The following is a 110,834-nucleotide window of genomic DNA, read 5'->3' on the forward strand; positions in this document are numbered from 1 at the left end:
ACCTATTGCTCAGGATGGTGGCAATGAATGATCATATTGGCTATGCAAATAGGTAGGCTGTACCTATTTTTGTCCATGACAGAAATATGGCACATTGTACTCTTTTCACAGTGCAGTATATGCATTGTCTGGTTATCAAGTCAATACCTTCTATATACACACCATCACGTGTGTCTACCTGTCCGACTGTCCGTCAAGTAGTTGCTTTCTTATCTCTCTGTCGGTGAGCTTTCTGCTTATATCAGTGGGTGTGCATGATCATGTCCATATGCACTCCTTTGCCTAGTAACAGTGAAACATTAAAGGATGTCTGGAATGGAGAGGGTGTGGGGGTGTGGAGGGAGGGGGGGCTGGTGTGGGTGGGGGGGGTGAAGGAGTATTATGGTCTGCATTTTGGCTTACATGGTAATCTGACCCCGCCTGTAACCCCCACCCCCTCGCGAGTGTTTATCTCCATAGCGACAACCAGGACAAGAAGGAATATTATGGTCTGTACTTTCTTTTCACTCAGAAATTACATTATGGGATGTTTAGTGGTGCGTCCGCTGGTGTGGGGGAGGGGCGGGCTGCGTGCAGGTATCCATGACAACCACCACATATCCTTCTGATTGGTGATTATGGGATGTTACACAAACCCCCTTCCCGCTCCAAATGCACACATGAACACTGTGTCCACAGTGAATAAGAGTTGGGGGGGAGGGGAGGAAATAGAGGGAGCGAGAAGAGAGAGAGAATTTAGGAGTGTGCATGTGCTTAATTTCCGCTGTTCTTTGTGCCAGCACTCTACCTCACCTTGAGAGAGAGAGAAAAACCAGGAAGAGGCTAGTGTGTGAGTGGGACAAAGGGAGGGACAAAGGGAGGAGGGGAGAGAGAGAGGGGAGAGAGGAGAGAGAGAGAAACCAGGAAGAGGCTAGTGTGAGTGTGACAACGGGAGGAGACGAGAGAGAGAGAGAGATCAAAATCCAGAGCAATTAAATTCTACAACCACCTAAAAATAAGTGATTCTCAAACCTTCCATAACAAAGCCCTCACCTACAGGGCGATGAACCTGGAGAAGAGTCCCCTCTGCCAGCTGGTACGGGGACTCTACTCACAAAAACAAACAGACCCCACAAAGCACCAGGACAGCAACCAAATTATGACAAAACAAAAAGATAATTACTTGACACATTGGAAATAATCAACAAAAAAACAGAGCAAACTGTAATGTTATTTGGCCCTAAACAGAGAGTACACCGCAGCAGAACACCTGACCACTGTGACTGACCCCAAATTAAGAAAATCCTTGACTATATACAGACTCAGTGAGCTAAGCCTTGCTATTGAGAGAGGTAGCCATTGGCAGACCTGGCAGTCAAGAGAAGACAGGCTATGTGCCCACTGCCCACAAAATTAGGTGGAAACAGAGCTGCACCTTCTAACCTTCTGCCAACTGTATGACCATATCAGAGACACACATTTCCCTCAGATTACACAGACCCACAAAGAATTTGAAAACAAATCCAATCTTGATAAACTCCCATATCTATTAGGTGAAATACCACAGTGTACCACCACATCAGCAAGATTAGAATGGCTTGAACCCTGACTATATCAGTCATTAATAAAACCATAACCCCTTTAATTCATAATACATTTCTGGATGGATTTCTGTAAGGGTCTATCATTTCACTGTGCTAAATGTGGGGTTTCACACAAACACTGCATTTGCCACAGTACAACACAAATGATCCCTAACTGGTAGATACATTGTGCCTTTTTTGCCAGTACTGAAAAATTCTGATTGCATCACTTATGAGATAATTGCGTAAGCCTACATTTAATATCCACATTGTACATTATCAATGCTTTGGCTTAGCTTCATATGCAGTACTTTTGCACTCTAATATCCAGTCAGGATATAGCATATCGGAATCATGTTAGGATTCAAACCATTTTCTCACCATTGAGTGCAATACAGTATTGGTCTATCACAAGGTCTCCTTTGCAGACCCTGGGTCTCAGCTGTTGGTTATATAAATCTGACTAGTCACTAGGATGATACAGAGGCCTAAATGAGACATGGCTTTGAATAAGGCCTCATTAGTCTGTGTCTATGATGCATGGTGACTTTTGAACCTATAACCATGGTCTCCCTGTGTTAATGGTACTTCCGTTTTGTCTTTGTGTCTTCTTTGACTGGAAACAACATGTTTTATTTGAGTCATGGTCGTTTGTTTGTGTGTAGACAAATCATGGAGGATTGAGCAAATCATTGGACTCAAATCAATGGTTTTCAAACGGGCCTGCCCAAGTTCATAGTAGTGTTCACCTGAGTGTGCCCTGTGGTGAACCTCCACGAGGAATGTATGGTTTATAAGTGTTCATAAGGCTTCTATATATAATATGCATGTGCAATGTTTTGTGTCAGTCCATGATGAAATATACTCTTAGGCTGTACAGTACAGTGTCTCAACATACATGTAGATTGTGAGACTGAAGTTAAATGCAGTCATGTGGTGCACAGTTGCCATGTGACGTATTTTTTCATCCCTCTCTTTTTGGAGTTATGCTTATTGTGGGATGTCAGTGACTGTGCTCATTATTATTATGGGATGTTGGGTAGGGTGTGGGGGGTGCGTGTTTCCATAGTAACGTTGGTTGCTAGGGGGGGAATGGAGGAATGGGGAAGAGACTGCATGTGAGGGAGGAGGGGGGTGGATTATTATGGTCTGTACATTGCAAGGTAACTATGCAGAGTGGGGGAGGGGTGAACGTGTGTGGGGTTATTATGGGATGTCTGCCCCCTGATCTCTTTGTGTGTGTGCGTGCGCGGGTGTTTAGTGCGAGAGAGGGAGACGTCGTGTGCAACATAAGAAAAATACTGCATTTTAATTATTGGAACTAGCTAGTTATTGTAACCTAAAAAGAAAAACATACCGTTTCGTTGTTTCTGGTTTCAAACAGTGGAATCATTCAACTTGTGAGTAACGTTACTGTAGTTTGTTGCATTGTTTCTAAATGTATTTGTGACAGACCTTTTATTATCGAAATTAAACAAATTGAAGTTAGTCATTTATTGATAGTTATATTTTGGGATGATTAGGTGAATCGTGCTTCTGAACCTAGCCGGTGTGCGCTAACTAACCAAGTGTGGGACGGAAAACTATTAGCAAGCTAGCCGCACGATGATGGCATGTCAAATGGCTAGCTAGCTATATATAGCTAGCGAGACTACGCATAGATTGAAATGCTGATAATCTTGAGTAGCCTAGTGCTGTTTGAAACAATTGGCACCATAAATTGTATTTTACCTACTGAGGCATTCCATGTATTTACATTGCTCAATAAACGAAACCAGTCAAGAATATTCACTTCTGTTTTCTTTTTGTCTCTTAATTCCACCTCCTTGCCGACCTGTCCTCCTTGACTCCATGCTCGACCTGGACGGACTGAAGACTCGGACAGGACTCGGGAGGCAAAACGGATTTAAAAACTTTTTATTTAGCTAGTTAGCTAACTACATTTAAAGTTAGCTAACAGTATGTCTGGAAGCGAAGAAGATAGGGATTATTTTGGAGCCCCAGAGGATCGGTCTCTAATGCATGGTAGTACCACTTCTATAAATTAACGTTACATATTCATTGCATCGAATTTGATTTATCAACATTTGCTGTACTTTATGTAAATAATACAGGTAAATCGTATAACTACGCCAAATATACAATTTATGTGTACTGTCAAAACTAACATTTTATGAATAGCTATTGTATCTAACTGGTAACGTTAAGCTAGTTGATGCTGGTTATGGTTAGCTAACTTGGCTGGTTATTATGGTTAGCTAACTTGGCTCTAGTTAGCTAGCAGCATTATCACAATTTCTTATGTAGCTGGCCAACTAGTTATGAAAAAGTGTTTTAGCCAATTAAAGTAAGTTTCTGAAACTATGGACATCAGTCTAAGCTAAATGTTAGCTGATTAACTGAGTGACTGGCTGGTTAACTAACTAGTTGGCCAGAAGCTAGCCTGGCAAGCTATCTGGCCGAAGCTAACTTAGCCTAGCTTGCGTGTGCTAACAATGCTAACGTTAGTTAACGTTTGGTTTCAGTTGTTGGATTGCTTGCCTTTTTGCATTTAATGTAGCAAAACGGCCATACCTAGGCAACTGACACAACTTAAACTTTGAGCTACTAAAATCATGCCGACCCACCGGCATATTCTTGCGGCCTAGCAAATATTACCGGTATTTTTTACGTGCGGATGACAAGATGGAGCCAGCCAGTTAGCTTGAAAGATGGCAGATGACGACGGTGGTTTTCTCCTCCTCTATCGAGTGGTTGGTAGCGCCGCTTTTGCGTGGTAGAAATAAATGCTGTCTATACAGTTCTGGAAAATGTTAACGGAATTTGACATATAGCTAGCTAACGATCGTACAATAGTTGGGGAAGTACCATACAACTTTGTTTACACAACAACAACGGATTCGGATATGAAGGCAATGCATATTCCATTAGAATCTTTGAGGGGGGAAGTTAAGGCGATGAAATTTTCTGATTTTTAAACAACATGCGTCGCCAAGCCACCTTTTTAGATAGTAGCTAACTAATATAATTATTAAACCACTCATTCATTTACAGAAATAATCACATTAAAATGCATGGATGATTTATTTTGGTAAATTCTATTAGCATAGCTAGTGATTTTTATTTTCTTTGCTTTCAAACCTCTCACATGTGGAAATCATTGACCATAACCCCACTCAAATAAAAAATAATTACTTGGAAGAGGCATCTTTTCCTATTTGTTTGTGGGAAATCACATTATGGATTTGGGCTAACTGGAATTGAACTTAATCGAGATAACAATGACATGGCATATAATTGGTCATCCAGCCCCCTTCATTTTGACCTACAGACAGCTTATCACATGTCAGACCTTTGCCACTTTGTCTTGATTTCAATGCCAACGGCCATTTGCTTAAATGTACCCTGAGTAATTACATAATAGGCTTTGAACTCCATTCCATATGACTTTGCAGCTACCAGGATTGCAAGGAATGGGGGATACCTAGGATATTGAATTGACAAGGGAGTAGGTAGTAGTACAGTTATGGGGGGGAAGGTAGTAGTTGCAGCCTATTTGAAATCTAGCCAGCCAAGTGACATGGTGGCGGCCCGGGCTCTGTTCTCCGAAACCATAATAGTACATTTTGTTCAATGGTATAATATCAGTCAGCAGAATTATTCTAAACTTTTATCTGTTATTTTTAACAAGGAAAAAATTTCAAACATGGAATTGCTAATTTATTTATTTAAACACTAATTTATTTATTTCTCTATATTACCTTTATGAATTATGAAGCATTTGTGTTTGTTTTTAAATGACATAAAAGCTGGTGAAGAATCTCATAAAACAAAACATATAAGATCTCCTAAGTCTGTGTTTAACACAGACCTTGTTTTTAGTGTTTATCCAAAAACCATTCAAAAACATAATTAATTCCCCCACAGGCTTTGTCTGACGAACCATGGCGAAGTTGGTGCCTACAAAAAGACACCATTGTGATTGCTCTCTTACTCAGTTGTGCAACTGAAATGTGTCTTCCACATTTAACCCAACTCCTCTGAATCAGAGGTGCAGAGGACTGGCTTAATCGACATCCATGTCTTCAGTCCCCAGGGAACAGTGGGTTAACTGTATCTCTTAGTGGCAGAATGACAGATTTTTACCCTGTAAGCTCGGGGATTCGATCCAGCAACCTTTCGGTTACTGGCCCAACGCTCCTACCTGCCGCCCCCATTAATGTACATGTTTATGGCTTAATTTGCAGTTATGTTTTCACTTTGCAAAGATGCAACCCAAAATAAACTGCTCTTTTGTCATTTGAGTTTTAGGCAGTAGAATGGGAAGAAAAAAAGCAATCAATGTTTTTGAATTTGAGAGAAAAGAAACAGACATACATACGTCTATATCCAGGGTCATGTGGTTAAGCTGTGTCTCTGACCTCCATTGCAGATGAGGAAGAGATGTCAGAGAATGAGGCCCCGAAGGTGAAGAAAAAGAAGAAGGCCAAAAAGAGCCGGGAGAACAAAAGCAGCAAGAGGCGAACCTCTCGCAGAGAGGTAGGCTACTGTGACATGACCATGTCACTGTCATATTTGTATGTTGTTAGGATGCACCATGTCTTGTTTGTTGTTGGTCAATTGGCCCAACATTTCAAACATTAGCTTATAGACCAAGAAGGCAGGTAAAATACTATACTGTATATTTTTACATCCTTTCCAGGGGAATTGTTCAGGGACCCCCATTGTTTCCGATCAGATAGTGCAGCGTTAGTCTTTCAGTGGAGGGACACGCCACCTGTCAGAAGACAGCTTACTCCTAACCCCCCTGTGTCCCCTCCAGGATGTGCCAATGAGCTCCCCCGAGCCCATGGAGACCCCCGAGGTAGGCCGAGACGAAGAGCGAGCGGTTCCCCACTCGGACAGCGAGGGCAGCGACTACAACCCGGGGAAGAAGAAGAAGAAAAACAGGGGGGGCACTTCCAAGGAGAAGAAGAGGAGCAGCACCAGCGCTGACAGAAACGGCGGAGGAAAGGACAAGAGGAAGGACCCTGAACCTGAGGAAGAAGAGGATGAGGACGATGATGACGATAGCTCGGTAAGATTTAGTTTGAGGGGGTACGGTATTAAAGTTAACCAAACAATATTTCATGGTGTTAATTTAATTGTAATTATGCAACTTAAACCCATTAATAGCTCCATAGAAAGGGATTGAATAAGCTACCTGTAGCTTTAGCTGTATATAAGAGTTGACAATACTACTATGTTGAGAGTAGACTACCATTAGGGTGCTTGGTAGAAGTAATTGCACTTATGTAATGACATACTATCACTGTGGCAGCAAAGAACTACCTGCCATGGATCCTTTGTCAAGACAAACACTTTGCACATGGTATAACTGTATGCGGCATCAAATAACCGTTAGTCGCCAATGCTGGCAGGAAAGTGCTTTGTCCAAAGCGGTGCAAGAGTAAACTTGTATATTTGATTATACCTAGTAGCTATGGAAAACAATGGCACCACTCAGAGGGCAAGACATATTCCCACCACAGTAGTCCAGGCAGTATGGAAAAGACTGGAAAATAACCACTTTTACGCAAACGTTCATATTGATTTTTTTTCCGTCTAGGAGCCTAAGACATCGTCCCAGCTCCTGGATGACTGGGGAATGGAGGACATTGACCACGTCTTCAGCGAAGAGGACTACCGCTCCCTCACCAACTACAAGGCCTTCAGCCAATATGTCCGGTAACAAGATTGTCCTTATCGACGCGTGCGGCTTGAATAGTATATTAAGCTTTCTCTTTTTTACCCCCTTTAAACTTTTGCTCACTCAAATATTTCTCCTTTCTTCCCCTGATCTTGTCTTTTTTTGTCCTCATTACTCACCATCCTCCCCAGACCCCTCATTGCGGCCAAAAACCCCAAGATCGCAGTGTCCAAGATGATGATGGTACTGGGCGCCAAGTGGCGTGAGTTCAGCACCAACAACCCCCTGAGAGGCTCCGCCGCGGCCAACGCCGCCCTGGCTGCCGCCAACGTGTCTGCTGCCGTGGACAGCATGGTGGCGGAGGTCGCACCACCTCCCGCACCCGTCCCGGTCGCCGAGCCTCAGCTACCGCCCGCCCCGCCTCTGAAAAAGGCCAAGACCAAAGAGGGCAAAGGTCCAAATGCTCGTAAGAAGTCCAAGCCGACCCCCAAGCCCGTAGAGAAGAAGAAGGTGGCTACAAAGAAGGTGGCCCCGCTCAAGATCAAGCTAGGAGGCTTCAACAGCAAGAGGAAACGCTCCTCAGTAAGTGCTTTCACTTTCTTTTTCTCTTCCTTCTTCTTTCTCAATCTCTCTACATGTCCCCCATTTGCAACCATTTCTTCCTCATTCTCTCTCCTTGGACCTGCTTAGTAGTGATGGAGGGGGAAAAATCGGAAGCTAAGTTCATTATTTTTGACGATGTATTGCAATATTATTTTTGCGCTCGTTGGCTTTACCTGCACCAAAACGGCAGTATTTTTCCTTTTATAGCTTTTTCTCTGTCCTCTCTTTAAATAGAGAGACAAGTTTTCAGTACTTTTATGTACATGACTGACCATAACTTATCTTTGCATGGCTCTCTTGTCCCTCCGCAGCAGACAATATGCAGCAATATGTTTGGAACATCGAATAACAATAAAATCACAGTATCGAGTCTCAATACATAGAATCGTGATAATCACAATACTTCGGTGCCGATATGATATGTATCGTGATAATATTGTATTGTGAGGTCCCTGAAAATTCCCAGCATTACTGTTTCGTCACCTCTTTCTCGCTCATTTTAAGTCATCTTAGGTTGGCATAGAGGCCTTCAACCTAGAGAATAATTTCTCCTGAAAAGTATGTTTCTAACCCTTCTCTCTCACTCCCTCTGTGTTCCTATTAGAGTGAGGAAGATGAGCCCGACGTGGAGAGTGACTTTGACGACGCCAGCATGAACAGCGTGTCCGTGTCGGACGGCTCCAACAGCCGCAGCAGCCGCTCCAAGAAGCCCAAGAGCAAGCCCAAGAAGAAGAAGGGTCAGTACTCTGCAGGTGTGTGTGTCTCTCTTCCATGGCTGTCATACAGTATGTCTCAAGCCCAATTTTAAAAAAAAAGTGGCGTTGAGTTTCTAGACTCCATAGCTGTAGTTTGTGCATGTCCAATTGGCCATGACTCAGTCAGTACCGCTCAGTCTTACTGAGTCACTAGAAGATTGTTTTCAGGAGGGCAGTATCCAGCATCATCTTCCTTTAAATAGTTTGACACCCGCTGACACATTCAGTAGACAAGCTCTTCCATCAGAGCATTGATACACATCGGCTATGAGATTGAGATGTTTCCTAGTTTCAATTGCGTATGAAGTACTCTCCAACTACACAGTAAAAGGAAGAGACAAAAAAAATATGCGCAATTCCATAATGTTTAATTCTACAGCGCTTAATAAAATTATTCGTTTTTGTCATACATTCTGATTCAAATATGCATTCCTGCTGTACATTCCTTACAATATGTAACAGCTAAAGCATTAGTTTTCCTGGTATTTCTGTAAGGGTGCTCGTCAAAACAAAAACAAATGGTGAAGAGGCATTCCTCTTTTGGGATGTACAAATAGCTTCTCTATCAAATTTTGTGCACAAATGTGTTTACAGCCCTGTTAGTGAGCATTTCTCCTTTACCAAGACAATCCATTCACCTGACAGGTGTAGCATATCAAGAAGCTGATTAAACGGCGTGATCATTACACAGGTGCACCTTGTGCTGGGAACAATTAAAGGCCACCTCTAAAATGTGCAGTTTTGTCACACAAAACAATGCCACAGATGTCTCAAGTTTTGAGGGAGCGTGCAATTGACATGTTGACTACAGGAATGTTCATCAGAGCTGTTGCCAGAGAATTTAATGTTCATTTCTCTACCGTAAGCCGCCTCCAACGTCGTTTTAGAGAATTTGGCAGTACATTCAACCGGTCTCACAACCGCAGAGCATGTGTAACCACGTCAGCCCAGAACCTCCACATCCGGCTTCTTCAACTGTCGGATCGTCTGAGACCAGCCATCCGGACAGCTGATGAAACTGGGTTTGCACAACCAAAGAGTTTATGCACAAACTGTCAAACGGTCTCAGGGAAGCTCGTCTGCGTGCTCGTTGTATTCACCAGTGTCTTGACCTGACTGCAGTTTGGCTTAGTAACCAACTTCAGTGGGTAAATGCTCGCCTTTGATGGCTGCTGGCACGCTGGAGAAGTATGCTCATCACGGCTGAATCCTGGTTTCAACTGTACCAGGCAGATGGTATACAGAGTGCATGGCGTTGTGTGGGCGAGCGGGTTGCTGATGTCAACTTTCTGAACAGAGAACCTCACCGGCACAATAGGGTAATGGTATGGGCAGGCCTAAGCTACGGAATGCGCAGAGCTGCTGTGACGATCCTGAGGCCCAATGTTGTATGATAATGCACGGTCCCATGTCGCAAGGAACTGTACACAATTACAGGAAGCTGAAAATGTCCCAATTCTTTCATGGCCTGCATACTCAAGACGTGTCCCATTGAGCATGTTTGGGATGCTCTGGATTTACGTGTACGACAGCGCGTTCCAGTTCCCGCCAATATCCAGCAACTTCGCACAGCCATTGACGAGTGGGATAGCATTGCACAGGCCACAATCAACAGCCTGATCAACTCTATGAGAATGAGATGTCGCACTGCATGAGGCAAATGTTGGTTACACCAGATACTAACTAGTTGTCTGTGACCAACAGATGCATATCTGTATTCCCAGTCATGTGAATTCCATAGATTAGGGCCTAATGAATGTATTTCAATTGACTGATTTCTTTATATGAACTGTAAGTCAGTAAAATCTTTGACGGGGTTGTGTTTTCATATTTTTGTTTAGTTTGAATTGCTCTCACGCACTTTTCTCCTCTTATTCCCTCTCTCCAGTCGAGGAGGATGGTGACGGCTATGAGACGGACCACCAGGACTACTGTGAGGTGTGCCAGCAGGGAGGGGAGATCATTCTGTGCGACACCTGTCCCAGGGCCTACCACATGGTGTGTCTGGACCCCGACATGGAGAACGCCCCAGAGGGCACCTGGAGCTGCCCACACTGTGTGAGTGACACCTTCCTAAGCTCTGTGGAGTAAGTGACCAGGGAAAGTGGTACTGGTTAGTCAACGAGAATGTCTGGCCAATTGGAGTGCTGAAAAAAATCGGAGGAAATTGCAGAGGGTAGCGATGAACTATTCATATTGACCAGCATTGGTCAATGATCATAAACTACTAGCTAGTAGTACTATGGTATATGCTGGTAGTATTTGAACGCAAATTTCTCCAGTGAATAATTGTCTTTGCTCCCCCACCATTCAACCAGTTAACCTTTTCCCTTTTCACTACTACCATTCACGTGAACCCCTTTCCTCCCCCATCCACAGGAGAAGGAGGGCAAGCAGTGGGAGGCGCGGGAGGATGGCTCAGAAGAAGAAGAGGAGGAGGTGGAGCCCGAGCCGGAGGAGGACGACCACCACATGGAGTTCTGCAGGGTGTGTAAGGACGGTGGCGAGCTGCTCTGCTGCGACTCCTGTCCCTCCTCCTACCACATCCACTGTCTCAATCCGCCCCTGCCTGAGATCCCCAACGGAGAGTGGATCTGCCCCCGCTGCACTGTGAGTGAACCAATAGGGTGGGACCCAGAGGGTGATTGACATGGGGCACAGACAGTTAGAGGGTGAAGTGAATTTGTGACCCACCGTCTCTTTTCAGTCTTGTGTACCAGAATTTGAAATGGAGTACAGACACTGAGCTTCAAAATGGCATTTCATACACTGTAGTTAGAGGAAACATGGGGAAGTGATGCTGCTTATAGTCCCATTTTGGAGAAAAATGCAGCAAACTTTTTCCCACTTTGCTGTGATTTTCACACTTGCTCTACATTAATCTTTTGAAAACATATTTAGAAAAGGAATACTTGCCAAAATCAACTCTCTGAACATTATCTAACCAAACTGCCCCATTTTAGGAAACCATTTACAGTATTAAATTGCCTATTGTTGTATAATAATAAAAAATAATTTAAAAAAGGGTATCTTTAAGGTAACCTTTCACATTGAACAGCTACAGTGCTGTTCTTTGTCTACACCCATGTAGCATCGTTCACATCCTCTAAAGCCTCAGATCGACCTATCCATCTCTTGACAAATTCACATTGGAACACGCGAATGTGGCCATGTGCTAAAGCAGTGACTTAGTGCTACTTTAACTTCAAGTGGTAAAGGTAGTAGCCTACAATTTAGGTAACACATAAGGCTTAGGTGAAAACTATCTAGACCTAGGCCTATATCATCAGATCCTTTGAGTAACTTTGGTTCAGATAATGTTATGATGTGAACAAAGGAATCTAGCCTGAGCATATTTCTGTCCTGCCTTTTGGAACAGGATATGTAATGTCCATGGCCTTTTCATTGCAAAAGTCCTGATGTTCTCAAAAATATGTTTGCTGGTTTGTGTCCAGTCTGGGGGATGCTTTCACATTTCTGGGAGGAAGGATGTCAACATTGCACAGCAGCTGAAACCTGGTTCCATCTGAGTGGAAGCTCCTTGGCTGCAACACCAGCTTCCAGACAATTCAAACTGTAAAGGAGGAAAGCAGAGAAAAATAGACATTAAAACCTTGTGTACTAACATTCATTGACCCCCAAGTCCAAGCAATAAGCTCAAAGTACAAGGACAAAATACCTGAAGTGTTGCTTTGTCACCCGCAATCATCTCCTTGTACTGGTGGTGGAGAGAGAGCAGGTTTATGCTGAATGTCAAATTCCAGAAAAATAAGTTAAAGTGTGAATGAATGTCCTATAGCTTGTTGTTGACTGCTACAACTGTACTACAATGCCCAGTACAAGCGTAACCTGCTTCCAGCCATCAATAGTAATTAGCTTGATTAGTTAGCACAATTACCAGTTGGCTAGATATAAATGATATTCGTTAAGCAAGCCAGTTAGTTGAACATGCAAAAAGATTCCTCAATCTATAATCCAATAGCTAGCTAGTTATTTAGCTATCGTTTCATCCAATTTACCATTTGTCCCTATAAAGTAACTTGGGGTTTGTTTAGCATTCGCACCACAGTGGCTATTTTTGGTAGCTAATTTAGCTGGTTAAACATCAAACACGAAAAAGATTATCGTCGTACATGCCTTAACACATCAGCAATCAACATTACTGTAAGCGCAGAAGGCAACTGCTGAGCTAACTGTCTTTTAATGTTGCTTCGTCCCGCAATGAGCCATCTGTAAACAATGGCTCGTTGCAGAACAAAGTAAGCCATAACTGCACATGTATGCAACTGTTTAGCTAGCTAGTACAAAAGCTAGCAATGAGCAACTTTTTGATACAGTTGAGACAGTAACGCATGTAGCTATATTTTGGCATTTTAACTGTAGACTCTTAACTGGTGTATGGAGAATGATTCACAGCAGACTGAATCACAGAATACAGAGCTGTGTGAATACCAGCAGCTCTATTCAGGACAAGACTGGTATTGAAAGTTGCAGCTACACTTTGCATGTAGTCCATGAGTAAATCCAATGGATATTTCAAATATCCGCGGTAGCAGAGAGCAGGATGTGCCATTTTGAGTGACAAAAATGTTTTTCTCGTAAATGTCCCAGCCCCTTGTTATATCAACCAATCATGGATAGGCAAAATTCTGCATTTTTTGGTTGTCTAAACAGCTTTGTGATTTCATATTTGTTTTATTTTTACAGATGACCTACTGGTTTGTTATTAAGGCACATGAAAGTGCACATGTTCAAGAAGGCATTTCTGCAGAAGATCTAGGCATTTTGATGAAAATGTTTTTTACATTCAAATGCCACTCCTGTGAACTGTGACATACAGGTCACATTTGACTTCCCAAATTGAAACCTAGCCCCTACGGTCTTAGATAGTGAATGGGAAAACAAAATGACTAAATGGTAGAATGCCATGTAACAATACCTATCTGTAGGCAAGGAGTTTTCACCATGTCATTATGATCCGTTGGTCATTTTGACCTATTCATTGGATTTCCCCTCTTCAGTGTCCACCAATGAAAGGCAAGGTGCAGAAGATTCTGACATGGCGCTGGGGCGACCCCCTCCACCCACGACCATCCCCCGCCCCCCAGACCTCCCGGCTGATCAGCCCGACCCCGCCCCTCTGGCCGGGCGCCCTGAGAGGGAGTTTTTCGCCAAGTGGAGCAACATGTCCTACTGGCACTGCTCCTGGGTGTCTGAGCTGCAGGTATGTACGCACATACACACGGGCATGAAAAAATACTTTCGCTACGCTGCTACTTTACAGGCAATCGTGCTCATACACAGCTACCCTCAGTTGGCTTGTTGCACATCTTCTTTTTTGTTTCTCAGTCGTACACTGAAACCAAAGCATTCAAACAAAGACACTCTTCTTTCTCGCTCAAATTGATTAGAGAAGAGCTTTAATGTCACAACCACGTTTGGGAACACACACACTTCTCCCTTTCACCCACTCTTCCCCATCTCCCCAGTTGGAGCTGCACTGTCAGGTGATGTTCAGGAACTACCAGAGGAAGAACGACATGGACGAGCCTCCTTCAATCGACTTTGGCGAGGGCGATGAGGAGAAGAGCACAAAGAGGAAGGCCAAGGACCCGCTCTACGCCAAGATGGAGGAGAAGTACTACCGTTTCGGCATCAAGATTGCTTGGATGATGATTCACCGCATCCTTAACCACAGGTCAGACCAGACTCAAAGACTGGCTCCTAAATGTGATTTGAAATGCGTTTTAGTCTCATTGAGAGTTAACATTTCCAAAATAGCAGCAGATTTTTAGTTGCAAGGCCAGGCCGATATAGTCGTGCACTTTGTAAATACTGTCTAGTCGGGAGTTTCCCTTCAATGGAAAGGAGAACTCCCACACACATAATTACCTATGCATGTGTTTGTCAGGTGAAAGGTTTCTCCTCATGGTGCAAATCTGACATTGGTCAAAGCGATAATTTAAACCAATCCGTTGCGAATACCTACCAGATGTCATTTTCAATGTTGCTAACCATGTTTTGCCTGTTTGTGCGCTGCAGTCAGGACAAGAAGAACAACATCCACTACCTCATCAAGTGGAAAGACCTCCCCTACGACCAGGCCACCTGGGAGGCCGAGGACATGGACATCCCCGAGTTCGACATCTTCAGGCAGCAGTACTGGAACCACAGGTCACTAATGCATTATTGTACACCTTCTCTATATTGCGTAGATGAACTGGAGGAGTTTCTAATTTCACCCTTTGTCTGTTTCCGAGGCTAACAATATTCTCTATCTGTTTGTTTCAGGGAGCTAATGATGGGCGATGAGGGTAAACCAGGGAAGAAGATGAAGGTGAAAGGCAAGACGAAACGGTTGGACCGGCCTCCTGAGAACCCTGTCGTTGACGTAAGTGGAGTTGTAACTCTTTTTTTTTTCTAATGAGAGATGGTTTCTCTTGATTTAAAAGATATTTCTGATCATAAATTGTTTCAGTATATTACTGTTAAAATGGCCTTTTAGCCTCTTCTGTAGCTCTAAATTGTGCCGATCACATAAATCCCTTATGGTGCTTATTTACTGTATAGTGTGTCTTAGCTTCAACAGTAATTCACTTCTCATTCTCTCTCCCCCCTCTTCAGCCCACCATCAAGTTTGAGCGGCAGCCTGATTACCTAGACAGTACGGGGGGCAACCTGCACCCCTACCAGCTGGAGGGTCTCAACTGGCTGCGTTTCTCCTGGGCTCAGGGCACAGACACTATCCTGGCTGACGAGATGGGTCTGGGCAAGACTGTGCAGACTGCCGTGTTCCTCTACTCACTCTACAAAGAGGTATGGGGTGGATGTGCATGTATTAGAGATAATAACTTTCAGTTTGAATGTTCAAATGTTAACTATAGCTTCTAACCTTTTATTTATTGATTAATGTCATTGTTTAAAAAATATAAAAAATAAAGGCCAGTTAGTTAAAGAGAAACTGATTAGAAATGCCAACTTTGGCATATAGTTCCCTTGGCAGCCTTATAGTCCAATACCAGCCCAGCCATTTTGTATAAATCAGGTGAAATCTGACGACATTAAGCTTGAGCTTTGTGTCAACCCTCTTGGGGGGGTGATCACATGGAGACTACTGCCACCTATTGGTCGGAGTGTATAATGCAATCCCTTTGACAACACCATGTATTTACATTAGAATTATAGATGCATGAATGTTACATGAAAAATGATATTTCTTTATTAAATTAGCTGTGTATCAGTTGGTGATGCATGGCACATTTTCAACACCAAGGGTAGTGGGTTAGATTCCCGCTGGGGCCAAACATTAAAAAGATCATTTGTATGGAACTTTTTTTCTTGCCCCCTCACAGGGTCACTCCAAGGGGCCGTTCCTGGTGAGCGCCCCCCTATCCACCATCATTAACTGGGAGCGAGAGTTTGAGATGTGGGCCCCAGACATGTACGTTGTGACCTACGTAGGAGACAAGGACAGCAGAGCCGTCATTCGAGAGAATGAGTTCTCCTTCGAGAACAACGCCATCCGCGGAGGCAAGAGAGCTTCTAAGATGAAGGTGAGAATGATAACTGATCAAATGTACTTGTTGAAGTAAGGAACTACTTGCTTTGTCAGTCTGTCACGATAAGCTCACTCCTTCAATGATATGCTGGTGTGTGTCACGTTTTTTTAACCACCCCCGTGGCCTTTTAGAAAGACTCATCGGTGAAGTTCCATGTGCTGCTGACGTCGTATGAGTTGATCACCATCGACATGGCCATCCTAGGTTCCATAGATTGGGCCTGTCTGGTGGTCGATGAGGCCCACAGGCTCAAAAACAACCAGTCCAAGGTGAGAGATTAGAGTTGACGACTCCTATAACATGTCTATAGTGAGGGTTTAAAGAGTTTGTGCTAGGGAGGTAGTTTACCTGTTATGTGCAACATATTCCCTTACTCAAGAAAAATATCAATTTGGAAGTATACGGGTATTGAGGCATCCCAAATAACATTTATCGTAATTTGGATATCCTGATTTTGTATTAAGTACAATGAAACTCCACCTAAACTGGTATGGCTGATGGTACCATTGAGAAATTCAAGTGTGCCTTTTTTTTGTTTAGTAACAGTTCTCTCTCTCCCGTCCAGTTCTTTAGGGTGCTGAACAACTATCCTCTCCAGCACAAGCTGCTACTGACCGGTACACCTCTACAGAACAACCTGGAAGAGTTGTTCCACCTCCTCAACTTCCTCACGCCAGAGAGATTCAGGTGTGTGTACACATTCTGACCACCCTCCGAACATTACTCCCCATACTTTCCCACTCAATCCCAACGACCACTTCACGTCACCTGTATCACACCCAGCACATCTTAGACCAGCTATTATAGAATTAAACCTTTACTTACTTCCCTGCATCTTCCTCTCTCTGTGTAGTAACCTGGAGGGTTTCCTGGAAGAGTTTGCTGACATCGCCAAAGAGGACCAGATCAAGAAGCTGCACGACATGCTGGGACCCCACATGCTCAGGAGGCTGAAGGCGGACGTCTTCAAACACATGCCCTCCAAGACGGAGCTCATCGTCAGGGTGGAGCTCAGCCCCATGCAGAAGTGAGTGAATGTGGGAAAGGAGGGATAGGATATAGTGAAGAGGGTAAATTGAATAGTGGTAACCCTCATTTATTGGCTAAAAGGTGATGTGATCAAATATATAGTTAGAATGATTAGTTATCTTCCCAAGACTACTTAATTAAACACAATCTTCCCTCGGGATACTCAACTCATGAGAACTTTACAATATAATTGGACTGGGGAAGTGGTATTAAGTGTTTCTTATTGTCTCATCTTTTTAGGAAGTACTACAAATTCATCCTCACCCGTAACTTTGAGGCCCTGAACACACGAAGTGGTGGGAACCAAGTATCCCTTCTCAATGTGGTGATGGACCTCAAGAAGTGCTGCAATCACCCCTACCTCTTTCCTGTGGCAGCCATGGTACGACCCACATACCAATGTTGTTGACTGAGAATGGACCATGCTATTGTGATGGATAAGTGTGGGGGGGGGGTTGTTGTATTTGCAGTTTTAGGAATAATATGCATTATAACTTAAGTCTTTTGCTGTGAATCTCTATATAACTGAGGCTCTGACTCTTGATTGGTTCCCCCAAACAGGAAGCCCCAAAGATGCCCAATGGGATGTATGACGGCAGCGCCCTCACTAAGTCTGCCGGGAAACTGACTCTATTGCAGAAGATGATGAGGAAGCTGAAAGACGGAGGGCACAGAGTACTCATCTTCTCTCAAGTTAGTTACCCAACACTCACATTTTAAATACTTTATTTGAATCCACAAATCGCATTACATCTTGAAGGATTCAACCATTTCAAAGATCTTGGAGACAGACACTTAAAGATACAAAAAGCACACAGACATACACACATGGACACTGCTTACCCTTGTAGATTATTTTATAGATTGACATTTATTTTGCCTCGTGCATCAACTTCATTTGTTTACTCACCGCCCATTCACTCCCTCTGTGTTAGATGACCAAGATGCTTGACCTGCTGGAGGACTTCCTGGAGAACGAGGGCTACAAGTACGAGCGTATCGACGGCAGCATCACCGGGGGCATGAGACAGGAGGCCATCGACAGATTCAACGGTGAGGCTCACCCCACAGACTTCCTCATTCACACTCGACTATATCACTGTGTATACTGCAGTTTCAGAGTGAATATTATATAGTTGAGTCTTTAGGAGTATATATCCTATCGTTGTTTGATATTGAAAGTGATTGATATAGATAATAGCTGATATAAAAATTTTAAAAAGCAGGGTTTTTTTCTGGATCAAAAGGGGGCTTAGGTGGTGGTCGGAGCAGCTGAATTTGTTCCGGTCTCTGGGCAAGAAACAACCCCGTCTTGGTGGTGCAGATACATTTTTGTTGTTTCCATTACTGCAATTTTACATGTTTCTCCATGAAGCTGACATACTGACTCATCTCTAGCCACTTTAATAATGAAAAAATTGATGTAATAAATGTATCACTAGCAACTTTAAACAATGCCACTTTATATGTTTGCATACCCTACATTACTCCTCTCATATGTATATACTGTACTCTATACCATCTACTGCATCTTGCTTATGCTGTTCGCCCATCGCTCATTCATATATTTTTATGTACATGTTCTTATTCATTCCTTTAAACTTGTGTGTATATGGTGGTAGTTGTGAAATTGTTAGATTACTTGTTAGATATTACTGCATGGTCGGAACTAGACGCACAAGCATTTCGCTACACTCGCATTAACATCTGCTAATCATGTGTATGTGACAAATTTTATTAGATTTTTTTTGTTGCAGTTTTAAAGCAAATTTCCTGCAATTCTATGCATCCTGAATTCATTGGGTCTATTGCAACCTTGGACGGCCACTATATTATCGCCATGGCCCGACGAACAGTTCTTGTGCTGATGTTGCTTCCAGAGGCAGTTTGGAACTCGGTAGTGAGTGTTGCAACCTAGAACAGACGACTTTTACGTGCTTTTGTTCTGTGAGCTTGTGTGGGCTACCATTTCACACCTGAGCCGTTGTTGCTCCTAGACGTTTCCACTTCACAGTAACACAGGCCTGTGCAACTCCAGTCCCCGGGAGCCTGATTGGTGTCACACTTTTCCCTCCCATCCCTTGCAAACACACCTGATTTTAAACTAATAGCATTTTTAACTGAAGATCGTGATTAGTTAGAGTCGGGTGTGTTAGCTGGGGCAAACGTGTGACACCAATCAGGCCCCCGAGGACTGGAGTTGCCAGGCCTGTGAATAAAGCACTTACAGTTGACCGGGGCAGTTCCAGCAGGGCAGAGATTGACCGGGGCAGTTCCAGCAGGGCAGAGATTTGACGAACTGACTTGTTGGAAAGGTGACATCCTATGACGGTGCCACGTTGAAAGTCACTGAGCTCTTCAGCAAGGACCATTCTACCTCAAATGTTTGTCTATGGAGATTGCATGGCGCGGTGTGCTCGTTTTTGTACACCTGTCAGCAAATAGCCGAATTCCCTAATATGAAAGGGTGTCCACATACTTTTGTATCCATGTTTGTGTATATGTTTAGTGATTTGGTCTGAGTGGTTGATCTGTTTTGTTCCTTAGCCCCGGGAGCGGTCCAGTTTGCCTTCCTGCTGTCGACGAGAGCTGGAGGTCTGGGTATCAACCTGGCCACCGCCGACACCGTCATCATCTACGACTCCGACTGGAACCCCCACAACGACATCCAGGTATCACACATGGAACCATCGCACACAGGCCAATTCAAGTCCTATGGACTTAGATTCATTTGATTTGTTTAAGCAATATGTTGAAACTTCCACCTAGCCGATCAGGGCAAGTGGAGCTATTACATATTGCTTACGCCTATCCAATCAGATCTCCACGCGTGTTTAGCGTTCGATTTTGGGATTGGGTCATTTACCGTTTCCTTGTCCTCCTCCATATCAACTTTATTAAGGTGGTTGCAAGGATGAAAGGTTCATACAGTTTCTCTGTCTCTTCCTCATCTCAGGCGTTCAGCAGAGCTCACCGTATCGGACAGAACAAGAAGGTGATGATCTACCGCTTCGTCACGAAGGCCTCTGTGGAGGAGAGGATCACTCAGGTAAACAGGCTGTCCCCTCTCCCGCAACATCACAATGACCTATTCACAACGTAACACAACATCTGTATCATAGAATGATACTTTCTTGATGGATCCAAATGAATGTTGTGTGTGTGAAACAGAGCCTTGTCTGTCAGCTCTACTCATTTCATTTCTATGGCCTAAATGGGCTGAAAGAAAGTGCAGGCATTGAAAGGTCCCATGTTCCCTCCCTCACCAGGTTGCCAAGAAGAAGATGATGTTGACCCACCTGGTGGTGCGTCCTGGTCTGGGCTCCAAGACCGGCTCCATGTCCAAACAGGAGCTGGACGACATCCTCAAGTTCGGCACGGAGGAGCTGTTCAAGGACGAGCTTGGAAAGGGGGACAAAGAAGGTAAACATGGAGGGATGATGGATAGAGTGGATAGTTGTTCATCTGTCAAATCACCAGTCAGTTGGCTTGCAAGTGAGCAAACAAAATGTTGTTGTTTTTTTTTACCTGCCCACAGCAGGTTACTGGAAGCGTGTTGCAGGTGAACAGAAAACGAGCAAAGGCCAGCAGATACGAACAGTCAAATAAGCTGATAGTTTGTTGTTTATTACTTATTAGTGCTTATTAGGTGAAATGTTCAACATTACTATCATGTGTCGTCACCCCCCCCCCCCCCCCTCTAGAAATGGATGGAGCATCTAACCAAATTACACATGGTTTTAGTTCTGGGTAAACCGGGATAAAAAACACAATGATGTATATAACAGATTTGGTTCAAGATTAAGGTTATGACAATGTTTATAACGCGTTCAGTGTAACGTTTTATTAACTGGGTGGTTTGAATGCTGATTGGCTGACAGCCATGGTATATCAGACCGCATACCACGGTCATGACAAAACATTTATTTTTACTGCTCTAATTATGTTGGTAACCAGTTTATAATAACAATAAGGCACCTTGGGGGTTTGTGATATATGGCCAATATACCACGGCTTAGGACTTTCCAGGCACTCTGCGTTGCGTCGTGCGAAAGAACAGCCCTTAGCAGTGGTATATTGGCCATATATCGCACCTCCTCAGGCTTTTGCTTAATTATACCATGGCATTGTTAAATACTTGTTTCTGATTGGCTTGAAGGGCATTCTTGAGCATGCATATTTTCCCAATAACGCACGGTAGAATTCAATGGCTATAGTTAATTCTGACATGTTTTGAGCTGCTTTTGAAAGAAAAAGTTGAATTGAAAACATTGGCGTTGTTGAATTCGATTTTCAGAATGTCAAGCTAGGACTGATGGTTTGGTTAGCTAAACTAGCAAGTCTGTTTGGTAACCACGACAACTACAGTAGCTATCTAGTAAACTTGCTAGCTACTTCAGTGGATGTTGAACACATTTCTACCTGCAAATGTGTTCAATTATAGCCATGGTATAAAAGGGATCTTCAACCCGGGGCTCTATGCGTCATTCATTATTTTCCCTGGAACGCATAGCCCCTCGTTGATTATCCCTCACATCGGGGTTTTCCCAAACTCTGTCTTGGGGCCCCCCACAGGGGGCACGTTTTTGTTTTTTGTGCCATTACTCCACAGCTGCTTCAAATGATCAAAGCTTAATGAGGTGTTTATTTGAATCAGCTGTGTATTTGCTAGGGCTGAAACCAAAACGTGCACCGAGGAGGGGGGGCAGGACCGAGTTTGGGGAAACCCTGCCTTACATGATAATGTTTAGAACGTGTGCTGATGTTTTTAGATGGAGCTTGTCCATAATGTAATCGTGATGTCCCCCAGGTGAGAACAAGGAGGAGGACAGCCAGGTGATCCACTACGATGACATGGCGGTGGACAGACTGCTGGACAGGAACCAGGAGTCCGAAACCCCGGAGGAAACGGAGATCGGGAGCATGAATGAGTACCTCGGCTCCTTCAAGGTGGCCCAGTACGTGGTCAAGGACGAGGAGGAGGCGGTAAGCGTGTTTGTTGGACATATATGCCACTTAGCAGGCTATTTAGGTCCAATTTTACATTTTTAGAAGGTTGACTCCTATGTGGCTTTGTTGTAGCCCAGGTGTGTGTGTCTAATTTGACACAGTCACCCAAGTCATAGACTGATCTCTGCTACCGCGCGGCAAGCCGGTACCGGAACACCAAGTCAAAGTTTAAAAAATATAAATAAATAAAATATTTAAAAAGGGCTCCTTAACAGCTTCTACTGCCAAGCCATAAGACTGCTGAACAATCCATCAAATGGCCACCCGGACTATTTACATTGACCCCACCCTTTGTTTTTACACTGCTGCTACTCTCTGTTTATTATCTATGCATAGTCGCTTTACCACGACCAACATGTACAAATGACCTTGACTAACCTGTACCCCCGCACACTGACCCGGTACCCCCCTGTAATAGCCTCGTTATTGTTTTTTTTATTGTTACTTTTATGAAATGTTTTGCGTTAGTTTATTTGGTAAATATTTTCTGAAGTCTTCTTGAACTCCATTGTTATGGGCTTGTAAGTAGGCATTTCACAGTCGGGTCCACACCTATCGTATTCGGTGCGTGTGACAAATATAATTTTTGATTTGATCAATGAATCACCTTTTGTCTCACTCACCCACTCCTATTCCTTCGCTATTGGCCCCCCCTCAGGAGGAGGAAGTACAGAGAGAGATCATCAAGCAGGAGGAGAGTGTCGACCCAGACTACTGGGAGAAGCTGCTCAGGCATCACTATGAGCAGCAGCAGGAGGACCTGGCCCGCAACCTGGGCAAGGGCAAGCGCATCCGCAAGCAGGTCAACTACAACGACGGCTCCCAGGAGGACCGAGGTAGTAGACGGGGTAACAACAACAAGCGCCAACGCCATTATTTACTTACTTACATGTTTTTGTGTGTGTGTGTCCCTTTGTGGATGTGTGCAAGGGGAGGCATGCTGTGTGTAGGAGCATGGAGGTATGTACCTGTGTGAGTGTCTCCGGTGAAGCTTTAGTAACAAGAGTGGTGTCCGGGGCTGGTTTGAATATTCTTTACCTCCTGCATGAGACATGCCTCTCTGTCACAGGTGTGTTGGAAATTTTGAATTTTCATCCGATTTGCATTACCTCACCACTCCAGTCAGGCTCCGTGTCAAACCTCAGAAGGCCTGGTAAATCTTCACATACGTTAGTGATCTTCTATCCCCAACAACAATCCAAACTATTCAGGATTACATATGATGAGCAGATATGTTCAAGTCCTTTTATGTTGGATTGACCGCCTTCCTTAATTAACTTTTGACACCTGAATACAATGCATTGCAATGGTGTGGACTACTCTACCCACAATGCAATGTAAGGGTACCATGATCTCAGGCTCCTCACCAAGAGAAAGAAAATGCCGGCACAAACTGTACTCTTTTATTCTAGTCCCCTAAGCAATAGAAGTTGGCGTGTGTGACTGAATGTGTGTGTGTGTTGTGCTTACTTGGTTTGTGTTTATTGTACCCCTTCCCACTTTTGAGTTGGGAACCGGTGCCCTTTTTCATGCCTGCTAACTATAGACATACTAGCTTAACCAAAATCTCACATCTGGTTTGTCAGCTACTCCTACTTGCGCACTGCGTGTATTGTGTGTAGGCAAGTTGAGACATCACCCCATATCTGTGACGGTGGTTTCCTGCTAGATCTCTGTACTTGGTCTGTTTGTCAACCTTTCACTCAGTCCATTTCCTTGTAGAATCTTCTCCCCCCTCTTTAAATGTTAATAGATTTTTTAAAGAAGTTCAAAGACGTTTCTGGACTGTGTACTGAAATTGCTCCCCGTGTCTTTCTGTATCCAAGCAGATTGGCAGGATGACCAATCGGACAACAACTCTGACTACTCTGTGGCCTCCGAGGAGGGTGACGAGGACTTTGATGAGCGTGCAGAAGGTAAGAGAGAGAGTGTGTGGACAGAGATGGTGTCCCTGTCAGTGGGGTTTACAAGAGTGCTTGTGTGTGGTTTGTGAAGCTTAAGAGAATAACTTTTCATGTTTTCCTTTTTTCTGGCGGTGCAGCCAACTCTCGCAGACCCAACAGGAAAGGCATGCGGGGCGACAGGGACAAGCCACTGCCCCCCTTGCTGGCCAGAGTGGGAGGCAACATTGAGGTCAGCTGTCAATGCCCATCAATCACTGCACTCTGAACCAATGCTCTGCATGATTCTGAATGTGTTTGCAATTTAGGTTATCTACAGATGGGCCTACCCCCCTCGTGCCTCTGACATTCAATTGGCTTGGATAGAAATAGAGGTTGGGGGTCGATCTGTAAGACTACCTGTTAACTCGACACTAACCCTGCCTCTCTGGTGTTCAGGTGTTGGGCTTCAACGTTCGCCAGAGGAAGGCCTTCCTGAATGCAGTGATGCGTTATGGGATGCCTCCCCAGGATGCATTCACCACCCAGTGGCTGGTCAGAGACCTGCGCGGGAAAGCTGAGAAAGAGTTCAAGTAAGTAACTAACATGTTATAGTGTAAATAAAAATGGTAATGCCCTGATATTTGTTGAATTTGTCCTCTTTTTTTTTTATTTTTTTTTTTACATCGGATCCACTCATCTCTCTTCCTTCTTGGTCTCTCTCAGGGCGTATGTCTCGCTCTTCATGAGGCACCTGTGCGAACCTGGCGCAGACGGAGCCGAGACCTTCGCCGACGGCGTCCCACGTGAAGGGTTGTCGCGGCAACACGTCCTCACCCGCATCGGCGTGATGTCGCTGATCCGTAAGAAGGTGAAGCCCAGTTCCTGTTTGGGATAACTGTCATACTTTTTAAGTCAAAGTCTTAATGGTATACTGGTCTCATGATCGTATACGGCCCTGTGTTTCATTATCTGTCCTAGCCGTGTTCTGACCATGTTTTCGACCAGGTCCAGGAGTTTGAGCACGTCAACGGCCAGTGGTCCATGCCCTGGATGATGGAGCTGGAGGAGAGTAAAAAGGCTGCGGCCGCTGCAGCTGGAGCCCACCCCGACTCCCCAGGGAAGACCCCCTCCACGGGCACGCCTGCAGACACACAGCCCAACACACCCGCCACAGGTACAGACCGCTACGCCCTCTTCCACAACCCTCTCCCTGATCCCTGCTCTTCCTGCATTCCTTATGGACAATCCGTCTTTCTCTGCTGTGTTGACCTATGGCCTGCAACCCCCCCCCCCCCCTCCTGCAATAATGCTTTTAACCCCTGTTCTCCTCTGTGTGCTCGCCCTCCCCAGCCCCCAAAACTCCCTCCACAGGCACACCCGCAGACACGCAACCCAACACGCCCGCCCCAGGTAAACCAACTGCCCCCACCTCCACACTCACTCACTGTTCCAGGACTCTGACCCATGCGCTGCTGCTATGCTGGTTTTTAGTGAAACCACCCTAGAATAAGAGTGCTTGGTGTGTAAAATGTGTAACTGTCAATCAATGTTTAGAGATGTGGATTAAAGAGGATAATCTGTTGGTTTAGCAGACGATCCTTCAAGGACTGAGGACGCCGTGAAGGACGGCGAGAAAGAAGAGAAGAAAGACCGTGACGGGGAGAAGGAGTCCGGAAAGACGGAAGACCCAGAGGTAAAGAATTTGATCTACATTGGTCAACAGACCGGGTGGCTTTGGTTGTTATCCATTGCCCTATTCTAATGTATCATACTTGTACATGGGGGATTGATACTACAGTATATCATTGTTGTGAAGTCGGAGATGGAACTCCTTTTCCAGAATGGTTGTGGTCATGCTTAGTTACTTAGTTATACTTAGCTTCAGGCTCTAATAAATCCAGCTCTTTCCCCTCTCTTTCAGATAATTGCAATCCCTGATGAGGATGAGAAGGCCCCTTCCCCTGAACAGAAAGCAAAGGAGAAAAAGGAAGAGGAGCCCATGGAAACAGACGAGCCTACCAACGGAGAGGCGGAAAAGAAGGATGGAGAGACTGCGGAGAAAAGTGCTGAGGGAGGAGAGGGGACCAAGTCTCCAGCAGCGGAGGAAAAGACGGACGTGTCGGAGGTCAAATCTGAAGATTCTGAGGCCAAAGGTGAACGTTTCTGTCTATGTCATAATATAATATGGCTCAGTACTAGTTTTCCCATAGTACCATTTCTATTACACTTGTTTGCTAATGTCTCCCCCTCTTTCTCTTCATGGATTTGCAGCAGAAGATAAGAAGGAAGAGAAGACCGAAGAGATGGACACCACTCCTGCCTCGGAGGAAAAGAAAGGTAGTTCGTCCATCTGCCCTTGTTTTGTCCCTTGTCGATCAACAAACTGCAGTAAGAACATACTGTAGGTTCGGTTCCTTGGTTGATGTTTGTCAACGTTTCTGCTTCACGCCATTCTCTCTTTGGCCCCATTTTTATTTGTTCTATCTCAATTCTGTCTGCAGAGCAAAAGGAGGAGAAGGATGGAGTGAAGGTGGAGGAGCCGGCCAAGCTGCAGAACGGGGACAGTGTCAAGGAGGGAGCGGCGGCCGGAGTCAGTGAGGAGAAGAAGAAAGCGAAGACGAGATTCATGTTTAATATCGCCGACGGAGGATTCACAGGTAAGAGGACTGGAGAGTGTCGAGGGACACGCGTGCCCAGATCTCAACTCCACCTCAACTGAGTTTTGGTTGGTTTCAAACATGGTTAAGCGCTACTCGTGGACTAAACTGCATTTTCAGTAGTCTCAATTGTTACAGGGAAGCACTAACAATCTCTTCTCTCTCCTACAGAGCTGCACTCCTTGTGGCAGAACGAGGAGAGGGCCGCCACCGTCACCAAGAAGACCAATGAGATCTGGCACCGTCGCCACGACTACTGGCTGCTTGCTGGCATAATACAGTATCCTTTTATACCAGTGTTGACTTACTAGGATGCTCACTATGGCTCTTTGCAAACAAACATTAGGACGGCGCATTCCAACGGACAGAACTCAATGATATACTGTCAATTCTTTCTCTTAAACATTTGACCGGTACAACCCCGTCATTGGATTATTGCCTCCAGGGTGGACTGCCTGTAGCATGATCTGAACATATCTATGAACTATGACCAACTTCAAGTATTAGTGAAAGGTCACATACATTAGGCCAGTATTGGTCATAAAACAAACAGTGGGGCTTGTTTTGTTTTTCCCCTTGACTCTGGCGCCCCCTAGACACGGCTACGCGCGCTGGCAGGACATCCAGAACGATGTGAAGTACGCCATCCTCAACGAGCCCTTCAAGGCTGAGATGAACCGAGGCAACTTCCTGGAGATCAAAAACAAGTTTCTGGCCAGGAGGTTTAAGGTATAAAGTCCTTTATTAGCCATTTTATACTTTTATGAGCATCATTTCTAAGCCAACTCTTCTAGTACAGTTTTGTCAGCAGTTCTCATTTTCACTCTTATAATATACAGGTTTGTTGTGCTCCGTGTACTTTCCTTCCCCATCTCCTCTCCTCATTCCCTCCCACTAGCTGCTGGAGCAGGCCTTGGTGATCGAGGAGCAGCTGCGCCGGGCGGCCTACCTCAACATGTCGGAGGACCCTTCCCATCCCTCCATGGCCCTCAACACGCGCTTCAGCGAGGTGGAGTGTCTGGCCGAGTCCCACCAACACCTCAGCAAGGAGTCCATGTCGGGGAACAAGCCCGCCAATGCCGTCCTGCACAAAGGTAGCTAGCCAGCTTACACTCGCCTAGTACGTCTGGGTCGAGTTCGTTAGGATGGTACCTTCCCATTTTTCATTTTGTTTCTGACAGTTTTTGTTTTTTTCCCCGGCCGTGTTGTGCCTACTGAACGTGACCCTGTGCAAAGGAATGGGAAGGATAGTCTCTCTGCTGACAACAGACCATAATACGTTATCAACCTAAAGTACCTTGAGGCTTAGTTGAAGATTTAAGTTGGCAAGCACTTCCAGGTTCTCACTCTTTTCCCTCTCAGTGCTAAAACAGCTGGAGGAGCTTCTCAGTGACATGAAGGCAGATGTCACCCGTCTCCCGGCAACCATCGCCCGGATACCCCCCGTCGCAGTGAGACTCCAGATGTCCGAGAGGAACATCCTGAGCCGCCTGGCCAGCAGAGGCCCCGAACCACAACCTCAACAACAGCAGGTAAGCGCTCAGCCCAAAGAGAGGTGTGTGTGTGTGTTCTGTTCACGAGTCTTGTCACGCTTTGTAATGTGGTTGTTCCTTTCTCCTGCTTCAGATGTCGCAGCAGTAGCCTGTCTTAGACCCCCCCCCCCCCGAACCCCATCACCTCTACATTCCTGATCGGCACAGCAGAAGATGACGCGCCCAAGCTTGAAACCACGGCTCTTTACATATATATACATACATACATACATACATACATATATATATGGACTTGCAGCGTTTCTACAGGCTGACTCCTGGACACTGTGGAAATGATAGCTATTTTATTTTTTTTGTTTTTTGACTTAATATTATTGATATGTTTTTTTGGGACCTAAATAAAAATGTAATAAAGGATTGTTTATTTTTAACATGAGATTGGGGGGGGGGTCAATTGTATTTGTCACATGTGCCCCCCCGACTACAACAGGTGTGGTAGACCTTATTGTGAAATGCTTACTTAAAAGCCTTTAACATATTTACAAAATTACAAAAACTAATGTAAGACAATAATGAGGCTATCTACAGGTGGTACCAGTACCACGTCAATGTGCAGGGGTACAGTCAAGGTCATTTGTACATGTAGGTAGGGGTAAAGTGACTGCATAGATAGTGAACAGCGTGTGTTATATTATATATATATATTGTACAAGTACCAGTCAAATGTTTGGACATAACTACTCATTGCAGGGTTTTTATTTTTTACTATTTTCTACATTGTAGAATAATAGTGAATACATCACAACTATGAAATAACACATGGAATCATGTAGTAACCAAAAAAAGTGTTAACCGCTATAGTATTGGGCTCAGGACGGTTGCACTAACGTATGCTAATGCGATTAGCAAGAGGTTGTAAGTAACAAGAAAGTTTCCCAGGACACTTCCCATGATATTGTCAGAAAGCTTACATTCTTGTTAATCTAACTGCACTGTCCAATTTGCAGTAGCTACTACAGTGAAAGAATACCATGCTATTATTTGAGGAGAGTGCACAGTTATGAACTTAAGTTATTAATAATCCAATTAGGCACATTTAGGTAGTGTTACATTTTGAACAGAAATGCAATTGTTCATTGAATCAGTCTAAACCTTTGCACATACTGCTGCCATCTAGTGGCCAAAACCTGGCCTGGAAATATGGCCTTTCTCTTGCATTTCAAAGATGATGGTACAAAAAAATAATTACATGTTTTTTTTACCAGATCTGTGTTAATTCTCCTACATTCATTTCATATTTCCACAAACTTCAAAGTGTTTCCTTTCAAATGATATCAACAATATGCATATCCTTGCTTCAGGTCGAAAGCTACAGGCAGTTAGATTTGGGTATGACATTAAAGGGTAAAATGGACAAAAAGGGTACAATCCTTAAGAGGTTTAAACAAATGGAAATATATTTTAGATTCTTCAAAGTAGCCACCCTTTGCATTGATGACAGCTCTGCACACTCTTGGCATTACTTGGAATACTTTTCCAACAGTCTTAAAGGAGTTCCCACATATGCTGAGGACTTGTTGGCTGCTTTTCCTTCACTCTGTGGTCCAACTCATCCCAAACCATCTCAAATGGGATGATGGTAGATGGCATGGTGTATCGCTGCAGAATGCTGTGGTAGCCATGCTGGTTAAGTGTATTAAATTCTAAATAAATCCGTGTCACCAGCAAAGCACTATCACACCTCTGTGCTTCACGGTTGGAACCACACATGCAGAGATCATCCTTTCACCTACTCTGTGTCTCACAAAGACAGTGGTTAGAACCAAAAATCTCAAATTTGGACTCGTCAGACCAAAGGACGAATTTCCACCGGTCTAATGTCCATTGGTTGTGTTTCTTGGCCCAAACAAGTCAGCTTTTTTTACATTTATTTTTTTAATTGAACCTTTAACTTGGCAAGTCAGTTAAGAACAAATGCTTATTGACAATCATGGCATACCCCGGCCTAACCCAGACGACGCTGGGCCAATTGTGTGCCGCCCTATGGGACTCCCAATCACGACCGAATGTGATACAGCCTGGAATCGAACCGGGGACTGTAGTGACGCCTCTTGCACTGAGATGCAGTGGCTTAGACCGCTGTGCCACTCGGGAGTCCATTGGTGTCCTTTAGTATTGGTTTCTTTCCGGAAATTGACCATGGAGGCCTGATTCACAGTCTCCTCTGAACAGTTGATGTTGAGGTGTGTCTGTTACTTGAACTTCAAAGCATTTATTTGGGCTGCAATCTGAGGTGCAGTTAACTCTAATGAATGTATCCTCTGCAGCAAAGGTAACTCTGGGTCTTCCTCTCCTGTGGCGGTCCTCACGAGACCCAGTTTCATCATAGCGATTGATGGTTTTGATGGCTGCATTTAGAGAAACTTTTAAAATTCTTGAAAATGTACAGATTGACTGTTAATCTGGTAATTGAAATGCCTTCCAGGTGACTACCTCATGAAGCTGGTTGAGAGAATGCCAAGAGTGTGCAAAGCTGTTTTCAAGGCAAAGGGAGTTTGAAGAATCTCAAATATAAAATATATTTTGATTTGTTTAACACTTTTTGGGTTACTACATGTGTTATTTCATAGTTTTGATGTTTTCACTATTATTCTACAATGTATAAAAGAGTACAAAAAAATAAAAAATGAACTTTTGACTGCTACTGTAGGTCCCGGATGGCAGGAAGCTTGGCCCCAGTGATGTACTTGGCCGTACTCACTACTCTTTAGCGCCTTACGGTCGGATGCCAAGCAGTTGCCATACCAGGCGGTGATACAACCGGTTAGGATGCTCTCAATGGTGCAGCTGTAGAACTTCTTGAGGATCTGGGGACCCATGCAAAAGGTTTTCAGTCTCTTGAGGGGGAAAAGGCGTTGTTGTGCTCTCCACAACTTTCTTGGTGTGTTTGGACCATGATAGTGTGTAGGTGATTCCACAATGTAGTACAAAACATTTTTTTTTTACCATAAGTGTTCAACATCTCAAGAATCGCATTAAAGGCCATGACACACTTTGCGCCAACCTGGTGTCAGGGCCTTTTGTATAATTATTTACGTAAATCCATCCGAGACGCTCCATTTAATATGATCTGTTATGTTTCGTATGTTATGTATTAATTTGTGGATGTCCATCACCCATTTCGTATGTTATGATACAAATTAAAATGTGTATTATATGTTACCAATTGTAGCTAGCTGGCTAACGTTAGCTAGGCTACGGTTAAGTTTAGGAGTTAGGTTAAAGCGTTAGGGGAAGGGTTAGCTAACGTGCTAAGTAGTTGCAAAGTATCTGAAAAGTAGTGAGTATTTGAAAAGTTGCTAAAAAGCTAAGATTGTCCATGATGAGATTTGAACTGGCAACCTTTCGGTTGCTAGACAGAGTTATACATCCACCGAAACCCATCTTTGCTAGACATTCGTGTTATACACCCACCCATCCATCCAACCGAACCCATCTTTGCTAGACCTTCTCATTCTCGTTGTATATCACTTTGGATTATTAAATATCAAATGGCATACATAATTACCAGGTAAATTCAAATTCGCATGAACCCGGCGGAGGCACACTGAATATATTCTAAATGTGTAGCACAGACGTACTTCGTACACACTATTTATATTCAGATGCGCGGCACAACTGCAAAGAAGACGATCTGGATCGCGAACATAATGAAGTTTCAGGCGACCAATTTAACTTTTGAAACTGTTGCAACTGGCAATAGCAAATATTTTTATAACTAACCCAACATAGACCACAAGTGCGCTTGTGCAGTAACTCAATGCGCCCTTGCACTCTTTCTAAATAATTCTTTCTTTCTTTTTAACTTTGAGAAAGGATAAAGTAAAAAAAAAACAGTCTACTCTGTTTGTAACCTATTTTCAATACAGAAAACTGATTGCGCAAATGTCACCATTCCAATTTTTCGTGCGGGTGTACCATGCAGCCCCTGGCAAGATGTCGCCTTGGCGGCTGCCCATATCGCCTGTACCTAAATCCGCCACTGGGTCTGGGACATGAACCTCTACATCTATGGGGGCGCTATTTCATTATTGGATAAAAAAACGTGCCCGTTTTAAGCGCAATATTTTGTCACAAAAATATGCTCGACTATGCATATAATTGACAGCTTTGGAAAGAGAACACTCTGACGTTTCCAAAACTGCAAAGATATTGTCTGTGAGTGCCCCAGAACTGATGCTACAGGCAAAACCAAGATGAAACTTCAAACAGGAAATGAGCAGGATTTTTGAGGCTCTGTTTTTCATTGTCTCCTTATATGGCTGTGAATGCGCAAGGAATGAGCCTGCCCGATCTATCGTTTCCCCAAGGTGTCTGCAGCATTGTGACGTATTTGTAGGCATATCATTGGAAGATTGACCATAAGAGACTACATTTGCCAGGTGTCCGCCCGGTGTCCTCTGTCGAAATTGGTGCGTCTTCAACTGCACGTCTTTTGCCAAGCGATTCAGAGGAGAAAGTAGACATCCATGAACGATATATCAATGAAGAGATATGTGAAAAACACCTTGAGGATTGATTCTAAACAGCGTTTGCCGTGTTTCAGTCGATATTATGGAGTTAATTTGGAAAACAGTTCTCCGTTTTGATGACTGTATTTTCGTTTTTTTTGGTACCCAAACATGATGTACAAAACGGAGCGATTTCTCCTACACAAAGAATCTTTCAGGAAAAACTGAACATTTGCTATGTAACTGAGAGTCTCCTCATTGAAAACATCCGAAGTTCTTCAAAGGTAAATGATTTTATTTGAATCCTTTTCTGGTTTTTGTGCAAATGTTGCCCGCTAAATGCTACGCTAAATGCTACGCTAGCTATCAATACTCTTACACAAATGCTTGTTTTGCTATGGTTCAAAAGCATATTTTGAAAATCTGAGATGACAGTGTTGTTAAGAAAAGGCTAAGCTTGATAGCTAGCACATTCATTTCATTTGCGATTTTCATAAATAGTTAACGTTACGTTATGCTAATGAGCTTGAGGCTATAACTGGATACAGGTTTTTTTCAAAGCCAAACATGACCAAAAATGAGCGATTTGTCCTACACAAATAATATTTTTTGAAAAACTGAACATTTGCTATCTAACTGAGAGTCTCCTCATTGAAAACTGCGACTCCTCTCTTTGGATGGAAAAATGGCTGTGTTTTTCTGTGACTAGGTGCAGGCCTAACATAATCTTTTGGTGTGCTTTTGCTGTAAAGCCTTTTTTAAATCGGACACTGTGGTGGGATTAACAACAAGTTTATCTTTAAAATGGTGTAAAATACTTCTATGTTTGAGGAATTTTAATTATGAGATTTCTGTTGTTTTGAATTTGGCGCCCTGCACTTTCACTGGCTGTTGTCATATCGATCCCGTTAACGGGATCTAAGCCATAAGAAGTTTAAGGATCGTACTCTTGTTTTCAATTTTCGCCTAAAATTACACCAAATCTAACTTCCCATAGCTCAGGACCTGATGTCACTCCTTGACCTGAGAGAGCCTTTTTATCTCTATTTGGTTTGGTCAGAGTGTGATTTGGGTGGGCATTCTATGTTCTTTATTTCTATGTTTTGTGTTTCTATGTTTTTGCCGGGTATGTTTCTCCATCAGTGACAGCTGACTATCGTTGTCTCCGATTGGGAATCATACTTAGGCAGCCTGTTTTGCCACCTTAGGTTTTGGGATGTTGTTTTTTGTTAGCTCTGCGTAGCCTATGGAACGTGACGTTCGGTGGTCTTTTGTTGTTTTCTTTGGTGTTCGGTTTTAATAAAGAATCATGAACACGTACCACGCTGCACCTTGGTCCACTTCTTCCGACAAGCGTTACACCTGAAGCAAGGATATGCATTTTCTTGATAACATTTGAAAGGAAACACTGACGTTTGTGGAAATATGAAATTAATGTAGCAGAATATAACACATTTGATCTGGTAAAATGTAATACAAACCAAAAAACTGTTTTTTGGTTTGTTTTTGTTCCATCATCTTTGAAATGCAAAGAAAGGCAATACTGTTGCTGCAGGCAATTCTCTAATCCATCTCTTCGCAGACGACACCATTCTGTATACTGTACATCTGGCCGTTCTTTGGACACTGTGTTAACTAACCTCCAAATGAGCTTCAATGCCATATAACACTCCTTCCGTGGCCTCCAACTGCTCTTAAATGATAGTAAAACCAAATGCATGCTTTTCAACCGTTCGCTGCCCGCATCTGCCCGCCTGACTAGCATCACTACTCTGGACGGTTCTGACTTAGAATATGTGGACAACTACAAATACCTAGGTGTCTGGCTAGACAGTAAACTCTCCTTCCAGACTCATATTAAACATCTCCAATCCAAAATTAAATCTAGAATCAGCTTCCTATTTCGCAACAAAGCCTCCTTCACTCACGCCGCCAAACATACCCTCGTAAAACTATCCTACCGATCCTCGACTTCGGCAATGTCATTTACAAAATAGCTTCCAATACTCTATTCAGCAAACTGGATGCAGTCTATCACAGTGCCATCCGTTTTGTCACCAAAGGCCCTTATACCACCCACCACTGTGACCTGTATGCTCTAGTCGGCTGGCCCTAGCTACATATTCGTCGCCAGACCCACTGGCTCCAGGTCATCAATAAATATATGCTAGGTAAAGCTCCGCCTTATCTCAGCTTACTGGTCAATGTAACAACACCCACCCGTAGTACGCGCTCCAGCAGGTATATCTCACGGGTCATCCCCAAAGCCAACACCTCTTTTGGCCTCCTTTCCTTCCAGTTCTCTGCTGCCAATGACTGGAACAAATTGCAACAATCGTTGAAGTTGGAGACTTATATTTCTCTCACTAACTTTAAACATCAGCTATCTGAGCAGCTAACCAATCACTGCAGCTGTACATAGCCCATCTGTAAACAGCCCACCCAATCTACCTACCTCATCCCCATATTGTTTTTATTTACTTTTCTGCTCTATTGCACACCAGTATTTCTCCTTGCACATCTTTGTCTGCTCATCTATCACTCCAGTGTTAATTATCTCAATTGTAATTACTCCACGACTATTACCTCCTCACACCATTTGCACAAACTGTATATAGACTTTCTTTTTTCTATTGTATTATTGACTGTACGCTTGTTTTTTCCATGTGTAACTCTGTTGTTTGTGTCGCACTGCTTTGCTTTATCTTGGCCAGGTCGCAGTTGTAAATGAGAACTTACCTGGTTAAATAAAGGTGAAAACAAAATGTATTATTTAAGTTTAGGCGCAATTGAGATTGTGCATAAAGGTCCAGATTGATCCAGTGAAGCATGGCAATACTGGACAATATTTTGTATCAAGTTTGCCCAAATGTGCCGAATTAGTCAATTGATACATGTTCAAGTACATAACTATAGAGATCATACAACAATTGTATGGTAATACAAAATGTAAGTTTACAAACTCCCAGGAATGTCATAAATGATGGATCATTAGCTTATACACTAACTTTCACCCATCTGGATGGCTGGACAGGGTGGGTGTGGAACCAAAGACAGCAGGGGCTCAAACTGTAGAATCTAGTTCCTACATTTGAATATAAGAATGGATTTTATTAAACAAAACTATGCTACATTTTTATCAGGAACCCTCAGGGTGACAAATCAGAGCAGGATTACTGAATGTAAGTACATTATTTACCTTTTTTGTTGTTGTGTACTCTCCTCAAACAAGAGCATGGTATTTCTTCACTGTAATAGCTTGGGCAGTGCAGTTAAATTCTTGTTAATCGAAGATTTCTGCCCATATAAGACATGTCTATGTCCTGGAAAGTTTGCTGTTACTTACAACTGTCATGCTCATCACCACTATGTTTTTATGATCAATATTCCCTTTTGTCAATAACAGATTCTACACATCATGGCAACATACTTGACTGAAACATCTTTAAACATGTCTAGATTTTATTAGGGTGATGCTGTTGCCCATTTGTCCAGTGAGATATTCACTGTCCCACGCCTCCCCCACCCATTGTTCTCCCTCCCTCTTAGGATCTTGTTTGCAGACTTCTTCCTGGTTAACCTGCTCCTGTGGGTGGATGATTTCTTGGCAGCCATCCCCTTCGGCACAGTGGTGGCCATCTTGGCTTTGTGGTTTGGCATCTCCGTGCCCCTTACCTTTATGGGCGGCTAGCCTACTTCGGCTTCAAGAGGCATGTGAGTTTCACCTATTAATAACACTTTTTGTATGAATAACTCTTTCAGGGCATCTTACATCATGTGCATTTCCCTCGTGTTTGCAATTTATTTCACACTGGCAAAACTATCAGAGCAAATAGCACACTAACAAGGGTCTAACAATGTCTTGATGAGTTTTATGCTATTCTCTTTGCTCCAGGCAATTGATCTTCTGCCGAAGTTCGGGCGGTCTTCTGGCCATCGTCAATCTATTTTTCATGTTCCATTTGTTTTGTTTGGTTGTCGCAATCACCTGGTTTCAATCCCCTAATTACATGTTGTATATGTTCCCTCTGTTTCCCCCATTTCCTTGTCGGGAATTGTTTATTGTAAGTACGTGTGCTTTATGTACTGGTGCAATACGGGTTTTTGTGCCCATGTGTTTTGTTATTTTGTATGCCAGTACTTATGTACATTAAACGGCTCATGCCACCAGTTACGCACCCCTTGACAATCAGTCAGTGCGAACCAACCATATCACTCAGCAGATCCATAAACATTCCTTCTTCACCAAGCCCATGCCCGGATTTGTCATGGCGGGTATCCTGCTCCTTGGCTGCATCTTCATCCAGCTCTTCTTCATCCTCAACAGCATCTGGTAAGAACAAGGGGCATGTCTGCCACTCAAACATGAGCCTAAATTTGCCTAGTGGTGCTTGTATAAGGATTCCTAAAGAAAAAAAACAAGTAATTCATTGATTATTAATGTGTAACTAACATTTACAATCAAACTAATAAGTAAATACCTAATAATTTCTTTGAACTAATATCAAATTCAAGCTTTGCTGTAGGAGGGACTGGTGCACTTAACAAAATAGATGGCATCATGAGGAACGAAAATTATGTGGATATATTGAAGCAACATCTCAAGACATCAGTCAGGAAGTTAAAGCTTGGTCGCAAATGACCCCAAATGACCCCAAGTGTAACAGTATAACTTTAGTCCGTCCCCTCTCCCCTACCCGGGTTTGCAGAGCAAGGGGAACAACTACTTCAAGGTCTCAGAGCTAGTTACGTCACCGATTGAAACTCTATTAGCGCGCACCCCGTTAACTAGCTAGCCATTTCATATCGGTTACACCAGCCTAATCTCGGGAGTTGATAGGCTTGAAGTCATAAATAGCTCAATGCTTGAAGCACAGCAAAGAGCTTCTGGCAAACGCACTAAAGTGCTGTTTGAATGAATGCTTACGAGCCTGCTGCTGCCTACCACTGCTCAGTCAGGCTGCTCTATCAAATATAACATAGACTTAATTATAATATAATAACACAGCAATACGAGCCTTATGTCATTAATATGGTCAAATCCAGAAACTATCATTTCGAAAACAAAACATTTATTCTTTCAGTGAAATACGAAACCGTTCAGTATTTTATCTAACGGGTGGCATCCATAAGTCTAAATATTCCTGTTACATTGCACAACCTTCAATGTTATGTCATAATTACAAAAAATTCTGGCAAAGTAGTTCGCAACGAGAAATGAAATTCCTCTACAAGTTCATCTAACCAACTGTGTATAGGTTATTCAAAGTGTGAATAGTGTTACTTGAAACAGCGCTACACCAACAACATTTAACCCCCATTCTATTGATTTCAGTGTGAAGTCAGCTGATGTAAAAGGGCTTAAAAATACATTTGATTGATTGAAGTTTTTAACAAAAAAAAGTGTTGCATTACACTTACCGCGTGGCGACCCACTTAAAACAAAATGCAACAATTCAAAACGTAGGCCTAACTAGCTGTCGTCTACAAATTGTCCTCGAAAAAGTGATGTACACATTATTATACCCTCTGGGGTCCTGCATGAATGCCACCAACCACGCTATGATCCAACTAGTGGTCAGTATGCACTACAACACCCTCTCTCACATGAACGCCGCCAACCACGCTATGATCCAACTAGTGGTCAGTATGCACTACAACACCCTCTCTCACATGAACGCCACCAACCACGCTATGATCCAACTAGTGGTCAGTATGCACTACTATGCACTACTACGCCACCCTCTCTCACATGAACGCCACCAACCACGCTATGATCCAACTAGTGGTCAGTATGCACTACTACACCCTCTCTCACATGAACGCCACCAACCACGCATGATCAAACTAGTGGTCAGTATGCACTACTACACCCTCTCTCACATGAACGCCACCAACCACGCTATGATCCAACTAGTGGTCAGTATGCACTACTACACCCTCTCTCACATGAACGCCGCCAACCACGCTATGATCCAACTAGTGGTCAGTATGCACTACTACACCCTCGCTCACATGAACGCCACCAACCACGCTATGATCCAACTAGTGGCCAGTATGCACTACTACACACTCGCTCACATGAACGCCACCAACCACGCTATGATCCAACTAGTGGTCAGTATGCACTACTACACCCTCTCACATGAACGCCGCCAACCACGCTATGATCCAACTAGTGGTCAGTATACACTACTACACCCTCTCTCACATGAACGCCACCAACCACATGATCAAACTAGTGGCTCACATGCCACCAACCACACTATGATCCAACTAGTGGTCAGTATGTACAACACCCTCTCTCACATGAACGCCGCCAACCACGCTATGATCCAACTAGTGGTCAGTATGCACTACAACACCCTCTCTCACATGAACGCCACCAACCACGCTATGATCCAACTAGTGGCCAGTATGCACTACTACACCCTCTCTCACATGAACGCCACCAACCACGCTATGATCCAACTAGTGGTCAGTATGCACTACAAACCACACCCTCTCTACACATCACAGGAACGCCACCAAACCACGCTATGATCCAAATAGTGGTCAGTATGCACTACAACACCCTCTCTCACATGAACGCCACCAACCACGCTATGATCCAACTAGTGGTCAGGATGCACTACTACAACCTCTCTCACATGAACGATAACATTGGTTTCAGTGGGAAAGAAGGTAATTGGCTCAGACATGAATGGAAAACATGGCAAATTGAAAGTAAAATACCTCTATTAACTGAGTCTACAATGGCAGACTCTTAATGTACAGTACAGATAGTGAGAAGTTATATTCAAGACTGAAGTGGTCGACTTTATACTATATGCCTGCTCTTTAAATGATAGATTTGACCAGGTAAAACTATGATCCCTTATTGATGTCACTTGTTAAACCAACTTCAATTAGTGTAGATGAAGGAGACAGGTTAAAGAATGATGTTTCAGCATTGAGAAAACTGAGCCATGGATTGTGTATGTGTGCCATTCAGAGGGTGATTGGGCAAGACTAAATATGCAAGTGCCTTTGAACAGGGTATGGTAGTAGGTGTATCAAGAATGGTCCACCACCCAAAGGACATTATACAAATTTGACACAACTGTGGGAAGGAGTCAACATGGGCCAGCATCCCTGTGGAACACTTTTGACAGCTTGTAGAGTCATTACAGTATCACACATCACAATACAATGCCATAAAGTGTGGGCCTGTAAATCAACTAAACGTTGTTTATTTCCATATGCAAAGAATAAAGCATAATTGTTCATGTAATATTAGCCTCATAACTCCAGGAATAGGAAGTAGTGATGAAATGATCAAGTAAATGAAAAGACAGAGACAAATGCAATTGAAATACTAGTTATTTTATTTAAAATGTAAAATAATGTAGTGCATTTGTGTCTAGATCCCTGTTAGGTGGCAAAGTGTCGCAATAATCCTGTGGGGAGAGAAAACAAGAGAATACATTAATTCAATGGGTGTTAACTAATCAGGGTTCAGCGAAGCACTTCAAGTCCTCAATTCGAGAGAGAGAGAGATGGACAGAGAGAGAGTGAGATGTACAGAGAGAGAGAGAGAGAGATGGACAGAGAGAGAGAGAGAGAGAGAGATGGACAGAGAGAGAGAGATATGGACAGAGAGAGAGAGAGATGGACAGAGAGAGAGAGAGAGAGATGGACAGAGAGAGAGAGAAGGACAGAGAGAGAGTGGCCTTTCAGATCTCTGCAGTAGGACTACATGCTGGCCATGAGGCTCTCCAGGTGGTACTCCAGGAGGCTGGAGAGCTCAGCGACCAGAGACACTGGGTTAAAGTACCAGGCCAGCTGCTGCCCAAAAATGTCATCTAGCAGAGCCATCAGCCCACCCTGAAGAGAACACCACACAACACATAGATAATGGCTCTGAGTTACTAGCTTACCAAGAGGAAAGAGACAATGAGAGTTACTCCCTGTAAAATGTCATTGAAACCCTGTTATTCAGGAAAAAGTCAACTAGGAATAAGGAAGTCAACTCTTGACTCTTACATTGAGCAGCAGCAGGTATCTCTCAGCCTTTGGCTCAATGCTGGCAGCAGCGGGCAGGAAGGAGTGCAGGAGAGCGTACAGACGCTCCATGAACCCACCAGGGTGCTAAAGGAAACAGAGGAGGAGAGAAGAGAAATTGAAGTGAATTTGCTAATAGAGAGACATCAAAACATGTACCAGTGAGATGTTACTTACCACCATCAGGGACTTCTGAGCTGTCATCAACCCAAACAGCACCAGTTCAAAGAGGACATCTATCAGGTTAACATGATGGATCTAGGACAAGAAAATAGGAATGATTTCAAACAGATCAGATACTGTGATGTATAAAAGACATGCATGTGGAAGAACCCAAAGTGAGACATGAAAGAGTTAATGAACCCACCTTTGCCTCAGCCAGCTCCCGCTCAATGTCAATCTTCTTGGAGGGGTCACTCAGGTAGTCCACAAAGTCATTATAGGCACGGATGAATTCGGCCTCGTCCTATCACAAAGCAAAGAGCATTGATGTTAGTGAACAAAACACATTTCCCACTGAGGACGCCCTCTTTCCCTTGAATGAATAATGAGTTAGTGAGCTACCATGTGGTGGGCCTGAACCAGTGCACCCATTAGGACCTTTCCTGCCACAAACAGATAGTTGCTGCCCAGGGTGGAACCAAGCAGTGTCTAGAGAAGAGGGAAGAGTTAGGGTGAGACACCCATCTTCCTCTAGGAGACAGACAGGCAGAACAAGAAGATACAGAGAGAAAAAATAAAAGTGGGTCCACTCACAGTGAAGGCCTGGCGCAGGGAGACGAGCCTGAGGGCGATGTCCTCCACTCTCTTGGTGGTAAGGTAGAGGCTGTGGGAGGGAGGGAATGGAGCATGTCAACCATTAGAGTCAATGGGGATACAGCATGGTGACAACTGTCCTTCAGCATCTGACAAGCCCAGACTACACAGACATTTAGAGGAACTCACTTTAGCAGAGGAACCTCCCTCTCCTCAGGCAGCAGGTCCTCCTCCCAGCCCTACAACAACAGAACAAACATTCAACATCAGTGACCAATGCAATGACATGACAAACAATGGGTCAATGGAAGGACCTTAATGCTACTAGTCAATAGAATGTGTGGATGTGTGTCTAACATCTGACCTCATAGCAGTTATGGCCCTCAGGCTCTGGCTCGGTGAACTGCTGATTGGTGGGCGTAGAGACGGAGGCGGTCTCCGACCCCCCCGAGGAGGAGAGCAGCCCATCCAGCCCCATGTGGAGAGTGGCGTACACCACCGAGACATCAGTCTGCTGCTCCAAAAACACACACAACACACCTGTTTACCACACACGTTATTAGAAAACAGAGCAGATCTAATGGAAAAATGCCCAGTAATTGGTATTCTATATACATAGGAAACCGTTTATTTACCTGGTAGCAGCCAAACGTCACGTCCACAGACGTCTCGTGGCGGAGGTGAGACGCATACTGGGTCACCCTGCCAGCCACATACTGACAGAGAGAGACGACATGTTAAGGCCAAATGGAATAAGTGAAGAAAAGCCTAATCTAATACTATTTCAGTAGTATTTACATCTTACCTGGATCCAAGTGACGGACTGCACCTTGGTGGCACAGTAGGGGATGCCCTCTGGACTAAGTCTGGCTGTCTCCCTGGAGACGGCCCACACCAGTTGAGTCTCCAGCCCTCGAACCCTACTCACATGGTGCATCCTCACCACCACCTGCTGTGGAGAGAAACAACAAGTAACATCAACAAAACAACATCAGCCATCGCTGTAACATATTTCCATCTTGATCACATGACTCTGACAATGTAGATTAGGACTAGATAGTTACAAAGACACAGACCTGGGATCCCCCAAGCATGTAGGTGATAATGGGGCTGATGAACTGGAAAGTTCTCCAGGCGTTAGCCACTGGACCGGCATTGTTCTGCACAAGAGGGGGGTGACATTACAGTACATTCAGGTTAGAAACAGCAAACATTGTAACGGTGATGTGACTGTGTGTGGTTCTCTTACCCTGATCACAACAGGCCCACAGTACAGGGGGTTGAACCTAATCGGTGTCAGCTGCCAATTACCAGTGGCCTCCTAAAGCAGGCAACAAAGATTTTCAGAATTAATATGTGGGATACTTTATAAACATAAAACCCAAAACGTTCAGAAAATTATACCTCAAGGATAGTCAGCACATCTGGCACATTCTCGAGGATGATAGCAGCATCCTGGACATGAAGGATAACTGGCAGCAGTGGCACATCCAACTGGACCTCATCCAGTACAGTTGATTCTAAAAGTAGGAAAAGAAAAACAAACAATTATTAGGATGTAAAATGTAGCACGTACTAACGTCACTACAAGTAAAAGTTCAAAAGTGCATCGCTTTAGCAACAATTATTAAAGTTAACGTTAGCTTGCAAGTCTTTATTACAGACATACACAACATATCACAAATTACATTGTCAATGTCGAATGTGTTAAAATAAGAAGTTTAAAACTCCACGTACCCTCTTCGAAGTCGCTGTCGCTGTCCACCTCCCGACGATCGCGAACCCTGCAAAACGGAAAAAGACAACAAAAACAACCCACAAATGAATTTGAACAACCTGTCGACGCAGAAGGCTGCCGACGTCCTCCCAATCTCTCTGTCAATCTTGAAAAGCACCCAGGCATTTTCCAGTCGATGTTTCAATCTCAGGTCTCAAAAATCAGTCAAGTTTGTTGTTGTTGAACAGCAAATTGAAGTTGTTCTTGTTTTCGAATAGAAAACGTTCAATAGAACGCCGATATGTTCTAACGGTTAGATGTCTCATGGCAACACATATATTTGAAAATTGTTGTTTACTAAACTGACAGCTGTGTTGCCATAGAAATGAGTTTGGAACTCCATGGTTACCATTTAGAATCCTATACAATTCCTGGTCATCATTCTAATTCCATTGACCCTATTTTGTCACCAGAGGCATTCCTATGTTGTGTGTGTATAATCTAAAACTTAAAGACCAAATGTTTTTTTTAAGTCACTAGCTAGGTCAATGGCCCATTGAAATGTTTTAACTTGTTTCATGGAAGTTGTTGTTGAACTTCTGAAAGTCTAGGCTTTGGCTCAGTGGGCTATAAAGACTAGTGGAGCACAGACAACCAGGGTTAAAACATATGACCACATTCAGACAAGGGGGGCGAAGCCAAAGCCCACTGAGGTTGGAGAGCACTGTAGGATCTGCATAATAATCATACCTCTTTTATAAACAGGATATTATCATTGATTATGTCAAAATGTATGTATGAATAAATCTGATTTAACTTTTTCATGGCAGGTTCACCTTTTGAAGCCGGGTGAGGTTCCCAAAGCGTGCTGCGCACCCACCAAGCTTCTACGACCACAACAACAATGTGATGCTAATATATATATATATATATATATATATATATATTTAAATAAATAACAATATGATGCTAAAGAAGCATAGCAACATGGTGGTCAAGACCTGTGTATGCCTGTAACATCTGTGGTGGCCCATCTATTCTACATCATTTTAATAAACTTCACTACCATTGTTCCAAAAGATACACACAGGGTTGATAGCAATAATCTGGCAATATGAGGCTAAATAGTATGTATCTACACTGAACAAAAATATAAACGCAACATGCAACAATTTCAATGATTTTACTGAGTTATAGTTCATATAAGGAAATTGGTTCATTAAAATACATTCTTTATGCCCTAATCTATGGATTTCACATGACTGGGAATACAGATATGCATCTGTTGATCACAGATACCTTTTTAAATAAAGATAGGGTTGTGGATCAGAAAACCAGTCAGTATCTGGTGTGACCACCATTTGCCTCATACAGAGAGACACCACCTTAGCATAGAGTTGATCAGGTTGTTGATTGAGGCCTATGGAATGTTGTCCCGCTCCTCTTTGATGGTTTTGCGAAGTTGTTGGATATTGGCGGGAACTCATACCCATTGTTGTGCACGTCGATCCCGAGCATCCCAATCATGCTCAATGGGTGAGATGTCTTGTGAGTCTTCGATGTGCACTACTTCTTCTCCAAGCTACAGATCACCACCACTACCATCCTCTACTTGACCATGATAATGGTGTTCATATTCTTCCTCAACGACAGTGGCACACTACGCAAGGCTAGACTGTAACAGGTTTTTTCAGAGGAACTCAAACAGATATGGTGTATCCTGATTTTTACTTTACCAAACAGTACTGGAGCGTTTTGCAGACTTTGGCAGATTCATCAGCTGTTTCCGACTAACCCTCCCCATAGGAATCGAATCAGCCTTTTAATAAATGGAATTTGGACACCAAGCCGAGCTCGTTGAAAATATTGGTCTGTGTGCTCCTGAAGTACTGTGGCCCTGTGTTCTCTTTCATTTGTTTTGTTTTTAATGTATTTCTGGTACCCTCCTACCTGAGCGGAATGAGGCATGTGTGGCATTTCACTGTTAAAATCATCCCAGTGGGGAGATGAAACACCTGTGTGTTGAAAAGTCACATGCTCTAAGTCAGGGGTATTCAACTCTGACCCTACGAGGTCCGGAGCATTCTGGTTTTCTGTTCTACCTGATAATGAATTGCACACACTTGGTGTCCCAGGTCTAAATCAGTCCCTGATTAGAGAGGAGCACTGGAAAAAATGCAGTTCGAACTGGCTTCGAGGTCCAGAGTTCATTTTGAAGGCTCTACGTCATCTCTGCTCTACCAATGTGTTTCAATGGGCTGATGTGGGTAATACTAATACAGAGAACCATTGTAAAACATTTTGGCCTTTTTATGCCATTGTGTTAACCACCATTAAATCTGTAGTTTGAAGCATCTATTCTTCCGCACCCAGAAACCTGTTCCTTTTACTCTCTGTTCCGAACGCACTAGACGACCAGTTCTTATAGCCTTTAGTCATACCCTTATCCTACTCCCCCTCTGTTCCTCTGGTGATGTAGAGATTAACACAGGCACCCTCATAGATGTCATCCGGACCAACTTGCCCTCTAAATACACCTCTGCTGTTTTCAACCAGGATCTCAGCGATCACTGCCTCATTGCCTGCGTCCGTAATGGGTCAAACAACCACCTCTCATCACTGTCAAACGCTCCCTAAAACACTTCAGCGAGCAGGCCTTTCTAATCAACCTGGCACGGGTATCCTGGAAGGATATTAACCTCATTCCGGCAGTAGCGGATGCCTGGTTATTCTTTAGATGGGCTTTCCTCAGGCAAATAAATTCCCCCAACTTATTAAGCGAAGCTTGTGGAAGGCTACCCGAAATGTTTGACCCAAGTTAAACATTTTAAAGGCAACGCTACCAAATACTAATTGAGTATATGTAAACTTCTGACCCACTGGGAATGTGATGAAAGAAATAAAAGCTGAAATAAATCCTTCTCTACTATTATTCTGACATTTCACATTCTTAAACTAAAGTGGTGATCCTAACGGACCTAAAACAGGGAATTTTTACTTGGATTAACTGTCAGGAATTGTGAAAAACTGAGATTAAATATATTTGGCTAAGGTGTATGTAAACTTCTGACTTCAACTGTATATGTGTCATGCTTTCATCGGAAGAAGAATCATCGGACCAAAATGCAGCAGGGAACGAGATCATCTTTAATAAATGTACTGAACACTGAATAAACAAAACGAAAAAACGAAACAGTCCTGCAAGGTGAATAACACTAAACAGAAATTAACTACCCACAACCTAAGGTGGCAAAACAGGCCACCTAAGTATGATTCCCAACCAGAGACAACGAAAGACTGTCCCTCATTGAGAACCATACCTGGCCGAAACATAGAAATACAAAAACCCAGACATACAAACATAGAATGCCCACCCAAATCACACCCTGACCAAACAAAAATAGAAACATACAAAGCAATCTACGGTCAGGGCGTGACAATATGTATATATATCATTTTGCATCACTGTATTAGATATTCAACAATATCTAATGTTTATCAACTATATCTCCTGGTTAATTACGTTTTATAAAGTTGATGTTTTCAGCGCCCAAGTTTACTTCACACATAGACTATTGCAGCATAGATACTGGAGACTGAGACGGGATGGTCGGTGGATACTGTGGCCCGTCCGACGATACCCCCGGACAAGGCCAACCAGGCAGGATATAACCCCACCCACTTTGCCAAAGCACAGGCCCCACACCACTCGAGGGATATCAACAGACCACCAACTGACTACCCTGAGACAAGGCTGAGTATAACCCACGAAGATCTCCTCCACCGGACGAGTCCGAAGGGGCGCAAAACTGGACAGGAAAATCGTGTCTGTGATTCAACCCACTCAAGTGATGTACCCCTCCTAGGGACGGCATGGAAGAGCACTAGTAAGCCAGTGACTCAGCCCCCAGAATCCCAGTGGAGAGAGGGGAGGGCCAGGCAGAGAAAGCAAGGGCAGTTTGTCACTCCAGTGCCTTGCCGTTCACCTTCGCACCTCTGGGCCAGACTACACTCAATCATAGGACCTACTGAAGAGATGACTTTTCAGTCGAGACTGAGTGTGCCTCTCTCACATGGATAGATCATTCCATAAAAAGATCATTCCATAAAAATTGAGCTCTTTAGGAGAAAGCCATGCCTCCAGCTGTTTGCTTAGAAATTATAGGGACAATAAGGAGGCCTGCATCTTGTAACTGTAGTGTACATTTACGTATGTACTGCAGGATCAAATCGGAGAGATAGGTAGCAGCAAGCCCATGTAATGCTTTGTATGTCAGCAGTAAAATTATCCCTAGCCTAACAGGAAGCCAATGTAGAGAGGCTAGCACTCGAGTAATATGATCAAATTGTTGGGTTCTAGTCAGGATTTTAGCAGCCGTGTTTAGCACAAACTAAAGTTTATTTAGTTCTTTAGCCGGGTAACCGGAGAGTAGAGCATTGTAATATGACTAAAGCATGAATGAGCTTTTTGTAACGGCTGTTGGAATGAGAGGACCAAGGGGCAGCGTGGTATGTTTATATATTTATTTAATGAACACAGAAATAGCATAAATAACAACGTGAACGAACGAAACCAAAACAGTTCTGTCTGGTGCAGACACACAACAGAAAACAATCACCCTCAACTCAAAATAGGAAAACAGGCTACCTAGGTATGGTTCTCAATCAGAGACAAAGATTGCCAGCTGCCTCTGATTGGGAACCATACCAGGCCAAATACATGGAGATATAAAACATAGAACACAAAACATAGAATGCCCACCCCAAATCACGCCCCAAACAAACTAAATAGAGACATAAAAAAGGAACTAAGGTCAGGACGTGACAGTACCCCCCCCCCCCCCCCAAAGGTGCGGGCCCCAGCCGCAAAACCCGAAACCCATAGTGGAGGGTCTGGGTGGGCATCTGTCTGCGGTGGCGGCTCTGGCGCGGGACGTGGACCCTACTCCACCATAGTCTTGGCCCACTTAAGTGGCGCCTCGCCGCCGACCTCGGACTGGGGACCCTTGCAGCGGGCCCTGAATAGACGGGAGACTCCGGCAGCGCCGGAGTGAAGGGCGGCTCCTGCAGATCCTGACTGAAAGGAGGCTCCGGCAGATCCTGACTGACGGGCGGCTCTGGCAGCTCCTGACTGACGGGTGGAAAAAGGTCAAGAAAAAGGTCAAACGGTTCGTTAAAGCCAAGCCCACTCAAAATCGGAAAAGTCAATCTGCTTCCACCTTGAACAGAAATGGCACATCACGTCATAGTGAACGACCACTCCACTTTGTGGGGAATATGTCCACTAACCACGAATCTAAACGGCCATACCTGGAAACAGTCCTGGAGGACTGCTTAACTTGTCATGCGCTAATTGATTCGGGTGCGACAATATCACTCATCTCTCAAACATTGTTCGATTGTCTCAAAAGGGCTTTGAAGCCAACTAAACGTTGGTTAAAAGTGGAACGATGCGACACTAAACTTCGAGGGGTCACTCAGACTACCTCACCTCTCACATTGAGAGTCATGCTGAAACTACACTTCCAGGACGTATCGCTCGTTCACCCTGTGTATGTTAACAGCCTCGAAACTGTACTCCTGCTACTTGGAGCAGACTTGATGGATCGGTTACTCCCATTGATGGATTGGAAAACCAACTAGGAATGGTCACAGGCCACAGTGCCTTCTCCACTGACCACACTGTCTTCCCCTAACGCTAGCTGCAACGCAGTCATTCACGAGGGGTATCTGTTGAAAGCACCCCTTGGGAAAAAGACGTTTAGAAATCTCTTGGTGCAGAATCCGATCCAATGAGATATTACGATCCCGGAGTCGCCTCTTCACTGTTGACGTTTTGACTGGTATTTTACTATTACTATTAAATGAAGCTGCCAGTTGAGGACTTGTGAGGCTTCTGTTTCTCAAACTAGACACTCTAATGTATTTGTCCTCTTGCACAGTTGTGCACCGGGGCCTCCCACTCCTCTTTCTATTCTGGTTAAAGACCAATTGCGCTGTTCTGTGAAGGGAGTAGTACACAGCGTTGTATGAGATCTTCAGAGATCTTCGCATGGAATTGCCTTCATTTCTCAGAACAAGAATAGACTGACGAGTTTCAGAAGAAAGGTCTTTGTTTCTAGCCATTTTGAGCCTGTAATTGAACCCACAAATGCTGATGCTCCAGATACTCAACTAGTCTAAAGAAGGCCAGTTTTATTGATTCTTTAATCTTTAACAACAGTTTTCAGCTGTGAAATCATAATTGCAAAATGGTTTTCTAATTGTCACGTTCTGACCTTTATTTCCTTTGTTTTGTCTTTATTTAGTTGGTCAGGGCGTGAGTTGGGGTGGGCAGTCTATGTTTTGTGTTTCTATGTTTGTTTTCTGTTTCGGCCTAGTATTGTTCTCAATCAGAGGCAGGTGTTGTTAGTTGTCTCTGATTGAGAATCATACTTAGGTAGCCTGGGTTTCACTGTTGGTTTGTGGGTGTTTGTTTCCGTGTCTGTGTTTGTTACCACACGGGACTGTCTCGGTTTGGTTTTCGTTCATGTTCACATTTATTGTTTTGTATTTCTTAGTGTTCAGTTTATGTTTTATAATAAACAATATGGACACTTACCACGCTGCGTTTTGGTCCGATCTTCAGACGAAGAGGAGGAAATCTGCCGTTACACTAATGATCAATTAGCCTTTTAAAATTATAAACCTGGATTCGCTAACACAACGTGCCATTGGAACACAGGGGTGATGGTTGCTGATAATGGGCCTCTGTACGCCTATGCAGATATTCCATTTTAAAAATCAGCCGTCTCCAGCTACAATAGTAATGTAAAACATTAACAATGTCTACACTGTTTTTCTGATCAATTTTATGTTATTTTAATGGACAATTTTTTTATTTTTTTGCTTTTCTTTCCAAAACAAGGACATTTCTGAGTGACCACAAACTTTTGAACGGCAGTGTATGTAAATAAGGTATCTGTTTTTTTTAGATTTGCTAAAATGTAAAAAAAACAACAGTTTTCACGTTGTCATTATGGGGTAATGTGTGTGGATTGCTGATTCATTTTTTGGAATACTTTCCTAAGTCACTGTATCTAGGGGTGTGGCTCAGAAAACCAGTCAGTATCTGGTGTGAACACCATTTGCCTTATGCAGCGCAACATCTCCTTCACATAGAGTTGATCAGGCTGTTGATTGTGGCTTGTGGAATGTTGTTCCACACCTCTTCAATGGCTGTGCGAAGTTGCTGGATATTGGCCGGAACTGGAACACGCTGTCGTACACGTCGATCCAGAGCATCCAAAACATGCTCAATTGGTGACATGTCTGGTGAGTATGCAGGACATCGAAGAACTGGGACATTTTCAGCTTCCAGGAATTGTGTACAGATCCTTGCGACATCAGGCTGTGCATTATCATGCTGAAACATGAGGTGATGGCGGCAGATGAATGGCACGACAATGGGCGTCAGGATCTCATCACGGTATCAAATTGCCATTGATAAAATGCAATTGTGTTCATTGTCCGTAGCTTATGCCTGCCCATACCATAACCCCCCGCAATTTTGTGGCACTCTGTTCACAACGTTGACATCAGCAAACTGCTCGCCTATACGACACCATAAACGTGGTCTGCGGTGGTGAGGCCAGTTGGGCGTACTGCCAAATTCTCCAAAACGACATTGGAGGTGGCTTATGGTAGAAAAAGTAACATTCAATTCTCTGGCAACCTCTCTGGTGGACAATCCTGCAGTCAGAAAGCCAATTACAGGCTTGCTCAAAATTGTTGACATCTGTGGCATTGTGTTGTGTGACTAAAACTGCACATTTTAGAGTGGCCTTTTATTGTCCCCAGCACAATGAGCACCTGTGTAAAGATCATGCTGTTTAATCAGCTTCTTGATATGCCACGTCTGTGAGATGGATGGATTATAATGGCAAATGGGAAATGCTCACTAACAGGGATGTAAACAAATGTGTACACAGAAATGAGGTTTTTCTGAGTATGGAACAGTTCTGGGATCTTTCATTTCAGCACATGGGACCAACATCCTACATGTTGTGTTTATATTTTTGTTCAGTGAGATGAATCACTGTACCGAGTGTTGAAAGGGTTTCTTGACTGTGACTGAAATGGACCTGTTCCTTTAAGCATCACTCTACGATGTGCATACCATCAATCAATAATACGAAGCTAAGAAAAAGCATTTGTATACAATGTGATAGCAAAAAGATAAACATCGGGAGCAATAGCCAGGACCAGATTAAGAAATCATAAACCACGGGGCTTTGTTTAAAAAAAATGTAAATAAACAAAAACAAGGACGTGTTATGTATGTGATTATTATTAAATTGTATTTTAAAGGCATGGACATAGCTGGTGTAGCATCTTTTAATGTTAGTTGGGTCATTCCTACTATGCGTAGCCTTTTGGACCTCACAATTGTTTGAAAAAGTTATATCTTCAAAAAAATAAAAGTATTCTAAAAAAATAAAAAAATAAAAAAGGACATGTTTGACTTTCAGAAAAACATATGGGTCAAGCTCAGGCACTTAAATGTTTAAATTGGGTCATTACCACCACAACAACAAATTACATGATAATAACATAGTTTCAAAAGTTTGTTCTTGGTTACCATGGATGTGAATAGTGACAGTGGAGCACATGGATGTCATAAATCAATCAAGAAGAAGACAATGACATATATTTGTATATATAGTGTATGTGGACACCCCTTCAAATTAGTGGATTTGGTTATTTCAGCCACAGCCATTGCTGAAAGGTGTATAAAATTGAGCACAAAGCCATGCAATCTCCATTGACAAACATTGGCAGTAGATTGGCCGGTATTGAAGAGCTCAGTGACTTTCAACGTGACACCGTCATAGGATGCCACCTTTCCAACAAGTCAGTTCATCAAATTTCTCTCCTGCTAGAGCTCCCCCGGGTCAACTGTAAGTGCTGTTATTGTGAAGAGGAAACATCTTAGAGCAACAACGATTCAGCCGCGAACTGATAGGCCACACAAGCTCACAGAACGGGACCGCCAAGTGCTGAAGCATGTAGTGTGTAAAAATGGTCTGTCCTCGGTTGCAACAAACTACCTAGTTCCAAACTGCCTCTGGAAGCAATGTCAGCACAAGAACTGTTCATCTGGAGCTTCAGGAAATGGGTTTCCATGCCCGAGCAGCTGTACACAAGCATAAGATCACCATGCGCAATGCCAAGCCTCGACTGGAGTGATGTAAAGCTAGCCGCCATTGGACTCTGGAGCAGTGCAAACATGTTCTCTGGAGTGTTGAATCACGCTTCACCATTTTTCAGTTCAACGGACAAATCTGGGTTTGGTCGGATGCCAGGGGAACGCTACCTGCCCCAATGCATAGTGCCAACTGATAAGTTTGGTGGAGAAGGAATAATGGTCTGGAACTGTTTTTCATGGTTTGGGCTAGGCCCCTTAATTCCAGTGAAAATAAATCTTAACACTACAGCATACAATGACATTCTAGACGATTCTGTGCTTCCAACTTTGTGGCAACAGTTTGGGAAGGCCCCTTCCTGTCTCAGCATGACAATGCCCCCATGCACAAAGCGAGGTCCATACAGAAATGGTTTGTCTATATCGGTGTGGAAGAACTTGACTGGCCTGCACAGAGCCCTGACCTCAACCACATCGAACACCTTTGGGATGAATTGGAACAATGACTGCGAGTCAGGCCTAATCGCCCAACATCAGTGCCTGACCTCACTAATGCTCTTGTGGCCGAATGGAAGCAATTCCCCACAGCAATGTACCAACATTAGAGGAAAGCCTTCCCAGAAAAGTGGAGGCTGTTATAGCCGCAGGGTGGACCAACTCCATAATAATGCCCATGATTTTGAAATGAGATGTTTGACAAGCAGGTGTCCACATGCTTTTGGTCAGGTAGTGTAAATAAAACGAAATCAGACAAGATCCTATAAGATAAGAGAAAAAAGATACCTCAAAACAAAAGAAAGTGGTGAACTGAAACCCATCTCACAACTTTCCCAGTGAGGAAAAAAAGGGGGAAAAAGGAAGCAACGGAAAATAAACCAATGTAACAGAAGATCAACTATCCAGAAAAGAGTGGTTATGGAGTCATCCCTGTCAAGGAACACACCACCAAAATCACCTGAAGTCTTACAGCTACACAATGATGACCTATCTGCCCCTCAAATGACTCCAAATCTATGTAATTGTTTTGGCCCACAGACTGTGATAATTCAACAGAGGCAGACAAAGCACAACCTTCCACTTCAACCTGCACAGCATCACAGCCATATCCTAGAGCAAATCAGCCCATTGCAGACATATATGAGGGACTGATTGGAAAGTGGTGTGTTGTGAAATAGGATGAAGATCCTTACCCTGGTATTATACAAGATGTTGATGCAGAGAGCTGTGCTCTAGTCAAAAGTCATGTGGGAGCCAACCAATTATTTTGGCCAATGAGAGAGGACATTGTACAGTATGATATCAACCAGGGAATGTGCTTGGGCTTGTCCCCGAGCCTCATCCAGAGACAAAATGGCATGTGATGCTTGATGGCGCAGTCTGTGAGGAAATTTGGTCTCGTTAAGCAATAGAGTGCATTAAGGGCAAAACCTAATCTTGCATGAGCACACACCTGTCTCATGAGTCTGAATCAATAGACTCCAGTGAACAATCATGTGTTTAATAATGTCAACCAGTGTTTCCAACCTTGTATGTGTATTTATGCCTAATGTATTGAATCCCAAATTGTTCTAAAATATGCTGTTTTTTGAGGTTTTGAATGGTCTGTTCTATATCTTCAACAAAATTAAACATGTACAACTGTGACAATGTTTAATGGAATTTTCCATCTGTTGTTTTATATGAAATGTCATTTCCACCACACTAAGTCAGGAAAGGGTGTATTAAATTACAATTGATTTTGATGATTTTTCCCATATGTGAACCTTATATGTACAGTGGGGCAAAACATTATTTAGTCAGCCACCAATTGTGCAAGTTCTCCCACTTAAAAAGATGAGAGAGGCCTGTAATTTTCATCATAGGTACACTTCAACTATGACAAACAAAATGAGAAAAACCCCCAGAAAATCACATTGTAGGATTTTTAATGAATTTATTTGCAAATTATGGTGGAAAATAAGTATTTGGTCAATAACAAAAGTTTATCTCAATACTTTGTTATATACCCTTTGTTGGCAATGACAGAGGTCAAACGTTTTCTGTAAGTCTTCACAAGGTTTTCACACACTGTTGCTGGTATTTTGGCCCAATCCTCCATGCAGATCTCCTCTAGAGCAGTGATGTTTTGGGGCTGTTGCTGGGCAACATGTACTTTCAACTCCCTCCAAAGATTTTCTATGGGGTTGAGATCTGGAGACTGGCTAGGCCACTCCAGGACCTTGAAATGCTTCTTACAAAGCCACTCCTTCGTTGCCCGGGCGGTGTGTTTGGGATCATTGTCATGCTGAAAGACCCAGCCACGTTTCATCTTCAATGCCCTTGCTGATGGAAGGAGGTTTTCACTCAAAATCTCACGATACATGGCCCCATTCATTCTTTCCTTTACACGGATCAGTCGTCCTGGTCCCTTTGCAGAAAAACAGCCCCAAAGCATGATGTATCCACCACCATGCTTTACAGTAGGTATGGTGTTCTTTGGATGCAACTCTGCATTCTTTGTCCTCCAAACACAACGACTTGAGTTTTTACAAAAAGTTATATTTTGGTTTCATCTGACCATGTGACATTCTCCCAATCTTCTTCTGGATCATCCAAATGCTCCTTAGCAAACTTCAGACGGGCCTGGACATGTACTGGCTTAAGCAGGGGGACACGTCTGGCACTGCAGGATTTGAGTCCCTGGCGGCGTAGTGTGTTACTGATGGTAGGCTTTTTCCATTTCCTAATAATTGCTCCCACAGTTGATTTCTTCAAACCAAGCTGCTTACTTATTGCAGATTCAGTCTTCCCAGCCTGGTGCAGGTCTACAATTTAGTTTCTGGTGTCCTTTGACAGCTCCTTGGTCTTGGCCATAGTGGAGTTTGGAGTGTGACTGTTTGAGGTTGTGGACAGGTGTCTTTTATACTGATAACAAGTTCAAACAGGTGCCATTAATACAGGTAACGAGTGGAGGACAGAGGAGCCTCTTAAAGAAGAAGTTACAGGTCTGTGAGAGCCAGAAATCTTGCTTGTTTGTAGGTGACCAAATACTTATTTTCCACCATTATTTGCAAATAAATTCATTAAAAAATCCTACAATGTGATTTTCTGGATTTTTTTTCTTCTCATTTTGTCTGTAATAGTTGACGTGTACCTATGATGAAAATTACAGGCCTCTCTCATCTTTTTAAGTGGGAGAAGTTGCACAATTGGTGGCTGACTAAATACATTTTTGCCCCACTGTATATCTTGACAGTAAAATAAGCAAGGAGATAGACCAGATGCTTTTCAACTTTCTCTGGAGAAACCATACCCATTACATTAGGAAAACTGTTGTAATGGACACTTATGAGAAGGGTGGACTTAATTTTCTGGACTTTACTACTGTAAATAATACTTATAAGATTAATTGGATAAAACAATTCCTAAGAAGACCCACTTCTATCTGGAATTCTATTCCTCATCATGTCTTCTCTACTTTTGGTGGCCTTAACTTCATGTTGTTTTGCAATTATAATATTGACAAAATTCCAGTGAAACTTTCTGCTTTTCATCAGCAGGTTTTGTTGTCATGGTTCTTAATTTATAAACACAATTTTTCTCCACGCAGATATTATATATGGAATAATCGGCATATTTGTAAAAAAATACTTCTTTGTTTTTAGAATATTGATTCCGAAATAATATCCTATTGGTGAGCCAACTGGTAAATGCAGAGGGTCTTTTACTCAGTTATAAGGAATTCTTATCACTTTACAAGGTCCCTGTTAACCTAAAGATTTTGCAATTGTTTAGGCGCCATTCCCTCAGGTGTTGCTCTGTTATTCAGGAACGTGTCAAGACCTGACCCTCAGAGCCTACCTTCTATTGACCCTGTTGACTCATCAGTGGAAAGATTTGTTTCTATTTTGGTCCATTCAACAACAGAGCGATACGATCCTTGTTTCAGCAGGATGTTGTATCTATACCTTATGTCATGCCTTATTGGAATGGATTTATTGATAATATCTGTTGGAAAAAAGTTTGGATGTTGCCACACACATACCTACTTGTTAACAAAATTTAAGGAAGTTTCCTTTAAAATTATTCATAAATATTATCCCGCCAATCACTATATGAAGAAGTTTGAAGAAAACATCAACTCAAGTTGCTCCTCTTGTAATGACCACCCAGAAACAGTGTTGCATCTTTTTTGGCATTTTGGCATTGTATTCATGAAAACTGTGGCAAGACATCAGTAGATTTATAATTGAACACATTTATGACGATTTTACACTATTGTGGAGAGATGTACTGCTTGGATTCTTTACATACGATAGAAATAAGCTAAAACATTTTTATGTAATTCATTTAATTATTCTTTTGGCCAAATTTCATATACACAAATGTAAATTTACAAACAAAAAAACACATTTTCTTACCCTACAAAAATAAATTGAACTGTATTTTAAGACAGTTAAATACTCTACTAACAAAAAAGCTGTTAGAATTGTAAGTGTATGTATTTCCCTTAAGGTCCTTGTGTAATTGTAATGTAATATTGTACCCCCTAGCACGATTGTCCATTGTTTATAATCTATATATACTTGTGTTCCCTCATGTACTTTCTGTATTGATTTGTTGTTAATAAAAAATATTTTGGGAAACCAATACAAATCTTTATATTTTTCAAAGTATGGTCTCAGCCACTATTCTATCTTGTCAACAGACAGAGTGAAGAAAATATTCCGATAGATAAAAAGCAGTTTCAACGTTTAATTTTCTAAAGCATTTAATATCCAAAAAGTGCTCGTATTTGAAAATCAACTATGGATCTGTCACTATGAGGACAACGTCGTAGATGTACTTATTAATAAAGTTGTTGACTGAAGTGCTTAACTCTTCAACGCCATCATGAATCCCGGAACATATTCCAATCTGTGCTTGCGAAACAGTCCTCTAATTTAGCTTTTTTGTTGCATCAGAACACTTCCGTATTGAGGTCGTAACTGGTACTTCCTGTTGAAGTTTTTGCTTGTAAGCGTTAATCAAATTTGCCAGATGGAGGATGAGCTTTGCATTCTTCTCTCTTTGTGGGAGTAAAATTGATCTAGAGTTTTTTTCCGCTTATGATAAAATTTAACTCAGTGTGCAGACATTGATGCCATCTTCTGGACTGTTTTACTGAAACATTTTAATCAAACGTACTTCGGCAAGTTAGTTCGTATTACTTTCTATTTATAACATATTTGGCAATATTCAGATTCACAGCACGACTGCAAAGTAGCCCATCTGGGAACGACCATATTTTCTTGTAGATGACGTCATGACGTCACGTCGAAGTAGCCAGTCAAAGAGGGAGTAGTCCAGTACTTTGTTTTGTCGACCAACGCTTTTGGACTTCTACTAACACTAATATTAATCTTGTATTATCTAGTTTACTAGTTGCTGTAGACTACTATCAAAAAACTAGATCGACAATGTCATTGGCAGACGATGTCGGATGGACATGGTCCGCGGATGAGACAAAGGCGCTGATCTCGGTATGGTCAGACGAGCAGATTCTTCTGAAGATGGAGCAAACGTACAGAAACAAACATGTTTACAGCGAAATTTCGGAGCGGCTAAAAGACCTTGGTGTCAAACGGACGTGGAAGCAGTGCCAAAACAAGATTAAGGCCTTGAAGTGGAGATACAGAGAAACACTGAGAAACCCAAGCAGTAGCCGACCGTGTCCGTTCTTTTCTGAACTGCACGAATTTCTCGCCGCCATGCCTGACATGCCTGAGTCCAAGGAAACTGACGAGGAGGAAGATAATGGTAAGAAAATCAGGTTACATTAATAGTTTTCAGTGTCAGACTTGACAATAGTTTTTAAAAACTAAATGAATAGCCAATTATTTAAAAAGAAATGTGGCGCGATATTAATTTCTAGAATTCGCAGCCCAATTCTGATATTTCTTTCAATGGACCAATCATAACAAGCTCAAATATATATATACCGGTCAATCATAACAAGCTCATATTTACATTTACATTTAAGTCATTTGGCAGACGCTCTCGTATATATTTATTTATTATTATTATTATTTTTTATATTTTTTTTTATGTGTAAAGCTCTGACGTTAATGGCCAAAAGACCAATTAGTGGAACAAATATATAAAAATTGGGCTGCCTGTGTAAACCCTGTCACACAGCTCAACATAATAATCTTCGAGAGTTTAAGGCTATGTTTAGAAAGGTAGCACAGTTATATTTTTCCCACAAATTGGTGTTGACCAATCACTTCAGATCTTTTTACATCAGATCTTTTTAAGAGCTGATCTGATTAGCTAATTTTCACCAATTAGTGAAAAAAACATATGTATTGGGCCGTTTGTAAAGAATGTAACCTGTCCCCAGGCTTAATTAGTATCACATATAGGTTCGATATGGCAAGATGGCGCCGACAGACATGGCAGCTCTGTTTCTAGCTCCTAAGCAACTTTGCAGATTTGATTTGTTGAGCGGCTAGTGGGCAAGATTAGTTAGAATGGAAATTCGTCCTCTGTCTTTCCCAAAACCCCAGACACACACACATTGAGAGGCACAGTGTGCATGCAGCAACTCTGGGTGGATTAAGTGCCTTGCTCAAAAACACAACAGCAGGGCCCGGTTGGAAAACGTACCTCAATGCAGGGATGGGATGTACTCCAAATTTGACCTAGATCCAAACTGATACGTTGAAGATTTAAATACTGCTAGTTTTTATGAAAAACTGCCCTTTTCGTCCTCATGCTAGCTCGCAGTAGTCACTGAAACCATTTTGGAATGGCATTGTCAGCCAATCAGCTCCTTTGTTGATCAACATGACGTGCCATTCCTAAATGGCTGGTGTGGCTACTGCTAGCTAGCATTAAGGCGAAAATGTATGTTTTCTGGAAGAACTAGCATTATTTCAACCCTCTCGATGTATCAGTTTGGATATAGATAAAATTGTAGTGGCACATCCCATCCCTGCATTGTGGTACATTTTCCGACCCATATTCAACCCCGGTTCCGCAATGTTTTAATCTAACCATGACTGTGTTCTGACCCCAGTGCAGTAGTGTAAACAAGTGTAACGATAGGGTCAGAATTTGCAGGCTAACAAACAGTTGACTGAATTGTTTATTTAATTTTTTTGCCTTTATTTAACTAGGCGAGTCAGTTAAGAACAAATTCTTATTTTCAATGACTGCCTAGGAACAGTGGGAAGAATGACAGATTTGTACCTTGTCAGCTCGGGGATATGAACTTGCAACCCTTCGGTTACTAGTCCAACGCTCTAACCACTAGGCTACCCCGACTTACATTATTCATCTCATATGTATACGTATATACTGTATTCTATCATCTACTGCATCCTTATGTAATACATGTATCACTAGCCACTTTAACTATGCCACTTTGTTTACATACTCATCTCGTATGTATATACTGTACTCGATACCATCTACTGTATCTGGCCTATTCTGCTCTGCACCATCACTCATTCATATCTTTATGTACATATTCTTTATCCCCTGTGTATAAGAAATTAGTTTTGGAATTGTTAGTTAGATTACTTGTTGGTTATTACTGCATTGTCGGAACTGGAAGCACAAGCATTTCGCTACACTCGCATTAACATCTGCTAACCATGTGTATGTGACAAATAAAATTTGATTTGATTTGAAATGCAGCAGCGCACAGGAATATAACCTCTAACCCTGGCAATTTGACTGGTAAACTCATGGGTGCACTCGCAATGTTTTAGGGTGAGTTCATAAATCCAGATTCGGAGCGTTTCGCTGAAGCACCAAAGCTACCTGGCTAAAGTTGGCTAGCTTACTACTTTCAGACATAAGAGAGAACACCTCACTCTGACCATTTTACTTGCTCTAGCAGAGCTGGTTGAGCTGTTTTCATGTTATCTAGAGCATTGGTGACTGTAACTGTGCTGCTGGCAACAATTTCATTGTTTTTTTTGCAGACGTTTACTGACACCGGTCATGTTCAACGGGTGTTGCACATTTGTAAATTCATCCGTTATTCTGCACACTGAAAACAAAGTAGATGGCCAAAGTGATTTTACCAACGCACCCTTAAAATCACTTGCACAATTGCAGTGAAAAATGCCTTTCTTGCATGCTCTAACCCTAACAATGCAGTAATCATAACAATGTAATACAAAAAAAGCAAGCTGGAACAAAACACGTGAGATATAGGAATAAGAACATGATAAAGTAAGCATACTATATACAGGGTCAGTTCCAGTACCATATTTACAATGTGAAGGGATACTGCATTGATAGAGGTAGATAGAAGGGTAAGGTGGGCATCAGGATATATGATTAACATAGTAGCAGCAGCGTATATGATGATAGTCAGTATAAATGTGTGTGCGCGCAAGTGATCGAGTGTTTGTATGTAGAATGTTCATTCAAATTATGTTAAGTAATGTGGCTCATGCAATGGACTGTATTTCAATTTTTTGTAATGTCAGTTGAGTTGAATCCAAAAATCACAGCACATATTTTACTTCCTGCTTTGCAATGGCCGCCAGTCCACCATCATTGAATTGAATGGAGACGTCCATTGTATTTCTATGGCAGCACATGCAGTCAGGAGCGGAGGCGAGGACAAAATATGGGTCAACGTTTTTTGAACCATTATCATGGTGACCTCGGTCATTTGGCTGTCCAATTACAGTCATCCAAAATTCCATGACAATCACAGCCCTAATTGGATTAAATGTTGGGTATTTCAAAACTGAAAAATAAGATTCTCATCCTCCGAATACGGATTTGCTAATCCAGTCTGGCCTTTAATCAGGATTATGTTAGGTTGGTTTAATGCAGAAAATCCATATAATCTTGATCTCACTGGAAGGGTGGATTCAGGATGGATTTAGAAAGTAGAAAGGCACTACTGTGATATTTCTTGGTAATTAAGGTAGGGAGGCTTAAAAAACATTCTTACATCTGAAAACCAAAGCTTCATTATGTTCAATTTATTGCAGTATAGGTCAGTTGTTATATTGAGAAGTGTCAAATAAATGCATGTAGGCTACTTATAAGTGAAATGCAGGCTTTATTATTTGGAATGTAGTTAACTCATTTCTGTTTCATTATGCCAGTGTAGAAGTAGGAACATAACCTGTCCAGTAGATGGCTAGCCACATTTAGCTATGCAGCAACAAAACCACTCCATGACGTGTAAAATCTGATCATCTGTATGTGGCAATCGCAATAAAAGATGCCCTGGAACGTCACCAAATGTTTTCTTTCCAACCAGGTCTTCCTCTTCCTCTGTCGTCTCTGCGCCTTTTGGTTCCTCCACTGCGGCTGGTGTCGGCAGCTCTATGGCAAGTTGTTCAGCGGAGAGACACAATGGACTACGGGTTGGTGGAGGAGTTTGCCACCACTGTGTTGGAGATGATTCCTGATCTGATGAGTTACAGAGAGAAAGTCCAACTCATCATGGGGCTGCGAGCGCAGGTGAGACATGGAGGGGTGTGACTGAAGTAGAACGTAGGGTGACATTTGTGTGCATGCAGGGCTCCCTTGAGAAAGAGACCTTGAGTTAACTCCTGGTTAAAATAAAGGTACAATTAAAACAAATCCGGTAACACTTTACTACAAGGTTCCACTTGTAAAGGGGTTATAATTATGTTATTAACATTTCATCATTTGTAAATGCAGTATAAATCATGAACAAATAGTTATCACATTGGTCAAAATAGTGCAATAACTGGTCTGTGTTTGCCAAATGGTGAGCCAATATTTACATCCAGTTATTAACAATGTTTAAATGCACTTAAAACATGCCTTTTAAGATGAATTCTTATGTGCCATCATGCAACCTTCTATTCAATAGTTGCACAGTTGAACAGTTAGTTATTTGCATTGGTGTTCTGTCCCAGGAACAGAAGAGGTTGTTTTTCATGATGTCTTGACCCACATTTGAAATCGTGGCCAAATTTACATTCAGGACATTATTCAATCATCATTCCCAACATATTACTGCTAACCAGACTATATCAACACACTTACCACTTCTCTGTGATAGTCCAAGTATGGAGAATGCTCTGGTGTGAAATGGTAACCGTAATACTTTTGTTTGGTGAAACAGTGGAGGTATCTTCTCACAATGCTTAATGTTTTGATCTTCATACCCCCACCATTCATTGACTGAACAAGTTTAGTGTCATCTTCTGTCATGTACAGTACCAGTCAAACGTTTGGACACACCTACTCATTCCAGGGGTTTTCTTTATTTTTTCTATTTTCTACTTTGTAGAATAATAGTAAAGACATGAAAACTATGAAATAACACATATGGAATCATGTAGTAACCGCAAAAGTGTTAAACAAATCAAAATATCTCTTGGCTTTCTCTCAACCAGCTTCATGAAAATGCATTTCAATTAACAGGTGTGCCTTGTTAATTTGTGGAATTTCTTTCCTAAGTAATCAACAGGATTTCTGTATCCAAAAGTGAAACAAATTGTAGAGGATGTACACTCTTTTTTTTTCTTCTTGTGAACGTTTCTTTCACGCAATCTCTTCTTTCTGGCCTTTGCACGCTTTTCATAGCCATGTCCATCCTGATTCTTCACGACGCACTATGGGTCACATTATGGGTGCGTTCGTAAATTCACTCTGGAGTGCCAGGGAGAGCTCAGAGTGCTCTCTGGGCGGTTTGTAAATTGTCCGTTTATAAATTTGGAGCGCTTTGCTCTCGGAGCGTTTAGAACACACACTGGTCGCTCTGGCCTAGGAGTAGGGTTGATCCAAGAGTTGTGACCTCACAAAGGCAGTCAAGCTAACGTTAGCTAGCTTGCTAGCTACTTTCAGACATAAATGAGAGAACACCTCACTAGCCATTTTACTTGCCCTAGCAGAGCTGGTTAAGCTGTCTTCATGTTATCCAGAGGATTGGTAACTGTGCTGCTGGCAACAAATTAATCAAGCTTTTCCCCCCGATGTTTACTGACACCGGCCATATTCAACAGGTGTCGAGCGTTTGGTAAATTCATCAGTTATTCTGCCCTCTGGCACACAGACGGGAGTGCTCTGAAATCGGGGAGATAGCCAGAGTGAATTTACAAACCTGCCCTATGTCTGTGTCAACACGCAATTCTGGGCACGTTCCAGGTCGTCTTTATTTCAAACACGTTTCATAGATGTGCACATCTCACCAAGTCTTGGGAATTTCCCCGAAACCAGCAAACCACACCAATAATATGGCTTGAGTTCTTCAGAGGAGGCGTTCATCCCTGGAATAAATAAGTGTACCAATTAATCATCAAGGTTTCAAATGTGGGGCTATTGGTCTGAAAACAAAACCATATGGGTAGTGTGTTAGGAATGAGGATTCAGTCATGTCCTGGATGTAAATTTGACCAGGGCATCAGGGTTTCAAAGGTGGGTCAAGACACATTATGAAAACCAACCTCTTCTGTTCCTGGGACAGAGAAACAATGCAATCACACTCAAAAGTGAGAAAATAACTTTACCAATGCAACCATTGAAAATAAGGTTGCACGATGATACGTAAAGGTTCAATATTATACGCATTTGTAAGTGCATTTACATACTGTCTAACACTTACTGTAACATTCTTCTACCTTACTCACTGCCCGGATTGGTTTGCATCTAAAATGCCTCAGTGTTACCTGTTTGTTGACAGCTGGTTCTGGAGTTGTGTCGCTCTGATTGTTCAGCTGACCCGGAGACCATCCAGCCACACCTGAGCAGGATGAGGACCTGCATCATCACTCATAGAGAAAAGGAGGTGAGTGCCACTCAAGTGATCAAGCCTTGTAGCTCTGTTGGCTAGGTTAATTTACTAACTGTGTTGTGTATACTTGCTGTAGATAGATACAGAGGTGGAGGCTTCGGAATCAAACTTCTTGGAACTTGTCCAAACTCTTCTAGATGACCCAATTGAGAGGGAACACTTCTTCCAGGTTGGTGTGAGAACAATGTTTCTGCTAAACAGACATTTAAATCAGTAATGCTGAACCCCAACCTGCATTAGCTAATATTGAGTAGACTTGTATAGCCATTAATGATGTCAATAGGATGCCTCACACTCAATTAAGTCATTCGTTTAATCTGTTATACACCACTCAGATGTACTTTAATGTTTCTTCTAGGATGTTTTTCCAGAAGAATTCGGGCCCAGGTATGACGCAGCACTGCAGACTCTGATGTGGGAGTTCCTCATCAGGCTGGAGAAGTTGCTTCCAACGCCAACCTTTCAACAGGTAGATGCAATTTGGGACGAGCCAATCGTGGCAACCTTGGCCGATTTTGAGTTGTTATATTGCGAAATCTACCATACCTTACTTTTGTCATTTGGTCAATTTTAATTTGTTGCTCATTTTAAGCCACCTCCCCTTCACAGACTGTATCATGGCTCAGACCTGCCCCCTCTATGCTGAAGGAGTGTGCACATTCTGTGACTCAACCTCAGCCTTTGAAGACTCTTCTCCAGCACAACAGATGCCATGGCCATTTGTTCACTAATGGTAGGCTTTTTCCCAGCTCTGTTTTCATACAGTGGCAAATAAGTTTTTAATTACGTTTTTAAATGTAACGAGACTAACGGGCTGCAACACTGGACGTGCAACTGTTGTAGAGACGCTCCCATTTGTTTTCAAAGGAATCGTGGGCGTAAGCAGCGAGGGTTCTGGGGGGAATTTATACTTTGTTTCTATTTTCAAGATATTGATTTGGTAAACATCTGAGGGATGGAGTTGGAAAAATGTAACCACTCTCATACTCCTAGACAAATCTATGGATACAATAACTGACCGTCCATACCAAAATTATAGTTTTAACCATGATTTGAGGCTATAAAGTGAGGCTATAAAATTGAGTAAAACAAACCTACATTTTCATTTTGATGGGCTACGACAGTCGAACTAGGCTCATGAGGCAGTTGTAAGTTATATTCGTCAAGAACCATATATCATCATAGCATATGTCATTCAAATCCAAAAATGTATGTAGCAATCACAGGCAGACTAAATATTTATCTTTTTTTCCAATGTTTCAGCTCCGTCATCTGGTGCCGATGATCGTATCCTCTCTTCACTGTCTCACTCGCTCTCAGAGAGGATAGAAATGGACCATGATGAAGCACGCTCGCAGAGCCAGTCTTTGTCCACCTGTGCATCCAGAAAGGAAAGGGACATTTTGATAGAGCACGATAATGTAGAGAAGGAGCTAGGGATGAGTTTGGACACGGTTAAGAAGGCAGTGGAAATGGTGGATGGAAGAACAGAGGAATGGGGAGAGAACGACTACGAGGAGAGACTGCGTCATGACTTGGCTTATGATGTTTTAAAGGTAGAGATTGTAGACGGAGAAGACATGTCCTCAACATCATCGATGACCGCAGACGACGTTGGATGGACCTGCTGGACACCTGAGGAGACAAAGTCACTTATCTCTATATGGTCGGACGAACAGATTCTTCATAAGATGGAGCAAAGCTATAGAAAAAAACATGTTTACAGTGAAATTTCGGAATGTCTAAAGGAGCTTGGTATCAGAAAGACAACCAAGCAATGCCACAATAAGATAAAAGCCTTGAAGTGGCGCTACAGAGAAACACTGAGGAACCCAAGTAGCCGACCGTGTCCGTTCTTTTCTAAACTGCACAATTTTCTTGCCGCGGTGCCTGATATGCCGGAGTCCAAGGAAACTGGCAAGGTTTCAGATGGAAGGGTAATGTCTTTGGATCGGGATAAAGGGCCTTCTGTGGCTGTCGAGTTGGCGCCTCAACGTGAGAAAATGGTTTCCAGAAAAGTGAAATGCAAGACACTCCCCGGAGAGCAAGCCAACGAGAAAAAAGAGGATGAAACATTTTGCATCCCTCAAAGTGACAGCAAGATGAAAAGCCCCCCCAAAAAACATTGTCGCAAACAGATGGTTGAAGACGTGTCTTCGACAACCTCGGCAGACAATGACACACGGACCTGGACCCTGGAGGGGACGAAAGCACTGATCTCCGTGTGGTCAAACAAACAGGTTCTTCAGATGATGGAGCAAAGTTACCGGAAAAAACATGCGTACAGTGAAGTTTCCGAGCGGCTAAAGGTCATTGGCATCAAAAGGACGTGGAAGCAGTGCCAATCAAAGATGAAGCACATGAAGCACAGCTACAGACAAGCACTGAGGAACCCAAGCAGTAGTGGCCGAGCGACCTGTCCGTTCTTTTCTGAACTGCACACATTTCTCGCCAACATGCCTGATATGCCTGATTCCAAGGGAACTGGCAAGGTTTCAGATGGCGAAGTCGTATCTTCGGATCAGGATGAAGGGCCTTCTGTGGAGTTGGAGCATCTACACGAGAAAGTCAAGGCACTCCCCGGAGAGCAAACAGAAGAGAGGAATGGGGATGAATGTGACGGCAGAATGAATATTGGAAGGAAACAACAGGTGGTTGAAGACGTGTCTGATTTAGAACTTCAGCCCGTAGTGCTGCTGACCCAACTTGATGACAACAGTCTCATGACAGGTGAGTAAAACAGCATTTAAAAAAATATATATATATCCAAGGCTCAAGTTAGAGGTGAGAGTGACATCTGTAACCACCTTCTAACAATGGTACTTCTCTCTTTCCAACACCAGCCGGTGCTCCAGGTCCTGTCTCCCATACCACAGAGCAGTCTCCTAAAAGAAGCAAGCGTGCCAAAATTTGCTCCTTATGTGGGAAGAGTTTTGTTGAAGCGAAGGATTTGACAACACACATGCGAACTCACACCGAGCAGAGCCCTCACCAGTGCACCCAGTGTGGGGAAGGCTTTGACCACCAGGACGACTTCCAAAAACATCAGCAGAATGAGTGTGAGGAGATGACGAAACGACAGGAGGTCAATGAGCGCCAGCATGGAAAGAATGACAGGATATCGGGACAGTCCAGTAATGCAAGTAGTGATCCCAAAACGTGCCACCTATGCCATAAGACTTTTGAGTTTCAATATATGTTGAGAAGCCATCTTATTATATTTCACAAAGGCAAAAGACTTTTTAAGTGTCCTCTTTGTCTGAAGGGTTTTGCCTTCCTCCGTGATTTGAGGAAACACCAGAGTAACAAAAGAGGTTGTCCTACAAGTGAGTCCATCAGAAAAAGGAAGGAGCTGAGATCAAAAAGCCCTCCTGCTCGCATCATTCCAGAACTTTCCTCAAACGCAAATGATTCCAAAACATGTCCTGTGTGCCACGCAACGTTTTCACAAACGTCTAGTTTGAAAAGCCACTTTCTTCACCGTCACGCCCCAGACAAAAGCCGCTTTAAGTGTCCCAGTGCTTCGATGGCTTTCGTATCCCACAGTCAAAGGAAGAGACACCAGCAGAGCAAAAGAGGTTGTCGGTTAGAGAGAGTATACAAACATGTGACTAAGCCAGCATGGTCACTGGCTCCAAGGGAAAATAAAAATGACATTCCTCAGCCTTCCAGTACAGCAACCCAGGAACCACCAATCTCTCAAGCCCCCACCACTACAGCACAGTCCTCTAATAAAAAGACAATTCCTAAAGCATGTCCTCTATGCCAGAAGACTTTTAAATTTGAAGCTACAATGGTAAGGCACATTGCTTCACACCAAAAGGAAAGTCTCAACAAGTGCCCTGACGTCTTGAAGTGCACATTTTGTGACGAGATCTTTTCTCAGGGCATGGACCTGAAGAGCCACTACAGTCGTACTCATCAATTTACGGGACCGTTCCCCTGTCCTTCTTGTCAGAAGACTTTTGTTTCGTTAACTGAGCTGCGCTTACATCAGAGAAATGAGTCCACTCCTTACCAGTGCTCAGTGTGCCAGCGATTATTCCGAACACAGTATACCCTGACTATTCACGAGCGAATTCACACAGGGGAGAAACCATTCCTCTGCGCTGAGTGTGGAAAGGGTTTCCGGAGTGAAAAACTACTGCAATCACACTCTAAGAGTCATGTCGAGGGAAAACCCCACGCTTGCTCCACTTGTGGGAAAAGGTTCCAGAGAAAAGAGCTATTGAAACAACACATGTTGCATCACACAGATGCTGCTTTCATCTGCCCAGACTGTGGGAAGAAGTTTTTTCAGTTGGTATGGTTAAGAAGGCATATGTTAATGCACACTGGCGAGAGACCGTTCCTCTGTGACCTCTGTGGAAAGGGTTTCAAATCTACGGCTGAATTGAGGATTCACACCCGGACGCACACTGGAGAACGGCCATTCAAGTGTCCAGAATGTGGCAAAGGTTGTAGGCAGAAGAGTGAGCTGCAGGAGCATCTGCGGAGGCACACAGGGGAGCGGCCGTATCCGTGCACAGTTTGCGATAAACGCTTTTATGTCAGCAAAGATAGAAAACGACATATGCTCATACATACTGGAGAGAAGCCGTTCAAATGTCAAGCATGTGGCATGGCTTTCAACCGTAAAGCACTTTTGAGGGTACACCAAAAAAACAAGTCGTGTTTATATAGCCACACAAGTCCCCTACATTACACTCCCCTACATTACACGTCATTGTAATGTTGGGGATTTGTGTGGCGTGATCAGTGTTGGGATTCATTACTTAGAAAAGTAATCTATTGTTAGGTTTAAGAAAATTCATCTTGTCAAGTTACAATATGGTTGCATGGAAAGAAGTAATATATTACATATCACTTGTTGCAATTGTTGTTTTTCTCCTCCGCTGGTCATTCAGCACCATGGAGCTCCACTATAGGCCTACCTGTATCAGATGAGCAAAGCCACCCCTAAGGCGCTATCCTAGGTGCTGAATCCTTCATTCACAATTACAATTGATAGCCTGATATTGTCACCCATGGGACATGTGAATTTAATCTGATCTTTAGACTGCATCTATTGTTGTTGTTGTTGTTGTTGTTGTTGTTGTTTATTATTATATGGGTGAAATTATTTTCAATATAGTTTAGGTGTAGTTTCGATTGGCCGTTAGTCAACTGTCGGGTGACGGAAAGGCAGCGTGGGGAAAAAAGAAATACATGTCCTCCTAAAAGTGCTTAGAACACAGTCTTGATTGTTATATCGAAAATACTAACGTCAGTCAGTGTGTTAAATAGACTTCTTCAGGAAAAGTCGAGGACAGAAGAGGTATGACTTTATTACAGTGCATTTTGTGTAGGGTTCATATGACACGGTTTGCATTCACGTTCAGCAGGTTAATGCGCCGGTTATTTGAAGTCATCCTTGTTGTCACTTGACAGCCTGTATTTAGTGGCTTTAATGTACATTTCGTTTCGTAAAGCTGCCTAAATGTTTATGGCCAATAAGGCCTATTCCATTGGATATTAAAATAGAATGTTTGTTGTGATCAAACATTGGATTTATCAGACATTTTGATTGTTTACATGGACATTTTGTAAGAGTACTTGGAAATATTGTTTAGGCATGTGCATCTTTTGTTTATTATCATAATGCCTATAGATTTCTCCTCTTTCACGCATTTCTGGAACTTCGGCTTCCAGCTTTTGTGCCTTTCTGCACGACCTCCAGATGCTATTTCAGATTTGATGTGGTGTTTCTGGATGAAGAGATCAATGCTTGCTGCCTGTGCAGAGTTTGCACTTGACTAAAACGTTGTCCTCTTTCTCTTCGATTAAGTAATGGGAGTATTTCCACAAGGAAAAGGATAAGTAGGGTAACAACACAGCTGCCATCTATGTATCTATATATATATCTCAGCAAAAAAAGAAACATCCTCACTGTCAACTGTGTTTATTTTCAGCACATTAACATGTGTAAATATTTGTATGAACATAAGATTCAAAAACTGAGACATAAATGGAATAAGTTCCACAGACATGTGATTAACAGAAATTGAATAATGTGTCCCTGAACAAAGGGGGTCCAAATCAAAAGTAACAGTCCGTATCTGGTGTGGCCACCAGCTGCATTAAGTACAGCACTGCATCTCCTCATGGATTGCACCAGATTTGCGAGTTCTTGCTGTGAGATGTTACCCCACTCTCCCACCAAAGCACCTGCAAGTTCCCGGACATTTCTGGGGGGGAATGGCCCTAGCCCTCACCCTCCAATCATACAGGTCCCAGACATGCTGAATGGGATTGCGATCCAGGCTCTTTGCTAGCCATGGCAGAACACTGGCATTCCTGTCTTGCAGGAAATCATGCACAGAACGAGCAGTATTGCTGGTGGCATTACCAAACCTGGCACCTACTGCCATACCGCAGGTTTTCAAGTCCGGAGACTGAGATGACCATGCAAAATGGCTTTCAAAGGCACTTCAATCTTTTGTCTTGCCCATTCACCCTCTGAATGGTCCACATACACAATCCATGCCTCAATTGTCTCGAGGCTTTAAAATCCTTCTTTAACCTGTCTCCTCCCCTTCATCTACACTCATATGAAGTGGATTTAACAGGTGACATCAATAAGGGATCATAGCATTCACCTGGTCAGCCTATTTCATGGGAAGAACATGTTTTGTACACTCAATGTATAACACGCTGAGAGATATAATGATGATGGAAGTAAAGGACTCGTTACTTGAAAAAAAGCAACTATTACAATATTTGAAGATAACTCGTTATATTACTCCTTTACTCACAAAAGTAATATATTACTGTAACGCGTTACCTCCAACACTGGCCTCGATGAGCATTAGCTTGATGTTTTTATAGCATTAATGTCTTGTCTTTGTTGAAGGTAGCATTATTGTTCTTATTCCAAGATAAATCACTCTGCCATGTGTTGAAAGGGTTTCCTGTCTGTGACCGTACTGGGCCTGCATTTCTTTTTTGGTTACCTAAATAAAAATGTATTAAAGGATTATTCTTCTTGTTATTGGGAGGTGGGGAATATGATTAAATGGTTTATAAGCATAACCTATATCCTGTAAGCGTAGGGTGAACAGCTAGTATAATCGAGGCTCAGGAGAAATTCAAACTACACTGGGGTCTGAAATTGACGCCTTTTGATAAAGATGAGCAATAACGACTGTTTAAAATAAATCATTTAAATACTGAGCTATAGCGTGCACATTTTCTTGTTGCAAAATTATATTTTATACTAATACAATTGTTCGGGTAAAGACATTCTGTATAACAAGTAATCTTTTTTTTCTCAAAGGTAGTGGTCAAAATGATTAACACCCCTGTTTTCAATTCCTTTTCGAAGCCTCACCTTGTGAGGATATCGACACTGAATATTTTTCTAAAATGTTTTATGAGTTGGAGAACACATGGGGGGGGGGGGCAAAGGTGATTAGAAATTATGCAGTCAATTAAATTGCTGGAATTAGAATGGAATGAATCCTATGATGGTCCGAAGGTCAGCCATGTTGGTCAGGGAGTTGGTCAACCATGGTTTGCCAGTGCTGTGATAATATATTGTGTAAAACAATGTATGTGAAGAATTGATCTGCTCTGTATTATGTGTTAGCCAGACAGTTTTAGAGGAATTATTCTGTTAATTTATTTAACTGCCAATATGCCAAAATTATATTCAAACTATTCAGTCAATCCACAGCCACACACTGTCTGAAATCAGTTGATGATAGTACTTAGACAAGTTGTACTTTAACAAGTACTAATATTGTATTATAGCTTTCCAAGAAAATGATCAGCTTTCCAAGAAAACAGAATCTGAGACATCTATGGTCTGTTTTCATATTTTTGTTGGCTATTTATACAGAAAATGTGTATAAAAGCCGTATAAACTGTATTTGTAATCATGACAATATTTTAGGTTGACCTTAATTCCGTTAAATACATGTCTTATACATCACATGCCTTTTAGTTTCCTGCATAAGTAAAAGCAGGAAATGCATCACCTATGCCTCTACTGCAGCGGTTCCTAAACTTTCTCCTCTGGACCCTAAGGGGGGCACATTTTTGTTTTTGCCTTAACACTTCACAGCTGATTCAAATGATCAAAGCTTGATGATGAGTTGACTATTTGAATCAGCTGTGTTGTGCTAGGGGAAAAAACAAAACCTGCACCCCTTGGGGTCCAGAGGACCGAATTTGGGGAAACCCTGCTCTACCGCCATTCATTCTGTTTAGACTGGTTTTGGATTTCTCCCTGACCAAGATTACTTCCATTTTGGCCCCATTGTGGAACTTTGATGGATTATGACAGTTCGCTGGTAATATAATGTGATTTCTATGGATAGATTGTGGGTTCTAACTGCAATATTAAAGCTGATCTGCTTATTTGTGGATTTTGATGTGTGCTTGGGGTTATTGTCTTGCTGGAAGATCCACTTGTGGCCAAGTTTCAGCATCCTGGTAGAGGCTAAAATGACCTGTTACTGGGTGAGTTCATGATGCCGTTGAAGTTTTATCAAAACGACGGATTTCAGCACACAAAATAAAGCTTGACATTACACAGGACAAACATTGGTATGAGGTAAGCATTAAGAAATGAATGTATTGTTTAGTGTTGTGGCTTTGCTGGCATTCATACATTACATTTACATTTAAGTCATTTAGCAGACGCTCTTATCCAGAGCGACTTACAAATCCCACTTTTTTTGTCCCACTAAGATTGACATGCTAAAATCACCAATGCATCAACTAGTTGATATTTGTAAAAAATATCGTATCGACGTAGTCAATATAACTATTTGTTCAGCACTTTTAAAATGCACAGCAACCGAATTCAGAACATGGGCCGTTCTTAGTGTTCTCCCTGTACACCAAGTCAGAACCATAATATAAATCAAGGGGGCATATAAGCTGACGATGAAAGCTCTTACAAAATTTGATGATTACCTTTCTCAAAAACAGGTTATAGGCTACATGTGCACCACCAAGTCAGAACAGTAGGTGAAATTAAGAGGTGAAACTAGACCAAATTATTATGGTGAGGCACATGGGTTACTAACAGCTTACTACACAACCTTCACTTAATATTACTTTCTTAGCTACAGTATACATATCTCGCTGGCATATTACATAATTGATGCAGCAACAGACATTTTTGGATTCACCTTGTGCTGTACTCACTTAAATAGGAAAGTGGCGCGGTGGTCCTTCATGGGCAAATTTTGTCAACAAAGTCTGGCGTTCTCTGGACTTATGGCGCTTTCAAGACAACTGGAAACTCGAGAGAAAAATGAAGGCTGAATCATGATGATGTCAGTGATCTTCAGGTCGTAGCTCTAGAAAAAGGCCCGAGATTTAGGACCACACAGCCACTCCACTGAATAGCAGGCTAATTGCTTTGCAATGCTTGCTGTTAGCCACTGATTCCTTCCAAACCTCATTGTTGAATTTGAGATTTCCAACTTGTTGTGTGATGTTTATGTCCAATGGCCGATGAGCACCGATACGTTTTATCTATAATTTATTTTCATTATTTCTCTTCATATGACAAGGATTAAAAATGATTTGCCAGTAGATTGTCGACTTGACTTCATGATGATGACTGCTAGCTAAGATTTTGAAAGTATGATGTTAACATGATCAGTCCAATCAAAGCTACTGTAGAAATGTAATTTGATGTCATTTTATCTGTGGCCAATGACCTTGAGCCTTCTTGGATGGACACTTCTAATGTAACTCTATGGCAGCACCCAAGGGGCTTGAATTTTCTAGCTCTACCCTTGGCGGTGACATTGTGTTCCCATGAGTGACAGAACACTGAGCCAATCACGGTGCAACACTCCATATTTTCAACTGGCTTGCCACACCACCACAGAAAGCACTGAGCTTGACTGAAACACCTGCATTTTGGAGCTGCCTTACTCAAGAAAACAAAAAAGACCATGTTTGTATATGCAGCTTAATTAACTCAATGAAATATAGATATTTTTTTACATTGTTTGCAAACTGATATGTGACACGTATTAATGCCAAAATAACATGCAAAACAGGAAATGTGGGGCTCAGGAAATGTGCAAAAAAAGTGGGGCTCAAAACCCCCACCTGCCTTGAACCACGGGTCGCCAACGATGCGGGAACACTCTTGTAGCCGCATCACTTTAGAACCCTATATAAAAAGTTAAAGTAAGTGATGCCTGGCTTGCTAGCAGATTAAATGTTGCAAACGATTACAGCGTGGCTGTTGGTAGAATATAGTCAGTTTATGATTCTGTAACCTTTTTCGTCCGATTCCGACTAGGAATTGTCTAGACACAAAAATCCATTTCCCAAACTGTAAGCATGATGCATGGACATGATGTAGTTCGTCAGTGTGGCGTTCTCCCAGGTAGGGGCCTGCGTCCGCCATTCAAATAGATCAGTCCTGGGAGAGATCCTTTGGTGCCACCTAGTGGCGTAATGGTGAATGCCTATCAAGCAAAGTTGGCTTGGCGATTAAAAAGCTTTGCAATTGATTTAGGCAGGCTACCAAAATGTGATACTGCTGCGCCACTTATTTCTTTCTGGAGTTGTGCCTTTGCTCTCTATAATAGCCAAAACTAACTGGCTGGCTAACACATAATAAAGAGCAGATACATTCTTCACATTCATTGTTTTACACAATCTCTTATTACAGCACTAGCAAACCATGGTTGACCAACTCCCTAACCAACATGGCTGACCTTTGGACCATCATAAGATTCATGACCATTCTAATATTCGTATTCCATCAATTTAATTGTTGCATTATTTCTAATCCTCCTTATTTGGAACTCAATCATTTCTCATATCATGTTGTCTTTCTTTACTATTAATTTGCCTTTTTATAGTGAGATTAGATTGGGGGGAGGTATACAGGTCTTAACAGAGAGAAAAAGACAAAGGACATGTGGATATCTAAAAACAACTATAATACCAAACAAGTTGGTTAACATGACAAAAAAATACCTGTCATATTCATTTGAAAAACAACATGGGGGGGGGGGGGGTCATTGTACTGTAGTAAAAAACAAAGGGTTAAACAAATCAAAATATGTTTTATATTTGAGATACTTCAAAATAGCTACCCTTTGCCTTGATGACAGCTTTGCATTCTCTCAACCAGCTTCAAGGTAGTCACCTGGACTGCATTTCAATTTAACAGGTGTGTCTTCTCAAAAGTTAATTTGTGGAATTTCTTTCCTTAATACGTTTGAGCAAATCAGTTGTGTTCTGACAAGGTGGGGGGGGGGGTATACAGAAGATGGCAAGAATAGTTCAAATAAGCAAAGAGAAATGACAGTTCATCATTACTTTAAGACATGAAGAACAGTCAATACGGAAAATTTCAGGAACTTTGAAAGTATCTTCAAGTGCAATCGCAAAAACCATCAAGCGCTATGATGAAACTGGCTCTCATGAAGACCGCCACAGGAATGGACGACCCAGAGGTACCTCTACTTCAGAGGATACGTTCATTAGAGTTAACTCAGCACCTCAGAAATTGCAGCCCAAATAAATACTTCACAGAGTTCAAGTAACAGACACATCTCAACATCAACTGTTCAGAGGAGACTGTGAATGAATCAGGCCTTCATGGTCGAATTGCTGCAAAGAAACCACTACTAAAGGACACCAATAATAAGAAGAGACTCGCTTGGGCCAAGAAACACATGCAAAGGTGGAAGTTTTGAGATTTTTGGTTCCAACCGCCATGGCTTTGTGAGACGCGGTGTATTATCTCTGCATGTGTATTTCCCACCGTAAAGCATGGAGGAGGAGGTGTTATGGTGTGGGGGTGCTTTGCTGGTGACACTCTCAGTGATTTATTTAGAATTTAAGACACACTTAACCAGCATGGCTACCACACAGCATTCTGCAGCGATATGGCATCCCATCCGGTTTGGGCTTAGTGGGACTATGACCCAACACACCTCCAGGCTGTGTAAGGGCTATTTAACCAATAAGGAGAGTGACCTGGCCTCCACAATCCCTCAAACTCAACCAAATGGTTGGTTTGGGTTGAGTGGACCTCAGAGTGAAAGAAAAGCAGCCAACAAGTGCTCAGCATATGTGGAAACTCCTTCAAGACTATTGGAAAAGGATTCCAGGTGAAGCTGGTTGAGAGAATGCCAAGAGTGTGCAAAGCTGTCATCAAGGCAAAGGGTGGCTATTTGAAGAATCTCAAACATATTTTGATTTGTTTAACACTTTTTTTTGGTTACTACATGATTTAGTATGTGTTATTTCATAGTTGTGACGTCTTCACTATTAATCTACAATGTAGAAAATATTAAAAATAAAGAAAAATGCTTGAATGATTAGGTGTTCTAAAACTTTTGACCGGTAGTGTATTAGAGACGTCCATACAGTCCATAAATGTGATAAGCCCTCTGGGATAGCACATACATTGGACTTTGAAGGGAAAACACACTTACAAATGGGGGATGAAGAGAGACAAAAAAGAGAGTTGGAGAAAGCGGCAACAACAGAATAGAATAGATACTTTATTGTCCATTTTACAACAGACGTTTATCAATTTGCTGTCACAATACCAAACCTGACACACCAACACACACCCACAATGTCCGGAGCAGCACAGCGTCAGCCACAGAGCAGCGCCGCCAGAGCATTTGTAGGGGTTAAGTACCTTGCTCAAGGGCACAACGGCAGAGAGCGACTGTGAAGAAAGAAGAAGGTGAGGCACTGCGCCAACGTCTACAAGAGCATGGTGGTTTTGGATGGAAGGCATCGGTTAAGAAGAGAGGGATGAAGGAGAGGAGGAGTAGAGGGAATTGAGGGTGGATTTAGCTTCATTCTGGTAACTCGTCTTGCGCTTGTTGTCCGTCCCTGAAGAGACCAGCTCAATAATAGAAATACACTGCAGGGGAGAAGATGAGAAAGAGACCATGTAAATATCACAGAGTAAACATTTGTTTCCTACTTTGGACATCAGACTACAGCAACACAAAATTACATGCGCATGCGTTTCACAATTTCACAAAACTGTCTAAACATTTTTCCCATGTGTTGTTTTGTGTGAGAATCGAGTGAAGCAGACTTCGTCTGTAAGTGAAAATGTAGATATATATGGTACTTACAGAACACAACTCCAACACATATGACTCCTATGATTGCCATTATAATCATCATCTGAAAAAAAAACAATATAAAGCCTTCAAATATACTGAAATATCAACCTTCAAATATATATAACCACTTCCATATTCTCTCTAACACATTTCAATATTAAACACGTTTAATAGCAAATTCTTAATCTATTATTGTTTTTAATCTGGAGAGAGCTGAATCTAAAATCCATTCAACATTACTCTCTCATCATGATAGCCGTAACCTTGCTCTTTACATATACACTACCGTTCAAACGTTTGGGGTCACTTAGAAATCTCCTTGTTTTTGAAAGAAAAGCACATTTTTTTGTCCTTTAAAATATCATAAAATTGATCCGAAATACAGTTTAAACATTGTTATTGTTGTAAATGACTATTGTTGCAGGAAACAGCTGATTTTTTATGGAATATCTATATAGGCGAACAGAGGCCCATTATCAAATCAAATGTATTTATATAGCCCTTCGTACATCAGCTGATATCTCAAAGTGCTGTACAGAAACCCAACCTAAAACCCCAAACAGCAAGCAATGCAGGTGTAGAAGCACGGTGGCTAGGAAAAACTCCCTAGAAAGGCCAAAACCTAGGAAGAAACCTAGAGAGGAACCAGGCTATGAGGGGTGACCAGTCCTCTTTAATCAGCAACCATCACCCAGCGCTGGTCTCGGTAACAGCCGTTGATGGGATATCAGTTGAAATGTCCCACGCCTGGAGCTGAGTGACTGATTTCCTTATATGAGCTGTAACTAAGTAAAATCTTTGAGATTGTTGCATGTTGCATTTATATTTTTGTTCAGTGTATATTGCTCTCAGTTGCTTCTCTCCCATCGTTATTTACAATGTACAGTAGAAGCAAAAAGGGCTTTATAAATACATTTCATTGATTGATTGATAGATACCGATCATTAACAGATTAAACTGTCGTTCGTCACATAGGCTGGGATTCAAGCCAAGGCGCGCATTATAAAACAGCGCACTGGAAATGTCACAGATCCCTCTGGAACTTTCATTGTGCACACCTGGCCCCTATTCCCACTGATTGTATTTGTATATATGTGCCCTTTGTTCACCATGGTGCTGTCCATTATTGTTACCATGTCCGTTGGTCGTGTGAGGACCTGTGCTGTGCTTTTTGACTTTCGTGCCCTTGTAGATTGCACAGATGATTACGGGTCCCGTTTGTTAATCATTGTGCGCTTGTGTTATTTATTCGAGGACATTTCGCACTCTTTTCTTTGGGTTTCGACCCTGTGTGATGTATACTTGTATGTTTGGTCCTCATCCCCATGCCTTTACATGGCATGCTGTAATTTGGGTAAAAAAAAATATTACGCATTCCTGCGCCTGTCTCCCGAATCATTCATACCAACGTGACAGGAAAGCCAACAATGCACCTTTTTCAAAGGCAATTTCCCCAATATTCGCACCCGGTAAACAGATGCGCATGTCGGTTCAAGAGTAAATTACCTTAAAAATACTGATCTATAACTCCCTTTTGAAATCCCAGCCATACTATAAACAAATAGCACTAATGTGATACTGCTGCAGTACGTCACATGGATTATGTGCCAAGAAGGTGTAAGCATGACTATGACACTACTGCAAGCCAATGACCTAAACAGACACACCTGGGTGATGCAGTTTATGCCTGTATGTCAAAGAATGATTCGATTTCAGAGAGTGAGGTTAGCCGTGATGAATATTATATTAGAGCCGGCTCTGTAGAGCATAAGAGAGGAAATAAATACAAATCAACTACGGGGCTGCAGATAAAATGACTGAGATCAGGAGAGAAACAAGTGGAGCGAGAGAGAGATATGGAGGGAGTGAGGGAGGAAGGGAGGGAGGAATAGAGGAAGTATTAGAGTGAGAGGAAGAGAGGGATGAGCTGAAGGGGTTACATCACGAGGTGAGCCACAGCTGGGTTTTGGGTTTAATCTTGCATCACACTGTAATCCAGATTGGGATTTCTAACCCCTCCCCCTCCACAACGGACACACATGATTGGACTGGCAACGGGACAGCCATCTGTGCTCAAAAGCAGAGGCGGGAGGGGGCGGGGGTTTGGGGGTTGGTTAAGGGTTTATAAATTCATGCTGTGCGAAAGATGGATTGAAGGATAGTTGGATAGAAGGATCTACATTTTTTTATATAGCAAGGGCTCTATTCAATCCATATCGCGGAAGTTCAGCGTGATTGAAATGTAAAGGCAATGTTCCTGCGTTAGCGGCTGCATTCGCAATGAAAAACATTGCAATTGTCGGCTCAATCGGAAATTACCTTCACATTTCTATTGCGCAATATGTAAAGCTTCAGCGATCCAGATTGAATAGAGCCTTAAGGGAGGTCACAGGAGAACAGAGCAAACAAAGGGCTAAAATGGTAGTTGTAAGTACGAAGAGTCACAGACTGGCAGAGTTATTCCTCCATGTACAGGGACATCATTGGTACAAATTGTCTGAGCACTGTGGAAATACCCCAACGCCTTGTCATAATATACAGCTAGTGTGTGGCTGCCATGGTGTGGTGGCCTGCACTATGGAAGCCGAAGCATAAAACAGCAAACTCACTTTAATTATAAAGAGTGACCCGTGTGAAGGTTGTATTACAAATGATTCCCTGCTTGTGTGAAGAGTTGCCTGAGACCTGAAGACTTATGTTAGCCCCGTGAGCTAAAGCCTAGGCTTTTACTAAGAGGGTTAACGCAGACATGTGGTGTGTAGGAGAACCGGATTTGAACCCAGTCGGTTACATATACACACAGACAGACAGACACACAGACAGACAGACACACACGCAAACCTTGAGGTTTTTCCACCAGTACTTGTTCTTAAGCTTGGCAGCACTGCTCTCAAACTGTGAGGCCCCGGCCTGCAAAGCATCGGCCCTGTCGTCCAGCTCCGACAGTCTCTGATCCCTCTCCAACACCTTGTCCACGTTCACACGCATGATGTCCACTACCTGTAGGGGACAGGAGTGGAATGGAGAGGACAGTCAACATTGTATTCTTGTTCATGAAGAAACCTACAGGTAATTGCCAAAATAAAGGAAGGACCAACATAAAGTGTCTTAATAGGGAGTTGGGCCACCATGAGACAGAACGGCTTCAATGCACCTTGGAATAGATTCTACAAGTATCTGGAACTCTATTTGAAGGACGAGACACCATTTTCCCACGAGGAATTCCATCATTTGGTGTTTTGTTCAGGTTCCGCACCAGAATCTCCCTTAAGTGTTCAATTGGGTTGAGAACTGATAACTGAGACGGCCATGGCATATGGTTTACATCGTTTTCATGCTCATCAAACCATTCAATAACCACTCATACCTTGTGGATGGGGGCATTGCCATCCTGTGGGGGCGTAGTCAAGGTAACCAAAATATTAGCCTGCCCAGCAATTTTATAATTTTATGCATGACCCTAAGCATGATGGGATTTTAATTTCTTAATTAACTCAGGAACCACACCTGTGTGTAAGCACCTGCTTTCAAAATACTTTGTATCCTTCACTTACTCAAGTGTTTCCATTATTTTGGCAGTTACCTATAGAACATCTGCAGTCGAGGCTAGCATTGCGCCTAACAGTCGAGAAATCAATTCTTACTGAATAGAAATAATGTGAACTTTTAACTGCCAGTGTCACTAATGTACAGTAGACGGCGAGGAAGGGACAGAGTCGGCATTGCTCAATGACAAGGTAATCAATCACGTCTTATCAGAATGTAAATATCAATGTCACTGTTACCCAATGGTCAAGGAATCAATTGACTGAGAAGAAATGATGTGAGCCTCCACTACAATTGTTGATGCCACAGGTGGTGAGGATAGTCAGCATTTCTGAATGAACGGTCAAGAAGTGAGTTATTTCACAACTAGTGCACCAACATCCAACAAACACGTGTGGCGTACAAACAATGCCATAGGAATAATAAGAATACCTGCATAGCACACGCTGGTTGAATGATCCGGTATTTCATTAGGAAGGTGTTTACCTCTATGGGCCTCCTTCATCCTCATTATGAGTGATTGGAAAGGATGTGTACACCTCATACAGATGACCAGAGAATATTCTGTGATCAATGTTTATGCCCTTGTAAACTCTCACTGACTCATCCCTCTTTTCTTCGACCATTCTTCCTTTTACGGACCACTGCCTCCCATCCTCTTGCCCATCTCCTCCACTTAGGACCCCGTCCTCCCATCGTTCTTGAATTTGATTCTCTCAGGAACAATTTTCATCTTTCGTCACATAACAATAAAGAAAACGCAGTATCCTTCATCCCTTCACACTTTCATCTCTTCTTTCCCCTTTATCCTTTCATCCTCCCCTCTATTCATCCCCATCATTATCGTTTCATCCCACCTTCCACACAGTCTTTATAATTGTTCACTTCACATATAAGTATTCTGTACATTTTAGACAAATAAAGGTTGTTTACAGGACTGCCTAAATGAGTAATCGCACTGACATATCAAAAGATCAACACCTCAAAAATGGTACTCTTCTTTGTGTCTTACCTCGTCCACCTGTGCCTGCGTCTGCTGCAGTCGTCGGTTACTGGTGAGGTTGGGGGCTGGGGCTGGGGGGCCCCCTTCTCCCTCAGGGGCCCCCGGGGTTCCTGCGTCTGTGGTCGACCTGTGTAGAGAGAGGCATTAACTTACTAACAACAACAACAACTGCCAAAACCGCACCAAAACTGGTAAGGAAAATGAATGATAAAAGTATGTGTTATGTATTATTTGTGTACCTGTTTGAAATGTTATTGCATTGTCAGGAGCTAGTAAAATAAGCATTTCTCTGCACCCACATAGACTGATTTGATTTTGATTTGATCTTGCAGCATAGTAAGTAGGCAATACTAGCAATGGTGTCTAAGTGAAGAATAACTTGAACTGCTGAAATAACCCTGTTCAAACACTAAGGACTAATAAGCACAAAGACTGAATGAATGCGAAATATATCGGCTATGGTAGAAAATGATACATGTGATGTTTAAACTAGAAAAGCCAATCATAGGGGCCTGTTCTCTCATCATGTCTGAGCAACATCCTGAGCAAACAACCACTCTGATTTGATTTGGTACAGAGTCTGTATTAGACAGGCTTGATTTCCACTAGCAAAATGGAGAGAGATTAGAGGGTGAAAAAAAAACGTGAAGGCTGCTCTTTTCAAAAATGGATGAATTTTGCTCCAGATTAACAAACCAGGCAAGGTGCTGTACGCTAATTATTGAGTAGATAACAACAACAAAAACAACTAAAAATCATATATATATATATATATTTTTTTTTTTTTAAATATTACAACAGCTAGCTTCATAAAGAAGATGGATGATGAATATTGACTGAGTCATTGTGAAGGAGTCATTCTACTATTGATATTGTGAGACAGAGACATATATTCATTTGCAATAGGCCTACCCCCTGTGATATATTTTACGTTTGGGTAAACTATTCGAATCCTAAAATGAATATATAATAGCAATGAACTATTTCAACAGATGTTTAGTCTTAGCAGTAAAACAATCCATAATTGCAATTAGTTGACACAACAATACAATTACTCTAACATCCTTAAATAAGTATTCAAAACGCTGTAGTCTATATCTCTATCGGACACATATCATATACATTTAGCTGAACTAAAAAACACATTTACTCACATGTCGATGGTAGCTGCTTTATAATAATCCGCGGTCAAGGGGGAGTAGGGAGTGGGGGCACGAAAAAGACAGAGAGAGATACACTATAGCTACAGTATATTTGAGAAAGTAGTACTATCCACAGGCACGGGAACGATTGTTTCAATACTGCGAAGAAATCCAGCCGGTTTCTGTCACTTTTGTCCAATTTCTAACAAACTCTGCGAGCAGATGCCTGTGGAAAGTGTCGACGCGTCTTTGACGCACAACTGGCAGTCTGTACACAGCGGTAGATATAACGGTCCCAATCGATGGTTGTAAAAAAATATTCGGTATATTTTATATATATTATTTTTTACAACCATATGCAGTACCAGTCAAACGTTTGGACACACCTACTCATTCAAGGGTTTTTCTTTATTTGTACTATTTTCTACATTATAGAATAGTAGTGACCACATCACAATAATGAAATAACACATATGGTATCATGTAGTAACCAAAAAAAGCGTTAAACAAAATATATTTTAGATTCTTTAAAGTCGCCATCATTTGCCTTGGTGACAGCTTTGCACACTCTTGAAATTCTCTCAACCAGCTTCATGAGGTAGTCACCTGGAATGCTTTACCAACAGACTTGAAGGAGTTCCCACATATGCTGAGCACTTGTTGGCTGCTTTTCCTTCACTTTGCGGTCCAACTCATCCCAAACCATCTCAATTGGGTTGAGGTTGGGTGATTGTGGAGGCCAGGTTAGCTGATGCAGCACTCCATCACTCCCCTTATAGCCCTTACACAGCCCGCAGGTGTGTTTTGGATCACCATCAAAGCACCCCCATACCATCTTACCTCTTCCTCCATGCTTCACGGTGGGAACCACACATGCAGAGATCATGCGTTCACCTACTCTGTGTCTCACAAAGACATGGCAGTTGGAACGAAAAATCTCAAATTTGGACTCGTCAGACAAAAGGACAGATTTCCAACGGTCTAATGTCCATTGCTCGTGTTTCTTGGCCCAAGCAAGTCTCTTCCTATTATTGGTGTCCTTTAGTAGTGGTTTCTTTGCAGCAATTCGACCATGAAGGTCTGATTCAAGCAGTCTCCTCTGAACAATTGATGTTGAGATGTGTCTGTTACTTGAACTCTGTGAAGCATTTATTTGGGAAGTACAGTTAATTGCCGATTTCTGAGGATGGTAACGCTAATGAACTTATCCTCTGCAGTAGAGGTAACTCTGGGTCTTCCTTTCCTGTGGCGGTCCTCATGAGAGACAGTTTCATCATAGCGCTTGATGGTTTTTGCGACTGCACTTGAAGAAACTTTCAAAGTTCTTGAAACTTTCCGTATTGACTGTATTATTATGGACTTGGTCTTTTATCAAATAGGGCTATCTTCTGTATACCAACCCTACCTTGTCACAACACAACTGATGGGCTCAAACGCATTAAGAAGGAAAGAAATTCCACAAATGAACTTTTAAGAAAGCACACCTGTTAACTGAAGTACATTCCAGGTGACTACCTCATGAGGCTGGTTGAGAAAATGCCAAGAGTGTGCAAAGCTGTCATCAAGGCAAAGAGTATCTATTTGAAGAATCTCAAATATAAAATATATTTTGATTTGTTTAACACGTTGTTGACTACTACATGATTCCATATGAGTTATTTCATAGTTTTGATGTCTTCACACTATTATTCTACAATGTAGAAAATAGTTTAAAAAAATAATTGAAAAAAAAACCTTGAATGAGTAGGTGTGTCCAAACTATTGACTTTTGACTAATGTATCTATTTTACAACCATATATTTGTATATATTTTTAAAAGTCAAAGTTTAGAGTCTATATTGTCGACTATTGCAAAAATATAGTGAACGGAAATGGGAGCGATCACTTGCTTGTCGCCAGAAGAAACGTGCGGTCTCTCTCAGAAATGATAATTCCATTAAAAAAAACGACAGTTACTCTGACTTGCCTTTGTGAACCTCTAGGGATAGCCTACTGCTTTGTTTTTCTCAGATCAAAAACGCTTGAAAGTAAGCCATGTCAGTGTCTAAGTAAATCCACTGCTAAATAGAAATGGAGCTCAACATAAAGTGTTTGTGGGTGTCTGTGTTCGTGTGTCTACTGGTCGCTTCAAGCTCAATGCAGAAGCAAGAAATACAGTGTATAGGCAGCAGATTGTGATGAAGTTGCGCTCAGCTGCTGCGGTGGCCACGTAGCAGACATGCTTTCGAGCAATGTCTCCACCGAGTCCACAATGACTTCAAAGTTCACAATGCAACAGTTTTCCTTTCAGCCAGAGGGCACAAAGGATTACTGGTACAGTGTTTAAATGCGCTGAACTGGTAAATGAATGTTTTTGCAATGGGCTTGTTCTCTGTTTTCAGGTTGTTTTAGTGCTCACTCGTTGATTTGCTTTGGTGCTTCCTCCTTTTCACATAATTTCATTCTTTTAGGAAAGTCCAAATGGAAAGCGAATGGTAAAAACAGGGGAGATGCCTAAGGAAAACAAACTACAGCCATGGAAATGAATGGAAACAAATACAACTCCTGGGACCACCGTCTCCTTCAAGATATTTTATTTTGAACACCACTTCCATTAATACATTGATTGTTTTCCTACTGTCTCCAGAAACGTGGAGGTTGTGATGTTATACAGATACACAGTCCCAGATCAATTATATTGGTCTCAACAGAGTACAAGTCTTCTTTTTGCAACCACTTAATCATTATAACGTCTCCATACAATGCTGCTGTTTGACAAATTCCTATTTGTCAGTCACCTGCATTTCAATCATGTTGACCGATATACACTGAGTGTAGAAAACATGAAGAACACCTGCTCTTTCCATTACATAGGCTGACCAGTCAGGGGGTAGGCAATTCCAGTCCTCGAGGGCCTGATTGGTGTCACAGTTTTGCCCCTGCCCCTTCTAAAACACCTGACTCCCATAATCACCTAATCATGATCTTCAGTTTAGAATACAATTTGATTAATCAGCTGTGTTTGCTAGGGATGGAGAAAAAGTGTGACACCAATCAGGCCCCCGAGGACTGGAGTTGCCCACCCCTGCGTGAACGCTATGATCCCTTATTGATGTCACTTGTTAAATCCACTTCAAATCAGTGTAGATGAAGGGGAGGAGACAAGTTAAGGAATGATTTTTAAGCCTTGAGACAATTGAGACAAGGATTGTGTCTGTGTACCATTCAGAGGGTGAATTGGCAAGACAAAAAATGTAAGTGCCTTTGACCGGGGAATGGTAGTCGGTGCCAAGCACACCGGTTGGTGTCAAGAACGGCAACGCTGCTGGGTTTTTCACGCTCAACAGTTTCCCGTCAAGAATGGTCCACCACCCAAAGGACATCCGGCTAACCTGACACAACTGTCGGAAGCATTGGAATCAACATGGGCCAGAATCCCTGTGGAACACCTTCGACACCTTGTAGAGTCCATTCCCCGATGAATTGGGGCTGTTTCAATATTAGGAAGTTGTTCCTAATGTTTGGTATACTCCGTGTATATCATTTGAGACTGGAAATGTAATGTAACTCTTTCACCACATATAATCGTAATTCTCACACAGCTGTTGCTAATATTCATATTTCAACATTGATGTTTTCAAAAGTTTACTTGCTGAGCTTCTGTACACAGTTGCATGACGAGGTATGGCAGTCTATTGATGGCTATGGCGATGCAAGTTTCAAGACGGCTTTTGCTGTTGTTTTCTTCCGTGTTTTACTCTGTTGCGGTAAAGATGAGAGAATTTACTAGGCAGACATTCAAGTCTTATAATATGAAAGATATGCTTTGATTCCCCAGAGAGGCGAACAAGTAAACTCTGAAACATTCTTGCAATACAAGACAGACAGCACTAGACAGAGGTACATGCACACCAACGAAGCTAGTCCTAGAACACACAAAGACACTCCCTATACAATGGCCACCTTTTCACTCATACGGTCCGAAATCGCTTTCTGAAATCTCTTACATGCATTCCTGGCTTCTCTTACATGGATTTGTTTTCTCAGTGTACATTGACATGTTATTTACATTCAGTAACAGCTAGTACAGGTGTTATATGTTAGCATTTTTTATACAGTGTTTATCATTACTGTTGAATATAGATAATTTTGTGCAACCTATATATGGAGATTTACAAACTGTACAATATAGGGGGGTTATTTACAATAGGCTTTCAGACATCAATAAACAAAGGAGCGGCGCGATTCAATCCGGAGCGCGGACAACCTCGTGCTGTAGTGTGATTGAAACGTAAAGGTCGTTTCTCATTGAGCCGACACATGCAGCGTCTACCGTGAACTGGAGTCTCTGCGAACGCGGACACATTGCTTTTAAATGTCAATCTCGCTGTAAACGCTGATCTTCCGCGCTACTGATTTGAATCGAGCCCTTAGATATGTTTGCTGTTTTACGTTTTCTCCAACTGTAAACACTGAGCATGTTCAAGTGCAATGAAACTGCCACATCCAGAGACAAAACCACAGATCTCACAAAGCAGATGGTTAAACACACTGCCCGTGTTCAGATAATAAAGGTCTCGTGTGCTACTACATAAAACATGTCACAGTTTGAGTGCCCTTGAACGAGCTCCCAAAAAAGTTATTCACCTGCTAGCAGTATGTTAGATTGTCCTGAACAGGACCAACATCTACTCTAGCCTACTTCTCCCTTTATCCACGGCCTTTAAACTCATACCTCTTGGCTGTCCATTTTAAAAGTGCACCAAAATAGCAGTCTGATTTCCCCCGTTGATTGATCAGAGAGCTTTTTTGAGTTCAAGATAAAGTCACTGCTGGCTGGGGATTGATACGCTAGCATTGAGTGTGTGCTTTTGTAGGACTTATTTATGTGGGTTGTGATATCAACACTATCCATGGGTCTAATGCAGTATGCTTCTATGTTTGCTTATAGCTTGGAATCACAGCAATGTGCATGACAGTGCAAAGCTCACAGCACCAATGTTTTACTTTTAACTCTAAACTTTATAGCAACGGCTTTTGTGAATTATCTTTGCAAAACTAGATCATATTATCCTCTGCATTTCATATTAAAAAAAAATCTAGCAACTATCATAGCTATCTATCAAAATACATAGCTATCTGAATTTCAATGATGACTGAAAAAGTGCTGAAATAAATGAATCAAGTATGTATGAATATGTAATCAAATAAAGTAAATGATAATAAATTCAACATAAATACAAATGTTGTGAACTTCTGTTAATAACATGTTGTGTATATACGAATGTTGAAGGATGTAAAGCCTTTTTAAGCAATCTTTCTACAGGTTTCCTAGAAGTGGCATCCATTCTTTTAAAAAGGGAAAATAGATCATGAGAAGGACATTAATTATAAAGAAAAGACATTTTCATAGATGACTATCAACAGCTAGGTCCTTTCCCTTTAGCAAATTGCAAATGCTCATTTTGTTTGACTGCAACAGACTACTAGATAATTACTTATCCTGTGCAAATAGTTTGCCATTTTTTTTTGTTTGCCATCAAAACTGCAGCTGTGGTTTCAAATCTTTAACTGCAATGTAACATAAGGCATTTATTCCACAAAAACTGTGTGCAAATAGTTTTTGGTTGGACCTTGCTACAAACAGCAAGGTCAATGTGCAAACTTAACAAAAATGTATATATTTTGATCGTTCATATCATATAAGAAGAGATATAAATAGCACAATGTTAAGAAATTCATTGAAATGTTTTTAAGTGCCATTTAGTCCTATCCTCAGATTAGGTGTTGTAATAACCTGAACCACAAGAGGGCAGTGACGACATATGGCCCTGGAAAGAGTCTGCAAGTTCGACATAATTGATGGCAAAAAATGTAAACAGCAGCACTATCCAGACTATGGTACATCTACAGGGCATCATCAGGAAGGATTAGGACTTCCTCCATGGTAAGTGAGGGACCGTACCACTATTAACCTGTGTTTCACAGTAGGGTTCATCACTTTCAGAGTCTGTGGGTGGGGACGCCTTTTTCCACTCCTTCTCTCCGTCATCAGAGTCTTCCATTGCCGCAGTAATGAGAGGGGGAGATTTCCTGAAAGGGAGACAGAGAGGTGGAGTCAAGACAACAGGCAATGAATGTTCTCGAGACAAGATGACTCAACGGTCCGTATTCATAGCCTGGTCCCAAATCTGTTGAGACGTCTTGCCAACTCCTATGGTCATTGGAGTAATAATAAGTAATAATTGGAGTAATAATGACCATAGGAGATGGCAAAACAGCACAAACTGATCTGGGACCAGGCTACCATACTCACAGATGGGTCAATGTAACGATAGTACAGTGAGGTACAATGTGGCTAATGACAGTACCTGTATTCTCCATTGCGTATACCTGTCTACAATCTTGTGTGTTTATCACTGCCATTGTATGATATGTTGTACTTATCCCTCTGGCATCGTGGAATAGAATATTGTTCTTCTGTCACTAGCATTTCTGTATGTCTAGTATTGCATAGACAGACCTACATCCACGTCTCTTTAATATACTGTATGAAATCTATCAGTACAGTTGGGAGAATTAAAGAGTTAACCTGAGTGCCAAATCTAGGTCCAAAAGGCTCATTAGCTTCTACCCCCAAGCCATAAGACTGCTGAACAATGAATCAAATGGCTACCCGGACTATTTGTATTGACCCCCCGCCTCCCTGTTTATTATCCATGCATAGTCCCTTTACCCCTACCTACATGTACATATTACCTCAATTATCTCGACTAACCTGTACCCCCGACTCGGTACCGTGCCAATGTGACCACAGACAGTGAAGAAGGCACAACAGCATTTCTTCAACCTCAGGAGGCTGAAGAAATTTGGCGTGTTACCTAAAACCCTCACAAACTTTTACAGGATAACTATGGCACCCATCCTGCCGGGCTGCATCATCGCCTGGTACGGCAACTGGCACCGCCCATAACCGCAGGGCTCTCCAGAGGGTAGTGAGGTCTGCATAACGTATCACCGGGGACAAACTACCTGCCCTCCTGGACACCTACGGCACCCGATGTCACAGGATGCCAAAAAGATCATCAAGGACAACAACCACCCGAGCCACTGCTTGTTCACCCCGCTACCATCCAGAAGACGAGGTCAGTACAGGTGCATCAAAGCTGGGGCCGAGAGACTGAAAAATAGCTTTTTTTCTCAAGGCCATCAGACTGTTAAACAGTCATCACTAATACAGTGAAGCTGCTGCCTACATACAGACTTGAAATCATTGGCCACTTTAATAAATGGAACACTAATCACTTTAATAACGCCACTTTAATAATGTTTACATATCGTGCATTACTCATCGCATATGTATATACTGTATTGTATACCGTCTATTGCATTTTGCCTATGCCGCTTGGTCATTGCTCATCCATATATGTATATGTATATATTCTTATTCCATTCCTTTACTTAGATCTGTGTGTATTAGGTAGTTGTTGTGGAATTGTTAGATAACTTGTAAGATATTGCTGCACTGTCGAAACTAGAAGCACAAGCATTTCGCTGCACTCGCAATAACATCTGCTAACCATGTGTATTTGACCAATAACATCTGCTAACCATGCGTATGTGACCAATAAAATTTGATTTGATTTGATACCCCCTGTATATAGCTTCGTTATTGTTATTTTATTGCGTTACTTTTTTAAACTTTAGTTTATTTAGTAAATCTTTTCTTAACTCTTATTTTCTTAAAACTGCATTGTTGGTTAAGGGCTTGTAAGTAAACATTTCATGGTAAAGCCTAAACCTGTTGTATTCGGCACATGGGACAAATTAACATTTGATTTGATTTTGATTTGACATCTTGCTATCTTTTACCTATTTCTGGTATCTAATACCAGGGTATCTCGTTGACCGATTGGATATCTCACACAGGTCCCTCAAACCTAGGGTCTTTTTGAGCCTCTAGGGTGAGCGTTCATCACCATGCGGAGGTGTCTGATACCTGTCCCCACTCTGGGTGATGAGTCTCCTGCACGTCTCCATCTGCACGTCCAGGCCTCGCTTCATGGAACACATCTCCATGTACTCGTGCAGGTGTCGGTTCATGTCACTCTTAGCCGTTGCCAGCTCCAACTGTGGAGATGTAACGTGAGACAATCCATACTGTAAGTTTGCTTTCTGGTTTTGAAGTGTCACCACAAACATGTTGGAGTGATGAGGGGCAGGATCTTTGCGAGCGCAGAACCAATAGGCTGCAGGCGTTTGCATAAATCATTTTTTTCTAGTTTGTGTCTTCTTTTAGGTCGATTGTATTTGTCCTTCCTATCGTTGCCACGGGGAACAGAGAAACTAGCAAATGAGCAAGCAAGAGGAGAGCCTCTGGAAAGACTACACGACCTTCAATTTGTTACTTCAATGTATCTTATCATCTACATAGGAACTAATTTCAACAGAGATTCATGTAAGCACATGGAATGGCTGAATTGTTCATTTCCATAATTTAATAATCCCAGAGAAACGTCTATGTATTTATGGCTCTGTTTACATCTCTGCAGGCTTATAAATAGCCTTATCCTGCAGCAAAGTCCTCATATTGTACAATCTCCAGGGGGACAACTGTGGTACTTGGAGAAGGGCTTTTGTATGTTTGGGTGTGTCTCACCTCGATCTGGTCGATTGTCTCCTGATACTCCTTCTCTCTAGTCTGGAAGAGGGACTCTGTGTCCTTTATCACCTTCTCTATGGACTCCTCCTGCTGCTGCGTGGTGTGTGTGCATGTGTGTGTGTGTGTGCATGTGTGTGAGAGAGAGAGAGAGAGAGAGAGAGAGAGAGAGAAACACATTGTTTTGTGCTTATTTGCCTAATATACATGAGATAAAAGGGATGTCAATCAGTATATGGAAATGTAATATACTGCCAATCCATTGCATAAGTACAGCTCAACTCCAAAGTGTCTCTATTGACCTGCCTCTGTGTGTGTGTGTGTGTGTGTGTGTGTGTGTGTGTGTGTGTGTGTGTGTGTGTGTGTGTGTGTGTGTGTGTGTGTGTGTGTGTGTGTGTGTGTGTGTGTGTGTGTGTGTATGTGTGTGTGTAATTTACACTGTGATCCACTGATCAGGACATATCAATCATGCAATGTTTAAAGTAGGACAGAGACACATAGACAAGGCAGCCCAACCATAAAAATAATTAATAAGCAGGAAGTACAGTGAAACACGCCCTTTAACACAGTTCTGGGATCAGCTTACCGAGACAGCTCCTAACATTAACCATTACAGTGGTGAATACAAAACTTAAATCAGCCAGTGGCCTACCTCTCCCTGGGTCTCCACTGCTCCCAGAGTGTATCCTGGAAAATCCTCCCACAGCAGCAGAGTCTCCTCAGTCTCCTCCCAGGCCAGGCTGTCACAGTCGTCCTCAAACTCACACTCCCTCCTGCAATAGTATGGCTTACTCGTTGTACATATATTTATATACTGAACAAAAATATAAACGCAACATGTAAAGTGTTGGTCCCATGTTTCACGGGCTGAAATGAAAGATCCCAGAAATGTTCCATACGCACAAAAAGCTTATATCTCTGATTTTTCCTGCTCGTGAGAATTTAATCAATTTAATCAATATAATCCATCCACCTGACAGGTGTGGCATATCAAGAAGCTGATCATTACACAGGTGCACCTTGTGCTGGGGACATTAAAAGGCCAGTCTAAAATGTGCAGTTCTGTCACACAACACAATGCCACAGATGTCTCAAGTTTTGAGGGAGCATGCAATTGACATGCTGACTGCAGGAATGTCCACCAGAGCTGTTGCCAGAGAATTGAATGTTAATTTCTCTACCCTAAGCCCCCTGCAACATCGTTTTCGAGAACTTGGCATTACATCCATCCGGCCTCACAACTGCAGACCACGTGTAACCACGCCAGCCAAGGCCCTCCACATCCGGCTTCTCCACCTGTGGGATGGTCTGAGATGAAACACCCAAACGGCTGATGAAACTGTGGGTTTTCACAACCAAAGAATTTCTGCACAAACGATCAGAAACCGCCTCAGGGAAGCTCATCTGTGTGCTCGTCATCCTCATCAGGGTCTTAACCTGACTGCAGTTCGGCGTTGAAACCAACTTCAGTGGGCAAATGCTCACCTTTGACGGCAACTGGCAGGCTGGAGAAGTGTGCCCTTCATCGATGAATCCCGGTTTCAACTGTACCGGGCAGATGGCAGACAGCGTGTATGGCGCTGTGTGGGCGAGTGGTTTGCTGATGCGACAGTTTTCAACAGAGTGCCCCATGGTGGCAGTGGGGTTATGGTATGGACAGGCATAAGCTAAGGACAACGAATGCAATTGTATTTTATCGCTGGCAATTTCAATGCACAGAGATACCGTGACGAGATCCTCAGGCCCGTTGTCGTGCCATTCATCCGCCGCCATCACCTCATATTCTGTACATAATTCCTGGAAGCTGAAAATGTACCAGTTCTTCCATGGCCTGCATACTCACCAGATGTCACCCATTGAACAAGTTTTGGATGCTCTGGATCGACGTGTACGACCGCGTCTTCCAGTTTCACCAATATCGACAAACTTCACACAGACATTGAAGAGGAGTGGGACAACATGCCACAGACCACAATCAACAGCCTGATCAACTTTATGCGAACGACATGTGTTGGGCTGCATGAGGTCACACCAGATACTGACTGGTTTTCTGATCCACACCCCTACCTATTTTTTTTAAGGTATCTGTGACCAACAGATGCATATCTGTATTCCCAGTCATGTGAAATCCAGAGATTAGTGCCTAATTAATTTATTTCAATTGACTGATTTCCTTATATGAACTGTAACTCAGTAAAACCTTTGAAATTGTTGCGTGTTGCGTTTATATTTTTGTTCAGTGTAGTTTACCGGCCGACTCTGGTCCGCTCATTGCTTACAAGTGACAGACTAGTCCTGGTGATGAGCAGTGTGCAAGCTTTTAATCCAGACCAACTCTAACAGTCCTGAATCAAATAATCATGGTCTGAAATTTAGAGTGTCTCCCAAGTTGTGGTGATTGAGACTTTATCAGACCTCGATTGCTGACCATTTCCACATAGTTAGGACTCACAGCTGGTTCAGCATCCTCTGCATCTCCTCGTTGATCTGATTGGCTGACGTGCTACATGACTCCTCATCATTGCCCCTCTCGCTCTCAGAGATGCTGGTTGGCTCATCCCCATCACCGCCTTTAACTGACTGTGCCGCCTGCCTTCGGGGCCGGCGAGTCAGAGTGGAAGGAGGTGTGGCCATCTGCTAGATAAAGGTGGAATAACAGTGTAATAGCAGTGTAATAAAGGTGTAATTAACATGAGTTGACCTAGAAGATATGAGTGGACTTGCTTCCACAGAATGGGTCATGCTGTAATTATACCAATCGACGATTGCTCCAACAGATCTAGAATCAGCTTACCTTGGGAAAATCCTACACTTAACCATTATGGTGGTAAATGCTAAACTGATCTCATATCAGTGTCTAGGGGCTACCTAACATATAGTATAGTTAGTTGTATAGTGGCCTATAAGCAGTCCTGACCTGGAAGATCTGGATCATGTCTTCACAGTTCCTCTGCTGGGCCACATCACACAGGCGAGCCGTGATGTCGATGCGTCTACAGATGTCCATGTCTACCTTCATGGCCTTCTCCTGGATCTTACTGTCCAGATCTGACAGGTTCTGATAGAGAGAGAGGGAAGGAGTGGAGAGTGAGTGACCATCGCAATAGGAAATATGTGTTCCCAAATCTTATTTGTATTTTAAAATACATTTTTGAAGTAAACCGCACCAATGTGTTACCAATTAGAGATGTTCTACGATTTTATAACTCAAAAGTGAGTAGGGCCAAATTCCTATTCTAAGCCATCTCTCATGGGACTACTTTTGAGGTATACAAATCTCAACAACTTGAGTGAGCTATTCCAACGTTGGTATGAGGGACTCACGTTGCTCATTAGGCCTTTGAAGAGGACCAGCTCAGCTTTCAGCTGTTTCACCCTGAGAGCCAGCTCATCCTGACACACCTCACTCTCCTGGAGATCCTGTACGCACGCACACACACACACACACACACACACCTTATTTGCATTGCAAGTATGACATAACATAACTGATTATAAGTATGCATAAAAAATAGAATGGGTGGTGTATTGCATAGTTCATTTGTAGTTCTTTCCAGCTCCAGTTACACAATACCCTATCTCTCTACTACTTCTTTCCAATCAACCCAGCTGATCTGAGGTGGAGTCATAATGTTAGTGTGATGGGAAATTTTAAAAGGGGTAACCTGCAGTTCAAATGATAACAAAGCAGTCGCCCTCCAGCTTTTTAGGTACACAGCTTAGGGATGGGGGGTTCGGAGAAATGCAACCACTATCAAATTCATAGACGGTGCTATGGACACAAGGACTCACCATCCATGAGTTCAAAATGATAGTTTTACCATGTTTTAAAGCTACATTATACAGTGTTTGTTTACAATTACATTGTTTACCAACAATGGAGTAAAACCCACTTCTATTTTGGGTTCTGAGGGGGTTTGACTGTTGAACTAAGCTCACGAGACATTTACATATGTTTTGTTTTTCAATAATCAATGGCTATATGTAATTTATTAAAACATGTATGCGTAACCGATGTGAAATGGCTAGCTAGTTAGCGGTGGTGCGCGCTAATAGCGTTTCAAACGGTGACATCACTCGCTCTGAGGCCTTGAAGTAGTGGTTCCCCTTGCAGAGGCCGCGGCTTTTGTGGCGCGATGGGTAACGATGCTTCGTGGGTGACTGTTGTCGGTGTGCAGAGGATCCCTGGTTCGAGCCCAGGGCGAGGGGACGGAAAAAAGTTAAACTGTTACATTGATGCTGTTGACCCGGATCACTGGTTGCTGTGGAAAAGGAGGAGATCAAAAGATGGGTGAGTGTAACCGATGTGAAATGGTTAGCTAGTTAGCGGTGGTGCGCGCTAATAGCGTTTCAATCGGTGACGTCACTCGCTCTGATGGGTAACGATGCTTCGTGGGTGACTGTTGTCGGTGTGTGCAGAGGGTCCCTGGTTCGGGGACGGACGAAAGTTAAACTGTTACATATGTTGCCCATTATCATTGACACAGCTAAGGGCTTACCTCCTCCAGCTCAGCCACTTTCTCCTGGAGGTCCACCCTGAATGTATATTCTTCCTCCCATCTGTTGAAACACACACACACACACACACGCACACAGTGATCATATAGATGGGAATGGAGATGGATGAGGAAGTCATCACCACAACATCGCACTATCATCACTGTCTCTTCTGGGAAGACAACTTCCAATTACACACCCAATTTTAGCAGTTCAATCCCACAATCACCATTATTGTCTATTTAGGCTATTCTAGTACCTCAATTTTCTCGACCATCTGTGACTGAGTGTAGATAACGTTGTCAAAGGCAACAATGTCTCACAAATAGTATCATAGTAACACTGGATCGAATCCACAAGCTGACAAGGTAAAAATATGTAATTCTGTCCCTGAACAAGGCAGTTAACCCACTGTTCCCAAGCAGGCCGTCATTGTAAATAATGATTTTTTTCTTAACTGACTTGCCTAGTTAAATAAAGGTTAAATAAAAAAATACATGTAAAAAGTTACAGATAACAGATAGAAACCAGGCAGATAGCCTAATACCATCTCCTATAGGCTACAGTGTTGTGCTCATGCGGTTCAATTAACCAATAAGGCCCAAGGGTGTGTGGTATATGGCCAACATACCACAGCTAAGGGCTGTTCTTCTGCACGATGCATCGCAGAGTGCCTGGATACAGCCCTTAGCCGTGGTATATTGGCCATATATCACACACCCCAGAGATGCCTTATTGCTATTATAAACTAGTTACCAACCGTGGAGGTGGAGGCTACTGAGGGAAGGATGGCTCATAATGAGGGCTGGAACAACGCAAATGGAATGGCATCAAACACCATGGAAACCATTGTGTTTGGTGTATTTGATACCGTTCCACTGATTCCGCTCCAGTCATTACCACGAGCCCGTTCTCCCCAATTAAGCTGCCACCAACCTCCTGTATTACCAAAATAACTAGACCAGTAAAAATAAATGCTTTGTCATACCCTTGGTATACGGTCTGATATACCACAGCTGTGAGCCAATCAGCATGAACCGCCCAGTTCATTCTAAAGTTTGATGGAGTTTGTATATCCACGTTGTGTGTCTAATCTCCCTTACTCAGCTGTGTTACAGAACAGGACACCACGTAGTATGCATACAGAGCACCCTGCTGCAACACTTACTGAAGGTGAAGTGGCCTAACCCAGGAGGGTGCATGTGCCATAGTCCACGTTGCCTATACACACTGTTATCAGTCTGCTCAAGTGGGGATGCAGTGTATAGGCCTACAGTAGCCTGTTGTTTTACATTTACATTTAAGTCATTTAGCAGACGCTCTTATCCAGAGCGACTTACAAATTGGTATTGTTAACAGTATACGTGGGTAGCCTATGCTGTAAATTCAACCTGGTCTCAGAGCATTTTGTATTATTCTGTACGTAAATCCGAGACACTCCATTTAGTATCTGTTATGTTTCGTATGGTATGTATTCAATTGTGGATGTCCATCACCCATTTCATATAATATGTTACGAATTACAAAACGCACTATATGCTACGAATTTGCAAAATGTATGATATGTTAACCTTTGGGGAGACGATCGCATTATACGCCCACCCATCCACCCAGACCAACCAGTCTTTTATCCCACAGGCCATAAACTTTCCGAATCTGCACATAAAATGAAATAATATACTTTTATTGCTGCATTTTTACACAATTAATTTAACCCTAGTAAAAATTCCCTGTCAGTTAGGATCACCACTTTATTTTAAGAATGTGAAATGTCAAAATAATAGTAGAGAGAATGATTTATTTCAGCTTTTATTTCGTTCATCACATTCCCAGCGGGTCAGAAGTTTACATACACTCAATTAGTATTTGGAAGCAATGCCTTTAAATTGTTTAACTTGGGTCAAACATTTTGGGTAGCCTTCCACAAGCTTCCCACAATAAGTTGGGTGAATTTTGGCCCATTCCTCCTGGCAGAGCTGGTGTAACTGAGTCAGGTTAGTAGGCCTCCTCGCTCGCACACGCTTTTTCAATTCTGCCCACAAATCTTCTATAGGATTGAGGTCACTCCAATACCTTGACTTTGTTTTCCTCAAGTCATTTTGCCACAACTTTGGAAGTATGCTTTGGGTCATTGTCTATTTGGAAGACCAATTTGCAACTAAGCTTTAACTTCCTGACTGATGTCTTCAGATGTTTCTTCAATATGTCCACATAATTTTCCCACCTCATGATAACATCTATTTTGTGAAGTGCACCAGCTCCTCCTGCAGGAAAGCACCCCCACAACATGATGCTGCCATTCCCATACTTCATGGTTGGGATGGTGTTCTTCATCTTGCAAGCCTCCCCCCTTTTCCTCCAAACATAACGATGGTCATCGATGGCCAAACAGCTCTATTTTTTGTTTCCTTGCTCCAAAAAACATTGCTCCAAAAGGTACGATCTTTGTCCCCATGTGCAGTTGCAAACCGGAGTCTGGCTTTTTTATGGCGGTTTTGGAGCAGTGGCTTCTTCCTTGCTGAGCGGCCTTTCAGGTTATGTCGATATAGGATCGTTTTACTGTGGATATAGATACTTTTGTACCTGTTTCCTCCAGCATCTTCACAAGGTCCTTTGCTGTTGTTCTGGGATTGATTTGCACTTTTTGCACTAAAGTACGTTCATCTCTATGAGACAGAACACGTCTCCTTCCTGAGTGGTATGAAGGCTGTGTGGTCTCATGGTGTTTATACTTGCGTACTATTGTTTGTACAGATGAATGTGGTACCTTCAGGCATTTGGAAATTGCTCCCAAGAACAAACCAGACTTGTGGAGGTCTACAATGTTTTTTCTGAGGTCTTGGCTGATTTCTTTTCATTTTCCCATGATGTCAAGCAAAGAGGCACTGAGTTTGATGGTAGGCCTTGAAATACATCCACAGGTACACCTCTAATTGACTCAAATGTTGTCAATTAGCCTATCAGAAGCTTCTAAAGACATTACATAATTTTCTGTAATTTTCCAAGATGTTTAAAGGCACAGTCAACTTAGTGAATGTAATCTTCTGACCCACTGGAATTGTGATACAGTGAATTATAAGCGAAATAATCTGTCTGTAAACAATTTTTGGAAAAATTACTTGTGTCATGCACTATAGTTTGTTTACAAGAAATTTGTGGGGTGGTTGAAAAACGAGTTTTAATGACTCCAACCTAAGTGTATGTAAACTTCTGACTTCAACTGTATATGGTTGTCACTGTTTTTAATGTTGTTGTTTTATATTGTTGAACCCTGACTGCACAACAAATTTCCCAATTGGGACAATAAAAATAACTTGAACCCTACTTTCGGTTTTGCCTTAGGTATACACTGTATAAGTTGAATGGAAAATGAAGTTACATTCTATTCTAGCTTCACACAGCCCCCTGGAGACTTATTACACAAAAAAACGAATTGTATGTTACTGTATTGTTATGAGACAGTTGTTTGACATGCGATCTAAGGCAGATGATTGGAAATGTTCCCATGTTGAACAATTTGACCTTCTCAATAAAAGAGAATTAAAGGAAGGTGTTTCAGCTGGCAAGGCATAGAGGATGGTGAACAGAGAGTTGACGTTGCCTTGTTGCCATTAACATTCAGACAGTGGATTATAGGCTGTAGTGAAGGTTACTGGTGTCATTTAGTGATGTCAGCATCTTCTCACAGATGCTGCAGAAGGCGAGTGCTCGCATGCGATGGGTGAGGGGGTGAGAGAGGGCGAAAGAGAGAGGAACAGGGAGTTTGTGTGTGGAAGAGAGAAATAGAGTGGGAGAGGGTTCAAGTGAGAAAAAGAGGGGCAAGAGAGGGAGTGATAGAGAGAGTGTGAGAGAGGAAGAGAAAGTGGGAACAAGAAAAAGAGAGAATAATGTGAACAGCCGCTAGTGGCCCCACTAGCGGTCACAGGTTTCAGTACAGTGCTGCATTGCAGGTGGTGAGACGAAACGCAGATGGGCGGAGGAGGGAGAGGGGGAGAGAGAGAGAGAGAGAGAGAGAGAGAGAGAGGCAGGCCATGTGAGAGAGAAAAAAACATTGTATTGCTGACTTCTCCCCAGCCAATTCAGCCCTCTCTAGATAATCTCCTATTGGTTAAGAGATTGGCCAGTGCTGTTCTTTTAAACGCTGTGATTAACCATGTTTGAACTATGATCCCCAACCAGCCTATGGTGAAGCCTTGTAATGGCATATCACTTGGGAAGTACAGGGGCAATTTGAAGACAAAAAGTAGAGTGGCTAAAACACTTCAATGTTTACAGAGTAACCAGAAGCCATCTTATGGAGGATGATGATGATGATGATGATGATGCCTCTTCATTTAAACTCAGTTCTAAGATAGTAGTACTTTGGCAGCATGATCATAAGCTGGACAACCATAAAGCCTGTAATATAGCGCTGCCTTATATTTCAAGATGCTTATGCAAATCATGTAGACCTTGCATGATGATGTAATGTTCTTTTCTTGTGTTCTGAGGTGTAATTTGGTATGAAGAAAGCAAAAACACACTATGGTTGATTAGGCTCAAATCAGGCTACTGTTCGACAAGACTTTGGCAGAAGGACACAGATGTTATGGTATCTGTAACTATAAAAAGGATGGGGGGGGGGGGGCTGCACAACCCCTTCACTCTCCAGGAGGGTTGGCCAATCCTGGGGTATAGAGACAATAAATGACATGACACATCAGGCCTACAGTTGACAATAACATAGGCTTAAAGCCCCAGGCCTTTAACTATAATGGTTAGACCGCTTCCTACATACCTGCGTTTATACTCATCCCTCTCTCGTTTCACCTTGCCCAACACGTTGTACAGGGCCCGTATCTCAGGGGTGATGGTGTCGATTTGTACACCTACTCCGTCCGTTTGGGCACAAGGCACACCCGTGCCCGTTATGCGCGAATCCCTCCCCGCGCCAAATCTGCGGTCGTGGTTGTAGGACCAAACGGTGCCGGGAAGGAACCGGGGAGGCGGGTTAGTAGACATACCAGTCCCAAAACGGAAATATTTCTCGTTAATGTTGGATATCGTCTCGCAAGGATCGGTAGGGGTTAATAAAGGACTGATAGAAATATGTGGAGTGAGTTGGTTGGAATTGAGGTTGCAATTCGAGTCAGTCAGAGTCGAGTTCCTAAATACTGATTTGCTGTTGGACTCAAAGACGGGAGTTGTAGGCCTGTTGAGTGATGGAGAGAGAAGGCCTCCGGGCAGGTATGCAGAATTATTGACGTTCTGGAGGGGGATATGTCCGGGTCTAACTGCGATGGACCCTACAAAACCAGTCTGGACTCCCATTTCCTTAGTCAATGGCTTTTTCCTATGTCCTTCTCCTGAATTGTCCTCATTATTTTCCAAAGCCTGCTGAAGCTGTTTCTCTAAAGCTTTATTCCGACGCTCCAGCTCATGAACTTTAGCCAAAAAGCAGCGGAAGCGCAAATTCAGGGTCTTGAGAACACTGATGTTGGAGCCCAAGTCATTACGCAGGGCCATCGCTGCGGGGGGCGGCGGCGCACGGTGCATGTTGTTCAGGTGCAGATACCCGAGTCCCGAAGGTGGCAGCGCACTAAATTCCAGGCCAGATAGCCCATCTTGTCCAAAGCCAGTGTGCTCACCCAAAATGAAGCCTGAGTCAGGTGCACCGTATGAGTCTAGGCCTGTCATGGAAGAATCCGAATTGCTGCCCATCTGGTTATGCTGCTGTTGCTGAACTAGGTACGCGTTCTCCCCCATTAACGGATTCATGCTTGCGTATGAAAATCTGAAATGTTCGAAATCCGGCATGAAAACAGACTTCTTAATTTAGCTTGAAAGCTAACTCCTGTTGCAAATGATGGCCTTACTTGCTCTATCCCTAACAGCCTTGTCCTGTGAAGAGTTAGCATATGCGTCCTACCAGGACAGAATAAGATAACTGAACAAAATACAATAATTTATAGGCTATAGGTAAAAAAGTGCTATTGAACAAGTAGAATATCCCACGTCTTAAAATTACACCCGTCAGTGACTAAAAAAAGCCGCAGCAATCAAGCGGTGAAGGCTACTTGGCTGGCCGCAGAGCAACTACTAACTTTGGCGTAGGGATGTCTGCCGAAGTAACAGTACAGTCAAGACCATCGCCAGACAGAAATAAACAAGCTACTGCGGGTTTTAACTACCGCCACGACTAGAGTAAACGCGCAATAACCCACTGCTTGGTTTGAGTAAATTCTCGACACGTTTCATGAATGTCACATTGTGTTTATTTTACCCTACACGTGAGTAATATCAATGGCATTATTGTCTGTAAGTCTAACTATGTCACCATTATTTCAATCAATGAAGGCTCACGGTTTAGGAGTTTTACGGCACCCTCGGCATCCCTTGGGGACGTCAGAGAGAGCCCATAATAACGTTGCCTGTAAGGTTCTCTGTTCATATTGTCTAAAAGCTAGGGGCTACTGGCTTACTGAAACGTTTGGACTGTGCTTTGTGCAAAAGTAGGCCTACACCTAGTTGAAATGTATGTTACATATGCTCCATTACACAATTTCCTGTTGTTTGATCGAGGAGGGCTGAAATATGGTAAAATACATTTCATTTTATTTGACACATACATACAAACAATAGAGAACATACTAAAAAAAAGTTGAATGTTGTCCATTGGATCAGTGGAGAGAAGAGTGTGACTTGCTGACAGGCCACGCCCTCTTAGTGTGGATAGATGTTGCAGTTGGTCATGAATTCCTGACGCATCTTGTGTAGATCCCCCCCCCCCTCCCAGCACCTGATCTATGTCAATCTCTGGCCTGCCGTTCACTGAAATGTCAGAGGGTATTACATATTTACTAACATCACAAGATCCTCTTCCAATAGCATTTTCAACATGTACCATGGTAACTGAAGTGGCATTCCCAGTTGCAATGGAGGATGTTGCTCTTTTCTCAATGGGAGTTTTCACAGTACTGGTAGACTGGTCGGGTGTATACTGACTTGTAATTGAGGAGAATAGTGTTATCTCAAATGTTCTGGTGGTCTTCGTTGTAGTAGAATTTTCAGGCCTTAACAGACTTGAATTTGTGGATGTTGGTATCATCTCAGTGGTTGTATTCTGTGTTCTGGTAGCATAGGGAAGGGCATAAATCAAAGATGTAGTTGGTCTCTTCACAATAGTTGCTATGTTACCATGATCCTGTCCTGAGCGAGTGAAAGGACAGAAACAATCAACTTAAAGAGATTGTTTTCTACAGAAAGATCTGTGAAGTAAACAATGCATAGAATGCGTTTGCCACACTTCTCTAAAAACATCCCAAAATGACTTGTCAATACTTAAATCAGACTTCTATTGACACAATATCACTCCAGAAGATCTGTGTTCATCTATGTTTATGGAACATAACTTTTCCCAAAGATTTTTAGAATATGTCTTTACTCCCAAGCCATACATAGTTTACTTCATTAGGGCTTTCTGTAGAGCCTGTATTTTAAACAAATTGTATGTATTTTAAATAAGTAAGAACACAAACCAATTAGGATTGCAGTAAAAACCCAGAAAGCTATCCCTTTAAGTAGTAGTTAAAGGGAGCATCCAGCCAGGACGGGTTGTGCCGGCTCAGCGCTCCTGGTCTCCAGTACGTCTCCTCGGTCCAGGATATCCTGCGCCGGCTCTACGCACTGTATCGCCAGTATGCCTTCACAGCCCAGTGCGTCCTGTGCCAGCGCCCCGCACTTGTCGGGCTAAAGTGAGCATCCAGCCAGGACGGGTTGTGCAAGCTCTACGCTCCAGACCTCCAATGTGCCTCCACAGTCCAGTACGTCCTGTGCCTGCTCCCCGCACTCGCCCTGAGATGTGTGTCACCAGCCCAGTACCACCAATGCCGGCACCACGCATCAGGCCTCCAGTGCGCCTCCACAGTCCAGAGCTTCCGGCGACAGTTCCCAGTCCAGAGCTTCCGGCCACAGTTCCCAGTCCAGAGCTTCCGGCCACAGTTCCCGGTCCAGAGCTTCCGGCGACAGTTCCCAGTCCAGAGCTTCCGGCGACAGTTCCCAGTCCAGAGCTTCCGGCGACAGTTCCCAGCCCAGAGCTTCCGGTGACAGTTCCCAGCCCAGAGCTTCCGGTGACAGTACCCAGCCCAGAGCCTCCAACGACGGTCCACAGTCCGGAACCTCCAACGACGGTCCACAGTCCGGAACCTTCAACGACGGTCCACAGTCCGGAACCTTCAACGATGGTCCACAGTCCCGAGCCTCCAACGACGGTCCACAGTCCAGAACCTCCAACGACGGTCTACGGTCCGGAACCTCATGAGACGGTCTGCGGTCCGGAACCTCATGAGACTGTCTGCGGTCCGGAACCTCATGAGACGGTCTGCGGTCCGGAACCTCATGAGACGGTCTGCGGTCCAGAACCTCATGAGACGGTCTGCGGTCCAGAACCTCATGAGACGGTCTGCGGTCCGGAACCTCATGAGACGGTCTGCGGTCCGGAACCATCAGCGACGGTCTGCGGTCCGGAACCTCCAGCAACGGTCTGCAGTCCGGAGCCAACAGCAGGGGTTCTCAGTCTAGAGCCAACAGAAGGGGTTCTCAGTCCAGAGCCTCCTGTGACGATCCACGGTCCGGTTCCTCCGGCGACAATCCATGGTCCGGTTCCTCCTGCGACGATCTCCGCACCAGAGCCACCATGGAGGGAGACGTCGGATCTGCGAGCGGAGTGGGTCCTTCGTCCCACACCGGAACCGCCCCCGACGGTAGATGCCCACCCGGACCCTCCCCTATTGAGTCAGGTTTTGCGGTCGGAATCCGTACCTTTGGGGGGGGGGAACTGTCACGCCCTGACCATAGTAAGCTGTTTATTCTCTGTGTTGGTTGGGGCGTGATAGAGACTAGGGTGGGTCATCTAGGTTATTTGTATGTCTATGTTGGCCTGATATGGTTCCCAATCAGAGACAGCTGTTTATCGTTGTCTCTGACTGGGGATCATATTTAGATAGGCATTTCCTCATTTGTGTTTGTGGGATCTTGTGTACATTTAGTTGCCTGAGTGCACAACAGTAGCTTCACGTTTCAGTTGGTTGGTTGGTTGTTTTGTTCAGTGAGTTTCGGTTTATTAAAATTATGTGGAACTCTACGCACGCTGCGCTTTGGTCTACTCATTACGACGAGCGTGACAACATGTGACTATATTTTGTATAGTTTGATCTAAAAAGGTGAACTTTAAATATTTTAACCATTTTAATTTTGGAGAAATTCACTGAGGATGGGCCCCCTGAGGATGGGCCCCCTTCCTCCTCTGAGGAGCCTTCACTGCTAGCTGTTGAAAATAAATGAACCATTATCTTATCATGATAATTAAAGGAGTTGACTATAGGTGGAAGAAGGTTCCTGTTGTCAGACTTGAGCAAATGACTGGCAGATTGTGGCATGCCATTCATGGTCCAAATGCTATGTTTCACCGCCTCTGTGCAGCTTTAATGAAATGTACCACGACAAGCCTGCTAGAATGTACCATGAGAACACTTCAACAACAGAAGACGACAAACACTTCACAAACAGAATACTTTTATTGTGTGACCGAGTGTATTAAGGCAGAAATATTTTGCAGGCAAAAACAAGACTCCATCCTCTGCCACAGAAATGTCACTTATTTTAAACCTGTTGCTATGTACTTTGCTACCGGTTCTTTCTCTGGCGGTGGACTGGTGGGATGTCCGTTCAGGAGAAGGAAGATGTCATGGGATGTATATTGCGTATATGGGATGTATATTGTATATAATATATATATATATATATATTGTGTGTGTAGGTCTGGATACATACATTTACATTTAAGTCATTTGGCAGACGCTCTTATCCAGAGCGACTTACAAATTGGTGAATTCACCTTCTGACATCCAGTGGAACAGCCACTTTACAATAGTGCATCTAAATCATTTAAGGGGGGGGTGAGAAGGATTACTTTATCCTATCCTAGGTATTCCTTAAAGAGGTGGGGTTTCAGGTGTCTCCGGAAGGTGGTGATTGACTCCGCTGTCCTGGCGTCGTGAGGGAGTTTGTTCCACCATTGGGGGGCCAGAGCAGCGAACAGTTTTGACTGGGCTGAGCGGGAACTGTACTTCCTCAGTGGTAGGGAGGCGAGCAGGCCAGAGGTGGATGAACGCAGTGCCCTTGTTTGGGTGTAGGGCCTGATCAGAGCCTGGAGGTACTGCGGTGCCGTTCCCCTCACAGCTCCGTAGGCAAGCACCAGTTGCTATACCATGAGACTAGCTTGACAAAGTGGTCATTGAGTGCAATGCCTACGCCGGCGTCGAAGATTGAGGAACGTTTGTCACCATTGAAGTCAGTGGAAACCACCTGAGGGGAGAGCAACAGGCTCATTACGTGAAAAACAGAAATGTTTTAGTTCATATGACCTTTAGGTTCAGTTCATGAGAGCAGGGAAAGCCCTGTTCATGTAGTCTTAAAATGCATCCTTCCTTGTTTCCTTCATTGTGGTACTCACTGACATGATTAGGGACTGCAACACAGACCCTTGCTCACACCTATCAAATCATGCTCGAACAGTGATTTCTATAAGTATGGAAGGAATGATGCATTTGATAGTATTCAAGCAGGGTCTTGGAATGGGAAATATTTACCTGGTCCTCTGTGTATCCCATAATTCCTTTCATGGGTCCTGTGGAGGCCTCCTTGATGACTCTCTTGATCTCTTCATAAAGGGCCTGAGGCAGACAGGAGAAAACATTATTCATGTAGAACAAGAATGTAACTAAATGGAAACAAATTACAATGTATTAAGTCCCTGTTGTGTGTTACATTTACAGTAACTACAGGAAAGGTGCAAAAACAATGGTAGCTTGGAGGGTGGTCAAGGGAATTAAGTAGAGCTACTCTGAATTCCTGTTTTTTTACCCCTTTTTCATGATATCAAATTGGTAGTTACAGTCTTGTCCCATCGCTGCAACTCCCCTACAGACTCGGGAGTGGCGGAGGTCAAGAGCCATTCGTCCTCCGAAACACGACCCTGCCAAGCCGCACTGTTTCTTGACACACTGCTCGCTTAACCCGGAAGCCAGACACATCAATGTGTCGGAGGAAACTCCATCCATCTGGCGACCGGAAGTCAGCTTGCAGGCACCCGCCCCGCCACAAGGAGTCGCTAGAGCACGATGGGACAGGGAAATCCCGGCCAGCCAAACCCTCCCCTAACCCGGACAACGCTGGGCCAAATGTGCGCCGCCTCATGGGTCTCCCGGTCACGGCCGGCTGTGACACAGCCTGATCAAAGAGTAGCTCTACTCGTGTAGAACATCTTGTATTTTAATAAAATACCCCAAAAAGTGTAGAGAGGTGACAAGACTTACGGCCTTCTCAAGACGGATAGTCAGGTCAACCACGGGCACGTTGGGGGTGGGAACACGGAAGGCCATGCCGGTCAGCTTTGTGTGGGTCAGAAGGTTCAGTTAAATCTACATTCTGGGATAATAAAACAATGACAGCCCTGCCACTTGTTTTGATATACAGCTGAGGGATGGGGCTATAATATTGTTTTCATGCTTTCGAATGTTGAGACTCGCCCTTAGTGAAAAGGACTATACAAATCCCATCCATTATCACTATGGTCATAAAACCTCCATTACGAAACCAATGGTCCTGGATTGGTTCTTACCCATTCAGCTCGGGGATAACCTTGCTCACCGCCTTAGCGGCGCCGGTGGAGGCAGGGATAATGTTCTGGCTGGCACCAGTCTCTTCTGAGTGGCTGTGACGGAGTGAACTGAGTTCTGGGGGAGGAAACAAGTGATATGGATGCTAGTCTATGCAGGGTTTTGTTCATTAGGCACCAAAAGGAAGAAAACAGGAAGTTACTATCTGAAATTAACCATATTTTCTTTTTCTGTTGTGTGCTCTGATAAACATGACTCAGAACTTGTGCAGAGCAGAAACATGAGCGTTGTTAGCATGTATATTAATCGAGATCTCAATGTCAGCATCAGTGCTGACCCACTTTTATCACTACATTCCAGTCCGTGTGATAATTGTGCTTTTTTAACACAATTATCATCCGTTCTTACCATGAGACCCTCAATGATGCCAAAGTTGTCGTTGATAACCTTGGCGATTGGAGCCAGGCAGTTAGTTGTACAGGAGGCGTTGCTTTGAGGACGTGACATCATTATCAACATAATCTATTTCCTCCCACTAGGAAGAACCCAACATCATTTCAACTGTATCGTCAGCAGCACCAAGTCACTCCTCCACCCACCTTTGACCCACATTAAATCCTGCCTTTCCAAAGTAAAATAGTTTCCTATGTTACCTAATCTGAATTGTTTTCTTACCTCAAGGAGTTATGCAACTTCCATAGAATTTGAAGATAAGGCTTATGGAAATCAATGGAAAGTAAACAATGCTTACGATGAGAGTACATTTTTCTTTACAAAACCATTGTTGAAAACAGTTATTTTCCAAAATCTGTCAAACACAGGACCTTGTTTAGTGATATTGTCCCAAAGTTTAATTGAAGTGTGTGAGCAATTGTAGGATGTGTTTAGGGCATGTTTCATACTCGCATTCTCTGTAAGACTGAGGGATGATTTTTGTCCTGCTGGAACTGAGTGTGAGTGTCTGTCTGATTCAGCAATTGTTTGTACATGTGACATGTCACCCTGTGGCAGGAATGTTTGTACATGTCACACTGCTCCTTTAAAATAATGTCATGGGTGGAGGGGGGAGGGGCTTACCTGACAACCTTCAGGGAGTTATCGTAATTACATTTACATTACATTTAAGTCATTTAGCAGACGCTCTTATCCAGAGCGACTTACAAATTGGGATGATGGTGGTTGACGCCCATCACGAACATGGGGGCATCGGCGCTGGGGGCGGAGATGATGACTCTCTTGGCACCTCCTTGCAGGTGAGCCTGTGAGAGGTCAACGGGCATGTTTGTGTAACAACATATACACAGCATCAAGGCTGCCTTGCTTGGTTCAGTCGCATGCAGCTGATGCAAAATCGTCAGTCTGTAGGGAAAAAATGAAGGTATCAATGTGAACAATTTACAGCACAAAAATACATGCTCACAGCATAAAAACACAATGCTCACTTGCTGCTCACCCACAACCTTATAGCCACGAAGTCTTATATATATATATATATATATATATATATATATATATATATATATATATATATCCACCAAATTCAAGTATAGACCATTGTCAATATGACCTACTGCTAGCGAAGAGGTACTAACAGAGGCCTTGTCGATGGTGGTGAACACACTGGTAGATTCCACAACATAGTCAGCGCCAGCCTCGCCCTACTTGATCTGGGAAGGGTCCCTCCTGAAGATGGCAAAGAGATAGAAGTTAGGATTAGAATTACAGAGAAAAGGGAAAAGGAACAACACTTACTCATGGATAAATGGGATGTGGAGGTTGCCAATGATCAGCGTGTCATTCTCTTGCCTCACTTCACTGCGTTTCCAAACACCGTGGGTGGAGTGATATTTGAACATGTCGAGCTATGGAACAGTGGTAGAGAGCTGGTCAGTGATATTACATACAATCTTTAGGGAGGTGTTGAATATGTGTACAGTAAACTTGTACACCTGAGATATTTCTTGTTAAACCGAAACAGACCTGACCCACTCAAGGTCTGACTTCAGTAAAACAGGTTAATATTTCTCAATTTATTTCAATTTCCACACCTTTTAAATGGTATATTTGTCAGTATATAAAGCAGTAGCCTATATAAAGTTCTCACCATGTTGTCCAAGCCGATGAAGGGGTCTTCGATGGCAACGATATTGACCTCTCCGCACTTGGCGGCAGCACGGGTCACCAGGCGTCCAATACGCCCAAATCTGTGAAGCGAAATCAGATAGTTTTACGATTAATCCCCATGTATCCATATGACCATACCAGCAGGTGGCAGCAGCCCTATACCGACAAATCTACAAGGCCTGCCAACCTTGACCGATAACAATACTTGACATTTGCAGCCCAGAGCCTTTGTTTATGCCTCATATGGTTGGGTTTGTGCAGCGTGCTGACCCATAGAACAGATAAGTGCGGGTTGAGGACACAAATTGTAGAAGCAGGGAAGGGACAAGGCTGGTCAGTGTAACATTTGTCGTTTACCTATCCAGTAGTCTGATGTCAAGATTAATCCACGCTCCACACTATCAGTTGTGCATATCTAGCTCCCTCAACCCCAAAAGAATGGAAAAGAGGAGTACCGCAAATGACATGGTGCGCATCTTGGGTAACACAGACTTCAACAGAAGACCACTTAATGTATGAAAATAGTTCAGGAACATGGAGTGTAATTCCCCTTTAAATGCCCAGTTGCAGCATAACTTGGGGGGTAAAGTTCAGTGGAATAAATACTGTATGTACGGTATGCACCGTTCCCTTTACTGTTTAACTCGAGCAGACTACTGATAGGCCCACATTAGTCAAATACTGTCAACGCTGGAGACTTAAGTTGTCACCAACCTCCTGTGGTCAGAAACAACACAGGGCGAAAAACAAGTGTTTGGTAACAGTTTGGTCAAAGTAAATTTTGTTCTGCGCCCACTTTCCCAAAAGCTTTAAGATGCTAAGTTCATTGTTAGAACCATAGAACCATAGGATCCTATGGTTCTATGATTAACTTAGCCTTAAAAGATGCTT

At 42.8% G+C, this 110,834-nt stretch overlaps 4 protein-coding genes, 2 long non-coding RNA genes and 1 pseudogene across 7 annotated transcripts; 2 read left to right on the forward strand and 5 right to left on the reverse strand.

Moving 5' to 3' along the window:
• The first annotated feature begins 2,770 nt into the window (after positions 1 to 2,770).
• On the forward strand, positions 2,771 to 28,676 carry LOC135549998 (chromodomain-helicase-DNA-binding protein 4-like). The gene is given in 42 exon segments (XM_064980417.1): positions 2,771 to 2,962; positions 3,438 to 3,587; positions 5,995 to 6,101; positions 6,385 to 6,639; positions 7,171 to 7,289; positions 7,443 to 7,833; positions 8,459 to 8,591; positions 10,498 to 10,667; positions 10,989 to 11,219; positions 13,631 to 13,679; positions 13,682 to 13,833; positions 14,099 to 14,307; positions 14,652 to 14,783; positions 14,901 to 15,000; positions 15,234 to 15,425; positions 15,962 to 16,162; positions 16,300 to 16,437; positions 16,734 to 16,855; positions 17,022 to 17,195; positions 17,438 to 17,579; positions 17,759 to 17,890; positions 18,133 to 18,250; positions 19,745 to 19,869; positions 20,154 to 20,246; positions 20,467 to 20,620; positions 22,008 to 22,183; positions 22,866 to 23,055; positions 24,034 to 24,123; positions 24,249 to 24,340; positions 24,547 to 24,680; positions 24,814 to 24,958; positions 25,096 to 25,264; positions 25,441 to 25,500; positions 25,683 to 25,783; positions 26,012 to 26,243; positions 26,362 to 26,427; positions 26,592 to 26,747; positions 26,919 to 27,027; positions 27,344 to 27,476; positions 27,646 to 27,841; positions 28,110 to 28,279; positions 28,374 to 28,676. Coding segments are annotated over 41 exon segments (5,937 nt in total). The 5' UTR covers positions 2,771 to 2,962; positions 3,438 to 3,523; the 3' UTR covers positions 28,389 to 28,676.
• An 11,658-nt stretch (positions 28,677 to 40,334) lies between these two features.
• Positions 40,335 to 41,249, reverse strand: LOC135549092 (uncharacterized). Its single transcript, XR_010456935.1, has 3 exons — positions 41,162 to 41,249; positions 40,972 to 41,052; positions 40,335 to 40,881 (listed from the first exon to the last, which is right to left on the reverse strand). It is a non-coding gene; the product is annotated as an uncharacterized LOC135549092 (long non-coding RNA).
• A 301-nt stretch (positions 41,250 to 41,550) lies between these two features.
• LOC135549094 (uncharacterized) lies at positions 41,551 to 41,990 on the reverse strand. The gene is made up of 3 exons (XR_010456936.1): positions 41,915 to 41,990; positions 41,740 to 41,789; positions 41,551 to 41,620 (listed from the first exon to the last, which is right to left on the reverse strand). It is a non-coding gene; the product is annotated as an uncharacterized LOC135549094 (long non-coding RNA).
• A 15,474-nt stretch (positions 41,991 to 57,464) lies between these two features.
• On the forward strand, positions 57,465 to 71,230 carry LOC135549999 (uncharacterized). Its single transcript, XM_064980418.1, has 8 exons — positions 57,465 to 58,229; positions 61,708 to 61,910; positions 64,105 to 64,209; positions 64,292 to 64,384; positions 64,574 to 64,684; positions 64,825 to 64,948; positions 65,479 to 66,945; positions 67,059 to 71,230. The coding sequence occupies exons 1-8, from the start codon at positions 57,890 to 57,892 to the stop codon at positions 68,945 to 68,947; spliced, it is 4,332 nt and encodes a 1,443-aa protein (XP_064836490.1). The 5' UTR covers positions 57,465 to 57,889; the 3' UTR covers positions 68,948 to 71,230.
• A 2,312-nt stretch (positions 71,231 to 73,542) lies between these two features.
• LOC135549307 (vesicle-associated membrane protein 2-like) lies at positions 73,543 to 85,469 on the reverse strand. The gene is made up of 6 exons (XM_064979314.1): positions 85,426 to 85,469; positions 81,895 to 82,012; positions 80,178 to 80,336; positions 77,351 to 77,397; positions 75,871 to 75,896; positions 73,543 to 73,565 (listed from the first exon to the last, which is right to left on the reverse strand). Exons 1-6 carry the CDS (start codon positions 85,467 to 85,469, stop codon positions 73,543 to 73,545), a joined length of 417 nt encoding a protein of 138 aa, XP_064835386.1.
• A 113-nt stretch (positions 85,470 to 85,582) lies between these two features.
• On the reverse strand, positions 85,583 to 102,245 carry LOC135550000 (non-homologous end joining factor IFFO1-like). 2 transcript variants are annotated; one of them, XM_064980421.1, is made up of 9 exons: positions 100,940 to 102,245; positions 96,165 to 96,225; positions 94,990 to 95,085; positions 94,583 to 94,723; positions 94,118 to 94,299; positions 92,318 to 92,438; positions 91,666 to 91,758; positions 91,006 to 91,136; positions 85,583 to 89,099 (listed from the first exon to the last, which is right to left on the reverse strand). In XM_064980421.1, exons 1-9 carry the CDS (start codon positions 101,956 to 101,958, stop codon positions 88,937 to 88,939), a joined length of 2,007 nt encoding a protein of 668 aa, XP_064836493.1. In that variant the 5' UTR covers positions 101,959 to 102,245; the 3' UTR covers positions 85,583 to 88,936. The 2 variants fall into 2 exon arrangements, with proteins under 2 accessions (XP_064836493.1, XP_064836492.1); XM_064980420.1 differs by having other exon boundaries at positions 91,666 to 91,761.
• A 3,671-nt stretch (positions 102,246 to 105,916) lies between these two features.
• On the reverse strand, positions 105,917 to 109,675 carry LOC135550001 (glyceraldehyde-3-phosphate dehydrogenase-like; annotated as a pseudogene).
• Between the last annotated feature and the right edge of the window lie 1,159 nt (positions 109,676 to 110,834).

This window comes from Oncorhynchus masou, chromosome 12 (assembly GCF_036934945.1).
Source record: "Oncorhynchus masou masou isolate Uvic2021 chromosome 12, UVic_Omas_1.1, whole genome shotgun sequence".
In the NCBI taxonomy this organism is placed as follows: Eukaryota; Metazoa; Chordata; class Actinopteri; order Salmoniformes; family Salmonidae; genus Oncorhynchus; species Oncorhynchus masou.

What these genes read in the sequence shown, in the direction of transcription:
- LOC135549999 (XM_064980418.1), top strand. Translation starts at nt 57,890, where the DNA reads ATGTCATTGGCAGACGATGTCGGATGGACATGGTCCGCGGATGAGACA. An exon ending in AGAGGGAACACTTCTTCCAG is followed by an intron (nt 64,385 to 64,573) that starts GTTGGTGTGAGA and finishes TGTTTCTTCTAG; the next exon opens with GATGTTTTTCCAGAAGAATT. An exon ending in CAACGCCAACCTTTCAACAG is followed by an intron (nt 64,685 to 64,824) that starts GTAGATGCAATT and finishes TCCCCTTCACAG; the next exon opens with ACTGTATCATGGCTCAGACC.
- LOC135550000 (XM_064980420.1), bottom strand. Translation starts at nt 101,958, where the DNA reads ATGCCGGATTTCGAACATTTCAGATTTTCATACGCAAGCATGAATCCG. An exon ending in TCAAAGGCCTAATGAGCAAC is followed by an intron (nt 94,724 to 94,989) that starts GTGAGTCCCTCA and finishes TCTCTCTATCAG; the next exon opens with AACCTGTCAGATCTGGACAG. An exon ending in ACATGATCCAGATCTTCCAG is followed by an intron (nt 94,300 to 94,582) that starts GTCAGGACTGCT and finishes TTTATCTAGCAG; the next exon opens with ATGGCCACACCTCCTTCCAC.
- LOC135549307 (XM_064979314.1), bottom strand. Translation starts at nt 85,469, where the DNA reads ATGAAATTATGTGAAAAGGAGGAAGCACCAAAGCAAATCAACGA. An exon ending in GCACCAAAGCAAATCAACGA is followed by an intron (nt 82,013 to 85,425) that starts GTGAGCACTAAA and finishes CTCTCTACACAG; the next exon opens with GTCGACCACAGACGCAGGAA. An exon ending in ACTGGTGGAAAAACCTCAAG is followed by an intron (nt 77,398 to 80,177) that starts GTTTGCGTGTGT and finishes TTTTTTTTTCAG; the next exon opens with ATGATGATTATAATGGCAAT.